Source organism: Oryctolagus cuniculus, chromosome 1 (genome assembly GCF_964237555.1).
Source record: "Oryctolagus cuniculus chromosome 1, mOryCun1.1, whole genome shotgun sequence".
In the NCBI taxonomy this organism is placed as follows: domain Eukaryota; kingdom Metazoa; phylum Chordata; class Mammalia; order Lagomorpha; family Leporidae; genus Oryctolagus; species Oryctolagus cuniculus.
In genome coordinates this window covers 11,425,256-11,565,997 of record NC_091432.1, presented here as the reverse complement: position 1 = coordinate 11,565,997, position 140,742 = coordinate 11,425,256, and the positions used below count along the sequence as shown (strand labels likewise).

Genomic DNA, 140,742 nt, shown 5'->3' with positions numbered 1-140,742 from the left:
AATTTAGAGGCCAGCATTGTGGCAAAGTGGGTTATGCCGCCACCTGCAGTGCTGGCATCCCATACTGGAGTGCTGGCTCAAGTCCCCGTTACATCCCATGTGGGAAACCCAGATGGAGTTCCTGGCTCCAGGCTTTAGCCTGGCCCAGCCCTGGCCATTGAGGCCATTTAGAGAGTGAATCAGCAGATGGAAGCTCTCTTTCTTTCTCTCTGTCATTTTGCCTTTCGAATAAATAAATCTCCAAAATAATTTTATTTTGGTGCAAAATGTGTTTGAAATCCATACAAAGTTTTTTTCATAATACACACTTTCTGTGAACTTGAAGATGTGTGTGTGTGTGTGTGTGACCTTGTCCTTTTCCCATTACTGAACATTTGGGTGGTTTCCAATTTGAGGCTGTTTTGAAAAATGCTGTCAGGATCATCCAGGTTCAAGCCACGTAGGGACTTGCTTTCATTTCTCTGAGGCAAAAATCCAGGAGTGGATTGATAGCGGTGTGGGTAGGTGTAGGTTTAATTACATAAGAAAACTGTCAAACCAGTTTCCAACGTGGTTGGACCACATTTACACAAATGGGACATTGCATTTTCAAAGATTCTGCCTAATGTTTGTCTTTGACTTCCAGTGCAATTACGGAGTATCCAGAAGGCCTGGAAACAAAAATTAAATCGTGATTGTTAACAACTGGGCCACTTGCTTGGTATTTAAAGGCAATTCACGTGAAACAGGTTGAAGAAAATATATTGAGCCTAGTATTTAGAAGCATAACCAATAAAATGTTTTCAAATAAATGCAACCCCTGTTTAGTGGGTTTGGGGCTACCCTCAGCATGGGAAGAGCAGGGTCACCTCAATATTTTAGGCATTTATAATAATAGGGGTGCTTTGCTTTCCAGCTATAACAGCTGCATTGTTTGCAGAAGAGAGCTTAGACCAAGCAAAGGAGGAAGATACCGTTTAAAGTCCTAATCACCACAATGCTACTTTCCCCCGTGTGTGCTCATTGGTATTAACTGTACTTTTTTTTAATCTTATGTTGACTTCCTACAGTATCACCTAATAAGGGAACTTCACAAAAGTGTGTGGCAATGGAATTAAATGATAGATTTATTTTAATGCAAGAAATTTTAAATCCATGCATGTTTTTATCATAACATGTGTTCTCCACGAACTTTTTGAAGTAGCCTGCATTTGTAAAAGCAGTATTTCCTCAGAGCAAATCGTTTTTGAGTCACATGTAATAATCGTACATATTTGTGGGGTACTGGGTGATTTTTTAAGGATTTACTTATTTATTTGAAAGGCAGAATTACAGAGAGGCAAAGGCAGAGAGAGAGAGAGAGGTCTTCCATCCACTGGTTCACTCCCCAAATGGCTGCAAAGACCGAAGCTAGGCTGATCTGAAACTAGGAACAAGGAGCTTCTTCCGGGTCTCCTACGCGGGTGCAGGGCCCAAGCACTTGGGCCATCTTCCACTGCTTTCCCAGGCCACAGCAGAGAGCTGGATCAGAAGTGGAGCAGCCGGGACATGAACTGGTGCCCATATGGGATGCCGGCACTGCAGGTGGCGGCTTTACCATCTACACCACAGCACCATCCCCCCCCACCCCGTGATATTTTAACACAGGTACACAGCACGTGCTGATCCAGTCAGGGTGAGTAACGTGTCTGTCTTCTAATTTCATTGTTTGGAAGCTTCAAGCGCTTCCGTTATTCATAAGCTGTAGATTGGTTATGGTGGACTGCAGCCTCCCACGGAGTTGGCCGGCTGGAACTGACCCTTCTGCCTGTGTTTTGGTGCTATTGTCCAACTCAGGCCCCCACGGCAAACATTTAAAAACCAAATGTTAATCATTACAAATCGAAAACAGGAATAGGAAGCCCCTCCCCCAAGTGAGCATCCTTCCAGACAAGTTCACGTCTGTCCAGGCCTCTCTGCACATGCGCAGGGTGGACGCTGGGGGCTTAGGAGCACATTTCCTTCTTTCACCTGGTAATACGGCGTTTCACATTCTTGAAAGAACAAGGCTTCTCACGTCCACCTAATAGTCTGTTGCACAAGCGGACCTTAGTTCATTTAACTATCATCCGAGAGTAGGTGTTGAGCCTCGTGGATAAGACACCCATTTCCCACGTCGGAGTCCCTGAGTTTGATTCCGGGCTCCAGTTCCTGATCCTGGAGTCCTGCCAACGTGCACTATGGGAGTAATAGCTCAAGTGATTGGGTTCCTGCCCCCCGGGAGAGAGACTTGCCTTGCACTCCTGGCTCCAGGCGTTTGCGGAATGAACAATGCATGGACGTGAGCCCTCCTTTTCCCTTGTTTGTGTCTCAAAGAAACAAAATTAAAAAAAATTTTTTTTCAAACTGTTACTTGAATGTTGAACACTTCACCTGAGTCTCTGTGTGTGTGTGTGTGTGTGTGAATGAGAGAGGAGAGAGAGAGAGAGAGAGAGAGAGAGAATATACCATGAAAGATATCCTTGCTGATAAAGCTTACCTGCATCTCTGACCCCATGTTTAGGATAAAGTCTTAGAGCTAATAATTATTTAAAATCATTACACATCGTCTCTAAAATGTTTTAATTCATTTACCATTCAATGGGTCAAAATTCAGTTGAACTTCTCTCAATTTTTAAAGCCATTTTAGAATGACAGAATACTTCTCATGGAAGCATCAATTTGTATGGCCACGATTGTAAGAGAGTTTTTTTTTTTTAATATGCTTGTTGACCATTTCTATCTTTTCTTTTGGAAACTGCTTCTATCTTCACCTATTTTTCTTTCGGGTTCTATAATTTTCCTATGAAAGTGTAAACATATTTGGTTTCGCTTTAAACATGTTTAATTTAGTTTTGAATCCCTGGCACTTATTACAGTGCCTCAACCTTTGTAAACACTCAATAAATAGTCACTGAATGGAGAAATGCCAGTGGTGTTAATGTGTTTTCCTGAATGTTGCTAATACGTGTCCCTGGTTCTCAAGTGGCTTAAACTTTTGCTTATGGTGCTTTGTGATCTACGGAACTTAAAAATCTGTTTGTGTTTTCCTTCTTTCTGGGATTTCTTCATTATTTAGTAAATCTTTGCTTCATTTTTTTTAAAGATTTATTTATTTATTTGAAAGGCAGAGTGACAGAGAGGCAAAGAGAGAGAGAGAGGTCTTCCATCCACTGGTTCACTCCCCAAATGGCTGCAATGGTCAGAGCAGGGCCAATCCGAAGCCAGGAGCCAGGAGGTTCTTTCTGGGTCTCCCACGTGGGTGCAGGGGCCCAAGGACTTGGGCCAACTTCTACTGTTTTCCTAGGCCATAGCAGAGAGCTGGATCAGAAGAGGAACAGCCAGGACTTGAACCAGCACCCATATGGGATGCCAGCACTGCAGGAAGTGGCTTTACCAGCTATGCCACAGTGCCAGCCCCTTTCTTTCATTAAATCAGATCAACACTGGCCTGCAAGTTTATCTTCTGACTCTATCGTTATAAAGCACTTAATATCTGGAAGGGAAAATGCCATTGTTGTACCTGAGCAAGTGTGAACAAAGGAGCACCACACGTTGATAAAATCTGATGGTCCTTTATTGCCGGCGGTGGAGAGTGGGCTCATGCCCTAAAGAACTGCCAACCCTGAAGCCCAAAGCAACAGGGTTTATAAAGGCAAAAACCACAAAATCAGGAGGGGAATACATGGTTGCTAGGATCGGGGGAATACATGGTTACTGGGGTCAAGCTGACCTAAAACCTATGCAAAACTAGTATCAATTATAATCTTGACAATACCAGTTACAGTCTTAAAAATCTTAATTATAATCCTGACATTAATCCAGGTATTTTTTTTTTTTTTTTTTTGACAGGCAGAGTGGACAGTGAGAGAGAGAGAGAGAAAGAGAGAAAGGTCTTCCTCCAATGGCTGCCGCGGCTGGCTTGCTGTGGCCGGCGCACTGCGCTGATCCGAAGGCAGGAGCCAGGTGCTTCTCCTGGTCTCCCATGGGGTGCAGGGCCCAAGCACTTCGGCCATCCTCCACTGCACTCCCTGGCCACAGCAGAGAGCTGGCCTGGAAGAGGGGCAACCGGGACAGAATCCGGTGCCCCGACCGGGACTAGAACCCGGTGTGCTGGCGCTGCAAGGCAGAGGATAGCCTGTTGAGCCGCGGCGCCGGCCAGGTATTGGTTTTAATCATATGTAGGACATAGACAAATTACATTTTTATCATTAACCCAGGTGCAGCCTATCCACTTCCAAACTTGAGCGATCATGCTAGGGGGTTTCTATGCTCTGCCAAGTGTGGTGTAGTGGACTGCTATTGCCCGACTGTTTTAGATCATAGTTTCAGACCAGAGTCTCACAGTGTAGGGGGGCACCTTCCCAGAATGGAGTCTTAGGTTCTCCAAAATGGAGTCCCTACTGTCAAGGTGTTACTTCACCATTTCACCACTCCTATTGTTCAAGACTTCTTGCTGCTTTCTCCAGTAGTTGAACTTTAAAATGACTTAAACACATCATCATCACAACCCTTCCCACAACACACACACACACACACACACACACACTCACCCACGCATGGTCTGGGTTCAGGAGGAGCTGCCTCTAACCTGTACGTGTTACCATCCTTACTCTTTCCATCAAGGCGGTCAGGTGCCCTCGCTCCAAACCTCTGCTCACAGCCCCGGTTTCTCTGTTGGAGGGAGGTGGAGGGGACTTGAGAGAATGTGAAGCCAGCGCTGATGCCACCCACAGCCCCCCCCAGAGCTCTGTGCCAGCCTCCCGGTTTTCAGCCAGATGTGCTCAAAGATGCTTAATTGGAAATATTTGTGAAAGGCAGGCACCAAGCGGATGAGATGGGGGTCAGAAAGGCTGGAAGGCAAACTGCCCATCTTTCACGGCTACTGGGAACTGTGTGCCGAGGGCTGCAGCACGGCCTGACTCAGGAGTCCCACACTTCAGATCCGCGAAGGAAACAGTATGGACCCACAGATGCGTCATAAGGAAAAACTAGAACTCGATGTCTAACATCTAGAAACCCATTTAGTAAATTCTGGTGTGCACTGCAGAGAAATTTACCCCGTGTTCAGAAGGGCTGCTTTTCTGTAAATCCCGGTGAGACGTACAGCAAACAAAACTCAACGGTTGCTTGCGCGGGTGGAAGTTGGTTGGGACTTTTTGGTTTCTTTCTAGTTTTTAAAAATCGTTTTCCAAGGTCTGCATCACGAGTATACACTTCCTTGATAACTGTTTGAAGCCTGTTTTTAAGTGGACAATTAACATTGTTTTCAAACTAATTAATCAATGTGTTATTTTTTTTTTTAAGATTTTATTTTATTTGAGAGGTAGAGTCACAGAAAGTGAGAGGGAAAGACAGAGAGAAAGGTCTTCTGTTAGTTCACGCCCCAAATGGCCACAATGGCCAGAGCTGCGCCGATCAGAAGCCAGGAGCCCGGAGCTTCTTCCCAGTCTCCCACGCAGGTGCAGGACTTGGGCCATCTTCTACTGCTTTTCCAAGCCATAGCAGAGAGCTGGATTGGAAGACAAGCAGCTGGGACTAGAACCGGTGCCCAAATGGGATGGTGGCACCGCAGGTGGAAGATTAACCTACTGCGCCACCGTGCTGGCCCCAATGTGTTATATTATTTATTTATTAATTATGACAAACCCACTTTCACTGAGAGGAAAAAGGAAAAAGACTAAACACTAAACACAGCACAATACCTAAAGGAGAAAGTAAACATAATCTAAAACCCTGCCACTTCTAACATTTTGCTTTGCAACAAATAATAAGGAACTTCAAAAAGTTTATAGAAAAATTGAATTAAGGGGCCACCGCTGTGGCACAGCAGGTTAAAGACCCAGCCTGCAACCCCAGTATTTCATATGGGCACAAGTTTAAGTCCCGGCTGCTCCACTTCTGATCCAGCTCCCTGATAATGAGCCTGGGGAAGCAGTGGAAGATGCCCAAGGACTTGCACCCACGTGGGAGACCCAGAAGAAGCTCCTGGCTCCTGGCTTCGATCATTCCAGCTCCAGCCGTTGAGGCCATTTGGAGAGTGAACCAGCGATTGGAAGACCTTTCTCTCTGCCTGTAACTCTACCTCTCAAATAAATAAAAAATGTTTTAAAAAATGGAATTAAAAGATAACTTTATTGTGGTGCAAAAATCTTTGAAATCTATGAATAGCTTTTTCGTAATAGGCATTTTCCAAGAACTTTTTCACACCCCCTCACGTGCATGGATTTCAAAACGTTTTGTGCCAAAAGAATCTTTGGTTTTAATTTCGTGTTTTTCTGCAAACCTTTTGAGGTGCCTTTGTGTATACCCGTGTGCGGAGACACAGGCACACTGTTCTGCAAAGTGCCTCTTCCACTCATCATTGTCAGTTTCCTTTCACATCAGTACAAGGCCATCCACCCCACTCTTTTTAATGGTCTGCATTAAAATATCTCCACCCATACATCTTGTTGTATGATGTACTGCTGCTTACTGTGCTGATGTCTCGCTGATGCACACGGAGGGAATGTGTAGGATTCCACTTAGTCGTTAATGTGACAGCAAGTGAGCTAGACCAGGAGCCCCCCTCTATGGTAATGTCCTATCTCCTGTTAATTCACCCGCCTGGTTGGAGCCTCAGTTTCCCTCTTTGTAAGGTGAGGACCTGGGGAACATCGGGTGGTTCCTGAGATGCCTCTGGCTGTAGCATTCTCTGATTTCTTTTCTTTTCTTTTCTTTTTCTTTCTTTCTTTTTTTTTTTTTTTGGTTGCTTTTATTTACTTGAAAAGAAAAGGTGAGAGAGAGAGAGAGGGAGAGACCTTCCTCTGTTTCACTCCCCAAATGCTGGCAACAGCCAGGGCTGGAACTCCACGTAGGTTGGCAGATTCCCAAGTGCGTGGGCCATCCCCTGCTGCCTCCCAGGGTGCACATTAGCAGGAAGCTGGAATCGGGACCAGAGCCAGGGCGCAAACCCAGGTGCTCCCGTATGGATATCTTAACTGCTGCACCAAACACTCGCCCCTCTGATTCCGACGTGGCAGCCGAGTTCTCAAGACTATAAAGTGCACAGTGTAATTTTAACAGCACAGCCCTGACTAGGGCTCCCTGTGAATGACACTGTGGAAGCCCTCAGATACCTGTGTTTATTTTCCAGTTAGGAAATACACAGGTGGCCAGAGGGTGACTTCCAACGCTGTGATCACACCAGGGTACAGATCTGTCCTCCGCCAGGCCAGCATCGTGCACAGGCTGAGCCGCCTGCCTGTCTCCCAGGCACCGACTTCTCTTCTGGAGCTGCTCTGAGTGCCGCCTGTTGTCTTGACGGGCATTGCTTTGAATCCCCCCCACCCCCGACACACACACACACACACACACACACACAGATGCCTTGAGCTCTGTGTGTAACTGGAATGAATCTGTCTTCCTTCCCTTCCACACTCTGATTGACAGCAGCTAGCTGCTGATTTTGTGACTGCCTGGAGTGTCTGTTCAGCCCAACAGGCACCTAGTGCTTGCTTGAGAATTACAAAAGTGGCCTTGAGCCAGCCAGCTGAGGCTGCGCAGTGATCAGACCCAGGACCAGAGGACTGGATTTGTCCCTGCAGGGTGACAGTAGCCACTGTGACCCGGACGAGCCCCCTACCGCCTGGCCAGAGGCCAGTGTGCCGCTGGCCCTGTCCTTTGTTCCCCTTGTTCCTGACGGCCCCCCTCCTTTCTGCTCCCTTCAACAGCACACATATGCTAACTGGAGAGCTGGGGAAAGCAGTTTTAAGCCTGGGAAGAGCTGTCTTGTCCTCAAGATTGCACACCCGTGTTTTCTTGCATCAGCTCTCATCGCAGGTGAATTAGGCATCCAGCCTCCAGCAAGCCCAGCCCACTTCTAACATCTTTAACATCGCGGTTTGTTCTGAAGCAAATATCTCAGTGATCTGCCTGCCTCCGACACTCCCACCCCCGCAAATGCTTCTGGAGGGGGGCCTCTGCTCAGCCCAGTGCTTTCGATACTGTGTAGCAAGCCCAGGGGTGGGGAGCAGGTCCTAAGCTGGTCCTAATTCGACATCAAGGGAGCACCTGCTGTGTGCCCCTGACACTGAGCCAAGTGCACTTCATGCATCACTGCACCTGTGAGGGCTGGGCAGTAGCTGACAGCAGCCATGGAACACTCGTCAAGAACCTCAGCTTTAACCAGCGTCTGGTTCCAGAAGCCTGGCTTAGGAAGACCCAGTCCTCTGATGCTCACATAGCTCCCTGCTTCGACAGGAGTCATGTTTACCAGTTTCTAGATCTCTCTCACAAGCATTAACCTGCTTTAGTCCCTGAAGAACTCTTGTCTTTGAACTGTGCTTTTGGACAGACCTGGCAGTGAGAGGTTTTATAAGAAAAAGCCCCCATAAGACTTGCTACTTATTGCTTACAAAGATGCACACTGTCTTTTGAGACGGTGGAGAGTGCTCCGGTTTCTGAGTTTGCCTCTTTGCTTTGGCCACATGGAAGCCCAGAAGCAAACCAGCGTCCCACCACCTGTGAGATGGACAGATGCTTTGGTGGGATGAAGCATGCAGGTTCTCTTCAGACCAAATTCAACTATGAGTTTTTCCCATCACCCAGATTTTTCTTTTTCTTTTTTAAAATCCTGTTCCATTTGATGCACTGTTGCCTCATATCCATGGAGGAATCAGAGGGGAGTAGATAAATGTTAGAAGTCAGAGACAGGGGCCGGCACTGTGGCACAGCAGGTAAAGCCACCACCTGCAGTGCCGGCATCCCTTATGGGTACCGGTTCAAGATCCGGCTGCTCCACTTACAATCCAGCTCTCTGCTATGGCCTGGGAAAGCAGTAGAAGATGGCCCAGGTCCTTGGGCCCTTGTACCCATGTGGGAGACTGGAAGAAGCTCCTGGCTCCTGGCTTCGGATCGGCGCAGTTCTGGCCGTTGCGGCCAACTGGGGAGTGAACCAACGGATGGAAGATCTCTCTCTCTCTCTCTCTCTCTCTCTCTCTCTGCCTCTCTAACTCTACCCTTCAAATAAAATAAAATAAAATAAAATATTTTTTTAAAAAAAGCCAGAAGACAGGACAGAGAGCTGCCTCGGGGGCCCCATCCCCTCCCTCAGCTTTGATGGCTGGGTCCCTCGGGTGGGCTGATACCAGCGACTCCTGCCAGGGGCTGCCACTTCAGAACAATCTGCACTGTGGTCCCTCCCCGCGTCCTCTCTAGCCTCGCCAGCGAAACCGACCTATTCTCCTGCTGGCCCACCAGGTGATGGTAGCAAAGTCAACTAAAGTTACCCTTGAAAGGTGTCTGTCCCGTGGAGCTAGAACTCCAGGAAGCAGCGGCCTGCCAGGTTCTAAGGTGACCGAGAAGAAGTTTGAAGTTTTTGAAAAACAAAACAGAAACCCAAGAAGCCCTCACCGTTAAAAGTCCTACAACGTGGCACAGGCACTAGGAAGACGCCTGCATCAGGTGCCCCTGCACACCAGACTGCAGCGACAGCACCCTCCTCCCAGCAGCCCACCAAGCCTGCGTGCTCGTCCTCTCCCACTGCCTGGCCTCCTTCCCTCCTCCGGTCCATCTCCCAAGTGCCACAGAGTGGTCCCCCCCCGCCCCCAGGCCCCGGAGGGATCCACTCGAAACACTGAAACACGGGCCTGCTTTCAAGTGGGAGCACAGAAAGTTGCCTGCTTGGTCACTGTCCTTGTTAACGAAGTCAGCCAAAGCTGCATTTAAGACCCAGTCTCAGTTAGAGAGTGATGGGATGGGCCGGCGCCGTGGCTCACTTGGTTAATCCTCTGCCTGCGGCACCAGCATCCCATGTGGGCACCGGGTTCTAGTCCCGGTTGCTCCTCTTCTGGTCCGGCTCTCTGCTGTGGCCCAGGAAGGCAGTGGAGGATGGTCCAAGTGCTTGGGCCCCTGCACCGGCATGGGAGACCAGGAGGAGGCACCTGGCTCCTGGCTTCGGATCAGTGTAGCTCCAGCCGTAGCGGCCATCTGAGGGGGTGAACCAATGGAAGGAAGACCTCTTTCTCACTGTCTAACTCTGTCAAATAAATAAATAAAAGAGTGATGGGAAATCTCCATGTTACGAGGCTCAAATTAAGTCCCAGTACTCGGCCAGCGCGTGAGACAAAGGTTCTAAAGGCACATTCACTGCATCGGCATTAGTGTGTGTGAGTTAGTGGCTTTGTCGCCCTTTAATGTCTTTGGGGCAGTCTGCAGAACGGTGCTGTCCACCCCACAGGTGTAGGGACTCCAGTTCTTTACTTCCCTTTTCTGTGTCTCAGCTCCCTCCTCTGTGGGCTGTTGTGAGGGTAAGTGAGCTAAGACAAGAAAGGCGCTTAGCAGCTGAGCACACGCGTGCCAGGCACTCATGGGGATGCTGCCATCACATCGCTGTGACACCGTGACACTGCCAGCACGTTGCCTGGCACACGGCAGGTGCTCAGCAAAGCCTAGCTGACAACGCTGTGTGGTTATTCTTACTTCTCGGTTTTCAGAGCCCTTCGCACCCGTTTCGCACACACTGTCACAGCACATTCTGCCAAAGTCTGTTCTCTTCGTAGGCCACCAAAGTTTCACTACTGTGGGAAGAGATTGCTTTTTCTTTTCCTTTCTGTTCTGTTTTGCAACGAAACAATGCTTTGTGATGGCAAATCATTCATGCAGCTTGGTTTTCTGTTCTTAAAATGAATTGCCCTTTTTTTCCCTCTTTGACTGCTCCAAGTTTTTTTTTTTTTTTTTTTTTTTTTTTAGATTTAGTTTTATTTATTTGAAAGACAGAGTTACACAGAGAGAGCAAGCCTCCATCAGCTGGTTCACTCCCCAAATGGCTGCAACGGCCGGAGCTGAGCTGATACAAAACCAGGAGCCAGGAACTTACTCCATATCTCCCACTTGGGTGGAGGGTCCCAAGGACTTGGGCCATCCTCTGCTGCTCTCCCAGGCCATAACAGAGAGCTGGATGTGAAGAGGAGCAGCTGGGACTCGAACTGGCGTACATATGGAAAGCCAGCGCTTTAACCCACTGTGCCACAGTGACGGCCCCATCCTCCAAGTTTTAAATTGGCACAAATGAGACATCCACCACCAGAGTCCAAAGCAGAGCAAAGCTACCCACACCCCCACACTGGCCCTCACCACCGTACCCCGACCTGGGCCCCTCTAGCCTACCCCATGTGACTCTGCGTACCCGTGACCTCACAGGTTCCGTCTCAGGACTTCCCAGGGCTGCTCTGTCAACTCCCAGCCTGCCATCTCTGTGGCTGTCTGATCAGAACGGCTTTCTAGTCCTTTCCTTAGTCACATCTTTAGCGGCACATTGGCTTGCTGCTCGAGAGAGAGAGAAGCCTGCAGAAGATATTTTAATCGCACAGATCTTTCTCCTGCAAACCGAATCCATAAAATTGGTACATTTAAAGCAAGAAATGTAATCACATTTTTCCTGATTTAAAAGTAGCGTACAGTTGAAGGGGATCAGAGCATGATACCTGCAGACAAGTCACTTTGGCGGGAGAATTGTTTGGAGCAGAAAGCAATAAGCTTCCTACCCCTTCCCTTCCTGTCGAGAACCAGGCCATTCAGTTCCCTTTGTGAAAGTTACATAAACTTCCATTTGTAAAGCATCTTCTCCTGGACTAGGACAACTCTTAATCCCTGGAGATGTGAATGACTCTTTTTAAAAAAAAGATTTATCAGCTGGCGCCGCGGCTCAATAGGCTAATCCTCCACCTGCGGTGCCGGCACACCGGGTTCTAGTCCCGGTCAGGGCACCGGATTCTGTCCCGGTTGCCCCTCTTCCAGGCCAGCTCTCTGCTGTGGCCTGGGAGTGCAGTGGAGGATGGCCCAAGTGCTTGGGCCCTGCACCCCATGGGAGACCAGGAGAAGCACCTGGCTCCTGCCTTCGGACCAGCGCGGTGTGCCGGCCGCGGCGGCCATTGGAGGGTGAACCAACAGCAAAAGGAAGACCTTTCTCTCTGTCTCTCTCTCTCACTGTCCACTCTGCCTGTCAAAAAATAAAATAAAATAAATGTATCTATTTATTTGAAAGACAGAGGTATGGTGAGAGAGCTACACACACACAGAGGTCTTCCATCTGCTGGTTCCCTCTCCAAATGGCCACAGTGTGCAGGCCTGGGGCCAGGCTGAAGCCAGGAGCCAGGAGCTTCATCCACATGGGTCCGGGGGCCCAAGCACTTGGGCCATCCTCCCCTGTTTCCCAGGCACACTAGCAGGGAGCTGGATTGGAAGTAGAGTAGCCAGGACTTGAACCGGCACACACAGGCAGCAGCTTAACCCCACCATTCCAAACGCCGTCCCGGTGAGTGAGTCTTAGCAACAGAGAAGGCACCACCTGAGTCTGCATAACCAAGCTTACCTCAAGATCCTGTCTCCCACTAGTTTCTGCCACATATTTGCCTTCTCACACAATCTGCTGTTTGTAGAAGCCCTAACTGCCTCCTCTTTCTTTGTCTAGTTACTTCTCCACAATTGATCACCCCTTGTTTGGATGGTATATAAGCCCTCGGTTCTGACCCACTTCTTGCTTGTGAAGCTCCCATTTGCATGTAAAATAAGCCTTTCCTCCTGTGACTTCTGTCGGTTTGATTCATGGGCCACAGCCACTGAGCCAAAAGGGTAAAAGGAAAGTCTTGCTACCTCCCCTATGCAGCATAAACAGCTGAAGAAAGCATTTAAATTGCCATGAACAACTTCTCCATGCCTGTGACATGAATACCTTCATTCAGGCATCAGTTTTCGGGGCTCCCACCACCTTTCTGCAAAGACAGGTGTGAAGTGTGTGTCTGCACTCAGCCTGAAGAGCAGGACTCACAGAGACGTGGGCGGAGCTGCAGCTGCTTCACCTCCCAGTCCTGTGACCTTGGGCATATCCTTTGACCTTCCTCAGCCTTGCTTCTTCACCTGTGAAATGGGGAGAAGACGGTGATCTGTGTCACAAGGTTGTTGTGAGGATTCTATAAGACACACAAAGGCTGTCTGCAGCACCTAGCGTGGTCAGTGCTTGCAAGGTGGTAACTATTGAAGTTGAAGCTTTGGGGCAGGCATTTAGCCTAGCAGTTAAGGTGCCAGCTGGGGGCCGGCGCTGTGGCATAGTGGGTAAAGCCACCGTCTGCAATGCTGGCATCCCATATGGGCACCAGTTTGAATCCTGGCTGCTCCACTTCTGATTCAACTCTCTGCTTTGGCTTGGAAAAGCAATGGAAGATGGCCCAAGTCCTTAGGTCCCTGCACTCCCGTGGGAGACCTGGAAGAAGCTCCTAGCTCCTGGCTTCAGATCGGCACAGCTCTGGCCATTGCAGCATTTGGGGAGTGACCCAGTGCATGGAAGACTTCCCTTTCTCTCCCTCTCTCCCTCTGCCTTTCAAATACATACATACATAAATGCCAGCTGGGACAGCATGTCCTATATCGGAACACCTGAGTTTGATGCTTGGCTCCGGCCCCCGCCTGCAGCTTCCTGCTATTGCACACTTAGGAGGCAGCAGTGATGGCTCAAGTTGGTTGGGTTCCTGCCACCCAGATGGGAGATGCTGACTGAATTCCTGACTCCCAGCTTCAGCCCAGCCCAGTCCTGGCCTTCACAGGCAGTTAGGGATTAAACCAGTGGATGGGATGGGAACACACACATACACACACACACACACACACTCTCTCTCTATCTCTCTCTTTCTAAAGATAAAAAGAAAATACATAAACTTACATCAAATATTAGTAATCAATATTTTATACATTAAATTATATTTATGCATGACATATTCACTGCTTTACAAATTCAGAACTACAAAGCTACACATCACAAGCTAAAATAAATATAAATAAAAAATACTCTGCTGTAAATCGCAGAGTACGCTGATGGCTATACTTCACACCCTATTAGCAGCATTTCCTGTCATTACAAGCCGTGCTATCATCTTCAATGGCTGCACAATACTCACTCTGCTCTCTCTTTTACTTTTAACAAAACCAGCTACTCATCTCCGTGCTGTAAGGCACAGCCGGAGTAGGAGCATCAAGAAGATTCCCTATTCCAGGCCTCCCTTGGGCATCATTACCAACCCTGTAAAAGCGTCTTCCTGTGCTTTCGGCTTTTGATTTACAACTAATACGAGCACGTCCGCTCTGGAGAAAAGAAACGGCCAACGATTCAAGTCCTCGTGCTCCAACAAAGCTCTTCTCTCGCTTGTGTGCAGGAGCCAGCAGTTCCTGCTGCCTGGGGGCTGGGACAGAAGCCAGACACACCAGGGACCTTTGCACCCAGAGCAGGTCACGCTGAGACCACGGGACCGCTAAAGCCTGGGCTCAGGTCACAGAGCATTTTCCTCTGGCTTTCGAATTCTTGAAACACACCCGGTAGAAGGAGGGCAGGACTCAGGGCCTCCCTGCTGCAGGTGCGCACACTGGGGTTCGGAAAGGTTGTTGGGGTCCCCACTGCCCCCACCCCCAGCCTTCCTCTCTGAGTTCTGACTGAAAATCACAGCACCTCCAGCACTTGCAGACTCGAGCCCATGGCAGGGCGCCGATGAAGGTGTTTAGGTTGTGGCCCAAAGCACCGGGAGAAACTGGCCCTGGTCTTGAACCACATCGCGTACAGCCTCAGGAAGCCCCCACGCCGACCTCCTCGCTGTGACAACCCCAGCTGGCAGAGCATCCCTGCCCACGGCAAGGATGTGCTCCCTCTGTGAGTCCCCCCAGGAAACCCACCGGGCTCCTGGGATCTGTGCTGGAATCCCAGCCTCCCATCTCGGGCAGTTTGGGGCGCTCCCTTGCGGAAACCCCCCTGCCACTACTTCAGGGTGACTGCAGCAGGAGGCCTGAACACGCTGTCTGTGTGCCCGCAGCGGCTCATTTCTGGGTCCAGATGCTCAGCACCCAGGAGCCCCGTTAATTAACAGCAAAGGGGCCCGGTGTTCTGTGCGCTCCCAGCTCCCCTACCCGAGGGAGCCGGGCCAAATCACTCATCGCTGTCTTCCCTCCTGCGGCAGGAAATCAGCCGTGTCCCTCGGCACGGAGGGAGCTGCCATTCCATTTAAATTGATTTCCAGGCCTCTGCAGCCTCAGGAAGTTCTTCCTGGCTGGCTGGCGGCTGCATCTCTCCAGGGAAGTGGCCTGGTCTGCGTTCTGGGCTCCAGGCTTCATTCTGGCCCAGCCCCGGGGCCGATGCAGACCTTTGGGGAACGAACAGTGGATGGAAGACCTCTCTTTGTCTCTTGTCTCTCTGTCTTTCAAATAAATTTAAAAAAAATTTTTTTTAGGTAGCTGGGAAGATAGCTGCTGAGGTCTGCTGCTAAAGCCTGCAGGGGGTCGTGGGAGGGGCCCGAGGGAGGGGCTCGAGGGAGGGGCTCGAGGGGCTCGGGTCTGGCTCTGGTGCTTCATGACAGGGAAACCAGCAAGGGATATCAGCAATAAAATGGGAGCAGTAGTCATTTTCAGGCCTCAATTTCTTCAGCTGTAAAATGGAGAGAATCTGGTAGGGAAAAACTAGAAATGACTAAAATGTCCATCAACAGGTGAGCTGAAGACCCAAAAGCGGTATATCCACAAGATGAGATACTATCCAGCAATGTTTGAAAATTTGCTGCAGGGGCCAGTGTGGTGGCGCAGTGGGTTAACTGCCACCGGCAACACTGACATTCAACATGAGCACCAGTTCATGTTCTGGCTGCTCCACTTCTGATCCAGCTCCCTGCTAATGCACCTTGGGAAGCAGAGGAAGATGGATGGGTTCCTGGCTCCTGGCTTCTGTCTGGCCCAGTTCTGGCCATTGCAACCATTTGGGGGAGTAAACCAGCAGATGGATGTGTCTCCCTTGCTTTCTGTCACTCTGCTTTCCAAATAAATACAAAAATTAATTGGGGCTGGCACTGTGGCATAGTAGGTTAAGCATCCGTCTGCAGTGCCAGCATCCCATAAGGGCACAGGTTCAAGTCCTGGCTGCTCCACTTCCAATCCAGCTCTCTGCTGTGCCTGGGAAAGCAGTAGAAGATGGTCCAGGTCCTTGGGCCTCTGAACCCGAGTGTGAGAACCGGAAGAAGCTCCTGCCTCCTGGCTTCATATTGGCACAGCTTTGACCATTGTGGCTACTTGGGGAGTGAAACAGTGGTTAGAAGACCTCTTTTTCTCTTTCTAACTCTGCCTCTCTGTCACTCTGCCCTTCAAATAAATAATTATTTTAAAAAAAGATGTTCACCAGCGTTGTGGTATAGTGGGTAAAAGCACTGCCTGTGATGCCAGCATCCCATATGGGCACCAGTTGGAGTCCTGGCTGCATCCAGCTCCCTGCTAATGCTCTTGGGAAACCAACAAGAGATGGCCGAGGTGCTTGGGCCCCTGCACCCACATGGGGGACCCAGAGGAAGTTCTTGGCTCCTAGCTTTAGATCGTCCCACCTCTGGCCGCTGCAGCCATTTGGGGAGTGAACCCAGGGATGGAAATCTCTCTCTGCCTCCTTCTCTCTCTGTAACTCTGCCTTAAAAAAAAAAAAAAAAAAAAAAAAAAAAAAGATCTGGGGCCTTGGGACTGTACAACATCTGGAACATACATTTGGGGCGAGTTTCAGATTCACCCCATCCTCATCCCACCTGCCTCCCACCAGAGCTCCTGGATATTACAAACACTCTGCCAGGACCCCACACAGAGAAAGTCCCAGGTCATAGCTGTGTTAGAGTAATGGAAAGTGAAAGATGGAAACGCCTCCATCGCTCCAGCCAGGCCTCGCCAGGACTTCACTGTGCTCCCACGGAGGGAGGCAGCTTCCGGCAAGCGCCTGCCGGTACACCCAGCGAGAAACAGCACTGGTGCGGATCTCAATGTCCTAACCACACTCGATCAGTTCTCTTATGACGCTGGGCAGCTCAGCTGAGTTTCACAGCATCCCCAAAACGTGCCGGAGTGGGCTGGGTGCGACTCTCGGGGCACAGAGTCTGTCATCACATCTTTTGTCGCAACCACACAGGGTTTTTTTTTTTTTTTCTTCAGGGCAGATGAATCAGCCGGGGCTCAGAGGTTCCAGGTCGATACTGTACGGGACCATAACATCACTGTACGGCCCCCACAGCCCAGCCACCAACCTCACTCGGATCAGAGAAAACTCCCAGGTACTTTACCAGACACAGACAGCGCCGTCTGGCTCGGGACACAGTCATTCTACGCTCCACGTCCTCAACCCATAGCAACAGTGCTTCATGCTTTTGAAAGTGAGAAACGCATCCAAAACATCTCGATGACACATAGTGACTCACATCCCTGCCAAACCCCCGGGACCGTGCAGGGGAACTCATCCCCTCTCACACACCTGACCTGAAACCAGCTCACTTCCTGTCCCTGCTTGCAGCAGAGAGGGGAGCGGTGGGAGAAGGCATGTCGGATTCCCATGGGAACAGCCCAGCTCACTCTGCTGTGCCTTCAGGACAAGCACACCCTCAGCCTTCCTGGTAAAAGTAAAAATCGCATTGAGATAACCAGTGGTGAGGCCAACGCTGTGGCGTGGTGGGCTAAGCCTCCACCTGCAGCGCTGGCATCCTATATGGGAGCCGGTTCATGTCCCAGCTGCTCCTCTTCCAATCCAGCTCCCTGCTATAGCCTGGGAAAGCAGTAGAAGATGGCCCAAGTGTTTTGGCTTCTGCACCTGCATGGGAGACCTGGAAGAAGCTCCTGGCTCCTGACTTCAGATTGGCTCATCTCCAGCCATTGAGGCCATCTGGAGAGTGAACCAGCGGAGAGAAGAACTCTCTCTCTCTGCCTCTGCCTCTCTCTGTAACTCTACCTCTCAAATAAATAAATAAAAATCTTTAAAAAAATCCATCCAGTGGTCCCAGGCTCACAGGCCAGCATCCATTCAAAACCCATTTGCTCCGTTAGCCCCTACAGAGGCTGAGTGCCTGCGGGGAGTTGGGCATCAGAAGAAAGACACGGGTGCTTCACCCAGGGCACCCACAGTCAACACAATCCACATAGTGAGGAGGGCACTGGGGATCAGGGTCCTCAAGGGGTCTAGGCAGGCTTCTCAGAGGAGGTGACAGCCAAGCCCAGAAGGATGACAACGATGATGGTGACGATGAGGACGGCAATGATGTCAGCACACTGGCTTGGCACCTGCGACATTTCCCCTATAAGTTCCTAGACACACTTGGAAGTGGGCACCGTTGTCATTCCCACTGGACAGGGGAGGGAGAAGAGGGAAGAGATGGCCAGTATCTGGCCCCAAGTCCCCCAGCAGGCGTGAGCAGCACTGAGGCTGAGCTGAGCTGCCCAGTACAGTGAAGGGGCCAGGAAGGAGGGGAGCATCATGGCTGCGGAGGAGGCTGGCGGTTGCAGAGCCAGTGTCTCCGAGCACACAGCGTAGGGCTGGGGTGGTCACATGTGTGGGTGTGGGGCCCAAGAAAGGCTATGTGGGTGGTTTAAGTGGTGTTTTGTAAAAAATATACACCAGCATTGGGAAATTGAATGATTCCATATAAAATCCAATTTCTAGGAGAGTGTGGAACACTCAAGTTCTGAAAACATGGAGCCCACGTTATTCCATTGCAACCAGGCGAATCTGGATGGTTCTTGTCTGATTGGCACAGCTCTCGCCTGGCTCATTGTAGCTCCCCACACTCCCTGCTGCCCCCTCTGCCCTGTCCAGCAGGGTCTCTGCCTGGCGTGTGTGATGGGGACGGCACAGAGCGGGAGATGTGGACCCACAGCAATGGAGGACAGTGGGAACAGGAGCAGATTTCTGTCTGACTTGGAAAGCTCCCAAGCTGCGGTATAGAGGGATGGGGGCGGGGTCAGGGCATAAGATTGGCAGTGGGAAAATGATGGACACACAGTCCTGTCCACTGCGGGAAACAGAGACCTCCTCCGTGGGTGCTGGTTTTATGGGAAACATTTTCTGTATTCCATTGCTGGGGTGCAGAACATAAAAGGACACGTAGCAAGCAGTATGTGTCTCCTGGAAGTTCAAGGCCGTGGAACCTCTGTTAAGATAATTTACCAAGAGCAACACAGAAAATAAGGAAGCTGCTCTCAGGGGGTTAACTTGGCACCGCAGCATTTCCTACACTGATTCCGCTTCACTGTTGAACCAAACCAGCCTCAGGGTTGTAAAAACCTGGGGCCAGTTGCGGCGCCGGCACCCCGGGTTCTAGTCCCGGTCGGGGCACCGGTTTCTGTCCCGGTTGCCCCTCTTCCAGGCCAGCTCTCTGCTGTGGCCAGGGAGTGCAGTGGAGGATGGCCCAAGTACTTGGGCCCTGCACCCCATGGGAGACCAGGATAAGTACCTGGCTCCTGCCATCGGATCAGCGTGGTGTGCCGGCCGCAGCGCGCCGGCCGCGGCAGCCATTGGAGAGTGAACCAACGGCAAAAGGAAGACCTTTCTCTCTGTCTCTCTCTCTCACTGTCCACTCTGCCTGTCAAAAAAAAAAAAAAAATGTGGATAACAATACGTACGTCCAAGGGCAGGAGGGTGAAAGGCGTGAATGTTTGTGGGGAAAGGTGGGACATGGCCTGCAGCTGTGAGATGCCTTGCTGCTGTTCTGCTATTGACATCGTTTTTGAACCTAGGGCCACTTCCGACCCAAAAGAAAATAAGCCAAAGAGCCAGGTCCCCTATCTCTCTCTTTCTCCTGCCCAAAGCTCCCAGCTCTCATGCTCTCCCCAGACCCTGCCCAGCTATGAAGCCCACGCAGAGGCGCTCTGCGGAGCCCCGCCCACTCCCTCCCTCCCGGGGGTGCTGCTCGGAAGGACCCAGCAGTGCTATTTTGGGCCACGTTTGGTGGCCCTTTCTCGAGCTCTCAGAATCCACCATGTGAGCCTCTGGGTTAAGGGGAGCCAAAGACCTGGATAAAAGCCAAAGAACCCAGGCCCCACACAAACATCCGCAGCTTTTCATACTGCTCTGCTCTGGGTGGACCAGAGTTAACATCCAGGTTTCAATCCACATACCAGATCCGGAGGTATTAAAACACCAACTGCATTGAGAATGACTCTGAGCTGTGTCTGAACTCAGCAGAAAAGACTGCTGGTATTGATTAGTGATGTCTGTCGAGAGCACAGGCGTGCAGTGGTCATCTGCGTGCTATTCATTTGTTACTAAACATGCAGACCCTCTGCCTCATTTCATTGGTTTCACTCAGATGTTTAGTCAGGTGCATGAAGGCAGAAGAGCCAGGTTTTCACATTCCCATCACCCATCTCTCACTGTTTTCTATTGAAAGCACCTGGTCACATGCACTCAGGAAACACCAACCATGGTCAGAAGAAAGATCAAGATCTCCTTTGCCTTGATGGACTCATTTTGATACAACTTCACTCAACAGCCAGCCGCTTCCTGATTTCACACTTTACCATCAAAGACCAGGCCTAGGCGGAGCTGGGGGCGGGGCCTTAGCAGCAGCACATGGAGCTGAGCCACTGCTTTGTGCCTGGAGCAGCAGCAGTTCTAGGGTGGCAGCTCGGGGGCCCCCGGAGCCCAGCCCAGCGGCCAACAGAGGAGAGACATCCTGAATCCTGGCACGCCTGCTCCAGCCCACAGGCTCCCACGGTTTACCAAAGCCCCGAGAGAGCCTGAAAGGAGCCAGAGCCAAACGCTGTGGACAGATGAGGGGAGCAAGGGCCAGAGAGGGCCGTGGCGTGGCCGCTGTCACGCAGCAAGGCTCCGGGTCCTGGCTCCCCACCCTGGCTGGAGCTCTTCAGCTCTGCAGTTTGCACTGCCTAGGGTGTGTCCCCACCTCTTTCACCAGCAGGGGTCGGGGCAGGGGGTGGGCAATGAGGGGATCACATCGGGGCTCAGGCAACCCTGGAACCAGCACTGGAGCCAGTTGCTGGTCTGGGGGCTGGTGCTGTGATGCAGCAGGTTAAACCACACCCTGCAATGCCAGCATCCTACATGGGCGCTGGCTCAAATCCTAGCTGCTCCACTTCCAATCCAGCTCCCTGCTAATGCACCTGGGAAAGCAGCAGAGGGTAGCCCAACGCCCTGAATCCCTGCACCCACGTGGGAGACCTGGATGGAGTTCCAGGCTCCTGGCTTTGGCCTGGCCCAGCGCCAGCTATTGTGGCCATTTGGGCATGACTTAGAGGGTAGAAGATCTTGCTATCTCTCCCTCTCTGTGCAACTCTGTCTTTCACATAAATAAATCTTTTAAAAAATAAAAAACATGCTGGTCTGCTCTGAACCTGTGGACTCTGGGTCTTTGCTGGAAAACCCCAGAACTTGATGTGGTGACCACTGTGTGAACAGAATCCAGCCCCGACTGCAGGCCACTGAAGGTCAGAACAACGATCACTCATTCATTCAACAAACTGTGCCGGCTCCAGGCCCGGCTCTGGGGTGCCACCCTGAAGGATGTGCGGCCCCTCTGGTGCCATGTTGCTTTGAGACAGCATGAGACACAACGCAATAGTCACGCAACAGATCTGGGTCAGCAATCCAAAAGTGCAAACCGCGGCTACCGTGCAACCTGCAGGTGGATGCCGTGGCCTGATGATGACCCAAGAGGCAGGCGCAGAAGAGGGCACACCTATAGGTGCTCTTGATCTGAGCCAGGTGTCAGTTATATGGGTGCGCATATGCACGGGCGTGTGTGTGTGTGTGTGTGTGTGTGTGTGAGACCCGAAAAAATGTTTGCTTTTTGAAATCATTGGCAGTGTCTGTCAACACATCTGTTTTCAGAGCTAACTTTGTATTCACTGGAGGAAAGGAAGCAGTCTCAGCCAGAGAGTTCTGCTTGGGTTGTGAGTCCTTCCTGTGAAACACGTGGTCGGGGACCCTACAAAACCATGCGTAGATCCGTGATCCTGGTGGACAGGCTGGTAACGGGAGTGCAGGAGCAAGCAAGGCCCCTTTCTGTGGTCATGCTTGGAACCAGCACAGGAGACGGCTCAGAGGGGCCTTGGGGGGGCATAGCCGTGTGCTGCCCAGACGGTGCCCCCCGCCCCGAGGTGCAGGGACACATGAGTCACAGATCCATGCAAGACCTGGCCGGAGCTGGGGCCTGGAAGACCTGGGCTCCAGGGTGACCTGTTTTTCGAGCCAGTTAGGGCTGGCGTCGATGGCCTCTGGGCTCTTTCTCTGTCACGGCATGATTATCGAGTTGTGTCTCAGTGGGGTGGGGGCGGGGGCCCAGAATAGCAGCCCCTCTTCCAACAGGCACATGGACCACAGCAAAGACTGGAGGGGAGGACAGTGGCTGGGCTGCAGGAGATAGCATGCAAAGTCTTTAAAAAAAAAACTCCTACAAAATATGCTTTATGAAAAAACTACACATGCATTTCAAACTTTTTTTTAAAAATACCAAAAATAGACTTCTCATTCCATTTTCCACGGCCTTTTCACCTGGGGCAGGGACCTCTCATACTCCCTCCCCCGCTCCCACTTCCACCCCCATCTCAGATCCTGTCTGTGTGTGCTGCCCCCTGACATGCAGCAGACATCTTTACTTGTTTATTTTATCGACCGCAAGAAACAGGAGAGCAGGGATGTGTTGGTCCTGCTTTATTGATGGCATTAAGTCCTCCACGCCTAGAACAGTGCCTGCCATGAGTTAGTAACTCAGTAAGTGCCAGAACACAGCAGATGGGTTCACGATGAGCTGCCCCACCCCCACTCTGGCCCACACCTCAGCAAGGCTCGGCCCCTTCCTCCCGGCCCCCCCGGGACAAGGGACTATGCTGTGCCGATGCCTCAGGATGCCTTCGTCTCTTTGGTGGCTCCTGTGCTGTCTGTGGCAATGTACAAGGAGCTTTGTCATCACGGCCTCAGCTGGACCCTCCCTCAGCCCTGCTGGAGGCCTCAGCACCCTTGCTGCACAGACCGGAGACCCAGGCAAAGGCTCCAAGTCACAAAGCCCAGACAGAAAGACAGCAAACCTGGGACTCCCTGACCCTGCTTCCTCCAGACCAGCACTGGAGGCGCAGTGATGGTAACGATGAGCCGCCCACAGACACGGGCAGAATCTAAGAGGCTCGCATCACAGGGGAGTGCGAATCAGGTGGAAACTGGGACACTGGGACTGGGGAGGGCCTGCCCGAAGGATGGAGGGAGACCCCCAAGGAAGGGCGTTGGGCATTCCCCCCCCCCCCCCCCCAGCTAAAGCAGATCCTGCTCAAAACCCAGGAGGCAACTTTGCCCACAGCCCTACACCTGGTGATCTGCTGTGGAGCCACGTGGAGGCTGTGCTTGTGGGAACTCCACAGAGGCACCCATCAGAGCTGCAGTGTGCAGAGAACAGTGGGAACAATCTGAGCGTTCACAGACAAGGAGCGGGACTTCCTCGCGACAGTGAACGTGCGTCAGCATCTCCTCACATAAAGTCAGCTTCGCCTTCAAGCAGAAAACGGTGCACTGCTCTAACCCATTGTTTTAAAATAACATTGATTTATTTATTTGAAAGTCATTGTGACAGCAAGCAGGAGAGAGAGAGCTTCCATCTGCTGGTTCACTCCCCAAATGGCCATAACGGCCAAGGCTGAGCCAGGCAGGAGCCAGGAGCCTGGAACTCGGTGCAGTTCCCACACACGGGTGCAAGACTCAAACACTTGGGCCACCTTCTGCTGCTTTCCCAGGCACGGTAGCCGGGAGCTGGATGGGAAGAGGAGCAGCTGGGACTTGAACTGCTGTCCATAAGGGATGCTGGCATTAACCCACTTGACCCACTGGCATTAGCCCGGCTAAACCCACTGTGCCACAGCACCAGCTCCTCAACACCATTCTTGTGGCTTCACAGAAGTCTATGAGCTGGCACTGAGAAGTGCATACGCAGGTTCCCATTGGCAGCACTCACAGGGGTTGTCTGTGGCCACAGCACCTAGAAGCAACTCTGCTTTCTTCCTTTCCCCAGCCTACAAGCAAATTCCCAGCCACCGATCGATGCACTTAGTAAATGAGACCGCAGAGGTGCCGCCCCAGGGCAGCCTCCTGGGATCCCGCAGCCAGACCTCTGCCCTGCCCGTTGAGAACATTGTCGGCCTCCGAAGCTGACAGCCTGGCACCTCCGGCCAAGCTCCCATGCACGCGTGTGACTGAGGGGGAGAGACAGAGAGAACAGAACCACTTCCTGCGGAGCTGGTGGGGTGGCAGCTCTGGAGGAGAGACGCCCACCTGAGCAAACACCCAGGGGCTCCCGGGCAGAATGCGACCTCCACAGTACACAGGGCTTGGCAGCACTGTCCCTGCCACTGACCGAGGGCCAGGGACCGCAGGCCGACCAGGCCTGCAGGTGAGTTATGCCAGCCACATGCTGGGCCCGTGGGAATGTGGTTTGCCACATTGCAGATGCTGGCACAAGAGTGAGCCCAAGGCCTCAGGCCGTGGACCCCGGGTGGCCTCCAGAGCCACCTCCATGCCAGGGCCTTGGGGTCAGGATCTGGTCCCTTGTGTCCCTGGGATGTTAGCCAAGCAGTCCCCAGGGGAAAGCTGTACAGCCAGGCAGACTCAGAATCCCTAAATTAGACTGGGTCCCCTTTGTACGCGGGCTACTGAGCCAGGCCAAGCACTCACAAGATGAAGGGATGAATGAGTGAATGAGCCATCTACAGGGCAGCCACCTCACTGCTCTGAAAAGATACATCCCAGGGCCTGCGCGTGGTGCAGACAGCTCAGAAGTCACTTGCGGGGCCCGCGCTTGTGGTGTGGGAGACCCGGAAGAAGCTCCTGGCTCCTGGCTTCGGACTGGCCCAGTTCCAGCCATTTTGGCCATTTGGAGAGTGAACCAGCCATGGAAGACCTTTCTGTCTCTCCCTCTCTCTGTCTGCAACTCCAACTCTCAAATAAATAAAATCTTAAAAGAAAAAAAAAAGTCACTTGCAATGCCATGTCCAAGCTGCTCTACTTCCGATCCAGCTCCCTGCTAATGCCCCTGGGAAAGCAGCAGATGGTGGCCTGACAGCTTGGGCCCCTGCACCCGTGTGGGAGACCCAGAAGAAGCTGCTGGCTCCTGGCTTCAGCCTGGCCCAGCCCTGGCTGTTGGGGCCATTTGGGGAATGAACCAGCAGTGGAAGATCTCTCTCCCCCTCTCTCTCTAACTCTGCCTTTCAAATAAATAAATAAATCTTTTTTAAAATAGAAAAGAGACCTCTGGGTGAGCAGCTTCACCCTGAAGAAAGATGCTGTTTGTAAAGAGAGCGAAGGGAAGCCCAGGGCAGGAGGGCAGGGGGCCTGGTTACGGGAATGGGGCGGAGGACCCCACCCTGTTGCACAGAGGAGGGGGGGTCGGCTTCTGGGAAGAAGCGAGGCCTCGCCGGGGGGGCAGCCCCACGGGACGGAGGTGACGGTGACACTGCAGGGCCTCAGTTTCCTGCCTTTAGCTGGGTGGGGAGCCTTTTTTCTGCCAAGGGCCATTTGGAAGTTTGTATCATCATTCACAGGCCATACAAAATTGTCAGTTTAAACACTAAGCTGCTACAGGTTTATTGGATTTCAAAGCCTGCCTGTGGTTGCCCCAGCAGGCCCAGAACACAATGGCTTTGTGGAGCACATATGGCCCGCGGGCCAGACATTCCCCACCCCTGCTTTGGAGGGTGGGGACCAGTCCAAGCAGGGTTGGGGGTCCTGAGACCCCCATCCCTCTGTCAGCTTCCTGCTGACCTGATGAGGATGCCAGCCAGGTGACGTGGGGGGGGGGGGTTTCAGGCTTTCAGTGGGGCTGTGTCCAGGGTCATGGGCATGGGCACAGACAGACGCCTGGTGCTGGGGCACAGGCTGACCCTAGGGGCCTTGTGCTGGCAGAGAGGTGGGCCATGCTGTGAGTCAAGACGGCCTCGCAGTGAGCGGGTGTGAGCGTGACACCGTTGCACCCCTCCACCGGCTCTCCCACCGCCTTGGGGACCCACGTCGGCCACTGCCGCCCACCATCACCCCAACCTGCTCTGCACATCTAGCTGCACGGGTGCACAGGCCCACAGACCCAACCTACAGATCACACGCTATGAAGCACACACGAGCCAGCTGTGGCTGGTGGGGGGTCCCCAGAGGGACTTGGAAACCACCAGCTCTGCTCTACTCCCTCTTTGGGCCCCAAAGCCCCTTGCCATGCACCGCAGGCAGTTCTCCAGATGGAAGCCGGGCCTTCCCAAGGGGCCTGAATCAAGGATGTGATACCCACCTACCCCCCGGAGGGCAGTCCCCAGACTCCACCCGCAGTGGTGGTAGGGGTCGGGTCTCATAGGGTGGGCGGGGTTGCGATGGCCCCCACTGAGGAGAGTTGAGTTCCCAATCCCCAGAAGGCCAGAGGGAAGCAGGACGAACCCCGAGGCACCCACAGAGCCTGCTGGAATTCTCGGGGGCTCTAATCCGCGGTGTGACTTCGGGCAAGTGCCCGCCCCCTCCCGTCCTGCACAATCATTTGGTGTGAGAGTCCAGCGCTGTAGTGGTCCCACCCGGGCCGCGTTCTAACCGTGTTGGAGACGAGCCGTCACAGCCGGCTGGTTACTAAAAGGGCTTGTCTGGGAATTTAGATATGGGCACCATTGTTATTTTTACATTTGCTAAATTTATTTTCCTTCTTAAAACTATTTTTGGTCCTCTAAAGTGAGTGAAAAATTGTGCCATCAGCCAAGCGTTCCTGCTGATGCTGGCTAGGCTGACGGCTGCCGCTCCATTTATTTGTGTATTTATTTATTTTTCTCACCCAGGAATCTGGGATGCATCAAGCAGACATTTTGGCCATAAATTCTTGTATGTGTTCCGTCCCCTCTTCGATGGGAAGTCCCTGGAGGATGGGGATGGTGTCCTCTGCGTCATTGTCCCCTGTGCCCAGCTTACTGCATTAGGCCCCGGCACAGTGAAGACGGTTTCTGGGAACGGTGGTGTTTTCAATTACAGAGCTTCGACCCGAATCTCCTACACACACACACACACACACACACACACACACACACAGAGGGTACCTGTGGTATAATACACACATTAATCTGCTTCACTGTAGGAACCATTTTACTATCTACAGCAATCCTATGACATTGTATTGTATACCTTAGACATAATAGTAAAATATTATTTGAAAGATTTATTTATTTATTAAAGAGGAGAGTGACAAAGAGAGAGGGAGAGGGAGGGAGATAATCTTTCATCCATTGGCTCAACGGCCAGGGCTGGTCCAGACCAAAGCCAGGAGCCAGGATCTGCATTTGGGTCTCCTGTGTGGGTGGCAGAGTGAGAATAACTAAGGAATGTTTTTAGAAAGGGAACAATGTCTTTCCACATATTGAGAGTATAAATAAATCTAAATACTTTTGGAAATTAAAACTAGGTGGACCATTTTAATAATAGATGAGTTAATGGAAATTAAGGTAGGATCTGAAGAAAGGAAATTTATATAATTGATAAGGAAATTCAATAATGCCAGTAATGAGATATTCCTAATCAGAGACAAAAACACTGAATTTTCAAAAGGTAGTAGTTTTTCTCAAAGAGTTTTTTTCCTTTCTTTTTGGAGAAAAATAATTGAAAAGTAGACATTTTAAAGAAGACTCTTAAATAATTAAAAGAAAAAGTCACATTTCAAAAAAAGTCACATTAAAAGTCACATTTCATATCATCCTCAAAATAAAATCAGCCGGATGGAAGATTTCTGTACAATAAAAAAATAACAAATGTACTATAAAAAAGGTAGGGAAAGCAAAATTTACAACCTCAGTGTGGCAAAGGTTTTCCTAAGCACAATACAAAATTGAGAGCCCACAAACAGAAAGAGAATTTTAACCACATAAAAATCTAAAACTTATGAACAGTGAAAGACATCATAAAATAAATAGTAACAAACAAATGACAGGCTGAGAAAAATATTTGTCACATGGGACAAGGAATTACTCTCCCTCACATAGGGGCCCCGATGTGACACGGCAGGTGCAGTTGCTTCACGCGACACTTGCGTCCCATGGAACAGCACGGATTCGAGGCCCGGCTGCTCCTCTCCCCACCCAGCTCCCCACTACTGTGCCTAGGGAAGCAGCAGACGATGGCTCAAGTACTCGGAGGACCTCTGCCACCCACGGGGGAGACCTGGATGGACTTCTAAGCTCCTGGCTTCGGCCTGGCCCAACCCAAGCCATTCTGGCTATTTAGGGAGTGAACCAACAGATGGAAGATCTCTTTTTCTCTCTGCCTCTCCCTCTCTCTGTCACTCTGCCTTCCAAACAAATAAATAAACTTTTTTTTTTTTTGAATCTGGTATACATGAAGAGTTTCTATAAATCAACCAGGAAGGAACAGACAACCCAAAAGAAAAACACACAAACAATGCGAGTAGATAATTAACCAATAAAGAAATACATAAATGTCCACAAAAGATATAAAAAGTGTTCAATCGCCTTGAAACACGATTAGATATCTGATACCTCTTATGTCGGAAAATGTTAGAGATGCTGGGGACATCCGGATTTGAGAAGATGGCGGTAACCAGAGACTTCCTACCCTGACAGCAGGAATGACAGCTGGCTCTACTGTCTTCAGAGAACCCCTTACAAATCCTCTCTCAAATTTTGTAAAGCTCAAATGCACACAGCCACTCACATCAGGATGGTCATTCCAGGAGACACTGAACACAGGAGCCCAAAGAGACGGCCCCGAGCCGAGCCGTTCTCGCAACGAGGGGAGCAGCCCCGTCCCTGCCAGGCCGATGGATAAAATCAGCCACGGCACAGTCCTAGGATGCCCGACTGTGCAGGCTGAAGAAGGAGAAATGGCACGAATCCCCGGGGACTACCACCGACAGACGCGCAGCGATTTATGGAAGGTGGCGGTGAGGGGAGGGAGGCCACGGTAAAACACTAAGCATAGCAGGGTTCCGTTTTGTAAAATAAACAAGTAGTAAATAAAGGTTCAGACCGACTGTTTATGGAGGTGACATCTGAGGAGTGGGGTTGGCGGGGAGTGGTCGGGACAAGGGAACGCTACTTTTTAAAACTGTCAGGCCGGTGCTCCCTGAATGCATTTTGTTGATCCATCAATTCTGCACATCAAACAGTTCATGGGAAATCCGATTAAACATAAGTTCATTTGATCTGATAAATGTGGAAACCCAAGTGTGTTTTTTTAATAATATGAATTTCCCCTGAACTGTCTGAATGCCGCTTGTACACATGAGTTTCAACTTGTTTTTTTTTGCACAAAAATCAATTTATCTTTCCTTCAATTTTTCCATGACCAATGCCCCCTCCTATATTCTGTGTGTGTGTGTGTGTACTTGTGTTATAAACACCAAAGTAATATATCCTCACTGGCCCTATGCAAAGTCTTTTTATTTTTTGTTTTAGAGATGAAAACACCGTTCCGGTTAACTTGCTTGCTGGAGAGACTCACGCTGTGCGTGACTAAGAAGGAACTCCAGGCCCAGCCCCAACCTAAAGGCAGGGAGGACCCTCCCCCACAGCCCGCTGGTCTGGGGCGCTGAGCACAGAGCCTGCAGGCCCAGTGCATGAAAGCGGTGGGCAGACAGCAGTTGGAACCAGTGACGAGTTGTGTCCCCCAGTTCTGCAATATGGCTGAGCATGAAAGGACTGTGTAGTCGGCCGGGGAAGTGTAGGAGAAAAATCCCAGCCACCTGCAGAAATTGCTACAGATATTTTAGAAAATTCCTCCCAATGCTTTCGTTGTATTTTAAACCTGGTGGCTACTACATTGTAGGTATGATTTTGTGTCTTCCTTTGGAAGCATTATCTGGGTGTCATGTTCTTTTGTCATTAAAATCTCCATAAACATAAAAACGTTCAAACCTCTGTTTCTTAGAAGAAGTATATTTTACCTACTATGTAATCCCATGCCGCGTACCCACCGCCCGACTCAGGCTAACGGGCAGGGCCTGAGACACAAGGCATTGAGTCGGACGCCAGCACAGCGATGACTAAGAAATGTCACACTTCACACCACACAGCAAAATTAATTCTGGGTGGATTAAAGGGTTAAAGGAGAAAAAAAAATCACAGAGAGATTCAAATAAAGTTGATGAGAGAATTTATCAGACCTCAGTGTGGGGGAGGACCTTGTAACCCTAAAACTATGGGAGAAACCACAAAAAAAAAAAAAAGAAAGAAAAGAAAAAAGAAGAGAGATCACTAGACGTGGCTCCCTAACATTTTGATGCTCTGTAAACAACATGAAAGAAGAAGTAAAGGTCAAATGGCAGGCTGGAGAACATATCAGCACCGAGTATGACAAAGAGGTTGAGAGCCTTCATAAATAAAGAGCTTGTACAAATCAATTCAAATTAACCACTGAGATTCCAGGTAGAAAGTCTTAGGAATACACTATCTGATATAGTAGCTGCTAGTGACTCATTGCACATGTGTACTTAAGTTAATTTAGATCTAAATGAAAACTTTAATGAAGTCAAATCCAAACGTAAATATGATTAAATTACCGGTTGAGTTACTCAGTGCTCAGTAGCAACATGTGGTGGGTGTGCAGATGGAGGGTACTTCTATCATGGAAGAAGGTTTGATGGCAAAGCAGTTTATACACAAAAAGGTCACACAGGTGCCTGATAAAAATTTAACTTCAATAGAAATAAAAGGAATGCAAATCAAAACAAGGTAATAGTTCATAGCCCTCTAATCAGCCATAAACAGGATGCTGCTTATTGAAGAATGGAGTCATTGACCACCTGGAAAATCTTCTGGCAATATAAATTAAAAGCTACAAAAACCCTAGGCCCAGGAGTTCAGTCTCTGGGACAATATCCTACTCAGAAATCAGAAGCAGCTGGGTGTGGAAACGTATTTGTCCCGGAATCATTTTCAGACTCAGAAAGAGAGCCCTGCTGGAGCAGTCCAGCCTCGGGACCTTGACATCGCCCACTGCATGCACAGCTAAACCATCAATAAAGACTGTGTTTCCCCAAGGGGGTCTAATGATGTGGATGACGACCTCCGAGTATGAGATCAGCCATAAAACACCACGAGCTCATTCAAAACCGAACAGGACAACGTGAACAAAAAATACCTGTGCTCTCTGCAGGGGCTTCAGATGGAATTCAAAGATGGGCTTGTTTCGGTGCAAAAGGAATTTGAAATGCAAGCATCTTCCCCATAGCATGTATTTTCCACGAATGTTTTGAACACCCTGTATAGGAGTGGATTTTTTCTTTTTTCTTTTTTTTTTTTTTTTTTTGCACCAAAATAAACTCACCTTTTAACCCCATTTTCCACTAAAGTTTTGAAGTCCCCCAGCATACGCACAAAATGCTGTCGGGCATCAGGATAAACACCATTGGCGAATAGGATCCAACGGTCATTTGCTGTTGTTACATAAAACCAGGAGATCATTAAGCACACGGAAGAGACGTAAGGTGAGGAGGAGGAGCAGGGACCTTGGAGGCCGGCGGGCTGAGGCCACCGCACCGCTAGTCTGTTGCTGCTCTGGGGCTCGTGGCTCTCAGACCTCGGCCAAGCTCAGGCCACTTCCTCTGTGTGCAAAATTAATAACAGCACCTGTCCCATACGGTTGCAAGAAAATAAATGCACAGCTCAGTGTGCACAGAACAGACCACACGGTGGGCTGGGGGCTTTTATTAACGTGGGGAATGCCTACGCTGCACCGCTGCATAGCAAACCACAGCCCAGGGTCCCCTAAATAGCAGGCTCTCAGCCGCCGAAAGACAGCTTTTGCAAAAGCTCACAAAGGAGCCGAAGCCGGCGACCACGGTGACAGCACGGTGACAGCACGGGGGTCGCCTGGAGGAGGTGGGGGCATGGGGCCTGTCTTGGCTTGAAGAAGCAAGAAAATGTCTTCCTGTGCTTCCCAGATGTTCTGCACTGAGCCTGCTACTTTTGCAAAGAGCAAATACAATGTTTTCAAAAGAAAGAGCAAAACTGAAATAAATAAACATTGAACTGTGGGGCTAAAGAGGTGAGGAATAAGACCAGGAAGTAGTCAGCACACAGAGTGGCCACTGCCAGAGGCTGGCTGTGGGGGCCTCCAGGTGGGGATTTCTGGGAGTGATTTATGTTTTCCCATAAACAAGGGCATGCCAACAAATTTACAACAATGGCGTTAAAAGATAGGATTGGGAGCACACATCTGGCTTAGTGGTTAGGACACCCTGCATCTCAGAGAGCCTGGGTTTGGTGCCCACGCCTGCTGCTACCTCCAGCTTCCTGCTAACACAGACCCTGGCAGGTGGCAGACAACGGCTCAGGTATCTGGGGTCCTGCCACCCACGCGGGAGACCTGGGTTGGGTTCCCAGCCCGGCCCTGCCCACTGTCATCTGAACGAGTAGGAGAGGAACTGGCATGGGTGACAACAGGTCTCTCACGCCTCTGCTACTTAGGGAGTCTATTTTTCTTCCAAGAACCTGGGGTGGTCATTTCCCATCCTGGCCCGATGGAGCTCCCAGGCCGGTCCTGGTCAGAACAAACATCCCCAAACTCACAGCTGGAGGCCAGGGCTTCATCCAGCCTTGGGATAGAAGGGCAGGGCCCAACATCCACGAGGCCACCACCTCCTGGGGTGCGGCTGGGCAGGCCAGGCCTCCTTGTGTGCATTTCTGCGCCTGACCTCCGAGCTCCTCGAGCTCCCCAGGACCTACAGCAGAACGGACGGCATGACACCTCCTTGTCAACCACAAGCCAGGACCACCGGGGTCAGCATCAGCCCGGCAGACCCACTGCTGCCAAGCTGCTGGGTTGGCGATTTTCTGCAGGAAACGCAGGGGCTGTGCCTAGACTGTGAGAGGCCCAGAGCCATGCAGAAAGAAACCATGAAAAATCGAGAAAACGGGACAATGTGGTGGGACATAAAGGGACTTTGGGGTCAGCCAACAGAACCACGGCCCAGTGACTCATCCCCTCGGGGCTGCAGCCAGAGAGAGATTGGGCAAGGCTCCTGCAATCGCACCGTGGCTGTGAACAGTGGACTAAACGCCAGGGAACCTGCTGGCGCAGGTGAACTCCTCGGGCTCCTACGGCAGGGAGGGTCCTGAGGTTGGGGACTCATGGGATGAAAGGGCCCAGGATTGGGACTGGAAGTCACAGATACCACTCTGGACAGCCATGGGGACCTGCTCTGGTCCCTTGAGTTTCAGGGGCCTCCGTTTGCTTCTCTGTACCATCTATGAATGGGACAGACCCCAGCAGCCAGAGCAGGGGCCTCCTTATCACAGAACGTGGGGAGACCATGGACACACAAATGAGCCTGAAGCTATGGCAGGTCACATGGAGCTGGCTGTACAAAGATCAAAAGCCCAGGTCCGGCCAGCCCAATAGGCTAAGCGCTGGCACACCGGGTTCTAGTCCCGGTCAGGGTGCCGGATTCTATCCCGGTTGCCCCTCTTCCAGGCCAGCTCTCTGCTATGGCCCGGGAGTGCAGTGGAGGATGGCCCAAGTGCTTGGGCCCTGCACCCCATGGGAGACCAGGAGAAGCACCTGGCTCCTGCCTTCGGATCAGCACAGTGCGCCAGCCGCAGCCATTGGAGAGTGAACCAACAGCAAAAGGAAGACCTTTCTCTCTGTCTCTCTCTCTCACTGTCCACTCTGCCTGTCAAAAAAAAAAAAAAAAAAAAAAAAAAAAAAAAAAAAAAAAAAAACAAAGAAAGCAAGCAAGCAAGCCCAGGTCGCCCACAGTGGTTTTCTAGGTGGTGAGAAGTTGCATTCTCCGCAGTAAGACCCAGCAAGCCAACAGTGCACAAAGCCATGCTTCCAGCTTGTTCGGCCTCGTCCTGCGGGGGCCGGGAGGGAACGGCTGGCTAGAACCCTCTGCAGGTGCCAAGGAGACCTTGAGACCCGGACTCAAAGGCTGGGCACAAAGGCACAGCCCTGGCCCCCGGGGTCAGCATGCTTGTTCCACCCTGGGCTCAGGCTGCCTGCAGACGTTTTCGTGGGCCAAGAGCAGCCCTGGGAAGGAGCAGCAGCTGCCCGGGAGACCTGGCAGCTCCACGGCCAGCTCTGGGGCCCCACTGCCCGTCCTGGGTGCTGTCATTCTGGCTGGGGCTGGGATGCCTCATCCCTACCCCTGGGGGGTCCCCAAACCCTGATCAGATCAAGGAAGAGCCTTAGCTGGGCCCCAAAGGCCACCCAGTGGATAACAAGAAGTGAGAAAAAAGTAGCCATACCCAAGACCTTTGCACGTCCCTTGGCTGGAAGATAATCAGGCAGAGTTAGACAGTGAGAGAGAGAGAGAGAGAGAGAGAGAGAGAGAGAGAGAGAAAGGTCTTCCTTCCGTAGGTTCACCTCCCACAAATGGCCACTACAGCCAGCACGCTGCTGCTCCTGGTCGCCCATGGGGTGCAGGGCCAAGCACTTGGGCCATCCTCCACTGCACTCCTGGGCCACAGCAGAGAGCTGGACTGGAAGAGGGGCAACCAGGACAGAATCCGGCGCCCCGACTGGGACTAGAACCCGAGGTGCCGGCACCGCAGGCGGAGGATTAGCCTAGTGAGCTGTGGTGCCAGCCTGATGCTGGCCTGGAAGATTCTGCCCTGCACCATTCTGGGCCTCACCCAGGTGGGGGCACCCTCTGACCCCTGACATCAGCCCTCTCTCTTTAGGCATCCAGGCCCTGGAAAGGCTTCTAGCAAAGCGGCAGGCCCTGCATGAGAAACCCTCCCTCAGGTGATAAACACCCTGTCCTCCCCAGAGATCTGAACTCAGAATTTGCTCCAGAACCTCTTTGTACAACCTATGGCCACACTGGCTTTTAGCAGAGGAATGAGCACCCAGGAGCACAGAATTCTAGACTTTTTGCTTTTCTGTCCAGCTCCTTTGTCAGAGATGGGGTGCCAGAAGGGAGCAGAGAGGAGAGAGAAGATGGGGGAAAAACTGATGCAGAGTGGAACCCAGGAGAGCTACCTGGGGGAGGAAGTCTCCTTGCTGAGGGTGACAGTGAAGGCAGGGCCAGCTCCAGCTTCCTTCCAGTCCACACTCTCCTTCCCATGCCCCACCCAGACCTCACCACTGAGTGCACTGCCCTAGCATCAAGCCCAGGACTTCCTGCCATGCCCATCTCATCAAGGGACCTGTGGTTGGACCACACTCCAAGGAGCATGGGGCGGGAGCAGTCCCCCTGGACACCAGAGCCCACAGAGGGGCTTCCCTGCCTCCCCTGCCCCCAGCAGTGTGGAGATGAATGCCCTGGGGGGCAGGGTTTGCTGCCCAGCTGTGAACACCTGGCAGGGTGGTCTTGCTACAGAATCAAGGGAACAGCAAAGCTTCCATGGTTGCCACGTTGCATGCTCTGGCTCCCTCTGCTCTGACAGCTGGCTTGTGTTTCTCTGTTACAAACACCTTTCTCTCCGGAATCACATGTGCATGTGCGTGTGTGTGTGTGCGCGTGTGTGTTCAGTTCCCTGCCCTAACACAAGGCAGTGCCATTCCTAAGCTGTCCTCATTAGCAGGGCTTGTGGGGTGGCAGGTGGTGGGCACCAGGCACTGGGGTCATGTCGACCTGCCTCATCCCAGTTACTGCTCCTGACCAGAGAGAGAGCAGGTGCTGGGATCACTCCCACAGCACCAGGGAAGTGAGTGCTGGAGTTCTGGGGATAAAGGGGTCTCCCTGTCCCCGGGGAGAAAGCCCCCTTGGGACCAGTCTGTTGGGGGGGTCCTCTGCAGACCCCCACATCCAGCCCCGACTGTGGAAGGTGGGACGTGGGAGTCGTGGGCTTCTGACCCTTCTTGCTCTGTCCTGGGTAAGCCCCCAACCGTGCTGGGCCTCCGTGTCCCTGCCTTGTAGTTCCCAAGCCCTCGGAGTGGGGTGTGTCCTGGCCTTAGGCCTCCCCTAGTGGACACCATGCAGTGGAGCCTGGGGTGCCTGGGGTGCCTTCACCTGCAGCGTGGCCACGGGCGGTCACTCCGCCTCTCTGGGGCACTCGCTACCGGCACCGTCTGCCTCCAGCTGCTGCGGGAAGATGACCACGCTGCCACACAGTTGGGGTGGTTCACGATAACCAGACCACGCCCCCATTTTGCAAATAAACACAGTGCAGCTCAAGGGAAGGTAGGTTTTCACTTCCCCAAACCCAGAGACATGTGTTGCTTAAAATCCTGCTCGGAAGGGGGCTCAGAATCCCAGCCCACAGCGTCCTCACAGGGACAGCAAGGGTCGCCTAGGCCCTGCAGCCCCAGCCCCTGGATTTTACCAAGCAGCTGGAACAAAATACAAACAGCCCAGAACGTGGTATCAGGAGACGTGATTCAGATCCTGTTTCTGTTTCTGTTTCATTTCACCATGGGGGACTGGAGTGACGTCCCCTATCCCCAGTTTCCTCCTGATGGTACGGGGAAGGCACCCGCTCCCTGATGGAGCCGTCAGGGATATGAGCTGCAGTGCTTCTGGGTGGGGGGCACTCTATAAAGTGTCAGCCCCCAGGGGAGCATCCAGTCGGCCCCGCCTCCCCCCACCTCGAGGCCACTCTGCAGCTAGGAAAGCACCTGTCTCTGAAGTTGTGGCTTTGAGTGTTTCACACCCTCCCTGGCCTCCGGCTCTTTGAAAGCCCTGTTCACCCTGTGACGTGCAGATATCTGTGGGTGGCAGTAGAGCTTCAAGGTTAAAAAACATAGGCTCTGTACAACCAAATCAATCGCAGCACAGTTGTACGACGGAATACTATGCAGCAAGGAAAAAGAGCGGACCCCTGCTGGGCACAATGGCATGGATGAATCTCCCAAGCACAATGGAGAGAGAGAGAGAGAGAGAGAGAGAGAGAGAGAGAAGCATGAACTGTATGATATCACATCCATACAATTCAAGAATAGGCAAAAGCAAGCTACACCCATAAACGTCAGAAGGGTAGGCAGTTGGGTTGGGAGCAGCAAGAGAAAAGAGGAACAAGAAGGGATTTATGGGTTCTGTTTATGAAAAGTGTGCTCAGTTTGGGAAAGCACTGAGGCTATGAATGTATATACGTTTTGGTGTGTGTCCTATACTTAACTGAAATGGTTTCTTTAGAATTACATTTAATGGGGCCAGTACTGGGGACTAAGCCTCCGCCTGCAGTGCCAGCATCCCTCATGGGTGCCAGTTCAAGTCCCGGCTGCTCCACTTTTGATCCAGCTCTCTGCTGTAGCCCGGGAGGGCAGTGGAGGATGGCCCTTGCACCCAGCATGGGAGATCCAGAGGAGGCTCCTGGCTCCTGGCTTTGGATCGGCCTGGCTCCAGCTGTTGTGGCCATTTGGGAAGTGAACCAATGAATAGAAGACCACCTCCCCCATGACTCTGCCTCTTGCTGTGACTCTGCCTCTCAAATAAATAATAAATAAATAAATATAAAATTAAATTTGTGAGTTCAAGTCCCAGTTCTGCCACTTGCACATTGTGTAATCACAGCCATTAAATTCTCTGAGCTTCTGTTCTGTCTTTTGCAAAGTAGGGATAATAACGGAATCTGCCTCAAACGGCCCTGAAAGTCAGCTGCTTAGAGTTCCCCTCCTGATGTCTCTCTGGTCCAAGTATCAGATTGTTGTTCACCTCACGTCTTCCCTTCAAGCCAGCTCAGTGGTTTTCCTTAAACAATCTAAAAGTGACACATTATATCATTCTCATATATCACGGGTTTGGTTTGCTAATTATGTATGTCTTAGTACAAAGATTAATATAAATGAAAGCAAACATGTAATTATTAAGAAAAATGTTCATCTGTGAATCACCTCATGTCATCATCCATATCTGTGAAGGCAGCATGCTAACTGGAGCAATAGAGTCATGCCGTTACCTAGAGCCCCTCACACTGTGTGTTAGCAAGGGGAAACCACTGTCATCAACACCACCACCATCATCACTGCTGTCATCCTCATCATCGTTACTGACATCACCGCCAACATCACCACCATCATCATCACTGTTGTCGCCACCATCATCATTACTGACATCATCATCACCATCACTGCTGTCATCACCACCGTCATTATTGATGTCATCACTGTCATCGTCACCACTGTTGTCATCACCACCATCATTATTGATGTCATCACCATCATCGTCATCATTAGTGACATCATCATCACCATCACTGTTGTCATCCCCACCATCGTCATCACTGTTGTCATCACCACCATCATTATTGATCACCACCATCATCATCATTACTGACATCATCATCATCATCATGATTGTCATCAACATTGTTACTGCTGTCATCACCATCAGCATCATTACTGACATCATCATCACCATCATCATCATCACTGTTGTCATCACCATTATCATTATTGATGTCATCACCATCATCATCGTTGTCATCACCATCATCATCGCTGTTGTCATCACCATCGTCATTACTGACATCATCATCACCATCATCATCATCACTGTTGTCATCACCATCATTACTGTTGTCATCACCATCATCGTCATTACTGACATCATCATCACCATCATCATCATCACTGTTGTCATCATCATCATTTCTGACATCATCATCATCACCGCCATCACTGTTATCACCACACACAAAGCCAATACTTGCTTCCAGACCATCCCATGGGGTCAACTCCACATGGCCCTGCCCTCAGCAGAAATTAAAGGATTAAGAGCATGGGACCCATTCCTGGACGTTTCAAGGTTGCCCCTCCCCTTCTCCACCTCAGACAGAGAGAGACCCGTCTCCAGACTGTCTGTGTGGACCTGCCCTTCCCCTAGACCATGCTGACTGTACCAGGGCCTGTCCCCTGGAACCTCAGCCTGATCTCTAATACAGCCTTGAACTTGAACTTCAACCTGATCTCTAACAGCGCTGGTGGCCTTGGTTTCTCAGAACCTCCACCAGGGGCCCAGCATACACAAATTAAAGACAGACACAAGTCAGAAGGAGAGCCCTAGATACTCAGTAAATCATTAAGTATGTGTCCTATCTCAGATCTCCCCCTTGGGGTGGCGTGGGACCCTCCCTCCCCGACTGCCCCAGGTACCTGGAATGCCTGTCACAAGAAAGGAAAAGCCGGTCCCTAAGGTGGTCATACATCTCTTCAGGGGCACCTCTCTAAGCAACCTCAGTGTCTCAGCATTTACATCTGCACAGCTGAACGGGGTGAGAATTACTCATTCAGTGTTTATAAAGGACTTCGGCGTCAGGCAGACATTTGGCCTTGTGGTTAAGATGCTGGTGCGGCTCCCTTGTCCCCTCTCAGAGTGCGTGGGTTCAATGCCCAGCCCTGCTCTTGACTCCGGCTTCCTGCCAGTGCAGACCCTGGGAGGCAGCAGTGGCCATGACTTGAGTGAGTGAGCTCCTGCCTCCCACAAAGGAGATCTGCACTGGGTTCTGGCTCTGGCCTCGGCCTCAGTCAGGGCTGCGCTATGGAGGGCGCTTGGAGAGTGAATCAGCAGGTGACAGCTTTTTCTCTCTCTGCCTTCTGCCTCTCAAATAAAAAAATAAGGAGAAGAAAAGAAAATGATTTATTAAAAACGAAAACAAAAATTCTACTTAAAGGAAATAAGGTAATAGAGAAAAGACTATATAAAAATATTCATCACCCATCTTTTTAACTAGCAAAAAAAGTAAATAACAACAATGTTCAATACTGGGGATTAAAGAAATATCCAGATGTTTATGTATTAGTTATTATGGAGTCACTTTTTTTAAAGATTTATTTTATTTATTTGAAATACCGAGTTACAGAGAGAGGTAGAGACAGAGAGAGAGGTCTTCCATCCTCTGGTTCACTCCCACAATGGCCAGAGCTGTGCTGATCCAAAGCCAGGAGCCAGGAACTTCCTCCTGGTCTCCCACGTGGGTGCAGGGGCCAAAGCACTTGGGCCATCTTTTACTGCTTTCCCAGGCCATAGCAGAGAGCTGGATCGGAGGAGGAACAGCCAGGACTTAAACCAGCGCCCTTATGGGATGGTGGCACTGCAGGCCAGGGCTCTAACCCACTGCGCCACAGCGCCGGCCCCATGGAGTCAATTTTTAAGCAATGTCATATAAGCCTGTGACACGAGAAGATTCTCAAGATATGTTTTAAGAGAGAAAAAGGCAGTTTTCAAAGATTATACATACACATATATTTGTGTATATTTATATCTTTATCATTTATAGGTATACACAGACATAGATAAATGTTAGATCTCATATAAATATACATCTTAAATATATACTAATTTTGAAACAGTATAATTAGTGTGATTATAAACAGAAAAAAAATAAAAGAACACCTGCTAATATGTCAACAGTAGCCATGTTGGAAGGGAGGAGTGAAGGTGGCAGAACTTTTCTCATTACTCTGCTGTACGCATGGATTTTTCTCAATAAATATGTATTATTTTTATTCTTAAGAAAAATCGTACTATAAAAATGTTCTATGTTACACATAACAACACAAATACATAGGACATTTTTCCTAAAAAGATTTTCTGCACACCTTTTCCATGTTATTTTAAACTTAGTCGTAAGATCATAATACACACTTTGTGAAAACAATTAATGCAATAGAGCATAAATAAAAAGCAAAGCCCAGGCAACCTCACTCTGCATCCCTGCCGAATGCCACCCCCATTATCACTCGGGTGAACATTCTGAAAAATCGCCTCTGGAAGTGTAGAAACATCTTACCCACCTATTCAAGTCACCCATTTTTATTTTAGAAAAATAAAGTTGCAATATATAAATGTTCTGAAATTCAGTTTTTTTCATTGAGCAGGCTGCCATGAGCACTGGGACCTAGCTCCTCCTCCTCCTCCTTGACTGCATAGTGTTCTACCGTGCAGCTGGCTTGGAACTCACCTGCCCTTAGCCCTGTCCATTTTCTCTACCCTCCCCAGGTGAATGCCCTCTGTGTATACCACCTCTCAGCCTGGTGAGCATCGGACAGCTCTCAAAACGTGATTTTGTGTGTGAGCATTAAAAAAAGAAGCTATAGTTTTTGCCATCTCATTCTTTAAAAAACGCTGCATGTTGTGGCCAGTGCTGTAACATAGCAGCCTCTGCGTGTGGCACTGGCATCCCATAGGAACGCTGATTCGAATCCCGGCTGCTCCACTTCCAATCCAGCTCTCTGCTGTGGCCTGGGAAAGCAGTGGGAGATGGCCCGAGTGCTTGGGCCCCTGCACCCACGTGGGAGACCTGGAGGAAGCTTCTGGCTCCTGGATTCGGACTGGTTCAGCCCAGGCTGTTGCGGCCATTTGGGAGTGAACCAGTGGATGGAAGACATCTATCTCTCTCTCTCTCTCTCTCTCTCTGCTTTGTTTCTTTGTAGCTCTGCCTTTCAAATAAATAAAATAACATTTTTAAAAAAAGACTGTGTCAAGTGTTCGGGCTCTGGTCAATAGTATTCTTTTTAAAAGACCCCAAGCCTCACATTAGCGATTGAGGACTGCCAGATAAACCAAGTCCTTGGGGGAGACCCAGGATGGCCGTGCCAGGACTCACGCCAGGTCCCCCAACTTCTAGACCCTCTCACGGTAGCAGCACAGCTTCGGCCTTCACAGGACCCGGGAGCCTGGGCCCTGCCTCTTCCCTCAGCCTGGAAACCCATCCCACCACCCAGCTGGCACACTCCCATCCATGCTTCAGGCCTCTGCCTGGCTGTCACCCCCGCCAGGACGCCTTCCCAGATTGTCTCAGAGGTGGGAACGGGCACACTTCCTCCCCCCGGCTCCCTCAGGCCTAACTATAGACGGGAAGCTCAGGGCAGGGGTGAGGGTGCCAGCCTGTTTCCTGTGCCCACGCTGAAAGTTTCTCTGTCATTTATGCATTCGTTTGTTCATGAGATGGCTTTGTGCTGGGTGCTGAGTGCTGGGAGAAGGCTTGGGTGGCATAATAAAAGAAAAGGGGAGGGGGTGATTTCTGACTAGCGTTGTGGGTCTCAGAAACACGGCCCCTGCTCTGACGGGCTGGGGGGCAGCCGCTGGTCTCCCCACCCTGCTGACGCCCACTGTGTATGCTCAGGACACCCTGCAAAACAGGCTCTGCTCCCCTCCCCTTCCAGAGAGAGCTGGGGCTCCGGAGCCGAGGCAACCCGACTGGGAACAGAGCTGGGTCTGCTGTCCCCCGCGGCTGACCCGGTACAACCCCGTCAAGGCCAGAGGGGCCTCTGCCTGAGACGAGAGGGGGCTGCGCCTTGGGAATTCACCTACTCTCTCTGTTCCTCACGTGCTACCTTGGAAACAGGGGCTTGGCTACCACCCGTCTATACTACTAGGTGGCCTCACTTTCTCAGCCAAAACCTATGCCCTGTGGCTGACCAAGTCCAATCTCACTTACAGGAACAACAGTGGGGAGACCCCCGAGGCTGAGGCCTCAGGGCCGTGGGCTATGGGACATGTGATTGGCATACACTGGCTGGGGAGCCGGCTGGGGCCTGGTGGGCGTGGGAGTGGAGAGGGTCTCAAGGCACAAGGCACCTGCTAGGGAAAGGTGAGTAGGGCCGACGAGGCCGGGGGGAGCGGGGGGGGGGGCAGGCCTTCACACTCAGGTGTGCTAGGGTTTACCAGCCCGTCACATTGTCATAGAACCTTCCAGAAGCCCTGAAGTACAGGAAGATGATGACTGTCAGCACAAGGAAGTGACTTGCTCACGGTCACCCAGCTAGTCGGGATGTAAAGCCAGCTTCTGGACCCCCAAATCCTACACTCCTCCTTCCCCCACCCTGAAAACCATCGTCACACGCCGAGAGCCACGGCTCCCCAAGGCAGGGCCGGGCCTCACGCTGCCCACGGCTCGCTCTGCTTCAGTGTCAACAACCAGCTCACCGGCGAGCGACTGAGCAGATCCGCAGAGGAACTTACTCACGGCTTCACCCCCCGGACCTGAAACCAGGCTTGTTAGGGACGGCTTGGTCCCTGACCTGTCCCTGTGGCTGGGACGGCCGCCCTGAGCCGCCGCCTGAGCCAGCTCATGCCCTCGGCCCTTCCCGCAGAACCCCGCCCCTTGACACCTTCTCCAGACCAGCCAGGTCCCAGGAATCCCCCACCCCCGGCCGACTTGTCCTGCACCCCACCCCCCACAGCCACCGGCTGGTTCCTAAGATGACAGAATTGGCCCCAGATTGCCCGACTGCCCCATCATATAGATGGACCAACTGAGGCCCAGGGCCTCTGTCGACAATGCTGGACAGAGGTGGGACTCGCCTACAGGTACCTGTGGCTACTATCAGCACCCCCGTCAGCTGCCAATCCAGAACCAGAACCTCCTACCCCTGCTAATGACCCGGCTCCTACCACTTCCTGAGCCAGGGTGGTTGTGCGCCCCCAATGGGGCTGCGATGTAGAAGCTTTCAAGGGCTCAGGTCACCGAGTCATTCAACAAACAACCACTTGGAGGGCTCTCCAAGCCCTCCTTCTCTGGCTGCCAGGCCATCCCCCTGTCTTTGGGAATTGTCCCAAAGACTCCCTCGCTCATCCACTCAGCAAGCATTGAGGTCCTACTACGCACCAGCCCCGTTTCTCAGCCTCCTTCCTCCCCTCCCACCGCCCCTCCCTCTCACTCTCAGTTCCCCCTCTTCCCCACATCCCCTGTGGCCCTCTCATCCCTGCGTGGAGGGCAAACTCCCGGGGGTGCTGGGAGTGACCGAGTCCCGAGGGTCTGACAGACACACACGCACACCAAACCCGTTACCTGCTGTGGCCAGGCAGCACCGGCAGGTATCTCTCCAGCACAGAGACCAACGAGCTTCTGACAGCCAGCCCTGGGGGCGCGCCATGCCCTCCCCCCCACCTCGGCCTCCACCCTGCCCGGCTGCATGGAAAACCCAGCCCCGCACTCAGCTGACTTCCTCTTGTGTCATGGAAAGTGCAGCCGCGAGGACAGGAAACTTCGCCAGGGGTCTGAGCGGGCACAGGACCTGGGCCCCCAGGTGGGGGTGACAGGGAAGGGGACCACAGGGGTAACAATGAGAGTGGGCGGCAGGGAGGGAGCGGCGAGGGCAGGCAGAGTGGGGAGGAGGCTCCCGGAGCCCAGGGTCCCCTCCGTGGGGATCTGGGAGGCACCAAGCCCCGGGCACAGGGACGGGAAGGCAGCAACCTCCGGCACTGGGCTACTTTCAGTTTCCCAAAAACCAAGCCACCAAAGAAGAGGAGCAACCATCCCTCGCCCACCCTCACGCCAACATGCTTGGTCTGCTTGCTTTGTGTTGAATAAGAAGGTGGGTGGAGAGCCGTGGAAAGGCTTTGTGGAGTGAAAAACGTGGGTTCCAATCTCACTTGTGATCTCCAGGGGCCAAATAGGCTACTTTCAGAGCCTCAGTTTTCTTATCTGTGAAATGGGAAGTTAAGGAGGTCACGCCTCTGGCTGCAGGGGGCACCCTCAACGTACACCCCTCTCCCCTTTGGGCTGCGGTTACGTAAACTGTCGGGGACAGGGGCCTGGAGGACCACTGACCACACGCAGCTGGTGTGACCCCCTGCAGCTTCTGAAACCCCGTGGCTCCAGAGCAAGAACCCTCCGGAGGGGTCCTTGGATTGCCTGCTTCACCTCTGCAACCCTGGTGCTCAGCACGGAGCAAATGTTGGCTCCATCAATAGGTGGACGAATGAATGAAGAGGCGGGGGAGGCTGCACAGCCCAGAGCTGAGGCAGGGCCCACTCCAGGCGGGGAGGAGGGAGCTCCAGGGGCCGGGTGAGGGCTGGGGGCAGCTCCCGGCACAGCTCCCCTAGGAGTCGTCATTCTGTATGTTCTCTCTGCTAAGTGAGCAGACGTGGGGAAGCTGAGGGGCTGCAGCCCCAGAGCCGACCCCAGCCCTGGAGGACCTGGAGCTGTGGGGAGGGCAAGCCGGGGGGACGCCTGGGAGGGCTGATGAGCCAGGCTCAGACCCTTCCGTCCCACACCTCACAGGCAGCCAGCCCAGCCTACACCTGCTCCCACCTCCCTGGCTCAGAGGACCCAGGTCTCCTGGTGCTGGAGCAGAAGAGGAGTGGGGCTGGGGGCTAGAGCCTCCTCCTGCCCCAGGCCTCCCTGGGCTACTCCATAGAACCCCAGAGACCCCGCCTCTTCTTCAACAGCCCCCAGGTTGACTAAGAGCGTCAGTGTGGGACCCCCTCAACATGGAGACCTCACACACATGCACACACTGGGGTGAGCCCAGCATTCTTGGGGGCCCAACAGCTGTGCCTGCTGATGAATGACACTTGTAGGGTCACCTCACATCCAGCCTCACCCCTCCTAAAGAAGTGGAGGCGTTCACCTCAGTTCTTCCCCAGAGTCCTTGGCGAGAGCCGGGGTCAGGTCCTCCTTCCCACCTCCCACCCTCCCCCCACCTCCCCGTCACAGCTCAAAGCCCACTGGGTGGGATTCCTGCCTCAGGGACCTCCCCCCTGTCAACCCTGCACGCTTCGGGCCTGCCGTCAGCTAGAGCCAGGCTACTTCTTCCGTGTGCTCAGCCTGGTTACCAGGCTACCTGGCCCGGTCCTGGTGTGCGGGTGGCCATGGGGCACCACGCTGGCCCTGGGCTCCTCGGGCAGGATGCTAGCAGAGGCCGGGGCCACCATATGAACTGGGGCAGGCGGTTTTGCCAGGAGGAAGTTGACAGTTCAACTTCAAACGTGGGTGACGCAGGCCCCCGCTGCCTGCTCCCCCGTCCCACCCCTACCCGCGCCTGCCTGCCCCACCCCCTCCTCCCTGAGAGCGAGACGCAGGGCCGCGGGTGCCGAGCTTGCCAGGCCTGAGGCAGGAGGAGGCCGCGCCCATGGGCTCTCAGCCACCGCCGCTGGCCGCCGTGTCCTTGCTGGGGATGCTGGGTGAGTTCTTGCCCTGGCTTTGCCAGGGCACCCGGGCTCCAGGGTATGTGACCCCGATTCTCCCCACGCCTGACTTTGGGCCCCCTGCGTCGTTTATCTGGAGTGCTGTGCAGATTTGGGGGCACCCAGTCTGCTTCCCCAAGCTTGTGTCTCTGTGCTGTTGGGAGCTTCCTGGGACCCTTCCAGGCAGCACCTGTGCCAAAATCAGACTCACCCAGCCATCCTCCAGGCTCCCCGCGGCACTCATGCGTGGTTGTCCCCGGGCATAGTGAGCGAGCTCCTCCTGAGGCAGCGCTAATGGTGTCGGGGCAGAGACTGGGTCGCAGCAGGTGGGGAGGCTGCCCCTGAGAACTCAGCTGAGCAGATCCGGGTCCTTGGTCCTCTCCAGAGGGACCCCATCCAGACTGGCCAGGGCGTGCACATCCTGGGTCTGCCCGCACTCTGGGCCCAGAGCCCTGCTGTTGGGGAGCCAGCGACACAAGCTAGTGGGCGGTCCTGGGCACGCTGAGGGGCAGTGGGCACTATGGACTGGGAGGCCCCCGCACCGGCTTCTCAGCTGGGCCATGTGTGACCTCGGGGAGGCCCCCGAGCCTCTCCAGGCCTCGGCTCCCCAGTTATGAACTGCAGGGCCGGTGGAGCAGCAGGTGTGACCTGGAGATCTGAGTGCTTCCCTGGGATTGGAAAGAGCAGGGGGAGAGGTGCTGGACTCCTGGGTGGGAGCCCGGGAAGAAGCAAGCGGCTTCCCAGTTGGAAGGGAGGAGATCCGGGAGCTTTGCTGGGAGAAGCCGGGGGTCAGGGGTGAGCGCATGTGGGAACGGGGAGTCTGTGTGCACACCTGGGGGAGAACTCCGTGTGTGCTTTTGGGGGCATGGCTCGGTCCCCCAGTGTAGGCGTCCCTGCCCTCTGCATGGACAAAGGCTCAGTAACACACATGTTCACATGGCCGCTGGCACAGGGAACAGTGAGAACTACCCAGGGCCTCTGTCCTCAGGCCCAAGGACTGGAGATGGGTCCCTGGTAGGCTTCAGCGATCTTGCCTGGGAGTGTCGGTGGCCTCCTGGCCCTGGGGATCCCTGGGGTCAGGCCCTTAAACTGCCCACCCACCCCACTGCGAAAGGGAAGCTGGGCCCAGCCAAGCTCCCAGCTCAGGATGGGAGTGAGGGTCCTGCTCTGCGGGTCCTCCGTCCTGGATCCCCAGGACTCCACACAAGCCAGAGTCAGGAAGACTGGCAGGCAGGGAGACCATGGGCAGCCCCCGAGCACGTGGGTCCCGGCGTGCATGCCCCGTGAGCTGCGGGCCACGACTTACAACGTGCTTTGGGAGGCATTTTCTTCCGTGAGCTTCACCGCAAGCCCATGAAGTAGGCAGGCGCTGCCCCCGCTGTGCAGTGGGGAGATGGAGGCCAGGGCGGGGCAGCAGAGCTGACCTCTGAGCCCACTCTGCACCCTCAGCTAAGAGCAAAGACCCACCAGTGCCTCTCCCGTGAGTCGGAAAATGGCCACGGGACGGAGCTTCGGCCCGAGCACAGCATGTGGCCACCAAGGGCCGGCAAACAGCACAGGCACCCCTGGAGCCAGTCCACAGAAGATGTGTCCCTGCCAGGGCCCTCCCGGCTGGCACCGAACCTTGGGGACTGATGTTCCCTGAGGCCACAGTGTGCCTGGATTGAGAGCCACAGGCCAGGGCTTCCCACAGCTGCTCCCCTCTCGGTCCCAACCCACCTGAGGCTCGCTCGTGTGCCAGGGTGGGACGTGGAAGGGTCCCTGCCCAGTGCACAGCCCCACCCAGCCCGACCAGGCCCAGCCCCGGGACTCTGAAGCCAGCCATGGGATGTGGGAGAGTCACGGGTTCCGCAGCTTGAATCCTGCCGCTGGCTGGCTGGGTGACGTTGGACTGGTTCTGTACTGCCTCGGTTTTCTCACCTGTGAATTGGGAATAACTATGATAGCTCACAGGATCAAACGGATCCATGCAAAGAGGGCTTTAGCGCAAAGCCTGGTGTGTACATTACCACAGCCGCTGCTCTCATTAGGATCACTGCCAGGCTTAGGGCCGCACGGGGGCGTCTCGCTGGACGCTGCCCTCGCTGCGGCTCTCTCTCTGCCATCTCACACAGGCCATTCGTTCATTCACGTACTCATTCACTCCAACTGCAAATATTCGCTGGTGTCCGGCTCTGCACAAAGCACTGCGGGCGCAGTGGCAGCCGAGAGATGAGCCCCTGCCCCCATGGCCCCAGGGCGGCTCCCCGAGGAGACTCCCACCGAGCACACGTAAAAGTGCACGCCAGTATTTAGGAATTGTGGGCCCTGAGGAGTGCGGGGGAGGCAAGAACGCTATGCAGCACCCCGGCTGCATGCTCTTGGGACCACCCTGTGGCTGGGCAGCCAGGGGGCCTCCCAGGAGGTCAGGTCTCATCTGAGACCTGAGACCCAAAGGATGGGAGAGATCAGCCAGGCAGGGCAAAGCAGGGAAGATGGTGGCAGCAGTGGGGGTGGCAGTGGGGGAGGAAGGCCCTGAGAAGGGTAGGGCATCCATAGCAGAGAGAGCGATGCAGCCCTGGCTGGGAGAAGGCTGTGGCCTCTGTCCCAGGCTGCAGAGCTGAGGCCCTCATGGCTCTGGGTACAAAGGGCCAGGTCCCTAGCAGGTGCAGAGTTCCCCAACCAGACAGAATTGCCTGGACATCTACTACACATTGTGCATATATGTGCCTGCGTGCCTCTGGGCCTGTGTGTGCAGCCCTGTGCAGGGGGCTTTGGTGCAATGTAGAGTGGCCACCTGCAAGTGATAAGAACACCTCTCAGAGTCTCTCTCTTCTCTCTAGAAAAACGGGCGCTAATGGCTGCACCCACCTGAAGGGCAATTGCATCAGTTAAGCTGGATTCATTCAGACAGCAAGCGTGGACTGAGCGCCAGCTTTGTGCCCGGCGCTGCTCTCGGCGCTGGGGACGCAGCCATGAACAGAGCCGTCTGGATCCCTGCCTGGGTGGGCCCCACACAGCAGTCATGGTGCCATGGGGAGGCGGTGGGGGGCAAGGCTCGTGAGTGCTGGAGGTCATGCGTGGACATGGGGGACAGACAAGCAGAGGAAGGCCAGGGGATTGGGAGTGCTGGGGAGGCCACTGTCCTGTGGAGGGCTCAGTGGGTCTCACCGAGAGATTGTGTTCGGGTAAAAACCTGGAGGAGGTGAGTGAGCCCCCCTGGCACACAGGCCGGTGGGAGGGAGCTGGGGGCCAACATCTGGACTTGAGCTCCACCCACCCACCCCTATTTTTAAGATTTATTTATTTAGTTGAGAGGAAGAGTTACAGAGAGAGGGAGAGACAGAGAAGAAGGCTTTCTTTCTTTCTTTCTTTCTTTTTTAAAGATTTTATTTATTTGAGAGGTAGAATTTCGGACAGTGAGAGAGGTCTTCCTTCCATTGGTTCACCCCCTAAATGGCCACAATGGCCGGAGCTGCACTGATCTGAAGCCAGGAGCCAGGAGCTTCTTTCTGGTCTCCCACTTGAGTGCAGGGGCCCAAGCACTTGGGCCATCTTCTACTGCTTTCCCAGGCCATAGCAGAGAGCAGGATTGGAAGAGGAGCAGTCGGGACTAGAACCGGCGCCCATATGGGATGGTGGCGCTGCAGGCTGAGGATTAACCTGCTGCGCCATGGCCCCGGCCCCAAGAGAAAGGTTTTCTATTAGCTGGTTTGCTCCCCAAATGGCTACAATGACTGGAGCTGGGCCAATCTGAAGCCAGGAGCCAGGAGCTTCTTCCAGGTCTCCCATGCAGGTGCAGGGGCTCAAACACTTAGGCCATCTTCTACCGCTTTCCCAGGCCATAGCAGAAAGCTGGATCGGAAGTAGAGCAGACAGGACTCGAACCCGTGCCCATATGGGATGCTAGCACTGCAGATGCTACAGCACCGGCTCCACCCCCTGCCCTCTCCCCTTTTTTAAGATTTTTTTAAAAAGATTCTATTTATTTATTTGAGAGGTAGAGTTACAGACAGTGAGAAGAGAGACAGAGAGAAAGGTCTTCCACCCACTGGGTCACTCCCCAAATGGCCACAACGGCCAGAGCTGAGCCGATCTAAAGCCAGGAGCCAGGAGCTTCCTCCAGGTCTCCCACGTGGGTGCAGGGGCCCAAGCACTTGGACCAACTTCTACTGCTTTCTCAGGCCACAGCAAAAAGCTGGATGGGAAGAGGAGCAGCCGGGACTCAAACCAGCGCCCATATGGGATGCCGGTGCCAGAGGCTGGGGCTTTAACCCACTGCACCACAGCGCCAGCCTCTTTGTAAAAATGTTTAATTAATTTCTTTATTTGAAAGGCAGAGTGACAGGGAGAGAGGGAAGGGCAGAGAGAGAGAATCTGTCATCCACTGGTTCACTCCCCATACGGTCACAACAGCCAGGGCTGGGCCAAGCCAGGAGCCAAGAGCTCCTTCCTGTGTTCCCCACGGCCCTGGATTGGAAGAGGAACAGCTGGGACTCTGACCGGCACCCAAAGGGATGCTGGCCCTGCAGACCATAGCTTAACCTGCTGTGCTACAGCACCGCACCCTGCTTTCTAAAACAATAGTTTATTTATTTAAAAAGCAGAGGGACAGGGAAGGGCAGAGAGAAGCAGAAGCTCCAGCCCGTGTCCCATGTGATGCTGGATTAGAACAGCAGCTGGGACTCAACCCGTGCCCCCACGCAGGCCGTCAGCAAGGCAAGTGGCGGCTTAATGCCTCTCGGCCACAGCACCCACCCTTGAGCTTCCTTTCCTGGGAGCTGGAAAAGCCGCCGAAGCAGAGGAAAACCCACGCCCTCATCCCTCCGGGTCCTCAGGGCCTGCCTTGTGCTCTGGAGCAGAGGCACGTGGGCATGACGGCTTCAGATTATAGAAGATGATTCTGTGTACCTGCCGTGTGCTCACAGCAACGCAGCTGAGGCCTGGGGCAATGGCCCAAGATGGAACACCATTTCTGTGAGAGTGAGAATTTGGGCTGTTAACATTCCAAACAGCCTGCTGCTTTTGGATTTGGAATTGCAATAAGGGAGGATAGCCCTGGGTCCCTTCCTCTGGAGCTACCACTGTCACTACTGTCATCTCCTCCTCCTCCTCCACACTTGGAGACTGGAGTCATGGTTCCCACGGGAACCTCAAGTCTCCCCTCTCCCTGGGGGCACAGCTGGGACAAGTGTGGTAGGAACAGCATAGGAAATGGAAGGTGGCCATCGGCAGAGCGGGCCAGAGTCCCATGTACCACCAGAGACCCCCCTCCCCGGTGCCCTCTCTTTGGCCTCAGTTTCCCCCACCAGTGCCATGGGGCAAGAAGGCTGTGGGTGTCTCCGTGGTGGATTCCCACAGGGGACTGTCACGCCATGGAGATGGAGTTTCTATCCTGGTTCTGCCACCTGCTCACTGTGTGGCCTTGGGCAAGTCACTCAACCTCTCTGAGCCTATCTCACCATTGGAGAATGAAGGTGTGCACAGTGTCTGCTTCACAGGGCTGTGAGTGAAAGGTGGAACCCCAGATTTGAATGAGATTCGGGATATGTGAAACTGAGCAAGGGGAGTTCACGTCACCATCACAGTGGAGCCAGGATACAGTGTGGAACCCATGCAGATTGGTGAGGTCACTGGGAAAGGAGAGAAGTAGCAACTGGAAGGCCAAGGCCGAGCGCGGGATCCACCTGCAGGCCAAGGCTGAGCACGGGATCCACCCGCAGGCCAAAGCCAAGCACGGGATCCACCCGCAGGCCAAGGCTGAGCACGGGACCCACCCACAGGCCAAGGCTGAGCACGGGATCCACCCGCAGGTCCCAGCTGAGCGTGGGATCCACCCGAGGCCAAGGCCGAGCACAGGATCCACCCGCAGGCCAAGGCTGAGCGCGGATCCACCCGAGGCCAAGGCCGAGCACAGGATCCACCCGCAGGCCAAGGCTGAGCGCGGGATCCACCCGCAGGTCCCAGCTGAGCATGGGATCCACCCGCAGGCCCCAGCTGAGCGCGGGATCCACCGGAGGCCAAGGCCGAGCACAGGATCCACCCGCAGGCCAAGGCTGAGCGCGGGATCCACCCGCAGGTCCCAGCTGAGCATGGGATCCACCCGCAGGCCCCAGCTGAGCGCGGGATCCACCGGAGGCCAAGGCCGAGCACAGGATCCACCCGCAGGCCAAGGCTGAGCAGGGATCCACCCAAGGCTGAGCACGGGATCCGCCCTTAGGCCCCTCGGGGCGCGAGCCCAGGCAGCGCTCCACGTTTCACAGAGAGCCCGACCTGAGACACAGGATCTCGGCCCTTTGCTTCCTGAAGCCCCAGGGCAGCCTCAAGGCAGACCCCTCCACCAGTGACAGGGTGTTTGGCTCTCCAGGTCAGCAACACGGGGGAGTTCCGGACCCTCCCGCAAAGCAGGGCAGGTGCCATGCTGGCTGCCGATGGCGGCGGCAGTCAGCGAGAAGTTTCTGGCCTGTCGGAGGGCACCGTGCTTTGGGAAGACAGGGCCACGTCTGGCGTCCACCCCACACCTCATCAGCCTGCAGTGGTGCCAGCCCCCTCCCACGAGGCTTCTGGGAGAAACAGGGTCTGCCGTGCAAAACCTTCCCCTGGGCTCTGCACCCGGTGGGAGTACTGCTGCTGTCATGATCACCCACCACGTCCCGGGCCCTCCCTGGGGTCCTGGGTGCTCACTGGCCCCTGAGTCAGCCACCTGCTCATCCCCATCTCCTGCACTGCACAGGGGCTCCAAGTGCCGAGGGAGGGTCCAGGCAGGAGCCCAGCTCTGCCGCCAGCTGGCCTGGGTACATAGGGCTGTGCTCTGTTCTCATCCCCATGTACCGTAGCAGCCTCATCGCCTGTAAGGTGGAGTCAGCCCCGCAGGTCCACGAATGTTCACCTGTGAGTCCCAAGTCCAAAACACACCTGTGCGTTTCCAGATGCTGCACTGGGCACAAATCCTGACCTGAACAAACGGGAGGCTGCTTACAGTACCGGTGGGAACACAGGTTCCATTGCAGACACAGATACGTGTTCAACACCAGGGCTTAAGGTGCGAGTGACAGTGTGGGGCCACCAGGGTACAGCCCATTGCCTGGGGCTCCGAGCGACGCTCCCCGGTGTGGCAGGGCGTCCTATTTTCCTGGACATTAGAATCCATTTGAAAAGTAGAACCACGGTAAGAAGAAACCTCTTTAAACATTGGCTCTAAGAAAATGTAAAACGCAGTACAGAGCAAATAAAACTCATTGGCAGCCGGATACAGCCCTGGGGCTGCCGTGGAGGGAGCCCAAGCCAGGCCCGTCCTAGTGTTGCGGGCCAGGTTGTGGGGAGGGTACCTGTCAGCGGCTGGCAGGAATTCGTCTAATCCTCACTAAGAGCTCCTCAGAGCAGGCAGGGTCAAAATGAGTCCATCTCCGCCAGTGCAGGGACAAGGTACAGGGGGCTTGGGGACAGGGACGAAGCCACCTGATATTGTCCTGCTTTTTGTGCCCTGAGTCTTGCGAGGTCTGGCCCAGTCCAAGCCTCATTTTAGACAGAGGAGGGTGTGGGGGCTCAAAAGGGAGGGAGCCTCCTCTCCTGCCCCAGCTGCCCGGGACTTGGTTTTGGATGGTGGATAATCAGAGGTGGTGGCAGCAGAACCTAGGGCCTCAGGCTACAGGATTCCAGAAAGATCAGGGAGTCCGCCTGCAGCCCCAGAGCAGGCCGAGGGGCCGCAGGGTGTTGGTCCTAGCCCCGTGAGAAGCAGATAAGAATGGAAAGGGGTTGTGGATGACCCAAAGCTGAATGTACGCTTGGACAGGCAGGAAGAAGAAGTACCAGGAGACTCCAAGCCCACGGCAGATCCCCCCACCCACCTCCTCCGTACCCCTAGCCCGTTGGGTCACAGAACCCCAGCGCCGGGGAGGGATCCGGAGTTTCACTTCCCAGAGGGGTGACTTCCCATGGTCCCACAGCTGGCTGGTGGCTATGACTCCCCTCGGCACTGACGCAACAGGATCACGGTGCCTTTGCTTCCAGGGAAATCCATGAGACCCCGGGCAGAGCCTCACCCATTTCCTGCTAATGGTCAGGGCGGCAGCAGGGCAGGGAGAGAGTCCCGGCTCCAGCCCTCACCAGCTGCTTGGGTGAGTGACTGAATCTCTGTTTCCTCATCTACGGCGTGGGGACCAAATACAAACAAACAAGACAGCAGTTCCTTTTCATCTGTGGTTTTGCTTTCCAAGGTTGGCTACCTGAGGTCAACCACCCCAGGTAGTTGAAAGTAGGAGATGGAAAATTCCAGAAGTAAGCAGGTTGTCTGTTTCAAACTGCACGCCCTTCTGAGTAGAGTGATGGTATCTGTGCCATGGTGCTTGGTGAGTCATCTTCTGTCTGGCCAGCACCCACCCAGGCTTGCGCCCTCCCCACCGCGAGTCCCTCAGTAGCCAAGCAGGTCATCAGGTCAGCTACGTTGCAGCTTCGCACAGCTTGTGTCCAAGTCACCCTTATTTTACATTAACGATGGCTCCAGAATGCAAACGAGTGGCGCAGTAGAGACCTCAGGGCATAAAAGCCGGGAGGAAGTTGAACTCCGGCACCGTGTGGCAATGCCGCAGCGTGCGCGGGAAACAGAGTCTGCGTAGGGCCCGGGGCTGTCCACGGCTTCAGGTATCACCAGGGGGGTCTGGGATGGGGGACACTGCTGAACCCACTTCATCGCGTGCTGCCGAGGGCTGACAAAACTCACGTGGGGTGTGGCCTGGGAGAGGGAAAACTTCCAAAGTGCTAGTGGCGCGTTTTCTTCCTGGAAGGTCACTTGGTTCTCCAGCTTGTTCCTGGCTGGGAACGTTCTCCAAGCACAGCAAGGCCGTGCGGTGCTCCATGGGGAGCTTGGTCGCTGCTCTTAGGGCTGTCAAGGTCAGGATTTAGGTTGTGGTCCTCTCTGCATCTCCAAACTTGACCCTCTGAGTGCATCGGGTGGGGGGAGCAGAGGGAATCTAGGTCCGTCCCTTGCCAGCTGGGCCACCTTGGTCGGGTTGCTGGCCGTCTGCCGACACGTGCACCCTGGGCTTGCTGTGGGGGCTGTGGAAGATGAGCAGGGACGTGTGTGAGGGACCACCCGAGCGCGGAGGGGCAGCAGGTGCTCCCCCAGCGCTAGCTGAGGTTCCTGAGGAATGTTGACTCTGCTGGTTAGTTTCCACATCTGGGCCTCTGTGCTTCCCGGACCAGGGAGCCCTCCCACCTGGAAGGCTCCCCAGGGACCTGGAGTCCCGGCCACACTCGCCCCAGCTCTGAGTATTGAGTGTGGGCCAGGAGGGTGCTGGGCTAAGTCCTGTACGCAGATTGCCTCACGTCATCCTCATAACAGCCAGGAAGCTGCTCTTGCACTCATCCCCACGCCGCGAATGAGGAAAACGAGGTTCACAGGGGCTCAGACTTGCTCCCTGGGCCCCACCGGCAGGAAGTGGGAGAGCCGGTGCTCAGACCCAGAGCGGCAGAAAGGTGTCAGCGCCTCCAACCACCTTGTGTCGCACAGCAGCAAAGGGCGGATCGCGGCCCCCAAGCTGCCTCAGCCCTTCCGACTCAGCCAAAGGAGTGAATCTCTAAAGGTGGATTGCCCGGGGCCTGGGGCCAGAAAGAGGTGGGAGTGAGAGGTCAGGGGTGAGAGGTGAACATCTCGTCCACGTTCTCTGGGGCTGCCCCGCCCTCTGCCCTGGGCCAGACGATTGGACGATCCCTCTCTACCGGGCCAGAGCCCCCAGGGCTGACGCTCCCTGTTTGTATCACTTTCCTTTCTTTCTTTTTCTTTTCTTTTCTTTTTTTTTTTTTTTTTGACAGGCAGAGTGGACAGTGAGAGAGAGAGACAGAGAGAAAGGTCTTCCTTTGCCATTGGTTCACCCTCCAATGGCCACCGCGCACCGCGCTGATCCGATGGCAGGAGCCAGGTGTTTCTCCTGGTCTCCCATGCGGGTGCAGGGCCCAAGCACTTGGGCCATCCTCCACTGCACTCCCGGGCCACAGCAGAGAGCTGGCCTGGAAGAGGGGCAACCAGGACAGAATCCGGCACCCCGACCGGGACTAGAACCCAGTGTGCTGGCGCCGCAAGGCAGAGGATTAGCCTAGTGAGCCACAGCACCGGCCAACTTTCCCTTCCAAGGTCAAAGACTCCCAGGGCAGCCAAGTTGGGATCTCAGGAAGACGGCAGTGCTGGTCACAGGGCCGTGATGACGTCATCACGCTGTCTCCGCTGGCGGGGGCTCACATCAGACCAGCTTGAGAACTCTGTGGCAGGAACGGGCTTTTTAAGACACATCTGCTTTTCTACACGCAGTAACAATTTCCCCAGGCAATTCTCACTGCTTCTGATTTAAGCATTCTCCCTGGCCCAGTGCTGGCCCCAGCCGCCAAACCACGAGTCAGACAGATGGAAATCTAAAAGGCTGCTCTTTAAGTGATAAAGCTCACCCAGCACACACACGGGAGCCCCGAGGCCCCCACACCCCATCCCCACCCAGACAGGGCAGCAGCTGGGAGTCCCGCACCATGGGCCACTCTGGCCCCACTCCATGTCCCAAAGGGCCCACACTGGGCTAAACTGAGTCCCTATGAATCCACAACCACTGGGCCTGAGTCCTTCTGTCGCCTGGAGCTTGGGCCTCCACCTCCAGACCTGTGAGCGGCTAACTGCCTTGGGAATCCTAGAAAGCAGCTGACAAGTCAAAAAGCGATGCCTGTTCTGAGTCTTCCTTCCATTCCATTTCTTAAGAAAAAAAAATGATGGTTGCATTGCTACCAAGGGGTGGCACATGGAACTGTGTGCACTCTGAGGGTGATGCGTTTGCACACATCGTGTATGTGTAACACTCCTAGAATCGTGCCCTGAAGAAAAATCCATTTCACTGCCTGCTCACTTTAAAAGGAAAGTTTTTTTTTAAGATTTTTAATTTATTTTTTTATTTGAGAAGTAGAATTATAGACAGTGAGAGGGAGAGACAGAGAGAAAGGTCTTCCTTCCGTTGGTTCACTCCCCAGATGGCCGCAACGGCTGGAACTGTGCTGATCCGAAGCCAGGAGCCAGGGGCTTCTTCCGAGTCTCCCACGCAGGTGCAGGGGCCCAAGGACTTGGGCCATCTTCTACCACTTTCCCAGGCCACAGCAGAGAGCTGGATTGGAAGAGGGGCAGCTGGGACTCGAGCCGGTGCCCCTACGGGATGCCGGTGCCGCAGGTGGAGGATTAACCTGCCACACCACAGCGCCGGCCCCTAAAATGAAAGTTTTTAAGATGGAGGAAAGCTCAATAGCTGCAGCCACTCATTTAATCCCATGATCACTTAGGGGTGCCAACCTGACCACTAAAAGAAACTCCCTGTCCCTGTGATCTTGGGGTGGGTAGGCAGAAGGGGCCCTCCCTCAAGCTGTGGGTGGGTGTGAGCTGGGCACAGGGCTGAGGGTGGCAGCCTCCACTTCCTGACCCTTGCTCTCTCCTCTCTGCAGTCACTTCCTGCCTCGGATGGTCCAGCTGGGATGAGCCAGGTAAGGAAGAACCTGTGGAGAGAGACCGGGAGCAGGGGACAGTCAGGCCAAAGTTCCATCAGACTGCAAAGCCATCGTCTCCGCCAGGGTGAGCCCCACCCTGCCCAGAGAGGGCGAACCCCACCACTTACACACACACACACGCCCACATTTAAGATGCCCCGGGGAGGGGGCAGGTGGATGCCAGTGACGGCCACGGCGCACCCCACGTGTGCTGGTTGTCATGGTCTTTATGAGCCACTCACCAGGCACAGAAAACGGACTGGCTCCCAGGTGCAGCTTGCAGAGTTGCGCGTCCTCTCAGTCCGGCTCCGCAATCCAGAGTCGAGGCCACTTGCAGCTGAGGCTTGTGCACGGGTACACTTTATTGAGTACCTTGCTTTTGATGCTAGACTGTCCTCCTAGGCCAGCGTTTCCCAAACAGGGTTCCGTGGCACACGTGGGACCCTCACTGGAGATCGACAGTATACACTGGCCTAGCTAAGGCTCTGAGAAGTCCTGCAACAAAGAAATCCATTAAACCTCTTTATTCATTTTTTTAAGGTTTATTTATTTATTTGAAAGAGTTACAGAGAGGCAGAGTCAGAGAGAGAGAGATGTCTTCCATCTGCTGGTTCACTCCCCAGATGGCTGCAATGGCTGGAGCTGGGCCGATCCGAAGCCAGGAGCCAGGGGCTTCTTCCAGGTCTCCCACATGGGTGCAGGGGCCCAAGGACTTGGGCCATCTTCCACTGCTTTCCCAGGCCATAGCAGAGAGCTGGATCGGAAGTAGAGCAGCCGGGACTTGAACCAGTGCCCACATGGGATGCCGGCACTGCAGGCAGCGGTTTTACTCGCTACACCACAGTGCAGGCCCCTGCACCTCTTTAAAAGCAGCAACACCACACACATTATGCCCCAGCCTCTTTCCTGCACGTTAACTGGGATAAGACCACGCTGAATGTGTTTGGGAGAAATGATCATGGCTGGAGGCTTTCATGAAGTCACCATGGGGCCTCAGAGGCACAAGGCAGGGGCCCGGATCCCGCATCCATGTCCTGGTTCTGTGCTGTGACAATGCAGACCCCTCAGAGCCCCAGACTCCCCACCTGAGAAATGGGGACCAAGTCTCCCGGTGAGGAGTCAGTGAGTCTGTTGTGAGTCTGTTCTGGGGGCAGAAAGCCTGCAACAGGTGACCAGCCAGTGACCTTGGCAGATCCTGCCCCACACTCAGGGGCCCAAGTGCCCTCATCTGCATGAGGGAAAAGGCAGCCTGACCCGCAGTTCCCAGCCAGGAGAAACCCACACCTGGAGATCACCAGGAACCACCTGGCTCAGCAGTTTAGAAAGTCTCACTCCCTGTGCCCTAACTGTGCAGCCCCGTGTCCTCCCGACACCACCAGGTAATGGCCATGTTTATTCCTCTCCTGCACATATGCCTAGAAGCTCTGTGCAAATACGCATGCATACACACACACATATATACACACACAGTCGGCCATTCACACCCAGGGAGCCACCATCTGTGGATCAAATGTAGTTAGGGCCTGGGCGTTTAGCCTAGAAGGTACGCTGCTGGTTCATTCACCCACTTTCCATATCAGAATGCCTGGGTTCAAGTCCTGGCTCTGCCTGATTCTAGCTTCCTGCTGGTGCACACCCTGGGAGACACCAGGCGGGCAGTCCTGCCACCCACATGGGAGGCCTGGATTGGGTTTCCAGCTTGCAGCTTTGGCCTGGCCCAGTCTTGGCCATTGCCTGCATCTGGGGAGTGAATCAGTGAATGAATGAATCTCTCTCTGTTGGTCTCTCTGTGTCTATCTCTCTCCCCAGGAAAAAAAAGTTAGACCTATGATGTCCATGTCTGTATTGAACTTTGAACATGTTCAGGTTCTTTTTTTTTAAAGATTTATTTATTTGAATGGCAGTTATAGGATGGGGGTGGGGGAGAGAGAGAACCATCTGCTAACTAACTCCCCAAATGGCCAGGCTGAAACCAAGAGCCAGAACCTCCATCTGGGTCTCCCATGTAGGTGGCACAGGCCCAAGCACTTGGACCATCTTCCTCTGCCTTCCCAGGCACATTATCACGGAGCTGGATCGGAAGAGGAACAGCCAAGACTGATCACATGCACACATATACACTCATACATCGGATGCTGGCACTGCAGGTGGCAGCTTAACCTGCTGTGCCACAATGTCAGCCCCATGAACAGACTTTTTTCTTGAATGCTAAAACAGCTATTTACATACATTTACATTGTGCTAGGTATTACAAGTAATCTGGAGATGGTCTAGTATATGGGAGCATCGTGCGGGTTATGCGCAAATACTGTACTATTTTATGTGAGGAATTGGAGCATCTCTAGATTTTAGAATCTTTGTAGAGGTCCTGGAACCAATCCCCCATGCACAACAAGGGACAATGGCATATGTGTATGTGTGTGCAAACATATATGTGTGTGCACACATGCATGTATGTGTACACATGCATGTGTCTCTGTGTATGCATGTGTTTATGCGTTGTGTGCATGTTTACATGTGTGAGTGTACGTGTGCACGCATGTGTGTATGTGTACACACGAGCATCTATGTGTATATGCATTCATGCATGTCTATGCATGCACATGGGCATGTGTTTATGTGTGTGCGTGTGTACATATGTTGCCTATGTGTATGCATGTGTATACATGTATGTCTAATGCATGCATGCACGTGTATACAAGGGAATGCATCTGTATGCATGCACGTGCACATGTGTACATCATGTATTGTGCATGCATGTGTATATGTGTCTATGTGTGTGCATGTATGGTTTATTGTACGTGTGTGTGCATGTGTCTTCTTGTGAGTGTATGTGTGTACACATGTGCACACGTTTATGTGTGTTTTCTCTCCCCTTGTGGAGCTTTACAAAATTCTATGACCCACATTCCTACCTATGACCCAGCAATTTCACTCTTAGTTTATTCCCAAGAAAGCAGGAAATATGTTCACACAAAGACCCGTACGAAGGGACTTCAATGAGTTCATAGAAAATGCATGTTGTCTTTTATTCAATTTTTTCATTATCTTTAAAGAAATTTACTTACTTATTTGAAAGTCAGAGTGACAGAGAGAGCAGGAGAGACAGAGAGCTTCCATCCTCTGGTTCACGCCTCAGATGGCAGCAACGGCTGGGGCTGGGCCAGGCTGAAACCAGGAGACAAGAGCTTCATCCGGGTCACTCATGTGGATGGCAGTGGCCCAAGCACTTGGGTCATCTTCCACCACTTTCCCAGAAGAATTATCCGGGAGTTGTATTCTAAATGGAGCAGCTCGATCTCCAATTGGTGCCCCCACCCCCCGTAGTGCTGCGGCTTAACCCTCTCCGCCACAACACTGTCCCCTAAACGTTGTGTGTGTTTTTTTTTAAATAATAGGCCTCAGCCCACCCCCCACCCCCCCCCCCAGACCTCTGATATATCCAGGAATGGAGATTCTGATGGTGGTGTGACATGAGCACATCTTGTCCCCTGCTCAAAATGCCCTCCCTTGTGACTCTGAACTCAAGGCCCTATTCAGGTCGCCTGGGTCGGGCGGCCAAGCCTGCAGGGCCCCAGGAAGTTCAAGGCTCACAGAGAGCCCAGGAAAGCATCTGGGGGGGGGGGCAGGGATGGGATCTTCCCAGTCTGACTGCCCCCACCTCTTTGACCCCTAGGTTTCCTGGCCAATCTCACCAACTCCCACTCACCGTGCCAGGGCCAGCTGGAGGTCTACACCACGGGCTCATGGCACACCGTGTGCAGCCGCAGCTGGGGCATGAACTCAGAGGGCTGGAAGGACCCCTGGAAGGCCTCAAAGCTCTGTCAGCAGCTGCACTGTGGGGAGGCCCTGGCGGTCGGCCCCTTCCCTCACTTCAACAAACCCCGCAACCAGCTGTTCTGCATGGGACTCCCAGGGTCCTTTGCCAACTGCAGCAGGATCAGCCAGTGCCACTCGCTGGGCCTGGTCTGCTTAGGTGGGTAAGCCGCCAGCCCCACGGGCACCCTTGGCTCGGGCATTGGCCCAGAGGAGGCCACCCAGGGCTTGGGATCTGGGGCCTGAGCAGCAGGTGGAGGGGGGAGGCACTCCTAATTTATGATCACCCCTCCCGACCAGGTACACACACTGGTGGGAGAGCAGGAGGGGGAGGTCACAGGGGAACTGACACCTGTCTAGCAAGGTGAAAAAGCAGGACCTGATTCTGTCGACTGCTAACGTGAAAGTCTCCTCCAAGCCTCTATTTTCCCATCTGTAAAGTGGGGTAGTGCTACCCGCCTCACAGGAGGATGAGAAACAGCATGCGAGTCAAGTGGGCTTACCTAGCTGGCAGCATCCACGCCACGAGCTCCTAGTTGTTCTCGACACTCCAGGCTGCCCCCAGCCCTCTCCCCCCACCCCAAATCCTTCCCTTCTCCTCCTCATTCCCCACTGCACTCTCACTGCAGAGCCCAGGAAAACAACACCTCCGCCCACAAGTCCCCCGCCGGAAACCACTCCGCAGCCCACGGGTAAGAGTGTGCTGAGACCCTGGGGGCTCCCCAGGTTGGGGGGAGCAGACCCAGATGTCCAGGGGGCTCTGAGCTCAGATAAACATGCGCATTTCAGTAGAAGCTTGCCTGGTGCCGTACCAGGGACTGCGCCCCTTCCCAGAGCCGACTGTTGGTCAGCTTTTGCCCACCTGTTGGGGCCCAATAGCTCTCTCCTCTTCCAGCTCCTCCCAGGCTGCAGCTGGTGCCAGGGCCCCGGGGCCTGCACTGCGCCGGCGTGGTGGAATTCTACAGGGGCAGCCTGGGGGGCACCATCTGCGCTGAGGCTCAGGACAAGAACGAGGACTTGGGGAAGTTCGTCTGTGCCACCCTCCAGTGCGGTTCCTTGAAGGAAGTGACAGCGGTCGAGGCTGCGGGGGAGCTGGGGGGACGCAGGCCTCTGCCAATCCGATGGGGCATCCAGAACGCGAGCTGCACCTCCCTGGAGCAGTGCTTCAGGAGAATCCAACCTCAGGACGGCCGCCGGGCTCTGGCCCTCGTCTGCTCGGGTAAGTGGGCGCGGGTTCGAGGAGGGGAGACCCTGGGCTGACGGAACCGCTGGCTCAGTGGTGGCTGCCTGGGGAAGTGGAAGCAGCAGACTCCTGGAGGGTTTGGTGGCACAAGGAGGGAAGAGGGTTTTATAGATGGCTGGGTGGGGCGGGGCTTGCAGGAGGGGTGTTTGTAAATCCAGGGGGAGGGGTGGCCAGAGCGCAGAAGGCAAAGAGGGAAATGGGGTGGGGGGTGGAGCAGAGGGGTCCTGAGCCACAGAGCCAGGAGGTGATGTGGTTGAGGGGAGGCGACAGAGGGATGAAACTGCAGGACAGGCCCCCAGGTGCAAAAGAGGAAGGTAAACAGCAGTAGGCCCCGCCGGGTGAGAAGTGGGGCGGGGGTCTCCATCCCTAGATGAGAGCCTCAGAGAGCTTACATGTCCTGCCCAGGCTCACAGAGCACGGCTTGAGGATTGCCACTCTGGTATCTGAGCCTTGGCTGCTTAACGTGCTGCCCCACCCTGCAGGTTCAGCACCGCCTGGGAGCTGGTGACGAACACAGGCTCTGCCCCCCACCCCAGACCCACACAATCAGAATCAGGAGTCCTGTGAGGGCCCAGGGCGCCCTCTGCACAGCCTAGAAACCACGACTCCCAGTCCCCTGGCTTCTTACAAGCAGGGCCACCCCCACCCAAGCTGCTGGGCAGTAAAACACAGCATCCCCCCACCCCCAGCCCAGACAGAAGCAGCCCCCCAGGCCCTTGTCCCCACTTGCCTGGCAGGTGACTTGCAAAACCATGCCCAGGGGTCTTGCCTCTGAAGTTTCTTCTAAAGAAGATTTACTAAGGCTTTGAAGGTCGACGTTGCTATGGAAACCAGCCAAAGCTCGTGAGATCACAGCTCAATGGGCACTGAGCCGAGCGGGCCTCAGCCGGGGACTCCCGGGCCCCACCCTGACAAGTACAAGTGAACCTGAGTCTCTGCTGGACCAGGCTCCAGCAGCTGAAGGCATGGCCCTCGGGGCCCAGGGCCCGGGCAGCAGGATTCCTGGGTTCTGTTCCACCTGTGAGTTCTCCAGGACTTGGAACAAGTCTTCCCCCACCCTAGGCCTCAGTTTCCCCCTTTCCAAGCAGCAGCAAGAGAAGGAGAGGGCATTTCTACCAGGCCGGGTTGGTTTCCCATGCTCTTCTCTTCCCACCACCTGGCATAAGAGCCAGCTCTGTGCTGGCGGCTGCCCATGGGCACTGCCACCTCGCCAACTTCTCTACAGGAAGTGCAACTCAGAATAGCTGCTGGCAGGTGCCCAGAGGCACAGGGACAGAGTTTGGTCAGGAGAAGTGAGAGAGAGGATGCGCAGGAGGCAGGAAGGCAGCCTGCCTGGCTCCTGCTCACTGCCAGCCCCGGCTTTGCCAGTGGCATGGGCACCGGGGGTCAGCCTGCGGGCTGGGACCCAGGCTTCACCTCCTCTCCCATTGTGTCTTCCTCAGATTTCCAGCCCAAGGTGCAGAGCCGCCTTGTGGGGGGCAGCAGCATATGCGAGGGCACCGCGGAGGTGCGCCAGGGCCCGCGGTGGGCAGCTCTGTGCCACAACTCTTCAGCCAAGGGCACGGCGCGGTGGGAGGAGCTGTGCCAGGAACAGCAATGCGGCATCGTCAACTCCTACTACGTGCTGGATACTGGCAAGAAGGCTGCCTGGGGGTTCTCATGTCCCCAGGAGAAGCTGTCCCAGTGCCACGAGCTTCGGGAGAAAAAAGCCAACTGCAAGAGGGTGTTTGTCACATGTAAGTTGGTCACAGCGAGGGAGGGTGGAGCTGTTTGACTCTCCTTCTGGGACCTGGTCAGTGAGCAAGTCTCTGCAGGACAGGCCCTAGGAGCCAGACAGAGCCCCAGCGCCCACAGAAGCATGGAGAGAGGGCGCTGGGGCACGGGGAGCAACCATGCTTAGCCAGGTGTGTGACGGATACAGAGGAGCCAGCAAGGCACTGTTAGGCAGCTGGTGAATGGTAGCACCCTTCATTCTGTCCTCCACTTTCCCAGGCTGGGAGCTAGGAGGTCAAGGGGTAGAGGGTACATATTTGTTACATGATTGGCAGATAAAGGGAGGGGGGAGTGGCTGGCTGGATGGCTACTGATAGACAATCACACCAGAGTCCTTCAAAAAGTTTGTGGACACTGGAATTAAGAGAAGAAATCTATGCACATTTCCATGAATTCCCTTATTTGAGAGACATAGAGAGGCACACAGAGGCACACAGAGAGGAGTCGGGGGAGAGCGAGAACGCTCCCATCTGCTGGTTTCCTCCCCAGATGCCTGCAGCGGCCGTGGCTGGGCCGGAGCTGGGGATTGAACACTCAATCCAGATCTTCCACGGCGGGGGTGGGGGTGGGGGTGGCGCTGTGTGGCAGGGACCCAGCTACGAGCGCCGTCATGGCCACCCCCCAGGGTCTGCACTAGCAGGAAGCTGAAGTCAGGAGCCAGAGCTGGGAATTGAACTCAGTGACTCTGATATGGGATACGGGCGTCTTAACCAGCATCCTATCTGGGCGGCTGAGCCCCCGCCCACCCTGGGAACTTCCTGGAGGCTCCAGGGATACTGGTCTAAGATGGGAAGGTGAGCAGTTGAAACTAGGCAATGGAAGAAAGCTAAATGGTGGATAAGGTAGTGGCCAGTGGCAGCTGGGGGATGGACTATGGACTGGGTGGGGGCGAGGACAAGTGGCAGAGCCTTCCAGAGATGGATGTGGGTGGGGCCAGCCTTCCAAACAAGCTGGTGATTTGTGGAAGGAGCAGAAGTGACCTCGGGGAAGCTGGGGCGGCAGCAGCAAGCAGCACTTACCCCCCAGGGCTGTGACTGACCTAAGCCCTACCCCTTCTCCAGGCCAGGACCCAAACCCTGCAGGCCCAGCCGCAGGCACCGTGGCGAGCATCATCCTGGCCCTGGTGCTCCTGGCAGTGCTGCTGGTGGTGTGCGGCCCTCTCGCCTACAGGAAGCTGGTGAAGAAATGTAGGTGCCGGTGCCTGGGGCCCCCTCCCCACCACCCCCCAACCCGCACCCTCAGCACTAGCCTTCTCCTGCCCCGAGTAACAGAAACAGAAAGCAGGAAAACCATCGCCTCCGATTGGCCCCCATCAGCCAGAGAGAGGCTGTGGCCATTCTTTCAGGTTGTGGCGGGCTCGCAGGGTCATTAGCAGGGATTATATGACACAGACACACAACGCAGGCCTGGCTCCACCGCTCACCTGCTGCCAGCCACGCCAACAGAGCCGCTTCCTGTCTCTGAGCCTCAGTTTCCTTCTTGGCCACATGGGCACTCTGAGCCCTTGTGAACACAGAGGGTCAGTGTCCTTGCCTTAGGGAACTCCTGGGAGGCCAGAAGTGACACTCAGGAGGCTGGAAGCCGAGAGTCCAGAGCGGGGACAGTGTTGGGTCCCTAGTGCCTGCCCGGTTCGAAATGCCTGTGGTGCTTCCTCTGGGAAGCCGGGCAGCCTGGCACACTCCTTTGGCACTAGATGGCTCTGGTTTCCCTGGAGGCCCGGAGAGACTTCAGGGAGCCAGACCCTAGCTGTCCGTCCTGCCTTCAGCGACACCTGCCAGCTCTCCCTCCTAACCCCTCCCCGCGTTGCTCTCCCCTGCCCGGCCCCCACCCTGACGTGCTTTCCTACTTGTCGCCCAGTCCGACAGAAGAAGCAGCGCCAGTGGATCGGCCCCACGGAAATGAGCCAGAACAGTAAGTGTCCCGGAGGTGGGCCGCAGAGGTAGGGCAAGGTTCTGCCCCATCACAGAGCCAGCGGCTGCCTCTGGTCCCCGCCAGGCTCCTGTAGGGGCTGACTGTCGCCAGCGGATGTCTCCGCACCGGCAGGGCCATGGCTTCTTGTCGGGACAGAGGGCTGAGTGGGTTTTACCTTGAAGCCTCAGCAACCGTGGCCTCCCCTCTGTCATGAGGTCCCAGTGGCAGCCACCTCCTTGGGCAGCATCCCCAACACAGTGGCCAATGGTTGCTCCCAAAAGGGGACCCTGCGATCGAGTCTGGAGAACCATGAATTGAGCAAAGCTAAACATGGTTCTGTATTTCAGGCCTTACTGGACCCTTCGTGGGCATCTCTGAAGCACCAAGCTGCTTCTATCACCAGCTAGCCCATCCCCCACCCCGTCTCCATCCCCTCTCTTCCAGCCGGGACTAGGGACTAGCGTCAGCCCAGCAGATGGAAGCAAAAACGCCCCCTGCACTCTTCTTCCCAAGTCCAGGGCCAAAGCGTTCAGGAAGTCCTTTAGACAATCCAAAGGCCTTCAGCTCCTGGAGGGCGGGGTGTCTATCTGTCCGATCAGTGTAGGCAAATGTGTGACTGACTGACTGACTGCAGGCCCCCAACCCCCCAATCAGATTGCTGGCCGAGCCCAACCTGCTCTTAAAGTCTGCCTCTGACCTTGGTAGCATGACTTCTCCAGGAAGAGAGGAAAGTGGGGGTGCACGGAAGAGACTGTGGGTGGCTGGCCTTTTCCCTATGACATCCTCAACAGCGCATTAGGGCCCCAGGGGACCCCTGGGAAGGCGTGGGAGGACAGAGCACCCCGACTAACACCGTCTCCCACACCTGCTCAGTGTCCTTCCACCGCAACCACACGGCCACCACCGTGCGCTCCCAGGCGGGGAACCCCACAGCCTCCTCCCACGTGGATAACGAGTACAGCCAGCCTCCCAGGAACTCCCGCCTGTCCGCTTATCCGGGTAAGTAGCAGGGGTGCTCCCAGGCGGGCAGGGCCCAGCCTGGTCACGTGATGTCCTTGAAGCTCACATGACTGCCCAAAGAGAGCAGGGAGGCTCCAGGGGACCAGGGCTCAAGCTGTGTACTTGACAGCAGGCAGAGGCCGAGCGTGGAAGGGGTGGAGCCCTCCCAGGCCTCAGCGGGCCCTGTGGGGCTGTGAGCCACTCATCTACAGAGCAGAATGCACTTATTCGGGCAGGTGGGCGCTGTTAACCCCGGCCTCGCTGTGACCTAATGCGCCTGTTTCCTGCAGGGCCTTTAAGGGGTCGATGGTAAATGAGGCCCCTTGGATTCCTGGGAGGCCAAAGACAGCCATTAAGTGGCCTGCAGGAGCCCTGTGCCCCCTTGCTAGTGTGAACAAGCATGCCCCAGGGGCCCGGAGTTCAGCATCATTAGTGAGCACTTGGCTGATCTGATCAAAACAGACACAGGGGCTGTCATCAGCTCAGAAAGTCCCTGTGATCTCTCCGCCCATGTGGGCAGCAGCCCTTGGCTCTGAGGTAGCCCCTGAGCCCTCTGCAAATGACCTCCTTTCTTTCCCCAGCCCTGGAAGGGGCCCTGCATCGCTCCTCCACGCAGCCCGACAATTCCTCCGACAGCGACTACGACCTGCACGCAGCGCAGAGGCTGTGAAAGGTGCATGTGACCCCGGCCAGAGGCCCAGCACCCCAGTGTCCCCACAGCCCTAGGGACCAGCGCCAGCCACCCTACTCCTCTCCTCGTCCCCTCCTGCCCGCACCTGAGTGCCTGGGTTCTTGCAAAGGCAAACAGCAAGTGCCAGCAATGTAGGTGTTGGCGCTGACTCGAAGCAGAGGAATCCTCCACCTGAGCCCACCTGGAAGCCCTCCCACAAGGCCCTGGGGCACCAGCAGCGGGACAAGCAGCTGTGCCGTCGGAGCCCAGGGCTGGGCCTGTCCCGCACCTCCCCAAGTCACCTGCGGGGACTGGGGTTTCCCCCTCCAACAGGTTTCCGTCTCACCCCACAGAACTGGCAACCCAGAGCTGGACTCATCTGTCCGGAGAAAGCACGCAACCTCTTTTCCCTAGTTCAGCAACAGCGGATTTCTACCCCAGCCAGAGCTGGACAGAGACCAGGGTGCCTTCGCACACATCCTGCTACCCACAGGGGCAGGCCAGCTCTTACCTTCCCCGCCCAGACAGACCCTGACCCAGGCGAGGACCATCACAGTGGCAGGCCCAGCCCCTCCAGGTGTGGCGCCTCTCAGTAGAGACTTGGGGGTGTCCAGAAGCTGGCCCCCTTTCCTAACAGGGGCAGAATTGGCCTTTCTCCTTGGACCGTGACCCCGGTGAGGAATGACAAGGAAGCTCAGAGCTGTTGGGGGTGATTCCCTGGTGTATGGTTGGTGTGTTCTTTGTAAACCATGCTTCTCCTACTACCCAAGGACGGGAGTGCTCGAGCCTCTTCTAAGGATACCTGCAAGGAGGGAAACTGTAGCCGTCACACTCAGAGGGCTGCACACCTGAACACAGACAGCTGCACCTGCCCACAAGGGAGGCAGTGGGTACCTGGGCTCAAACAGCCACCTGACCCAACGCCTCATCCCAATGCAGTATACCCTCAGGGGCCACTGGCAGGCAAGGGCACAGGTGCTACCCCAGGGCCTGGCAGGGGGCACACCTGGTAAATCCATCCCAAGCCAATCAGTTAACTTTCTAACTGGAGAGTCAGAGAATGGGGCTGGTATGCGCCTTGGGTTGGAATAATTCCTTTAACCAGTCTGCACACTAAGATCCCAGCCACACAGGCAGTCCTGCGATGCCAATGTCCTCAACTGCAGGCGAGGAGTGGGAACCTAACTCGGAACCTGGGATCTAATGAAGGGAGAGGCTGTGCCCGGATCCCCAAGCCCTCGGGCATCAGGAGGCTCTGTCAGGTGATGAAGTAGCACGATGGATAGCACGTTTTGGGTTTGGGGGTCTTTCTCCACTCGATTTGGCTTTCTAGCTACTGGGAGCACTGATATCAACAGTCAGAGCCAGTCACAGAGTCGTGGGTGGGGAGCGGTGCTAGCACGCCAGGAGTCTGGTCAGCACCCTGGACCCCAGCCAACAGCCTCCCATCAGGCCTCCCTCTGAGCCCAGGGGGCCAGGCCTGGGTCATACACTTGCCCCAGACATGCTGGATATCCATCCTTAGGGTCACCCATTTACCTGCCCATACCTGGGGTGGGGGTAGGTGAGAGGCTACTCTTAGAGGAAGTGAGACCCCAAACATTTCCTATATAGGTCTTTCTTGATAAAGGCTCTTTGATGTATTTGACCACCATATGGTGACCTCAAAGCAACTATGGTCTATTTAAAAAAAAAAAAAAAAAAAAACCACCCCACCAAAACCCAATTTAGTAGAGGAGAAAAATGTCTTTAGAAGACTGTTTTTCGGGCTGTGGTAGGCTTGGGTGATATACTCCAAAGGCATCGGTCTGGTCATGCAGCTGAATGGGAACCATTTGAGTCTTCAAGTCTTTGACAAGTTCCGGCCTTGGCTGGACTGAGCCTGAGGGCCATCAGGTAGGCAGTGACCCACACAGCCAGTCTTCCGCAGCTGCTGGACCCCCTGCTGTGTGACCTGGGCAACCTCAGAGTCCCCATTGCTGCTTCACAGCCACCTACTACAGAACAGGGGCTGCTCCTCCCACTCACCTGTGTTCCCAGCACCCCAAGCCTCTCCCCTACATGTTACCTGGATGGCCTGTGGAAGGCTTTGGGCATGCAACCCGATTCTAGCACATTCTCTTTATCTCTAGGAAACTGAGGATCCCAAGGGAAGCTCCCCTAGACTGGAGAGCCGTTAAGTTTAAAGTTGAGGTGTGGTTTGAGTGTTGTAACACTCCCAAGCCGATGCTTGGGACACCTGCATCCCAGATCAGGGTGCCAGTTTGAGTCCTGGCTACGCCGCCACCTCCGTCCTGCTCCCTAACATGCCTGGGAAGCAGCAGGTGGCAGCTCAAGCTTGAGTTCCTGTCACCCACGTGTCACCCAGAGTCCTGGGCTCCTGGCTGCAGCCAGGCTGTGGTGGTCATTTGGGGAGTAAACCAGAGGATGGACGTGCTCTCTCTCTACCTTTCAAGTAAATAAATACTTTTTTTAAAGTTATTATGCATCCGGGGATGTGGGAGTATGGAATGAACTAACATTCCATACTGTACATACATTTGGCCTTGCCCCAGGCAGCAGTGCCAGGTCTGCCCTGAGCCTGGAACCTAGTAGAGGCTCTAAACTGGACAAGGAGGGCCCGTCCCAAGTAGCAGGCTCTGCAGGAAGGGGTCCGCCATGGCCTGGCCAAGTGTACCCAGTGATTTCATAGGAGGCAGGCCTGGGGAGCACCCGTGCCCCAGTGGGGCTGCCACCCTCACGTGACCAGCCAGCACCGCTCATGACATCATCCTGTCCTGGGAAGCCTGTCCCTCCACTGTCGCTCCCCCTCTTCGTGGAGGAACGACACAGGACCCTGCACTGTTCTTTTGTCTGCTCGGCCCTCCCCGGGTTTGCTGCTGGTTCTTCCCGGGTTGGCTACCGACCCTTCCACCTCCGTGGAAGGGCGGTTCCCCCTGCCACTTTCCCCACTTCCGCGGGGGAGCGGCACACCGCCGGCCGGCTCTCTCGGGGGCTGCTCAGATGTTATTCGGATGTTCCCGGTGCATGTTGTCTCTCTCCTCCTTTATAGTCCTCTTCCACCAATCCCAACTCTGCTACCCACACGCCGAGTATGCTGCTCTCCTCCAATCAGGAGCAGGTCCTGCTGTTTATTGGTTGAACTGGAGGCAGCTGTGTAGAAGCTGTTTCCTCCTCTCCCAGCGCCATATTGTGGGAGAGCAGATGCATAGAATAAGTCTTAATTCCAGTAACAGTCTAGTCTGAGTTGCTCCCCAGACTCCACCTCCTGCTGCCACTCGGAACAACCTGTGGCAAGAGATTTCACTGTGCTCCCGGAGACACCTGAAGCTTCTTCCTACAAAGCCAAGAGAGCAAGGCAAGGCCAGGGTTTGGTCAGGGGCGGAGGGCAGTAGATGCTGGAGCCCTGTGACCCAGCTGGGTCCTGGGGACAGCGTTCTGGTGCCAGACTGGCCTCCTGCCTGCAGGAGATCTGGTCCCGCCTCCACCCCACCCCACCCCACCCCCCAGGCTGTGCCACCTGGTCTCTGAGCCGGCCACCCTGTGTCTTCTCCCCATTTGAAATTGGGGCCCAAAGGGCAACTGAGAGGACACAAGGAGATGACGCACATGACATGGAGGCACGGCCCGGCGTGTTGATCTGGCAATTCTCCACGTCTCTGAGCAGTCTGCAGGGAAGCAACAGTAGGGCTGACTTGCCAGACCAGGAGAAACCAGGTCTTGCCATCCCTGGAAGCTGCCGGTACTGCTGAAAGCAGAGGACGGCCGCCCAGGCCGCCTGACAACCGGTGCAGCAGCAGAGCTCCGGGACGCTGGACGGGGGCAGGCTGCTGGCTGCACAGCCTGTTCGGCTGCCCCTGCCCCTCTGAACACTCCCCGCAGTCCCGCTCAGAAGCTGGGTAGGTCAGGGAACACACTGGCAGGCCGCATTCTGGCCAGCTCAGCAGGTGCCAGGAAAAAAAAAAAAAAAAAAAAAAGGGCATTCCTGGCACAGCTGAGGCTTGGGTGCCACCTAGTGGGATCCTGAGGCCTCGCAGGCCACAACTCTCCAAGGCAAAAAGGCAGACTCTGAGCAGAAAAAGGCTGAGAAGCAAAATCAAAGTGCAAGAGAGGAAAGGAAACTGCTAGAAGGGCCAGGCCCTGCACCCCAGAGGAAACCAAGGCCCCCACCCACGGCCACGTCGTCGTCTTGCAAACCCACCCCGAGCCACGACACTACATGTGACTCTTCAAAGTTTATTACGGAAATTAATTATACAAACATCCCGGCGATCGTTCCTCCAGTTCAGAAACACTCAAACAAATAGAGTCCATTAGTGATTTCTCTTTATAAATAACTTATGAGAAGCAAGCACAAGTGGTGAGGAACCAGCAGGCTAACCCAGCATCACGCACACCCACCGACGGCACGCAGGCCGGGGAGGGGGCAGGCACCAGAAGGCGGGGTTTCCTCCTCGGCCCCCAGCACCCCCAGGCCCGGCAGAGGTGGACAATTCAAGGCACATACGACTTCCCGACCGATAGCAGCTCCAGGGTCTGCCCTGAGACCTGGTTCACATCTGAAATAAGCGAGTTAATGCTTCACTCTCACACCCCCTTTGGTCTAGTGTAGTCTCCGTGGTTACTGAGCACGCCGGAAGCCCCGTGTGTAGGGGCTGCCTGTGGCGCAGGGTCACCATCCCTGCCCTGGACATCCTCACGAGAGAGGTGCAGAGACCGACCCCACGGTAGTGGCGGTGTTTCCAGAAGCACCGTTTGGGAGGTTACTGTTAGGGCGTCTTTTGATGTCTGTCTTGGGAGGGGTCTGGGGCGGGGAGAATTACACGGAGCGAGCCAGAGGGAGGACGGAGGGACTGAAGGGGGCTGCTTCTGAGTGAGAGTCAAGGCACTAAAGGAGAGGATGGATGGGTGGACCGCAGAAAAAGTCAGCCTCAGAGAACAGAGGGCAGCTGGGAGGGGACCTGGCCCTGCAGGCAGAGATGAGCCCTGCACAACCACAACCTCCGGCCTCCAGCTGCTCTCTTTCTCCCCAGCCAGGGGACCACCTTGGACTCTGGAACCAGCGCAAGCAGGGGTGGGGTCCGCTTTCACAGCCTCCAGCCCCTCCCTGCAGTTCTGCCGTGCAAAGTAGCACACAGGACCAGCTGATCAGTCCACCGGGGTTACATTATGGCTTCATAGGATTTAAGAAGTGCTGTTTCTCCCGTCTTCTGGCTCCAACCTCACCCTGGCCAAGGAGTAGGAGTTGGGGCCATCCTAGAGCAGACTAGACAGACATCAAGAGCGGCATCCCTGGGCAGGGGGCTCCATGTCGAATACCCCAGGGTGGGGAGGGGGCAGGGGCCAGAGACGGGAGGCCACCCCATCACTGAGATAACCCTGTGCTGGGTTCAAGGTCCACGATGCATGCATATGCCCAGCCACATGGACACCCACAGGGGTCCCGGGTCTGCAGCCTGGCCAGCACCAGAAAAGCTGAAGCCAGTCACCGAGACAACAGGGCCCCAGGAGGACCCACAGCCAGAGGGCCAGCAGGTGCCGTTACTGCTGCCACTGCCAACCTGGTCACGTTGCCCACACTGCCTTCTAAGGGCCTGCACACTCCCAGCCAGGCCCCTCCAAGGCCCGCATGTGTCCACTCAAGTCCACAGGGAGCACGGACTCCACTTCCAATTTAACCTGGAATCTCAGTGATGGCTGGGCCAGAGGTTGTGGCACTGGTGGAAGTAGGGACGGGCAAGGGCCAGGGCTGCAATCAATAGCCAGGCCAGGCGGGCCCCGGGGGAGGTGGAAACCCATAGGGAGGGGCAGGCCCTGGGGGATATGGGGGCTGAGGGGGCACTGATGGCTGGGGTTGTCCTGGGAAGCCCGGAAGCTGGGGCTGTGTTGGGTAGGGGGGTTTTCCTGCTGTTGGGAGGTAGGGGGACTGTTGAGGATAACCAGGACTGGGGGTCCGGCCCCCCACCGCGGGGTAGCCAGGGCCAGAGGCACCAGCTGGGGCCATGGGATAGCCTGGCCGGGGCGGTATACTCCTCTGTGGGGACCAAGAGTAGCCAGCTGCAGCCCTGGGTCCCGGCTGGGCTGATGGGTAAGTGGGGCCCAGAGGCCCCCCGTAGGAGAAGGAGGGCTGGGATACCACTGGGAATGGGGCTGGCTGCAGGGCTCCTTGGGCAGTGGGGCCCACAGGCAGGCCAGGCGATGGGCTGTAGGGCAGAGGGTAGGGAGGCACGGCTGAAGCGACTGACAGCGGTGGCGGCTGCTCTTCGGCCGCAGGGGGCGTCGCCGGGGGGGCCGGGCGAGGTGGGGGTGGTGGTCGGGGTGGAGGGGCATCACCGCCGGGCTCCTGGGAAGCTCTGGGCTTCCTCACCACATCCTGCAGCTTCTCCACGCGTACCCGGCGCAGGTGGGACAGCGTCCTCATGGAGGAAAAGTTCTCCAGGAAGGTCTCCAAGGGCACCTCGCCCTCCAGGAACTTCTCAGCCATGGCCTGGAAGACATAGGGTCTGCTGACACCGGGGCCTGCTGGGAGGCTGGCCGCCTGCTTTCCCCAGGTAGGAGTCCTGCTGAGGCTTCCTGCCTCGGGCCCGCCCCAGCCACCCCCTACTCCTTCGTGGCCTCTCCCTACTGACACACGTACATGTGTTTACCTGCCCTGTCTCCCCCACTACACTGCCAGCGCCTCGAGGTCATGGTCACCACTGTCCCCCGCCCCTTGGCATCGTGCCAGGCCCAGGTGGCCGTTACATGGATGTGAGACCAGCTGAATGGGTGCACGCTAGGCCATGCACTCAGCGTATGGAGCAGGGAGAGTGAAGCGATGCCCAGAGGGAAGCAGAAAGCGGAGGGAGGGGGCGAGGAGTGGGGCAGGGGTCCTGGCCTCAGTCCAGAGAGGACTCCCTGCGCTGCCCACTGTCACCCATTTCTGCTTCACCCAGGGAGATGGGGTTCCTCTTAGAGCAGACCCCTGAGGCTCTGCAGTTTCAGTCACCCACAGTCAATCACATTCTGAAAACACTGGAAAATTCTAGAAATAAGCAGTTCATAAGTTTTCGGTTACCTTCACTACAATATCTTTTTGTGGAATGCTATAAATTGGTCGGTTTTGTTATTAGGTATCACTGTTCATCTCTTCCTGTGCCTAATTTATGAATTCATCTTTATCACTGTGTGTATGGATGGGGGAAATAGCCCAAGTAGGGTTCGATACATCTGCAGTTGTGGGCACCCAGTGGGGGTCTTGGTAGGCCTCCCCGTGGATAAGGAGGTTACTCTATCTGTATCCACTGGGCCCCGCCAAGGCCCTTGCCAGCTCAGCGCTCCGTGCCCCACGCTTTGCGGACACCGGGTGCTCATGACACGGCCCCTGCTCCGGCCGGTGCAGCGCTGTGTCTCACCTCGGACTCCTCCTCTATCTTCATGCCCTCGATCTGCAGGAGGTCTAACAGGGCGCCCGGCTGCAGCGCTGAAGCAAATGTCTCTGGAAAGAAAGGCCGAGATCAGTATTTCAAAATGTTGCCTTTCGGGAAAGGCAACACCCTGGGGTCTCCTGCAGAGCCCCACTGGGTGGGTCTGGAGGACCCTTTCGGTCCAGTTCCCTTACAGCACCGTCCTCTCCTTCCTGAGCAGAGAGGAGCCCGACCGAGCCCAGGCCAGACCTCCCCAGCCTGGGAAGGGGAAGGGCGCAGGCTTCGCAGCCCAGCAGGCTGATGCGGCCCGGTGCCACCTCTGAGGGAGAGCCACCCACCCTGCCTGAGAGCCGAGGCCAAGGTGGGCCCTGCCACCCTCACAGCCCACAGGCCCTGGGGCACGGAGAGCCCCGCTCAGCTCTGGAAAGCGCAGAATCGGCACCAACTGAGTGACAGCAAGGATACAGGCGCTCTGGCTCAAATCCCAGCCCCGCCCACTGCCGGCTGTGTAACCTGAGCAAGTTGCCGGCTCTCTGAGCCTTGGTTTCCTCATCTGCAAGCTGAGAGCAGCAGTGCCTGCCCCGTGTGGCTGCTGTGCAAAAACGTGCATAAGCCACCCGCCCACCCGGAAGGCCGCAAGCCTCGCCCGCCTCCGTCCTGGGAGATGGCAGCAATCCGCTGCTGCGCCCCTCGGGGCAGCCTTGACCGGGGACACTGGGGAGCAGAGCAGCCGGCCAGGGCCCCTACCCAGCTTCGCCTTCTGCTCCTGGCACCGCTCCACGAGCTTCCGCAGCTCCTGGTATTTGTCCGAGAGGTTGGAACGGCTGATCTCCAGGGGGCCCTGGAACTCCAGGTTCCGCTCGGCCAGGCTCCGGTTGGTGGCCAGTGCCATCTCCCGCTCCAGCTGCAGGTCCTGGACCTGAAAGAGCAGGACAGGCGAGCATGAGCACCACCGTCACCCTCCCTCACATCCACGGACTGCGCCCCTCGCTCACCTTGGGGAACCCGCGACGAGGCCAGCCCAGGAGCACAGATGGACCAAGGCTCAAACCCCAAGTGGGGCACCTTGTCCCAAGTGTCTCTCTGGACCCCGAACCCAGGGGGAGACCCAGGTCAGGTAACAGCCTGCCCAAGGCCACGTGATGGACAAGTACCAGGTCCACAATGAGGTGTACAGAGCTGGGGAAGGAGAAGGGAGGGGACAGGACCAATGTCCATGAGGAAGTCACGGCCTCCTAAGAGGGAAGGCACCAAAAGTCCCATCCACTTGTCCTAACTCAGAGGTCCAGAGATGCTAAGGTGGACTGAGGTGACCCAGGCCAGACCATGGGCTGGACACGCCACGAGTCCTCCTAACAAACGATCCTGAGGGGACCAGAACACGGAACACGGGGTCAGGAGTGACTTCTTCCCACCTCTAGGCCACACGTGTGTTTGCAGAGAGGCTGCCCAAGAACTGGCAAGAGGCCACTTCCTCCAGCCAAGCAGCATGCTGCCCCTCAGCCAGGCCCTCGTGGCTGCCAGCCCAAGGTGCCCATGACCTGAAGCCCTGCCCATCTGCCAAGCAGTGTCCTTTACCGTGAGGAGGGCTGGAGGCCAGACCCACCAGCCTGAGAGAGCAGGCCACGGACAGCACCACTGGCACCAGGGGAGAGGACCCCGTACCTGCCACAGGGTTCAGGGCCTGGCTCGGGGTGACCAGCCTCCACACAGGAGCCAGGGCACTTGCACGGTATACCATGATTGGTCAGCACGAGATGACTAGGCAGATGGACTCACTCCCCTCACCCTGAAGAGGGGGTTTCTGGGAGGTCTGCCCTCCTGCTGATCCCCAGCCATGGGGCTGGAGAGAGGGAGGGCACAGCTACCCTCCCCCCCCAACACACGCACACGTGGCTGCACAGCTCTGGGGCTGCAGGGCCCATCATGGCAAGCTGCCCCTACAACTGGGCTATCTGGTCTGCTGCCCCAAACATCCTCTTCAGCCACTGGACAAGCACATGACTTAGGGACGCAGCCACTAGCCCTGTTCCACCTGTGTGGCTGACACAAGAAGTGACACAGAGCAGGAAGCCTGAAGCCCCCCACTCAGCCGCCTCTTGCAGGGTCCTGCAGATTCTCTGGTCCTCACAGACCAGCCTCGGCCTTCTCCCTAGGTCTTAGCCAGCCAAGTCTGCACAATGGCACCTTGCTCTATGCATTTCTGCCCCCCTCTGCAGGGGCCTCAGCTCGTCCTCCCTCTGGGGTTTACCATGAAGCCCTCCACCGCTCGTACATAAGAGGACAGGAAGAAAGCTCTGGAGTCTGCTCCCCACCCCTGTCCCTGGCAGAGGTGCTCCCCACGGCCCCCGCCCCACCCGAAGGCTCACACCCTTGTACACCCAGCAAATCCCTACCACTCTGTGCTCCAAGCATGTCTACAGCCCAGCTCCAGTTTCCTCCCACAAGCCCACGCTTCTGAGTCAGAGGTCTTCTGAACGCTAAGCAGCTGCCCCGCTTCATCGCCACGAGATCCACAGGAGCAGTTCTTCCCTGGGAGATTTCAGACCGACTGGCCAGGCACAACCGCTGTCCACCACGAAGTGCAGGTGCCTTTGCCCAAGAGGCTGCTTCTGCTTACATCTGTGCTTCACCACGGATCCTATCAGCTTGTTCAACTTGGAAGTCAACTACTGATAACCACAGAAGGTTTGCTTCTGCCAAGCTCAGCACTTCAACAGCAGAACACTGCTCAGGCGGACTCAACGAACGCTGTGTAATACAGATGGAGCCCCCGACCTGCAAGTCCCAACCCCAAATGCTCTGAAAGCTCAAAGCTTAAAAGTTTCGGATTTGGGGAGCGGGCATCTGGTGCAGCAGTAAGGTGTGCCTGGGACACCTGCACCCCTTGCTGGAGTACCCAGTTTGAGTCCCAGCTACTCCACTTCTGTTCCAGCTCCCCTCACCTGGGGAGGCTCAAGTATTGGGTCTCTGCTACCTGCGTGGGCAATCTGAATGTTCCAGGCCCTTGCCTTCAGCCTGGCTCAGCCCCGCTGGTGTGGATATTTGGGGAGTGAACCAGCAGAAGGAAGATCTCCCACAGTGCATCTCTCTGTGTCTCGGCCTTTCAAATACAATGAAAATAAATTTTTAAAAAATTGGATTGGGGTTGTTTCACTGGGAAAATCTAGGCAAAACTCAACACCTCTGAAATACTTCTGGTCTCAAGTATTTCAGATCCGGGAGAGTCAAGGTTGTCTGTGACAAATGTATAGACGAGGAAGGAATGAGGCCCTGCACTGTGTCCGGCACCTGTGCCAGGGAAGGCAAGGCCCCGGCGTGGCTCACAGACTAATTATCCCCAGCTGGCCCTGGAGCGTAACCAAAACAAGCGTGGCTTCCCGTCCTGGCTGAACAAGCTCAGCTGAGGACAGACACAGCCTCAGGGTGGCAGGAGGTGCTGCACGGAGTCCCCAGACCTCTCCTCACACTCTGCCCACCGAGAGACCTTTACAGCCCAGCACTCAGCCCCTCCAACCCCAGCGAAGCTTCCTCTCTCGGGTGGAGGGCAGGTGGTGGGCAGACAGCGCAGTGAGGACAGGAGCAGGGGGCACAGCGCACGGGGCATCCTCTACAGCAAGGGATGTTCTGGGGAGGGGAAGCAGGAGAAGCTGGACGGAGTGGCTTCATTTTTATTTATTCATTTTTTTTAAAAAAAAGATTTATTTATTTATTTGAAAGGCAGAGTTACAGAGAGGCAGAGAGAGAGAGAGAGAGAAAGTTCTTCCATCCGCTGGTTCACTCTCCAGATGGTTGCAATGGACGGAGCTGTGCCGATCCAAAGCCAGGAGCCAAGAACTTCTTCCAGGTCTCTCATGCGGATGCAGGGGCCCAAGGACTTGGGCCGTCTTCCACTGCATTCCCTGGCCACAGCAGAGAGCTGGATCGGAAGTGGAGCAGCTGGGACTCGAATCGGCGCCCACATGGGATTCCAGCACTGCACTCCACGGCACCAGTCCCCTGTTTATTCATTCTTAAGACAGTGAATCCAGACAAGACAAGCCATGCCTGTTCATCAGTGAAGATGAAGCCATGTTTATGCTGATCAACCGAGGCTGGCGGTACCTGTGCCGTCATCTCTCCCCAGGGGCAGGAGGCAGCCGTTTCCAGGGCAGGCGCTCATGGGTGACTGTGGATATCCCCAGCTGTGGGGCCACAGGCGGTGTGGACAGGGAGGGCAGGGAAAGCCCCCCTTTACGGAGTGAAGCTCTGTACAGGCAGAGGAGATGGGATGATTCCAACGAGGACTCTGTGATAAGCGGCTGAGTGGACTGGGTGCCACTTTGACAGGAAGCAGGATCAGGAGGAGACGAGCAGCCCAAGAATGGCTACTGGGACCCTTAGACTCACAGAGGAGCTGCTCTCGGATCCAGGAGACCCAGGGACTGGGCTGACGCCTCAGGGCTCCTCTGGCTGGGCACAAACCAAAGCGAAGTCCACAGAAAAAAGAGATGAGTTTGTCTAGAAAGCCCAATACCTCAGTATCCTTAAAAAGAGCCCTTCAGGCGTCCTACGTGGAGGCTGGCGTTCTGGCACAGTGGATGAGGCCCCCACCTGTGACGCCGCCATCCCTCGTGAGTGCTGGAGTCCCAGCTGCTCCTCTTTCCATCCATCTCCCTGTTCATACTTCCGGGAAGGCAGCAGAAGAAGCCCACGTCCCTGGGCCCCTGCCACCCACAGGGGAGACCCAGATGGAGTTCCAGGTGCCTGGCCTCTGTCTGGCTCAGTCCCGGACAACAGAACCATTTGAGGAGTGAATCAGCAGACAGAAGATCTCTCTCTTTCTTTGTAACTCTGCCTTTCAAATAAATAAATAAACCTAAAAACAAACAAACACCAACCAACCCAGAGCCCCGTGTGCTGGCCTTCTGTGACATCCCCTCCGTACCTCAGGGGACTCCAGGGCCAGCCGGGCGATCACCTCTGGGTCATTCTGCATCTCCTCCAGCTCCTGCAGGGTCTTGTCTTTCAGGGTCTCCATCGTTCCCTGTAAACACGACACCAAAGTGAGTTAGCGGCAGTCAGGGAGCAGGCCCCAAGCCTGCACATACCATCAGTGGAAAAGCAATGGGGAGTTCTGCCTCCATGATACCACTCTACAGGGAGGCCGAGGGGTGCAAAGGCCCCAGTAAGTGCATCCCCGGGGACTAGGGAGCTGGGATGTGACAGCACTTGGCAGCTGGAAGGTGGAACCATGACTCCCCCGAGTGCTAGATGGAGCTCCCCGAGGAATGGACAGGAAGAGGCAGTAGGAGGCAGCCAGGCAGCAGGGACGATGCGGTCCTGACGTCATCATGCCCTCTGGTGCGTGTCTATTTCTGTCTGAACCAGAAATACACAGGCCCCACGCACAGGGCTCTGCTGGCTCCAACATCACAGGCTCAACTGTCACTGTTATATTTAGTGCATCAACAACCTCAGGGTTCCCTCAAGTATCCCCAGCAAGGTAGCCCTCTGTGTGGCACTAAAGTGAACGGTCTGCTCTCATCGAAGCAGAAAACCGAAATCACCTCGTTGGCCTCTTGGGCAATCGGGAAGAAAATCGACTGACCCAGACAGGACGTCTGCTCTGACAGGGAGCTGGTGGCAGCGGTGCGCCCCCTGTCCCCCGCCGGGGGCCGCTGAGTACATATGTGACGGATGGGTCACTGCACGCCCTGGGGGAGCTCAGGGATGGAAGGGAGGAAGCACAAAGCAACTGGCACGCCCTCCTCTTCTGCCGACAGATCACCCATCCGTATCCAGTTTTCACCTTTTCCACAAAGATGTGCATTTCATCACTTTCATGTTGGGGTTTCTCATTATAAGGGCCATATTTGTTTTCTCAACATCCCAGCACTGCAGAGGTCATGGGTCCTCCACAGGCCTCCAGTACTGGCTGCCAGCCCGGGGGAGCCATGCTGCTGACACAGCTGAGGCGGCGGCTGGGAATCAGGACCGGAGTGAGTGTCGTGTGGACAGAAGCAACCTAGTTTCTATTTGCATAATACGAAGGGAAAACCTCAAAGCTTGTCAGAGTGACCATGCATCCCCACCTGCCAGGAAAGTCCCAGTTCACTCCCCGCAGCTATGAATGCTCCAAGTGTGCTGGCTTAGACGACAAACTATGAGGACTCCCTACAGACGGACAGGGGTCCCACCAGGGGCATCGCCACTGCCTGATATCTACTGAGGCTGAGCACAACAGGGATGGCCAAACTCCCGTGTGCACCTGAGTCCCGGGAGACGCTCAGCGCCAATGAGCGTGGCCCATCCCACCTGTGGCACCCTGCTGGAGGGAGCTGCTCCCAGGGACACCCATGCAGCTGCACCATGGTTAGATTTAAGGCAGAGGACAGCTCCGTGACAGACACATCACAATGGAGGCCACCGGTTTCTGAGCGAGCACCTGCCACGTGAGTTTCACCTGCACAGTCTCCCCAAGTAATGCCCGGTAGCAGCAACTGTCGCATGTGCAGTCAGAGGATGGATCAGAAAGATCAGGGAGGCTACAGCGAGCGAATGGCAGAGTCCAGACTGAAACCTGCACTCTGCGCACACCTCGCCCCGCTGCTCTCCAAACCCTGGTCAAAGACTGCAGCAGCGACAGCAGAGCAGAGACCGGTGACGGAGCAGAACCCGGGGAGGCACACTGCTATCCTGCACCAGGCCAAGGGCCTGCCACGAACAGGAGTGACAGATGGAAGACATGAAACTCACGGGGACCCAGGCTCCAGGGAGAGCCACTCGCCAGCGGTAAGGCCTCGCACCCGTGGGAGCGCCCAAGCCTCAAGTTCTTCACCTGCAGAATGAGCCGAACAATGACCCCTCTGTCCCAGGACAGGAAGCAAGGGTCACTGAGGTAACTCAGGCCAAGTGGCCTGGTGCAGGACCAAGAGCAAATGCTGGCAGAAGAGTCCCATGCCACTGAACTGTGCGGTGTGACAAGACAGGTATCTAACACTAGAAACCAGAAGGGAGAGATTTTAAACTCAAGAATGCGCACACACACGTTCTCATCAGCTGTCAGAAGGACGACACGATCTTGGGTTGTGTAGGCTCCAAAATACCACTGTCTAGTCAAGTGAGAAAGGAAATCGCATTTAGACTCATGACGAGAACTGCTCTGACCTGAAACGGCCTTGCAGACATCCGTGGGTTCCTGGAACGCCTTCTGAGAACCGCCGGCCTAGGGCTTCCAGGTCAGACTCGGCAAGCCGACCGCCAGGGTTCTGAGTCTCAGCTCTGTTACCTCTTTAGGCCTCAGTTTTCCCCAGCGGGAGGACAGAGGATCTGGACCACAGTAAGCACTGAGGAAGGATCTGGGGACCACACAACCATCTCGCACAGTAGGCATAGTTATAACCCCAAGGCGGGGCAGGCATCGTGGGGATGGGGAAGCCTTCCACGGGACTCTCCTATCCCCTGTCAGGGCACCAGTTCGAGTCCTGGCTACTCTGCTAATACAGTTTCCAGTTACTGCGCCTGGGAAGGCAGCACACAACGGTCCAAGTGCCTGGGCCCCTGCCTCCCATGTGGGAAACCTGGATGGAGGTCCTGGCTCCTGGCTTCAGTCTGGCCCAGTCCCGGCTGTTGCAGGCATTTGGAGGTGAAACAGTGGATGGAAGATCTTTGTTTCCCGTCTCTCTCTGTCACTCTGCCTCTCAAATAAACCAATCTTTTTAAAAAAGAAGACAAAAAGTATCGCCCCATAGAGGCATAGAGAGGTGAGGTCACTTGTCCAGGGTCAAAGAGCGTGGACGTGGCAGTGCCTTCCAGGTCGTCCAGGTCTCTCCACACCTGCATCAGAGTCCCGGGAGCTCCCGTTAAAGCCAAGTCCTAAATCCTCCTCCAGACTTGAAAGTTCAACTTTGAACGTCTTCCTTGTAATAGAGCCAGCCGGGTCCTCCTGGTTGGGCATAGATTGTCTTCCTTTTCCCTTCCTCCAACCCTCTGAGGGAACAGGGAGGACAAGCAAGACCCCCAGGAGAAGCGGTCTGTCCCCCAGGACACAGCACAGGTGGGGGAGCACACAGGCTGGGCTCTGCTGCTTCCACTCGGCAGGGCGATGGGCGACATCCACAGGGAGGGGGGCTCGCACATCAGGGTGCCGGCTCTAGTCGGGAAGTCCCAGGACAAGGAGCGTCAGCACGCGAGGCAGCGTCAGCGTGGCCACCACACTCTCAGAACCAACAGGCAGAACGTCGTGGATACAGCTCGCAGGAAAAGAGCAGAACTCTAGCCAGCTCTGCAGGGAGATTCAAACGAAGACCAGGGCTGCCACAAGATGGGCTTCCAAGAGGCCAGGAGACGCCACACTGCGTGAGAGCCAGTGCAGGGAAGGCAAGGTGGCTCCTCCAGCCAACACTGCCCACCCTGCTCTCTGGCCTCTCTGCTTCTGCAGGTATCCCAGGCCTGTGTATGAGGCACCTGTCCCCACTGCTTCCGGAATGGAGTGTGCCTAGGACTCTATTTCCCAAGCTGCCAAATGGCTGCAGGTCGAACATTCTCTTTTTAGGGATCTAATTTTCCTCGCCTGTAACATGGGTAAGTAAATCCTCACACTGCTTCTTTCTCCCGGGATCAAAGCCTCTGCAAACTCTCCCATTAGTTTATAACCACACTAGTGAGTAAGCAGAGGGTGTGCCTGCCCTTAATCCAAGGATGAAATGAAGCCCAGACAGAAACAGGAAGGGTATTACCCCAAGGCCTTATGGGAACCTGGGGGCCACCTCACAGAGGCCCAGTCCTGTCCCTGCTCTGTGCTTCCACTTCTCCACCACCTCTGCCTCCTCTGTGCCCAGCAATGGGTGTGAGGAGGATAGTGCGGTTCCTTAGAAGGCCCAGGGATCACAAGCCCCACCCCAAGCCACGCCCTCACACAGCAGGTCAGGCAGGGCAGAGAGGGCCATCCTGTGCATTTATCACAGCACCACCCGCCCCTGGAAGTTACTGGGGCCTTTCCTGCACAAGTCACTTGCCTGCTCCCCAGAGCCAACAAGGACAGCCAAAAGCAGCAAGCTCTTGTCTTTTCCATCAACTGGAAAAGACAAGAGCAGGAAAATCTTCCATCCAAGGCTCCCAAGCAGCTAAGAGGTGGCCCTGAAGCCCAGGCATCCAGGATGGCAGCATCCTGACTCCCAGTTGCCCGTGCGGCAGAAAAGGCCCAACCAGCACTTCTTGGAGTGGCACAAGTAGCAGGGGTCACCGGAGAGAACTGGGGTGTTGCTGAGCTGTTACTTGGGAATCCATGGGCTCACCTGTGATACCCAATTTCCTCACACCAGGGTTCTGACCCAGCCCCTTCCCCCACCTCCACCAGAGGTCACACCCCAGCCACCTGCAAGGGCCAGGCTGTCCCCAGGAGGGAGTGTGGCCCTCTGCAAAGCAGCACAAGTCCTGTCCAGGCTCCAGACACTTCCTGTGGGGAGGAGGGCAGGCCCAACTTGCCAGACCCGCCAGTTCTCCAGTGAGGCTGGGAACCCAGATCCAGCTGCACTTCCCCATGTATAAATTTCAGTAGCCAACTCAAGGCTGTAAAAAACTGGCTGCAGTTTGTAATTGGACCGTCTGTGGGCAGCATGTGCAGGGTACAGGAAGGACAAGGCAGTGGGCAGAGAAGAGAGGTGGCAGACACACTCCATATCTACCTCTTGCCAGAGTGGGGCAGAGGCCTGGCCCTTGCAGTCCACCCCACGTGGAGGGGATCGGGGATCTCTGGCCACTGGCCCCTGCTGCTCGGATCTCTGGTCTCAACTTCGTTTCATGCCTTCCTGCCTTGACTCAATGATCCCACAAGCCTTGATCAGGGGAACAAGATCTAGTGGGAGACAGCAGGCTCCAAGGCAGATTACGGGCCACCTGTAGCTCTGTTTCCGGCTACTCAGCAGTGGTTATGGCACAACCTTGGGGCAGAGAGGTGCGGGGGCACTCAGGGCAGCCTTCCAGATCTTAGGGACACATGAAGTGAACATATTGGTAGTTCTTGCTCAGCGAGGACCTTTGCCATAACTTTTTACCTCAAAGATAAAAATATGAGGAGACTTCCAGAAGTGCATGGAAAAATGGAATTAAAAGCCTGAGTTTATTTGGGGGCAAAAAAAAATGTCTTAGACTGCATGGAACAGAATATGTGTTTCAGAAAAAAAATCATGGGTTTCATTTTTTTTTTTTTTTTGCACCCAAATCAACCCGTACTATTAGTTTTATTGTCCAGACTTTGGGAAGAAGCTTTCTAGCCTCAACTGACCAGAGATCGTTTGCAGGAAAAAGCTGGGGATAAAAGTAAAGCAGGAAGCACAATGCAGCATTTTCTAGACAGCAAGCTACCAGTGTGGGGACTGGTTCAGAGATGGCTTGTGGGACCCCTACCTCGCTCTGCCAACATGGCTAAAGCCAGCTCTCCCTCCACAGGATGGGGGGAAGAACAGCACAGAATGTGGGTCTCAGCTCTTTAACTACGTGACCTTGAGTGAGTCCTTCCGCCTCAGGTTCCTTAGCTGGAAAATGGGGCGCCATGGCAACTGCACCCCGAGAGTGCTGCTTGCTGAGTTAATCGTTTGAGCAAACACCCCTGAGGGGGCTTAGCCGACTGCTGTGTGCTGAACGAACACTAGGGAGCCTGCCTCTTGGGAGTAACCTGAGGATTAAGGGTGGCTCCTGAAATCCTGGGTGTGACACTGAGTCAAATGGAGTGATATCACTGAATCGTTAGGCCTGGAGCGGGCAGGGCAGGCTCCAGCCTCTGCCAGCTCTAGCCCTGTTACCAGCCAATGCCTACTTGCCAGCAACTTCCAAGTCTGAAATCCCACTGCATGGAGTATTATAAAGTCCCTCAGTTATTTGCAAATTTCCCACATCTAACTATGGTATTGGAAGAAGCCGTAGCCATGGCAACCTGCAAAGTTCAATCTGCACGTGTTACACAGGGAAGTGGCCCCATTCCACCCCTCACCCTGCTGTTGTCTCAGAAACACTGCTCAGAACCCTGCTGCTTCCTGAGGGAGCACTGGCCGACTTCATCTAGCTGTCCTTCTCCAAAATGCTTTAAGTCTCCTGACTTCCCGTGAGAGGTTAAACAAACAAGTAAAATCCCCCTGCTGCTCTCCCTGAGCCAAAGCTCCTCCAGTGTGCTGAGCCGGAGGGCAGGAGACAGAAGGGGACTCTGTGCTTCCCAGTCTTCCCAAGGAATTGCTAGGGCCGGGGCTGCAGATCCTTCCCCGCCGTCCAGCGCGCTAAATAGCAAAGCCAGCGGGAAGGGCAAGCGTCCACGGCTTTAGAGCCAAATGCTCTTAGATTGAAATCCCGGCTTGACCTTTTACCAGCTATGGAATCCAGAGCAAAATACTCAGCTCCTTTTTTTTTCTTTTCTTTTTTTTTTTCTTTTTTTTTTTTTTGACAGGCAGAGTGGACAGTGAGAGAAAGAGACAGAGAGAAAGGTCTTCCTTTTGCCGTTGGTTCACCCTCCAATGGCCGCCGCAGCCGGCGCACCACGCTGATCCGAAGGCAGGAGCCAGGTGCTTCTCCTGGTCTCCCATGCGGGTGCAGGGCCCAAGCACTTGGGCCATCCTCCACTGCACTCCTGGGCCACAGCAGAGAGCTGGCCTGGAAGAGGGGCAACCGGGACAGAATCCGGTGCCCTGACCGGCACTAGAACCCGGTGTGCCGGCGCCACTAGGTGGAGGATTAGCCTATTGAGCCACGGCACCGGCCAATACTCAGCTCTTTTCATTCTGTTTCTCACCTGTAAAACGGGGCTACTACTACCATGGTTGTAAAGATTCATTAAGAAAGAAAAGACAGTCTCTATGAGTCCAGAGAGCCCATCAAGCCACAGGTCTGCCAGTGCAGGCTCCAGGCAGTATTAACTCCCACCCCCTCACCCTCCTGGTCATAAAACGCCACCTGGCAGCCTTGCCAGGCAGTCCACGAGGCACGCCTCAGAGGACTAAGAGAGAGCTGGTCCCAGACAGAAGGAAAGTGAGCAGTTTTCTGAAGCAGACTCCAAACCAATGAGAATAAAGGTCTGCAAACAAGAGCGGACGCACAGCTACGGGGCGCCCGGCCTCTTACCAGACGGCCGCAGGAAGGCCCGTGCCAGCACATCCCCGAGCTCCTCGGGTCCCCTGGGACCCTCCCTCTGGCCCCAGTGCCCCCAAGTGAGAAGACCCAGCAGCAACGCCCATTCACTGTGCCAGACGCAGGCGCTCTCGGGAGTGGCAGACTTGGCTTCTCAGCGGCATGGCCGCCCTTCTGGCTGCTGGGTGCTCCGGCAGCAGAGGGCAGGCCTGAGCCCCTGGCAGCCCCTGGAGCCTCACTTCCTCTGACCACCCAGTCCGTTCGCTCAAGGGTCCCTTCCCAAACCTGAGGAGCCCCTCACCTGCACTCCAAATGCCTGCATTCCCACTCTTCCTCACTCGTTGTTTTCAAAGCCCATAGCCAGACGCCCCTCCCAGCCTCAATGGCCTCAGCTTCCCACTTTCACTTCCAGTCCTCCAGGCCAGCTCAGGTCCCCTCGCTCTGACATCAAATCTAGGCCGCGTCTCATCAGCACCCTGAGTCTCTTAAGCACGTCTCCTTGCCCTTCTGCAAGCTCCAAAGTGGCATGCCCACAGCTGTCCTGTGGCACTTGGGCATGAGGATTTCCTTTATATATTTTTTAAAGATTTATTTATTTATGGGGCCATGGCCGTGGCTCACTTGGTTAATCCTCCGCCTGCAATGCCGGCATCCGATATGGGTGCCGGGTTCTAGTCCTGGTTGCCCCTCTTCCAGTCCAGCTCTCTGCTGTGGCCCAGGAGGGCAGTGGGGGATGGCCCAAGTGCTTGGGCCCTGAACCCGCATGTGAGACCAGGAGAAGCACCTGGCTCCTGGCTTTGCATCAACGTAGCTCTGGCCGTGGCAGCCATTTGAGGGGTGAACCAACAGAAGGAAGACCTTTCTCTCTCTCTCTCTCACTATCTGTCAAATAAATAAATTTTTAAAAAGATTTATTTATTTATATAAGGGGTGGAGTCAAAGAGAGAGAGACAGAGACACAGAGAGAATCTTCCACCTGTAGATTCATTCCTCAATTGGCCACAACAGCCAGGCCTGGGCCAGCCCAAAGCCAAGAGCCTGGAACTCCACATAGGTGGAGGCGCCCAAGCACTTGGGCCATCTTCTGCTGCTTTCCCAGGTGCATTAGCAGGGAGCTGGATTGGAGGCGGAGCAGCTGGGACTCCAACTGGCACTCCTACAAGATGCCAGCATTGTAGGCAGTGGCTGAACCTGCGGCAACACACCACCAGCTCCAGGGTGAGTATTTCTTAAAGAGGCCTCCAGCCTCTTCTGCCTCCCCTGAGGCTTGCCAATCCCCTCCCGCCCCACCTCCTAACCGTCAGGATGGGATACCCCTGTCCCTTCATGCCTGCTGTGCCCTGCCCTGCCTGCTCCTGTCATTTTTCAAATCTGTCTTGGAAAAGAGGTTTCCTTCCTCCCCACCCAGACATATTATCCCATCCCCCACTGCACAGAACAGAACACAGAAGATGCTCTGGCGAAGGGGTCAGTGGGAGGAGCAGGGGACAGGGACCGTACTCTCCCAGCTCAGTTTCCCCTCCACCTCAAGAGGGAACCTGAGACCCGCTCCCAGAACATCTGAAAACCCCTGTCCTAACCCGTCACCTCCGGCGACCCAACCCTTGCCATCCACATGCCACCATTCCTGCTCCTCGTCAGCTGTGACCGCTCAGCAGAGGAAGCTGGGGAGGGGTTCTGCAGCAGCGAAGAGGGGTCAAACCAGGCTTTCCCACCTCCTGCTGGGATCGGCTCCGGGGCCTCCCCATCCCATCAGCAAACAGAAGCAAGCACAGCGCTCGCAGCCGATGGGCAGAGTGCTCTCCAGGCACAGGGCACTGTTCCAGGCACTTCGTATGCAGAAATTCACGCAGTCCTCACTGCAAGCCCAGACCACTGTTTGCCCCTGGCTTTCTCCATTAGCGGAGCAGAAAACCGGGCTTAAGAGAAGTTTCCTGCACACCCAGTCTCACGAGGAGGACACACCAGAGCCTAAGTTTCAACCAAGGTGGCCCAGCCTGGGGCCCACGCTCTCCACCACTAGACAAGGCCACCTCTCGATCAAGGCCACGTCCACAAAACGCAGTGCCCAGCTCTGGGGACAAACTTAACAGACGGTTGTCACTACTGAGCTGTCAGCTGCTTCCTAAAGAGTAGTTCTGTCAGATTAAGTATACGCCGCCCAGCAAACACCGGCATGGTGGTTGGTCTCCTTCACCAGGCCTCAGCCAGGCACACAGGGGCCCCGACTACCCAGGGGCACCAGGAGCCGCTGTGCCTCCCTGGAGCTCAGCTCGGCTGGGAGACCAACAACGAGAGGCCTGGCGTCTGTCAGGCAGCTGGCCCTGCACGCTCAGTCACTTCCTGGGTAACCTAACCTCTCCAGGCCTCAGTTTCTCCTCTGAGACGAGCCTCTGGTGAACAGGAACTGAGTTGGTGCCCAAGGGGGGGGGGGGTGATCTTTGTGACTGTGGCCGGGCTCATGCACCCAGCCCCTTCTTACCTCCTGCCTTGCAAGCACTTCCTATGTGGACTCTGAGGACAGAAAATGCAAGGTCGCTCCGGAGAAGGCATCCACAACCGAGCGACCTAGCAGCCGGATACACTTTGATCAGTGAGAGGGCCAAGAACTAGGGACTGAACAAGCAGGCCTCCTGCCAGTACAACCCAGCCACCCGGTGAGGCCTCTTCCTTCTCCAGCGAGCAGCTCTGACTTGAAAAGACAAACAGCCTCCAGGACTTCACACCAGGCTTCCAAGCGTTCCTTGGTTCTCCCCACCGTTCAGATGGCTCGGAGAGGGTTTCGGTCTGTAGCTGGCAGCCTCCCGTCCTCACACGTCTAATCTGCACTGCGCAAGCTGAGCAGATTCCCTCATCCCTTAGGAAGGATCAAGACGAAGGGCAAGGCAAAGACACACGGGACAAACACCTCACAGGTGCGTCTGTCCAAAGTCCCAGAAGGCGAGACACTGTTCTCACTGACTTCTGGCCAGCCTTGGTGGGTGTAAGGTGGGTGGCTGCCTGTGATAGGCCTGACCTTAGGAACCTCTAGGTCCATGTGCTTTATGACTCCATGGGATCATAAACAAGCAGACAGCTTGAAGCACCCCGAGAAACCGAGCCAGAAGCTCCTCATATCTACCCCTGACTCACACGGGAGTCCACCAAGGCCATAAGCACACAGGCCAAAGGTGGCAATGCTGCAGCAGCAGCTGACTGAGTGCCAGGCTCACTGCGGTCCTTGTGCCGAGGTCGACCCTGAGCCTCTGTGGCAGCTGCCTGCTGGCTCTCACACCCTCTTCCACAGGAGCCCCTGGAAAACAGTCAGAGCTCCCTCAGCCCTGCTGCACACCGCCTGTGGCTCCCCGGGGCTCTGGCATGAAGTCCAAAATCCAGTGCTGCTTGGCTTGGCAAACAAGGCCCTGTTTCAGCTGACCCCAACCTTCCTCACTGGCAAGCTCTCCCTCCACACCCCGGGCTGCTCGGCTCTCCCAGCTCTTTCTGCTCTACTGAGCTCAGAACACGAATTGTACTTCCAGTCACGACACAGACCCGCAGGACCGGGGTCCCTGCGCCAAGGATCCCTGTGCACAGCGCCCTACCTTTGTTCCCACCCTTCCCGCTGCCTGGGGGACTGTCCTACATCTACAAAGCACCCGCCCATCCCTCAACTGCCAGCGCCTCCCACAGAGCTCAGGCCGCCTTCCAGCAGTACGCTGGAGGCACCATATGCAGGAACCAGCAGGTGCCCTCAGCAGGAATGGGAGTGCTCCAGGCACAGCCCCTGTCTGGTTCATCTCTGCCCCCCAGCACCCAGGTCAATGCTGAGCACACACCAGGCACCCAGTGAGAGCTTACTTTCAGCCAATATCAAAGAACTTGAAAGAGTTATTCTCCCACCTCAAGTAACTAAAAAGCCAGACGAAAGAAATAAAACAACAGTTTTCAAACACTGGGCATCAGGCAGCCCAGAAGAGTGACCTTGAGTGGGAACAAGGTGAGCACTAACGCTGCCCCAGCTTGCTGACCAGAGAGGCCCCGGCCACCCCGGGAGCTGGGGAGAGGGACGACGCAGGCCAGGGAGGCCAAAGCAGCCAGAGCTCGCTGGGCAGAATATGGGGAGGAGTTACACAGAGTGAGAACCCCAGCGGGGAGTTAAGCTGCTGCTTGGGATACTCACAGTCTGTCTCACAGTGCACGGGTTCGAGTCCTGCTAATGCACTCCCTGGGAAGCAGCAGTGACAGCTCAAGTACGTGGGTCCCCGCCACCCTCAAACCTGACCAGACGGAGTCATGGCATCTGGGGACTGAACCAGTGGATGAAAGATCTCTCTCTCTCACCTCAACTAAATAAATAAATTTAGTAAATATTATTTTCTAATAAAGAAAGAGAACCCTAAAAACCCACCCAGGGTCCCCTCCAGTTTTCAGGGACCAGCAGCAGAGGGAACAACCCTTGATCTCCAGCTGAGCCGGGAACAGCTGGGGTCCCCACCAGCCACAGAGGGAAAACCTCAGGACGCTCAGGACATGGATACACTGGAGGACCCTGCCTCTGGAGAGGGGAAGAACTAGCCCTGGTCTAACGGCTATTCTGACCCCAGCAAACAGTTGAAGAGCAGCCTTTACAAGATCAAACTATTTCCAAGTAACTTAACTGTCCAAAAGCAGAGCTAAGAATATTTACAGAAATACAAAAATATCCAGTGCCCAACAAGGTGAAAATAACAACTGAAATCCAATAAAAAATTAATGGAAATACAAAGAAGCAAGACAACATGCAGCACAGTGAGGAAAACAATGAACAGAAACAATGCCAGAAATTACACAGATAATAGGTCATGAGGGCAGTTACTACAACCACGTATGTTCAAGAAGCCTAAAGAAAGACAGGACACGGTAAACAAAGACATGGATATAGAGACATAAAAAAGACCCAAGTCAAACCTCCTAGAGGTGACGGGGCCAGCACCGTGGTAAAGCGAGTTAAATCACTGCTTGCCACACCAGCATCAACACCCCACACTGCGGTGCCAGCTACTCTGCTTCCAATCCTTTCCTGTTACTGAACCTGAAAAGATGACAGACGACGGCCCCTGTCACCCACAGGAAGAGCAGGCTGGAGGTCCTGGCTCCTGGTTGGCTTGGCCCAGTCCTGGCTGCTGTGGTCATCTGGGAAGTGAACCAACAGATGGAATATTTCTCTGTCTCTCCCTCTCTCCCTGTCACTTTGCCTTTCAAATAAATAAAATCTTAAACAAACAAAACAAACAAACAAAAAAACTCCCAGAGGTAAAAACTACAATATAGTATAGTGGGTGAGAATACTAGCAGATTAGACACTGCAGAAGAAAAGATCAGTGAATGTAAAGACAGCAGTAGAATAAACTAAAAGAAACCATTAAAAGGAAAAACGACGAGGGAAAATTCATCAGAGAACTGTGGAACATCTTCAAGCATCCTTATACACATGAAACTCGAGTCTCTGAGGGAGAGGAGACAGACCAGGAAATGTAAAAACAGATGAAGGATTCCTGGCTGAAAATTTCCCAAATCTGATAAAAGCTATAAACCCACAGGTCTGAAAACACTCAATTAACTCCAACCTAAGAAACATGAAGAAAACGACACTAAAAGACATCATAATTAAGTTAAACCCAGTGATAAACAGAATAAATGAACAAAAACAGAATAACAGCAGGTTATGCACCTGAAACAACACAGGTAGAATACATTGGACAACATTTATGAACCAGTGAAAGAACAGTCAACTTAAAATTCCATACACAGGAAAAATATCTTTCAAACACAAAGCCAAAATCAAGTACCTTCTCATACGTCCAAAAGCTGGAAGGACTCCCCACCAGACCAACACTGCAAAAAGTGTTCAAAGGAAGTCCTCAAGACAGAGGACCAGGAAGGAGGGGAAATCTCAACTGGAGCAATGAATGGAGAGCACCAGAAATGACAGACAAGTGAGCAAATACAAAAGACCTTCCTTTTCTCTTTGGTCTCCTTGAAAGTAACTACTTAAAGCAAACACATAGTAACAATCCATTGTGGAACACTCAACATCGGTAGAACTGAAACATGTGACTACAGTACATACAACAGGCCAGAGGGAGGAAATCAGCCGACTATCACCAGAGTCTCACTCACACACTCTATAGTGATGGAGTATCTGAGGATAGACTGTGATGAACTAGAGGTCCATATGATCTACCTTAAAGCAACCACCGAAAGAGGGGCTGCCGGGGGTGGGGTGGGGGGTAACAAACCAACAAAGGAAACAGAAGGGAATCACAGAAATTACTCAATCCCAAAGAAATTAGGAAAAAGAAAAGACAAAGGAGAATAAACAACACAGGACAGACTGAAGCTAAATAACAAGATGGTAGATATAAACCCAACCATATCAATAATCACATTAAAAGAGCTTTTTTTTTTTAAGAAGAATCACATAATATTTTTATTTTGTGACTGGCTTATTTCACTTAACATAATTCCTTTAAGGTTCACTCATGTGGCTCGTGTCAAATTTTCCTTCCTTTTTAAAGACTGAATAATATTTTATTAATGGATATACTATACATTGTATATTTATCTGTTAGATAATGCACAGTTATTGGCTATGGTAAATAATGCTGCAATTAAAACAGGTATGCAAATATCTGTTTAAGTTCTTATTTTTTTTAAGATTATTTATTTATTTAAAAGGCAGAGTGAGAGAGAGAGAGAGAGAGAGAGAGAGAGAGAGAGAGAGAGAAAGACACAGAGAGGGGGGAATCTTCCATCTGCAGGTTCACTTTCCAAATGGTCACAACAGCCAAGGCTGGGCCAGGCTGAAGTCAGAAGCCAGGAACTGCATCCTAGTCTCCCACGTGGGTGGCAAGTGTCCAGGGAGTTGGGCGGTCCTCTGCTGCCTTCCCAGGAGCAGTAGCAGGAAGTCAGATCAGAAGTAGAGCAGCTGGGACCTGAACTGGCGCTCTGCTGTGGGAGATGTGGCTGAACTCGCCAAGCCACAATGTCAGACCCTGCTTTCACTTCTATTAAGTATATACCCGGAACTGGAACTGCTGGATCATGTGGTAGGCTACGTCTAATTTTCGTTTTAAGATTTATTTATTTATTTGAAAGTCAGAGTTACAGAGAGAGAGGGAGACACAGAAAGAGATTCTCCATCTACTGATTCACTCCCTGGATGGTCACAATGGCCAGCGCTGGGCCAGGCTGAAGCCAGGAGCTTCTCCCAGGTCTTCCACAAGGGTTAAAGGGGCCCCAGCACTTCGGCCATCTTCCAGTGCTCTTCTCAGTCCACTAGCAGGGAGCTGGATCAGAACTGGAGCAGCTAGGACAGGAACTGGCGCCCACAGGGGATGCTGGCATTGCAAGTGGTGGCTTTATCAGCTACACCACAACGCCAGCCCCAGTGTTTGATTTTTTGAGGAGCTACCATATTGTTTTCCACAGTGGTTGCATTTTATGTTCCCAGAAAAAAAAATGCAGAAGGGTTTCAATTTCTCCACACTCTCACTAATACTTAATACTTCCTGAGATTTAAAAACAAACAAAAACCAACAACAGCAACAATAAAATCAGCCATCCTGGGGCCAGCACTGTAGTGTGGTGACCGCCTGCAGTGCTGGCATCCCATATGGGTGCTGGTTCGAGTCCCGGCTGCTCCACTTGCGATCCGTGTCTCTGCTATGGCCTGGGAAGGCAGTGGAAGATGGCCCAAATCCTTGGGCCTCTGTACCCATGTGGGAGACCCGGAAGAAGCTCCTGGCTCCAGACTGGCACAGCTCCAGCTGTTGCGGCCATTTGGGGAGTGAATCAGCGGATGGAGGACCTCTCTCCCTCTCTCCCACTCTGGCTCTGCTTCTCTGTAACTGGCTAGCATATTATGGCTTTGATTTGTTTTTCGCTGATAATTAGTAATGGTGAGCATCTTCTCATTGGCTTTTTGCCCATCTGCCATCTTCTCTGGATCAACATTTGCTCAAGTCTTTTGCTCAGTTTTGAACTGAGTTATCTGCTTCCTTGTTGCTGAGTTATAGGAGTTCTTTATACATTCTCTGTATCAATCCACTAACACTGATTTTTAGAACTAGATTCCTATATTAGTATCAGGCAAAGTGGATTTCAGGGCAAAAGAACATTTACAGGGATCAAAAGGGGCATTTCATTATAAGAGGTAAATGCATCCAGGGAAATGTTTACCCACTTAACAACAGCGCTTCAAGACACATGAATAACAACTGATAAAACTACCAGGCGAGGGTGGGCATCTGGCTCAGCAGTTACGTCACCACTTAAGACGTCACATTCCACATTGAACTGCCTGGTTCCTGCTAATGCACACCCTGGGTCCCTGCATACCAGATGGAGAGACCCAGATTGAATTCCAGGCCCCTGGCCTTGACCTGGCCCAGCCTTCGCTGCTGTGGGCATTTGGTGGTGAACCACTGGATGGAAGAGCTCTCTCCATCTGCTTCTTTGTCTCTGTCCTTCTGCCCTTCAAATAAAATGAAAATAAAGAACTAAATTCTTAAATAAATATACAAAACTACCAGGGGAAATGGTCAAACCCACAATTACAGTCAAAAGTTTCAATGCCGCTCTCTCAATAACTGATGGAACAGTACACAGAAAATCAGACAGGACACAAGGCTTGGACAACACTACCCACTGAATTAGTCAGCTTCTAGTTCTCATAATGAAATACCTAACATGGGTGACTTAGAAAGAAAAGATGTTCATTTACCTCACAGTTTTGGAAGTCAAGGGCGTGGTACCTGTAACCACTCGGTTCTGGTGAGGGCCTTATGGCGGATGGGAGACAGCGGATGGCCTATGGCAACAGCAGCAGTGCACACTGGAACAAGTGGTCACATCTCAAACCGGAAGAGCAGAGAGGGAGGGAAGGGCCAGGCTCGCTTCCACTGTAACCACCGTCTCACAAGACTACCAAGGGGGCTGAACGGGAACTATCTGATACCCCAGTGACCCAAGGACCTCACCGTAGGCCCCACCTCCTAAAGGTACCATCACCTTCCAGCAGCACCGCCTGCGGACCAAGGCTTTAAACACGGTCCCTGGGCTCACCCGAACCATACCGAATCCATAGCCCCGACCAGCTGGCTCTACAGAAATGCACAGAGGATGCCACCCAACAGCAGGACACACATTCTTCCCACAACCTCACAGCACATTAACCAACACAGACACACCCTGGGCCAGAAAACAAGTCTCAGTAGATCTGAAACAATTCCAGTCACACCAAGTATGAGGTCAAGGTTTCTTGGACCAGGGAATAAAAGGGTACTGTGGATTTCCCCCTTTAGCTCATGTAATCCTGCTGAGGAAGGACCAGGTAAGTCCGCAGTGAGACTCAGTATCTTCCAGTCTGCAGCGCTAGGCCTACCCGACCTGAGTTATCTGAAGCGCATGGTTCCTCACCGGCCCAGCCTAAACCCTGAGGGCCCCACTTGTCAGACTCAACTCAAGCAAGACAAACCTGTTTGGAATTTGCTCAGTCTCTCACATAAACCAATGAAAGCAAACAAAGAAGTGAAGCTGAGGGGGTACCTGCTAAGTAAACAGGACTTTAAAGTCAGCACAACCCAAGAGACTGTTGCCACTACAGAGACTCCTTTGTCATGGGGCAATCATCCAGGAACACACCAGAACCTTCTGAAAACCACAGATCCTGCGAGGAAACCTGCCACAGAATTTCCACAGGACACACTGAAACAAGGTCTCCAATGACCGGATTAGGTCAGCCTGGAAAAACCCTACTACTGCTGGCCAACGGCGTCCAGAAATGATGACAAGGCTACTTATCCCCACGTCCCTTCATTACCACACTGCAAAGCAAGAAGCAAACAGGAATCCTTAGTAACCACCTCTCTCCCAGGCTCCCAGAGCCCAGCAAATCAACAGAGTTCCTGGGGCAGGGCTTCCCACACCTCCTTACAGCAAGGATCGCCCACAGCACTTGCCAAAGGCGATACCTGGGGTCCCCTCCAGACACAATCTCCAGGGGCAGGGCTCTGTACCCTGAGCAGGCATCACAGAGTCGTCCCCAGGCCCAGCAAATTTAGGAAACTGAGGACTTTGAGAGGCAAAATCAGCAAGTCAGCAGCACACTCCGGGCAGGCACTGTGGACCTGGGGTTTAAGCCACTGCTTGGGATGCCTGCATCCCATACCGGAGTGCCGGGTTCAAGTCCCACCTCTGCTTCCAATCCAGCTTCCTTTTTAGGTGAAGGCAGCAGATGATGGCCCAAGTCCTTGAGCCCCTGCTACCCACACAGGAGACCCTGATGGAATTCCTGGCTCCTGGCTTTGGCCTGGCCCAGCACCAGCTGTTGTGAGTATCTGGGAATAAACAGATGGGAAGGTCTCTCTCTCTCTCTTCCTCTCTGTAGATCTGTCTCTCAAATAAAAATAAATTAATAGACTTTTTTTTTTAAACAATCACATTTATGGGGCCAGTGTTGTGGTGCAGCAGCTTAAGCCGCAGCCTGTAACCCTGCATCCTGTATGCACGCCAGTTCAACTTTTGGCTGCTCCACTTCTGATCCAGCTCCCTTTAATGTCCCTGGGAAAGCAGCTGAAGATGGCCCAAATGCTTGGAACCCCTGCCACCCACCTGGAAGACCCAGACGAAGCCCCTGTACTCCTGGCTTTGGCCTGGCCCAGCCCTGGCTGTTGTGGCCATCTGAGAAGAGAATCAGTGGACGGAAAATCTTTCCCTCCCTGTAACTCTGACTTTCAAAGCAAATAAATCTTGCTGTAAAAATCACATTTACCGTGGAGGTGAGACTGATGGGTTAGAAACTGCAACGCAGGCGCTCATAGGCTGTGTGACACTGGCCAGGTTCCCTAACATCTCGGGGCTCACCGCACCTGTAAAAGGGGCTCACCACCCACCTGGAAGTGTTGCAGAATCCAGTGTGGCCCCCACCCAGCAACACATCAGAGTTATCGCGACTGCACCTGCCAAGCAGCCACCAGAGGCTGCCAGGAGGAAGGAGTCAGCAAGGAGCATTTTCTGACTAATGGATCACACAGGCACAGGGCCAGAGTTCCAGGATAATCTAGGAAAAATCCTGGGCGCTGCGGCCACCAAGAGCAAACACTCCCTCAGCATCCAGTCCTGCACCCCAACAACAGGCGGTCCTCAGACCCACCCACCAGCCAGAGCCCCAGCTTGGAACCAGCCAAAGTCTTTCCTCCCCAAGTCCGGGGTCACCTCCACTTCCAGCTCTGGGCCCGAGTCGCAGACCCGGTGCCCCCGTAGGAAAACAGCACTCCTGGGCAAGAGGCACGGAACCAGGGAAGGCAGTGGCCAGGGTCTGAGGCAGACAGAACTGGGACAGTGCAGAGGAGGAGGGGCCGGGTCCCTGAAGTGTGCTGGGACGAAGACGGGCATTCCCAGGAGGGTGACAGGTGTCGCTGAGAAGGCGAGCCCGCAGTGCGGGGCGTGGAGGCCAGCTGGGCGGGCCCTGACACCCGGCCCCCGCCCCCTTCTCCCCAGCCACAGTGGGAAAGCACCTGGCCAGATGTGAGGAGGAAACGGAACGAAGACAGGCAGACACCACTTCCCCTTGAACCCTGAAGGCCCAGGCGTAAGGGCTGACCCGGTCTGGCTCCAGAACAAAGGACAAGGGCAGAGTCAAGGCTGGAAGCTCCATCCTCTCCTGGCCTGAGAAAAACACACAGGCCGGGAAATCAAACATGAGTGCCCTCCACCCCACTCTGCCACCGGCCTGTGGCGAGTCGGACCCCGCCGGCCTCAGTCTCTCCATCTGTACAATGGGCAGACTGGCTCTAAGGTCACCAGCACCGTAACTGCAAGATGCTCACTTCCAGGAACCAGGGGCTGCAGAGAAGCAGGGGCCGGAGAGGGGTGGGGCGCGACCCGCGGGAGGGGCCGGGGCGGCCCCTCGAGCTCTCCCCTCCCTCCCATCGCCAAGGGTAGGGGTGCCAGCCCCGGCGCGAGTCACGCGGCCCTCGCGCCCAATCACCGGCCTCTGCCAGGACGAGGCGGGCGAGCGGGGGCGAGCCGGGAGCCGGCGCCGGCGCCGGCGCCACCCCCGCCCCCCGCCCTCGGCCCCGCCCGCGTGGCCGGGAAGGGACCCTCCCCAGGCCCCGCTCACCTGCCGGGGCCGCCGCCGCCACCGCGGGTTAAGCCACAGCCGCGCCCACACTTCCGGAATCCACGAGGCCCGCCCCCCCCGCCGGATGTGACCCCCCCGCCAACGTCCGGGCGCCGCTGCCGGCCCCCGTCGCTATCCCGCGGCCGCGCAGGGCGGCCTCCTCGCGGGCCTCTGGGTTACCCCGAGACACCGTCCCCGTCCCACACGAGCCACACCCACGGGACGGCCCACGAGACCCTGGCCCCGCGCGCGCTGGGCGCCCGGCCCCGCCCCCGCAGCCCTCTGGCCACGCCCCTCCGCCTCTGGGCACGCCCACTGGGCCGGCCTGCGCCGCGCGTCCCGGGGCGAGTGCGCCTGCGCAGACGCCTCGCGGCGGCTCCGGCGGGCGAGCGGGCGTGGGTGTGCTGGGTGACCTGGCTGGACGTGCACGAGGCTTCTCAGGGCGCCCCGAGCGCGGACTCCCAGGACTGGGGCCGAGCTGGTAGGGCCGAGCTCGGGCTGCGGCCTCGCCCAAGGCCGGGCACGCGTTTCCATGGCACGGGTTAGCGCCGGGACTGCAGCGCCCGTGGACCGAGTCCCTGGGCGGACAGCAGCGCCTTTGGGGCCGGGGGCGCCGGGGGCGCTGCCCCAAGGGCTCTGTGTAGTTTCCCCAAAAGCGCCCCGTGCTCCGAGGCGCAGGCCACCCCGGGTCCGTCCCGTGCGGGCGCGCAGCGCTGTCTAAACCACAGACATCCTCGCGTGCCCGGGGTTTGCACGCTGCCCAGCGGAGAGGCCGGGCCCTGGTGCCGGCCCTGCGGGACAGCCGGGCCCGGGGGAGAGCCCTTCGCTGTGAGCCACGTTTGGTGGAAACGGGGTCGCAGGAGGCGAACCCCCGAGACCCAGCGAGCCGTGCCGCCCCGGGCTCAGCGCCTCGTTAGCTGTTCAGCGGTCATCGCTGGTGACGGCCACCGGCTGGGACGGAATGGGAAGGACGGGGTCACAGGACCAGAGGCCTGGGCACGCGGCGGGGCTCTGTGTGTGTGTGTGTGTGTGCCGGCGCTCTGCCACTCCGCGGACTCGGGTTTCTGTGGAAGATTCTGGGGGTCGTGGGGGTGAATCCCGCTGGCCAAGACCTCACTGCCCCTGCGGGACGCAGGTTCCTCCTCCTACGGGCGCCCCATGGATGACCGAGCCTCGTCAGGGATTGCCCTTGTCCGTCCCTCCGACCCCAGCCCCGGCGGCAGGGGTCTGGGAGGGAGGCGGCCTCAGCCACCCGCCCCCAGGCAGCACCTGGCGACCCCCGTCGGAGGCCACACGGTTGGTTCGGCAGGCATCTCTCACGTTGGACGAAGTCAGCCGACTGAGTGACCGCAGCTGCCAGGAAGCCAGGCCGAAACTGTCTGAAGGCTTGGCAGGGCCAGCGCAGCTGCCTTAGCTCTTTGTCCTGTGGTTTTTTAACTCTGCACATGGATGAATATTGCTTTCGAGGGGAGGCTATAGAACACTACTTACGGCTTAATTTGAGTCTAATCCCTTCGTTCACTAGTACCGGCTTGGAGTTGGAATGTGGATGTAATGGCTGGAGCTACAGTAGTCATCTTGAACCATGAGGCAACCAAAGGGGCCACACTTGGCAGCTGTAATGGGGAGATAAGCCACTTTGTGTAAGCTGCTGTTGTTACAGGGTGTTTTGTCTCTCATCTCTCCTAGAAAACCCCTGGTGTACCCCCCAAGTGGGGTAAATATGTTACTGAAGCATTCCATACTGCTCCCTTTCTTAGCACTTACTCCACTTTTTTGTGTGTTCTGTAAGGCACAGAGATATGATATGTTTTACATATCATTTTATGCAGATGCTAGAAACTGCTTCAGCTGGAACAATCAGAACCTGAGAACGTGACAGACACGAGATGATTCCACCCAGGGTGCTGGGGACGGGATGATGACAAACTCCTGATACTCTCTGCAGGTCCTGGGTCTATGCCAAGTCTCCTTAAGGGGGCTGGGGGAGGGTGAGCAACCTGAGACAGAGAAGGAGGGCAGAGGAGGGAGGTGGGGACAGTTGCAGGAAATTCAGGTCGTGGAGAGCGCGGGCAGTGGGAAGCGCTGCTCTTGCTGCCTCGTGTCCTGCTGCTGTCCTCCGGCTCCCCCCAGGGTCCCCGGGCTCCAGCCTCATCCCCTCTGGTCCTGGAGTCTCAGTGCGGGCTCCTGTATCTCCACATCTCATGCCCCAGTTACACCCAATGTTATTCATGCGCAGAGTGCCCTTCAGACATACAAAAACCAGAAGGGTATAGGCAGGGCCACCACTGTGGTGCGGCGGGTTCAGCAGCGGCCAAAGTTCCGAGCTGTTCCACTTCCAGTCCAGCTGCCTGCTAATGCCCCCGGGAAAGCAGCCGATGATGAGCCAAGTCTTTGGGCTCCTGCCACCCACGTGGGAGACCTGGTTGGAGTTTCTGGCTCCTGACTTTGACCTGGCCCAGCCCCAGACGTTGCAGCCATCTGGGGAGTAAGCTAGCAGACAGGAAATCTCCCTCCATCTCTTCCTGTGTAACTCTGCCTTTCAAATAAATAAACATTTTGTGAAGAGAAAACCAGTTCTAGGCACAAGCAGCCCCCTCAGAGAAGCGGTGCCTGGTTCTCCTCTCATTCCTTCGTTTGCTCATTCGTTCCACGTGCTGTCACCGGACACCCAACCGCGAAGGCCTGAAGACACGCAGCTGACCAGGCGTCACCTCCAGCCTCCAGAAAGACACATTCTTGATTGGATTTGAGAGGAAACAAGGAGAGCTCCCTGCCCCAAGACATGAGCTATCCACCTCCAGATTTGTTTAAATCAGAGGGAGTTAAAGAAAAAATCAAGCTTTATCTGGATTACGTTATAGTTATTTCAGGTTTTCTATAATGTAAACCTAAACTCAAACCTGATATACTACCCTAATATGTATCTTAGCAGACTCAGGCTGCCATTACAAAACATGGGTGGGGCCAGCACTGTGGCGCAGCAGGTTAAAGCCCTGGCCTGAAGCGCTGGCATCCCATATGGGCGCCGGTTCTAGTCCTGGCTGTTCCACTTCTGATCCAGCTCTCTGCTGTGGCCTGGGAAGGCAGTGGAGGATGGCCCAAGTCCTTGGGCCCCTGCACCCGCATGGGAGACCCAGAGGAAGCTCCTGGCCCCTGGCTTCAGATTGGCACAGCTCTGGCTGTTGCGGCCATCTGAGGAGTGAACCAGTGGATGGAAGACCTCTCTTTCTGCCTCTACCTCTCTCTGTAACTCTGTCTTTCAAATAAATAAAATAAATATTAAAAAAAAAGCAACAACAACAAAAACACCACCTGTGGCACCAGTGTCTGTACTGGAGTGCTGGTTTGTGTTCCCCCTGCAATTCCGGTTCCCGCTAATGCTCCTGGGAAGGCAGTGGAAGATGACCCGAGTACTTGGGCTCCTGCCACTCACGTGGGAGACCTGGATGGAGTTCCTGGCTGCTGGTGTCGGTCTGGCCCAGACCTGGCTATTGTGACCATTTGAGAAGTGAGTCAATGGGTGGACAGTCTCTTTGCCTCTGTCTCTCTGTCTCTCTCTGATTTTCTGCCCTTCTCATAAATACATTTTTTACAAAGTGCCGTAGACTGGGTGACTGAAACAACAAAAACGCATTTTCTCACAGTTTTGCAGGTGAGGAGTCCAGCATGAGGTAGCGGCATGGCCAGGCTCCGGTGAGAGCTTTCTTCCTGGCTTGCACAGGCCACCTTCTCACCGAGTACTCGGCAAACAAGCACTCTCTCTGGCATCTCTTCCCACAAGAGCCCCACCCTGTGACCTCATCAGTGTGCGTGTGTGTGTGTGGGGGGTTACTCTGTCCATAACAATGTGGCGCAGCTTTACTATAATTATTTTGTTTGGCAAGTGAATTTAGGTTTTATACCTCTCTTTTATGAGTTTATTAAATTTATGCATGAAACACACAGACCCGTAATCTTGCCTAAAGGCAAATTGTGGTTAAAGTAAAGGTTTTTTTCTTTTTTTTTCCTTTCATTCGATTTGCTTGGTTCTCCTGTTTGCTAACAGGCCAGTGTAGGTCTTACCCATGTCCTCTTACCCAAATCTGCAGGTACTGACCAAAGAGGCTGAGGAGCAGGCGAGAAGAACCAAAGAGCAGAGGACCAGCGCCTCCATGGTGCGGGGGCCATCGTTGCTGTTCCTAACTATTCTGAGCAGGACCTCGCTGCCCCCCCCCCCGTCTACCCTGCAGCCCAGGGCTGCCATGACCTTGGAGTTCACTTTGACCAGGGGCAAGCGACAGGAGGTGTCCTGTGGCACTCGCACCAGAGTCCAGTCTGCTGCGTGTCCCCTTCCCCTGCGTCGAGACGGGGCGTCCAGTGGCCGTGATGGGGGCTCCTGCCAGTCATGCTGGCTGTGAGTGAGAAACCAGCCTTGGCTGCACTGAGACTCTGAGATTTGGGTGCTGGGCGTCTTGACGGTGAAACCCAGCTCATCCTCACTGTAGCAGGAGGGTGGAGCAGGGGCTTCTCACCACCCCCTGCCTCCTTTAGCAATCAGACACCAACTTTTAGCCGCCCAGCTAAAGACTACATTTCCCAGCTTCCCTTTCACCTAGACATGCTGCCTGTAACTTCACTGTGGTCCAGGAGAAGTGAGAAGTGACATGTGCAACTTCTGGGTTGTGCCCTTTAAGGAAAGGGGTGTATCCTGCTCCCCCTTCTCTATTTGCTGCTAGCTGGAATTCAGATGTGATGTCAGGAGCTGGAGAAGCCATAATGGACCAAGAGACAGACACCAGATGTTGAGGATGGCAAAGCAACGAGAAAGAATTTGGGTCTCCACTACTGTGGAGCTGTCGGGACTGTTTGGGATTGGACTTTATTGAAGCCTCTTGCTAGCTGGGCTTTGGTTACATCCTAATACAGAGGGGTTTCCTGGGTGTTCACGCTGTCTGCACAGAGTCTGGTACCCAGAGTCCACATCTGCTCACGCTCCTTGCTTGCTGAAACTGAACCCTCTGCAGGGCTTCTCATGCAGGTGCCAGACACCTCCAGGGCCCAGCCTCCCACGGCCTCCTCCCTCCCTCCCTTAGCTCCGAGTCTCCTTGTCCTGCTTTTCCGATTGCCAATCAACCTCTTCCTAAAATTAACTCTCTAATTGAGGGAGCACTGCAGCTGGCCCTGCAGGGACCCTGACCACCAGACTCCTGAGGCCACGTAGCTCCTCTATAAATAACAGCTTGAGGTTCAGTCTTGTTTCAAGAGGTTTCTTTTCCAGGAAGCCCAGGCCCTGGGCAAACAGTAACCACCACCTGCACGCAGCCCCAGACTGACTGCAGCCCATTTTGCCATCATCACACTTCCCAAGAGGACTCCGTATCACCAACCCATCAAAGGAGAGCCACGGGCACACCACAGGCCAAACGGGGACCTGGACCCGAGCTGGACAAGCCCATGCAACCCCAACTTCAGTCCTGAAGGAAGTTCACCCCAACACCCTGGAGAGCCTGGGGGCTGGGTGACAGCTGCCTGGCTCCCTGCACCATGTCACTCACTGACTTGCTATACATCTGAGTGAAACCAGTTTGGGGGGAGGTGTGGGGAGCAACTCGGACTAGACTAAGTTACTGGAATTAAGACTTATTCTATGCATCTGCTCTCCCACAATATGGCGCTGGGAGAGGAGTAAACAGCTTCTACGCAGCTGCCTCTCGCCAACTTGAATGAGCTGCAGGAACTGATCCTGCTCCTGATTGGAGGAGAGCAGCGTACTCGGCGTGTGGGTAGCAGAGTTGGGATTGGTGGAAGAGGACTATAAAGGAGGAGAGAGACAACATGCACCGGGAACATTCGAATAACATCTGAGCAGCCCCCGAGAGAGCCGGCCGGCGGTGTGCCGCTCCCCCGCGGAAGTGGGGAAAGTGGCAGGGGGAACCGCCCTTCCACGGAGGTGGAAGGACGGCAGCCAACCCGGGAAGGACCAGCAGCAAACCTGGGAAGGACAGAGCAAACAAAAGAACAGCTAGGGTCCAGTGTCGTTCCTCCGTGAAGAGGGGGAGCGACAGGGAGGGTTCTAGAGCAATCCCTCCTGCCATTTCTGGGGGGTCCTATAACATTGTGGCCGACTCAGGAGAGGTCCCTCTTTCCCAGGAACATGATGGTTCGCAGGGACATCAGAACATCTGTCCAGGATAAAACCCCATGGCTGGGAAAGTCCCCAGGAACACCCAGAAGCGAAGGGGCCCTAACCGGGTTGGGGTCTCAGTGGACTGCATGAAGAAGGGGGTCTTAGGTCGGATTCCCTAGAAGCGCTCCGTGAGATGAGGTTTCGGGGCAGTGGTTCGTTTCAAAGGTGCTCCCAGGAGAAGCCCATGAGGGAGGGGAAGAGGATGTAATGGGATGTGGGTGGCTCAGGGCACAGTAAACCTTGCTGGTCCTGGGCTTTAGGGGGATGCACCCTGTTGTAGTTAAGGAAACACCAGACTCTCCTAACACAGCGCTGTGCGTCTTTCGGACCAGCCTAGTGTTTTGCAGCTGCTTGCCAGGCAAAGCGTTCTATTGTGGCCCCTCCGTGTTGAGATGAAGCCATCAAGTCTCCTTCGGTGCTTTTCTCAAGAAACTGCACTGATGTTTAAGATTTATGTATTTAAAAAATCCTCTTAACCGGACCCGCACGCTTTGGCGGTCAGCTCCTGACTCCTGAGCCCGTCTCTAGGCCTGCTGTGTTATCAGCCACATCCCCCCAGGCACAGCTTTCCCTGCAACTCCTTGAAACTCCAGAACCGCCCTCGCTGGAGGATGGAGGACGGCAGATCCCTGGGACATCGCTGACTACCTCTTCACTCCTCACTTTAGCAACAGAATGAACGTCCTCTTTCCTTGATGCTCAGACCTTGTCCTCCTTCTGATCCAGCACCATCGATAAGGCCTGGACTTTCTGTAGCAGGATCAGGGCAGGGGGCAGAGCCACAGCACAGTGAGGTTTCACGCCCGTGCTGGGCAAGGAAGCTTAAGCTCCGGAATATTCCAGGGGACTCTGCTTTCTATAAAGGCTTAAAACTGCCCCGAGCTAAGGCAAGGGAGCCGGGCTTCCGTACCTCCGCAGGCATCTCTCAGCCACCGGCTGCGGGCAAAGGTGCAACCTCGGGTGATGTTTGGGTGATGTTTGGGTATACCACATCGCCTCTGCTGACTCCAGCATCATCTCAGGAATCCTGCCAAGACCTCAGGGCAGAGCTCTTCTGGTCCCCAGAGGCCAAAACGCCCTCAATGGAGGGTGTAAGGCATTTCCGATAGACACATCCATACGTGGTAGAGAAGCCACCCGCTGCAGCAAGTGTGCACTGACCCTGGCGGGGCGGGCAGGGGAGGGGGGAGAGGCATGCGTTTACGGCCCCACTTGTCCAACACACAAAGGTTGTTAAGAGAAAGAGGGGTGTGATTGTTGGCATGTACTCAAGCCAAGACTGGCCAGGCCCTGCCTCTCTAACTTGGGCCTCCAGGAATGGTGTGAAAGTTTGCCAGTCTCTGCATCAGTCTCTGTATCAGTCTCTTGTATCAGCTGTGATAAGGCCACAGGAAGTCAAACAGAGCTCCCCGACCCCCAGGGCCTGCTGGATATCAGAATGGAAGGTCTGCCTCTTTTCTGGCTGGGCGGCAGCCCCAAGCAGCTGGAGGCCAGACAGCCTGCACTTGACCCTGCCGCCCTGGAGGTTCACAAAACAGTCCTTTCTTTCCGAAGTTGAAAAGCCCAGTTCCTGGCTATCACATAGCCTGGGAAGAGCCTGATTCAGCACTCAACCTTGGAGCTCCTGAATTCCAGTCCCTGTTTTGTCACTAAATCACCTTGGTCCAGGAGGACCTCATCCAAGTCCCTTCTGTTCTCTGGGCCTCAGTTCCTCCTTTGTGAAGCTAGGAGCTGAACCAGTGGGACCCAAAGCATCCCCTCACACAAAGAGGCAGCTCCCTCTTCACCCCTGAAAGTGTAGAATAGCCCCAGACTGGTGGAGGACTCGCTGTAGAATCCCTGCCGCTGGGTCTGCTCGCCCAGTGGGCAGTGAGCCAATCCTGGACACCTGCCAGGTGGGAGAAAGCGGGAGATTCATTACAATGCACAGAGCAAGGCGCCAGGCAGCTCCCGAGGGATGAAACACAGTGACTCTTACAGCTCAAAGCTGCTGCGTATGAGCAGCGGGTGCTCCGCTCACGGGTGAGCTCCCTGCAGTGGACAGCGCTTGTGGCCTTCCTTTGATTGACCAGTGGTGGGGGCCGCTGTGTTTCTCCTGACATGGCCAGGCGGGGCTGTGGTCTGTCTGGGTGTAAGGGCAGACCGGGTGTTACTTTGACCAGGGCCTGGGAGTTCCTGTGGAGCTCCCGGAACAGACGCCAGCCCTGAGATGCCCACCGTGCTAAGTCCAGGGGCAGCGTAAGCCTTTGTGATTTCAGGGTCTCGGCTCTGCCTGTACCTTTGTGTCTCTCCTGAATTTCTTTTCTTTTCTTTTTTTTATAAGATTTTATTTATTTGAGAGGTAGAGTTAGAGATAGAGAGGGAGAGAGAGGTCTTTCATCCATTGGTTCATTCCCCAAATGGCCACAATGTCCAGAGCTGGGCCAATCTGAAGCCAGAAGCCAGGAGCCAGGAGCTTCTTCCAGGTCTCTCAAGTGGGTGCAGGGGCCCAAGCACCTGGACCATCCTCCACTGCCTTCCCAGGCCATAGCAGAGAGCTGGATCGGAAGTGGAGCAGCCAGGATTCGAACCAGTGTCCATAAGGGTTGCTGGCGCCACAGGTGGAGGTTTAACCTACTATGCTATAGCGCCAGCCCCCACTCTTGAATTTCATACGGGACTCTGTTCAGAGGTGCTGCAAGCCAAGGAGGAGCCACCAGGGCCTGGTCTAGTTTACAGCAAAGGCACTGGGGTAGGGGCTCAGCTTCACTAAGTCCCAGACAAGCCCCCTACATACAGGAGGTGTACACAGCAGGCAGGAATGTGAATCCAAAATGCATAATTAATTTTCTGTAATGCTTATGGAGAACTTGCAGTGACTCAAAGCTCTACACTTGGGGCTGGCACTGTGGTATAGCAGGTAAAGCCGCCTCTTATGCCAGCATTCCATACAGGCACTGGTTCAAGTCCCAGCTGCTCTGCTTCTGACCCAGCTCCCTGCTAATGCACCTGGGAAAGCAGTGGAGAATGGCCCAAGTGCTCGGGCCCCTGCATGCACGTGGGAGACCCGGATGAAGCTCCTGGCTCCTGGCTTTGGCCTGGCCCAGTGCTGCCCAGTGTGGCCACCTGGGGAGTGAACTTGTGGATGGAAGACCTCTCTCTCTCTCTGGCCCTCCTTCTCTCTCTGGAACTCTGCCTTTCAAAATAAATAAATAACCTTTAAAAAAATATGCACTATACACATAGTAGGTCCTTAGGTTCTGTTACTAGTCTCTGCTTAAAGAGGGGGAAAGTGAGGCTCACGGCAAGAGTGGGAGCCCAGCCCAGGGACCCAGCCAGCTCCTCCAGGCAGAGCCCAGCCCCCAGCCCCCCCGACCAGAGGCTCAGCTCCTTCCTGCTCTGGCACCAGAGAGGACCTGCCTCAGCCGTGTGTGGAAGCCGTCAGCACCCTTTCCCCTGGAAGGGGCACCCTCCTCCCTGCGTCCTGGCCTTGACCTCTCTCTCACCTCCCCCACCCCCTCACTTTACTTTCTCGACACCGGGTTGGGGGGCAGTTTTGTTCAACGCGGTCCTAGATCGCATCAGCACCACTCACCACTGCCCCCCCCCCCGCCCCCCGAGAGCAGCCGCAGCCCGCAGGGTGAAGCTCTCGCTCTCTGTCTCCTACCTCGTGAGAACAGGAAGGAAGCGAGCCTTTCCACACATTGCGCACAGCCCCCATCCCGGCGAGGGGCTTGGCAAACAGTTGCGGTGACAACGCCAGGTTGGTGACAGACGTTGCTGTCACAGTTACAGCTGCCTCCTGCAAGTCCCAGCCTTTGTCCTTGCTTCACTCTGAAACTTCCCCATGGAACAAGTCTAGTCCCTTATTTATGTGAAAACACGTCTAGATATTCGAGCTCCTGCAGTCTCATTTTCCAGTCAACACAGCACCCCAGAATGTCTGGGGGGCCCCTGTCACCCCCACTATGCTCTCTCCACACTCGCTCCCCTTCCTGTGAAGGGGAGGCGGGAAGCAGAAGACCCCGGCTTTCACCCAGGGCCCAGCGTTCCCCACCTGCTTCTGCTCCTGGCTCTCTCTGGTTTATGCACCTGCTTCCTCTCCACTCCCCTTGGCTCGTGCACCTGTTGGCGGGGGTGGCCGGCATAGAGGCCCTTGTCTTCCCCTAAGAAAAGAATTTCACCGTGAGACTGTGAGTAGTGAGTAGTGGTAAGAAGGCAGCAAGGTTTAATGGCGTAGGACATCCATTGGAAGGGGTGGATGCTGCGACCAGTCAGATCTGAGACAGGGCCCCGCGTTCAGACTGACGGAAGCAGGGTTACGTAGCTGTGTGGAGAGAACACACCTGCCAGGCCGGGCGGGCGGCTCAGCAAAGGGCTGAGAGCCGACAGCACAGTCTGCATTCAGACTGGGGTTCACAAGGGTAAGGGCTCCAGGTCGTCGGCCTCCCCTTCTTCCTCCCACCCTCTTCTCTTGGACAAAGGGTTTGCCGGGTGTGAAACGGGTGGAATTCCTCGCAGGGTTTCATTACGCAGTGCTATCAGGCTGGCTGGGCAGAGAGGATTCTCCGGGGGGCTGTGCTTCGGGGGGAAGCCGGGACGACCTCTCAGGTTCCTGGGGTGTGGGCAGGACTCTAGTGGGAGAGCAGGCCTGCTTCCAGGCTGCTTTGTTCCTTTCACTCATCTTGGGGCTGGTTTCTTTCTTTCTTTCTTTTTTATTTGACAGTGAGAGAGAGAGAGAGAGAGAGAGAAAGGTCTTCCTTCCATTGGTTCACCCCCAAAATGGCCGCTACAGCCGGTGCTGTGCCGATCCAAAGCCAGGAGCCAGGTGCTTCTCCTGGTCTCCCATGCAGGTGCAGTGGCCCAAGCACTTGGGTATCCTCCACTGCCTTCCCGGGCCACAGCAGAGAGCTGGCCTGGAAGAGGAGCAGCCAGGACTAGAACCTGGCGCCCATATGGGATGCTGGCGCCACAGGCGGAGGATTAACCAAGTGAGCCACGGCATTGATCCCTGGGCCTGGTTTCTACCTTCCTACCTCACATCACTGCCTCACATTTTGACTCACTTTCTTCTTTCCTCCTCCGTTTTCTGCAGTCCAGCATCTCACTCCCCTGCTCCAAGGTGCCCACAGGGTGGACTCCAAGCTCCTGGCCATGACCTTCAAGGCCCAGTGTGATCTAGGCCTGGTTCTCCCTTTCCACACCATCCCAGACATCAGGTGCTGTCCTGAGCTCACATTGGATCATGCTTCCGTAGTCACTTGGGATGCACGTGATTTGCTCGGTCCCTTGAGATGCGAGTAGGGACGGTACATGTCACTCCCGGCAGACACTGCTGGCATGGTGAGCCAAATAATGCTTTCCGGCTACTGGCTCACGCAGAACGAGCTGTTAGGTTCCAGCCAAGTCAAAATCAAGCCGTGCATTCTCCGTCAGCGCGTTTCTCAAGAAGCTGGCCTGCCTCCTAAGCGCAGCGTCCCCTTCTGAATCCCTTAAAGACTCCGGACGCCTTATTCAGCCTGGTGGTTCCCCAGATGTCCATCGCTACCTCCTCATCTATTGAACGATGAGACTTTCTCTTTCCCTTGTCCTCAAACCTTGTCCCCTTGTTCTGTTGACAGGCTGGACTTCAGTAACAAGCAGGTGGGAGTCCTCTGTGTCTCTCTGTCTCTGTCTCTCTTGCTTGCTTTCTACCTCTCAAATACATAAAATAAACAGCGAGCAGCAGAGTGATCAAGGGCATGGAATTCTTAGGAAGACCTGGGTTCAAGTCTTGACTACCAATTATTTGCCATAAATCCTGGGGGAGGGGGGCTCCTTATTTCTTCTAAGCCTCGGTTTCCTCATCTGTAAACTGGGGACACTGTCAGCCTCACAGGGTGTCCATAAAGAGCGCATGGGAAAATGCATTCAGCAAGTGCGGAGCTCCCCCAACGAGTCAGGCCCTGTGTGGCCAGGGAAAGCTTCCTGGAGGAAGAGGCAGCTGAGATGCCACTGAAGGCTGAGAAGGAGACAGAGCCACAGAGAGAGCTGGGAGAACTTTCCAGGTAGGGGGCCGCTGCACTGGCCCAAGGCGACGTGTCCATCTCTAACCATGCCGCTGTCAACCAGGAACACCAAGACCACAGGTTACCCCCCGCCAAGACCCCCTTTTCTCACTTATACTTAGTTCACCAGAGTGAGCTGTCTGGGATGAGCCATTAACCCTCTCTCCAGACGGTAAGCACTGGGCTGCGTGCAACCAGAGACGGGAAAATCAGAGATGTCAACAGAGCCAAGTTTACTCTGGGCTCGGGGCCACCTGGGTAAGCTGATTAAAGACACCGCTTATTGCTGCCACCAGGGACTGCAGCCCTCTGGGTTTGCTTGTCCTCCTGGGCGGAACCTGGGCAGCAGATAGCGCCAGGAGGAAAGTAAACGGGCGGGTCTAATCTTCCCCAGGGTGACTGTGGGGCCCCAGCGGTGGCCGCTCCCTTGGCAGAGTCAGGTCCCTCCATTCCTGGAAAGCACCTGTGGAACAGCAGTGTCAACACTGACCCCGAGGCCTGGTGGCTGGAACTCAACTCACCATTAGCTGGGACCCAGGGCATGCTCAGTCTTTCCTGCCAGGTCTGTCTTGGTCTGTCCTTGCCTCCCTTGAGATCCGCAGAGCCATGTCCTGCAAATTTCAGCCCCCAGCAGGGCCTCCAGAGGGCTTCCTTGAGCAGCAGAGAAGCAACACACCCCAGAATCCAGCCTCGTCAGAGCCTCCCCACTCGGTCAGGTGTCCCCTAATGAAGGAATGAGAAGCGAGTTTCGGTCGGAGAACCCACAGGCTTCCCCGCTGTGCCTTAGAGCCATGGGCTTTCAGCCCACAGAGCCCAAGTGCTGGAATGTTCCACAGGGGCACGGAAGCTCTCTGTGATGGCAGTTAACACAGCACCTGGTCTGCCTGCCTCCATTCTGAGTCCAAGGCAGACGTCACCCCTGACCACTGGCTGTGTTTCAGTGCCAAAGTCTGACCGGGAAATGACAGATATTCTAAATACAAGAGTATTTCCAAAAGGTTTTGTAAAAATGGAATAAAAAGATAAGCCTTTAGAGAAAAAAAATCATAATAATTAAAATGCATGCACCGTTTTTCAGGATATGCATTTTTCCCTGAACTCTGTGAAGATCCTTTGGACAAGTTCATGCTGTGCTTACAAGGAAGGGTCAGTGTGGTCTGAAAGAACAAGGGAACCTGTGGGGCTGCCCGGCTGGGCACCCTGCTTCCTGGTGCCATCCTGGCTGGCACTGCGCCTGTGCCCAACATGCTGGAGAGCCGGCTCCCAGTATGGCCTCCCTGCCACTACAAGACAACGGGAAAAGGGGGACACCTGAGCTTCTGGCACTTGTAGACTTCTGAGAGTCACCAGGGGTGGCCCCCAGCCGTGGATGCCACTGAACATTCTCTGATCTTTCCCTCCTCAGATCTCATGCCCCAGGGGGACGAGGATTCCCTGGGAACCAGAAGCCCCAGGCCAGGTCCCTCCACTCATTTACCTCGTAACCTTTTGGTAAGTCACCCCCTATCCCAGCTCTCAGTTTCCCCATCTGCAGAGTGGGGAGATTGGACTTGCTCAAGGACAGCTGTCATCTGGGACTGAGTGCTGAATAGAGGAACATGTGGCTAGGGGTATGCGTGTTGCTCAGGATTCTGGGGCCACAGCCAGTGGTCAGGGGCGACGTCTGCCTTGGACTCAGAATGGAGGCAGGCAGACCAGGTGCTGTGTTAACTGCCATCACAGAGAGCTTCCGTGCCCCTGTGGAACATTCCAGCACTCGGGTTCTGTGGGCTGAAAGCCCATGGCTCTAAGGCACAGCGGGGAAGCCTGTGGGTTCTCCGACCGAGACTCAGTTCTGCGGGTCACCTTTCCTAAAGGAATGAGTGACAGGAACAGGACCCCGGGTCCAAGAAGTGCCAAGAAGGATGAGCTAAGTGGGGTGATGTTTCTAACCTGGAGGTGTTCGGCAGACCTGCTCCTTTTCTGCCCAGCCTGAGATACTGCCGACAGCCAGACAAACCGGAGGGTGTGGGTGAGGCTGGTCCTCTTTCCCCAGCAGTGGGCTCAGCAGCAGCGAGTGCTGTCCAGGGCAGGAAGGACGCCGCCTCCAACCTCAGTTCACCAGAAGAGCCAAGTGGGCCTGGGCAGTGGAGGGGGGGGGTGTCCCTCTGAAGCCCTGCACTCTGCCCCCACAGCCAGCTGTTCTCGGCTTTAGTCCTTGCTCACCCACCCCTGCGGCCAAGGAGTCCCTTCTCTGATCTCTTCCCTTCTGCAGCCCCTGCAGGGCTTCTTCTCCATCCCAGTCCTTCTTGGGTCCAGCACAAGCTGCCCTCCCCAGTTACTGAGCTAAGAATCCCTCCCTCCTTCCCTTCCAAATAGCCCCACTGCTTCAGCCCTCGGCTCCTCCCCTACCCAGGTTCCAGTCCCTGAGCCTGCAGATGTCATGCGAGAAGAGGAAGCCGGGGAGGGAAGTTCCCGACTTGGTCACGGATACTTCCTCATCCCTTCTGCTTCCAGGCCCTGACATGGCTCTTGGTATCAACAACAACAGCATAGCATAAATCTTTATCTTAGCTACAAGTAACACCTTGACAGTAGGGACTCCATTTTAGAGCGCTGAGACTCCATCTTGAGAGAGCACCCCCCAACACACACACACACCATGAGACTCTGGTCTGAAACTATGATCTGAAAAATCCCAGTCAAGGCTGGCGCCGCGGCTCACTAGGCTAATCCTCCACCTTGCAGCGCCGGCACACCGGGTTCTAGTCCTGGTTGGGGCGCCGGATTCTGTCCCGGTTGCCCCTCTTCCAGGCCAGCTCTCTGCTGTGGCCAGGGAGTGCAGTGGAGGATGGCCCAAATGCTTGGGCCCTGCACCCCATGGGAGACCAGGAGAAGCACCTGGCTCCTTGCATCGGATCAGCGCGGTGCGCCGGCCGCATGGGCCGCGGCGGCCATTGAGGGGTGAACCAACGGCAAAGGAAGACCTTTCTCTCTGTCTCTCTCTCCCTCACTGTCCACTCTGCCTGTCAAAAAATAAAAAAATAAAAAAAAAATCCCAGTCAATAGCAGTCCCCTACATCACACTTGGCAGAGCATAGAAACCTCCTAGCATGATTGCTCAAGCTTAAAAGCAGATAGGCTGCACCTGGGTTAATGATAAGATTGTAATTTGTCTATGTCCCACATATGATTTAGGCCAATACCTGGATTCATGTCAAAATTAGAATTGGAATTGTTAAGATTGTAATTGTAATTGTAATTGGTATTGCCAAGATTATAATTGATATTAGTTTTGCATAGGCCTTAGGTCAGCTTGACCCCAGTAACCATGTACTCCTACCTGATCCTAGCAACCATGTATTCCCTCCTCCTGTTTATGTGGTTTTTGCTTTTTATAAACCCTGTTGCTTTCGGCTTTGGGGTCAAGAATTCTTGGGGGCCTGAGCCTGCTCTTGGCCGCTGGCAATAAAGGTCTCCAAAATTTATCAGTGTGTGGCGGTCCTCTGTCAGTACTCACTAAGGCACAACAATACCCGTACTTTAATTTTTTAAAGATTTTATTTATTTTATTTGAGAGGTATGGTTACAGATATTGAGAGGGACAGACAGAGATAAAGGTCTTCTTCCGTTGGTTCACTCCCCAAATGGCTGCAACAGCTGGAGCTGCACCAATCTGAAGCCAGGAGCCAGGCACTTCTTCCCAGTCTCCTACACGGGTGCAGGGGACCAAGCACTTGGGCCATCTTCTACTGTATTTCCAGGCCACAGCAGAGAGCTGGATGGAAAGAGGAGTAGCCGGGACTAGAATTGGTGCCCATATGGGATGCCGGCACCGCAGGAAGAGGATTAACCTACTGCACCATGGTGCCGGCCCCTACCCATGCTTTTAAAATCTGTAGTATGTATGGATTATTATGTAATGTGCTTGTTTTTGCTGGAGTATTTTGAGGGAAACATCTTACCACTTCACTATCAATACTTCATGTGTATCTTTGGGAGATAGGAGATAAGGATTGTTCCTGACAAAGTGCAGCCACAATGCTCTTTTATGCCAAACAAAATTGTTAGCTTCAATATTGCCTAATATGTATTTCATGATCAGAGTTCCTTGACTCTCTTGACAATGCCTGTAACAGTGTATATGTTCAGGGACCAGGGTCTAGAGAACACTCACTTATGTTGTATTTGGTTGCGGTCTCTTGAGACTTTTGGTAGAAATAATCCTCGTTTTATGCCGTTTCTTTGTTTAACAAGTGCATGATGCTTGGGACGGGCATTTGTGATGACATCATGGTTACGACGCCACATCCCATATGTGAGTGCTTGGCTCAAGTCCCAGTTCTTCTGCTTCCAGACCAGCTTCCTGCTAATATGCATTCTGGAAGGCGGCAGGTACTTGGGTCCTTGCCACCCACGTGGGAGACCCGGATGGAGTTCTAGGCTCTTTGGCTTGGCTGGATCCTGGCCTCGCTGCTGTAGACATCTGGGGAGGAAACCATTAGATTAAAGATCTGTCTTCCTCTCTCTGTCTCTCTGCCTTTGAGATAAAGTAAAAATAAATAATTTTTTTGTTAAAAAATTCAATATATGAGGCTTGTTAGAATGGCCCAAACCCAGCACATGGACAGCAGTGAACCATGACAAGGCTGTAGAGCAACAGGAGCTCCCATTCATTGCTGACTGGAATGCAGAGTGGACACTTTGGAGTGGAGTTTGGCCGTTTCTTAGCAAGCTAAACATACCCGTACTGTGTGATCCAGCAATCGCACTTCTTGCATTTGCCCCAAGGAGTTGGCACTTACGCCCACGTGACAGCAACGTTCTTCATAATTGTCGGACATGGAAGCAGCTGGGCAGGCTGTCTTTTGGTAGGTGGCTGGATAAATCAACATAGGCACAATGGAATATGTATTTGTCACAAATAAATTAAGAAATTTATCACAAAGAAATTAAGCTATCCAGCCAGAAAAAGATGTGGAGGAAGCTTAAATGGATATAACTAAGGGAAAGCAGCCAATCTGAAAAGGCTACAGCTCTCAGACAGGCTGGGAAAGGCAAAACCGGGAAGGCCGTGAGAAGATGAGGGGTTGCCAGGGGTTGGAGGAGGGAGGGATGGATGAGTGGGCAGAGACAGAGGACTGTCAGGCACTGAAACTACCCCGTATGTTGCTGTAATGGCAGGTGCATGGCATTGTGCTTGTCTACACCCACAGCATGTTCAGCACCAAGAGAGAAGCCGAATGGGAACTCTGTGCAGGGCACTGATTGGTGGGGGAGGGATGCGCACGTCGGGGCAGGAGCCACGTGGGGAATCTGGTACCTTCTACTCAATCTTGCTGGGACTCTAAAGCTGCTCTGCAAAATGAAGTCAGTTTTTAAGGGGCTGGGACTTGGAGGAAGTCATTCGCCCTGTAGAGTGTTCCACATACCAGATTCGGATGACTGTTGCCTCGCTGCTTTATTTCCTGAAAACTGGTAGGCAGCGCCAGACTCGCTTTCAAGCTGTTTTATTGGAATAGTTCCTGGAAAGCTCCATTTGTTGCTTACTGCATCACATCAAGAGGCGCGTCATTTCCGGGTGTCCCACAATTAATCGACTCATGCTCAGGTTAACCAGTGTGTGCCAACGCTGTCAGCCGAATCCATCCATGATGAACTTCCCCGCTGACCTTGCATCCTAGTGATTTCAGCTCTGTCCTGATCTATCGTTTTAAAGACAAACTTCATAGGAGTTGCAAAACAGTGAGTTCTCAATTCTACCACTCCTTCTGTATTTAATCACTGGATTTTTTTTTTTAATCAAAGAGAATTTTTCATCAACAATCTGTGGTTACCTGAAAGACAAGGACCTTTCAACAAGGTCGTGGAGAATGTGTGTTGTGAAAAATCATGTATGGGGTTTCAAGAGTTTTTGCACCCAAACAAATGCCTTTTAATTCCATTTTCCATGGGCCTCTTAAAATATTCCCATATACTTCATACAGAAAAGTAAACAGCATAGATACTCATCATTATTTCCCTTTGCCTGCCAGTGACCTCCCATGGCTATGGGTCAGATCTTCTTTTTAAAGATTTGTGTATTTGACAGGTAGGGTTACAGGGCGGGGGGAGAAAGGTCTTCTGTCTGCTGGTTCACTCCCCAAATGGCCGCAATGGCCAGAGCTGGGCCAATCCAAAGCCAGGAGCCAGGAGCTTCTTCCAGGTCTCCCATGTGGGTGCAGGGGCCAAAGCACTTGGGCCATCTTCCACTGCTATTCCAGGCCAAAGCAGAGAGCTGGATTGGAAGAGGAGCAGCCAGGACTTGAATTGGTGCACATACAAGATGCTGGGGCCACAGACGGAGGCTTAGCCCACTACGCCACAGATGTTTTATAATATATTAAATGGATCTTGATAGGTTTGACTTGCTTCCATCACTGTGAGGCGCTGGTTAAATTGTCCATATGTAGATGGACATGGATGCCTGAGCCTTTCACAGCCCCCAGTGGTGTTTCAAGTTATCAACTTTCTAGGCCTTCAACAGGTCCTGGGCTCTCGTCTTGTGCATTTCTTGGCTTAGTCTTGGAATCAGCACTTCTCCAAGGATCCTTGGATCCTCTTAGAGGAAAACAGCACATAAAGGCCAGAGGTGGGGCCAGCATAGTGGCATGGCAAGTTAAACCACTGCCCACAATGCCTGTATCAGAGTGTCAGTTCCAGTCTCAGCTGCTCTGCTCCTGATCCAGCTCCCTACTAATGCACCTGGGAAAGCAGCAGATGGTGGTCCAAGTGCTTGGGCCCCTGCCACCCACATGGGAGACCTGGATGGCGTTCCAGGCTCCCGGCTTCAGCTTGGCCCAGTGAGCCAGCAGATGGAAGATCTCTGTCTGTCTCTCCCTCTCTTGTCACTCTGCCTTTCAAATAAACAAAATAGATCCTTACAAAACAAACAGAAAATGGCCACTTGCTAGGCTTGGAGTTCTGTTATTAGCTCATCAGTGCTTCTAGGCTTTCCAATGGAAAAAAACAGTAATTAGCACAAACATATACTTTCAAGTTGTAAGATTAATCTTTTCTGTTTTATACTTATATCTTGTATCTCTTCCACTGAAAATCCTGCTTCATGCCAGTATTATGATTTATTTACTTTAACGAGTAACACTTATGTCATAGTTTCAAAATCACAGTGGCAGTGCTACCCACAGGAGGCTATGGAATGTGGTTTCGGATTCCTTTGGGCTGTTTTTTGTTGTTTTGTCCTTCCTTTTCCATTTTGCCCTTAGGAAACGGCTCACTGCGGAATGTGGATTTAAACATCACTTAACAGGATATTTCTACTCTGTGTTGCTGTCGCCGAATTAACAATTAGTCTTATTTGTTTCCATTCCTTTTCAATTTTGAGGATTTTTTTTAAAAAAATTCTGTAAAATCTGTACATAGTTGCAAAGTCAAACTGTAAAACAAGAAAAACCTCAGTCTATCCCTACCTTCTTAGCAAGTAGCAATCTTTATCAGTTTTTGCTTTATCCTTTCACTGTTGTTGGGAATGTAAACAAGGACATGCCAATATGTGTATATAAAAACAGCAAACTATAAACACGGCTCTCCATGCCTCCTCTTAAGTAAATATTTCCTTTTCACTTACTTGAAAGGCAGAGTGACAGAGACAGACCATCATCCAGCCACTGGTTCACTCCCCAAATGACCACAACAGAAGCCAAGAGCCCAAAACTCCATCCAAGTCTACCATGTGGGTGGCAGGGACCCAAGTACTAAGTCATCACCCACTGACTCCCAGGGGCAATAGCTGGAAGCCCTAAAGGAACTGGAGGAGCCCCGAGCTGACATCTAAGATGGGATGCAGGGTCTCGAGCAGAGGCTTAACCTGCTGCACAAAACCTATCACCCCCCCGCTCCCGCCTTTTATACAAAAAAAAAGTTTTATTTATTTGAAAGTCAGAGTTGCAGAGAAGGAGGAAGAGAGAGATAGAAAGATACAGAAATATCGATCTTTCATCTGTTGGTTCACTCCCCAAATGGCCTCAATGGAGCCAGGAACTTCTTCCAGGTCTCCCATGTGGGTAGTAGGGGCCCAAGCACTTGGGCCATCTTCTACTGCCTTCCCAGGCCTTTCGCAGGGAGTTGGATTGGAAATAGAGCAGCTGGGACATGAACCGGTGCCCATACGGGAGACCAGCATCGCAGGTGGAAACTAACCTGCTATGCCACAGCATTGGCCCCACCACTCCTCCTTTTTAACTACACAATATACCCTGGAGATCTCACCCATCCCACTCCATTTTCCACCTGTATTACACTCCCTTGTGTATCCACCATCTGCTCTAATATTATTTATTTATTTATTTGACAGGTAGAGTTATAGATAGTGAGAGAGAGAGAGACAGAGAGAAAGGTCTTCCTTCCGTTGGTTCACTCCCAAATGGCTGCCATGGTCGGTGCTGCGCTGTCTGAAGCCAGGAGCCAGGTGCCTCCTCCTGGTCTCCCATGCAGGTACAGGGGCCAACCACTTGGGCCATCCTCCACTGCCCTCCTGGGCCACAGCAGAGAGCTGGACTGGAAGAGGAGCAACCGGGACTAGAACCCGGCGCCCATATGGGATGCCGAAGTCACAGGCAGAGAATTAACCAAGTGAGCCACGGCACTGGCCCTCTACTCTTTATTTGAAAGTCACTGTTGAGGGGGTATTGCTGGTACATTTTCTAATCTTTGGCCACCCAAACAATGTTGTAACGAGTTGCTTGTGCACACATCTTTTTGGTACTTTGCCAGTGTACCTTTGGTCTAGATTCCTAGAAATAGAATTATCAAGTTAAAAGGCGAATGCATGTGTGATTTGCTAGGTGTTGTCAAATCCCCCCCCACAGCGGCAAAAATGAATTGTATCATCTTGCAAAAGTGAAGACTGAAACACAGAGCCCCCTACTCCTTCCACCACCCACGTCTGGGGATTGGATCAGCCTCCCAGGTGCTCTGCCCAGCACAGGCCTGGACTGGATCCCACCCATGAATAGTGGGCCCCAGCAGTCCTAGAAGGAGTGCGGAATGCCACGTTCTTGCCTTGGGAGGTTGCCTTGCTCACACCAGGCTGAGCCAAAGTTGTGGGTGGCCCTTCTGTGTCGCCTTTGATCGATAAGGCACTTAATAAATAATCACTCCTTTACATGTCTGCTTCGGCAGACAAACATTTCAAGGCCTGGATCCTGACGGGAGTTATAGCAGGTGCTCAGCCCATGGGAGCTGTGTTGAAGTTCATTGGTTTATCTGATCCTGATGGGCTTTCCGTGAAAATGGAAGGAAAGGGGTCACCGAGCAGCCCGAGGATGAAGTCGGCAGTGGTTGTGGCTACTGGGCAGGACCTGGTGACGGGGATTTGCTGTTGGTGTTAGGATTCCGCACATCCTACACGGGTGCGAAAACTCCTGGTAGTGGGACAGATTCAGCACATTCATTGTCTCCAGACTCTGGGAGGTGCTACCCACATGCCGAGAGGAGACATCCAGGAGAAACATTAATCCTTCCTCTGTGTTGCGTCTCCAGGGGCCCCCTTATGTGGATCAGCTAAGTAGAGATGATGCAAAAGCAGAACTCATCAAATCCAAAAAAACCTTAAAGTCACGCCTGCCTGCCTTGGTGATTTTTCTGTTTTTTTTTTTTTTTTTTTTTTTTTTTTTTGTTGTTGTTGTTGTTGTTGTTTTAAGATTTTATTTATTTATTACAGACAGAGGGAGAGACAGAGGTCTTCCATCCTCTGGTTCATTCCCCAAATGGCTGCAATGGCTGGAACTGGGTGGATCTGAAGCCAGGAGCCAGGAGCTTCTTCTGGGTCTCCCACACAGGTGCAGGGGCCCAAGCAAGCACTTGGGCCATCTTCTGCTGCTTTTCCAGGCCCATTAGCAGGGAGCTGGATAGGAAGTGGAGCAGTCGGGACTCGAACAGGTGCCCATATGAGATGCTGGCGCTGCAGGCAGAAGCTTAGCTTACTATGCTACAGTGCTGGCCCTCTGTTTTTTGTTTTTGTTTTTTTTTTCTTCTTTTTATCACCTTGTTCAACTCAAAGGAACACTTAGAAGTCATACAATTGTATAATTTTATAATGTTTTGCAGTAAAATATAATATTATCTTCTCTGCTAACACACAATTTCTTTAAGTTTCTTGTAAACTATAATAATATATTTACAGTATATGGTTTCTATGGAAATAACATTCACCACACAGTATATGGTCCCACGTAAAGGAAAATTTACCCTTGTAAAACCTTAAAAGTTGATACTTGGAAGCTTATGACAAAAGTACTTGTACATGAAGAGAAGGAATCTAGACTTTCTTGTATACATTTTTCTTTTCTCCAGTAATGAATGTTTACCTTTCACTTAAAAAAAAAAAGGAGAAAAGTGGTGATGATGCATTTGGTATCTCATTCACACCACTGGGCCGGAATTAAAGAACTTGCACAGCCCAAGGCCGAATGCAACTCACAGTGACAGACGGGTTGGCCAACACCACAGTTCTTTAAAAACTGAGTAATTCATTACTCTGAAAATATAGAAGGAAAATCCAGCCCGAACTCAGTTTCTCTTACAGGCCTCTCACCTCACGGATCTCAGAAAAGGTGTGGGAAGGCCACATGTAGTGTGGTCTAGGCGTCTTCAAGGTTCACAAGGTACAGGTGCCAACTAGATGTTGGTGATTCTCTGTGCCAGGAAGCAAATGCACCCATCCTGTGCTCCTCCAGCTCCCGCATCTGTCACTGGGTGCCCCAGGATGTCTGTTGGAGATGAGGGCCCGAGGGCTGGTACCAGCCTCCAGGGATAGTTAGGTTTAGCTCTACCACGCAGCAAAACCCACGTCTCCCAGTGGCAGTCTCATCCTCGCCACCCATTTAGCACAGCTGCACAATCTTTTTTTTTTTTTTTTTTTTTTTTTGACAGGCAGAGTGGACAGTATGAGAGAAAGAGAGACAGAAAGAAAGGTCTTCCTTTTTTCCGTTGGTTCACCCCCCAATGGCCGCTGCAGCCGGCGCACCTCACTGATCCGAAGCCAGGAGCCAGGTGCTTCTCCTGGTCTCCCATGCAGGTGCAGGGCCCAAGGACTTGGGCCATCTTCCACTGCACTCCCGGGCCACAGCAGAGAGCTGGCCTGGAAGGGGGGCAACCAGGACAGAATCTGGCATCCTGACCAGGACTAGAACCTGGGGTGCCGGCACCACAGGTGGAGGATTAGCCTACTGAGCCGTGGCGCCGGCCTGCACAATCTTTTGAAACATAAATTTGATCCTCTCCTTCCCTTCCTTAAAACTCCAATGAGGGGGCTGGCACTATGGCATAGTGGGTAAAGCCACCGCCTGCAGTACCAGCATCCCACATGGGCGCCGGTTCGAATCCTGGCTGCCCCATTTCTGTTCAAGCTCCCTGCTGATGTGCCTGGGAAAGCAGTGGAAGATGACTCAAGTGCTTGGGCTCCTGCACCCATGTGGGAACTCCTGAAGAACCTCCAGGCTTCAGTCTGGCCCAGTCCTGACCGTTGCAGCCATTTAGGGAGAGAACCAGCAGATGGAATCTCCCTCTCTCTCTCTCTCTCTCTCTCTCTGGAATCTCTCGCCGCCAGCAATGGATTCTACAGTAGGGTGCTCTCTGATTCAAGGTGGTTCGGACACTACCTACCCAGCAGTAATGCCAGATCCCACAGACCGAGGGCTCAGCTCCCAAGCCGGCCTTCTTCCTCTGCTTCAGATACCTTGGGCGTCCCCTGGGCTTCCACCCCACCTGCTGTAAACTGGCAGCCCCCTTCTCTGGTTGGATGAAGAACCTCACAGAACTCGGGAAAACACTCAAGTTTACTGATTTCCTACGAAGGATCATACTAAGGAGCCAGCTAACGAGGTGCCCAGGGCAGGTAGGGGAGAAGGGCACCGGCCCCACCCTCTAGGAAGCCCTGCACGCTCTCAGCTGTCAGGAAGCTCTGGGAATCCCGTCCTGGGATTTAGTAGAGACGGCAGTGCCAGGCACGACTGAAGCAAGGACAGCCGCGTAGAAGCAGCCCTGAAGGGTCTGAGCCAATGCGAAAGGGCTGGGTTGGAGAAGCCAGGAGGCCTGTCTGCCTGGACTCTCCTTGGCCTCCCTGTGCACCTTCCTTCCTCCCAGGCATGGGTCAGGAACCTTCTAGAACAGGAGAGGTTTAGAGCTCACAGGCAGACAACAGTAGTCGGAAGATTTCTTCATGGCCAGCCCCAGGACAGAAAGTCAGGGGAGAACCAGAGCTTTGGTGACCTGCCTTGGAGAGAGAGATTCTGGCAAACAATTATGTACATAATGTCACAGCTGCTAGCACTCAAAGATCAGGAATTTCACAGAAATATCCAGACTTCTGATTTTTCTTTTTTTTTTCTTTTTTTTTGACAGGCAGAGTGGACAGTGAGAGAGAGAGACAGAGAGAAAGGTCTTCCTTTTGCCGTTGGTTCATCCTCCAATGGCTGCCGTGGCCGGCGTACAGCGCTGATCCGAAGGCAGGAGCCAGGTGCTTCTCCTGGTCTCCCATGGGGTGCAGGGCCCAAGCACTTGGGCCATCCTCCACTGCACTCCCTGGCCACAGCAGAGAGCTGGCCTGGAAGAGGGGCAACCGGGACAGAATCTGGCGCCCCGACCAGGACTAGAACCCGGTGTGCTGGCGCTGCAAGGCAGAGGATTAGCCTAGTGAGCCGCGGCACCAGCTCTGATTTTTCTTAGCAACTTGGCCAACCTGGCATCATGGCTGCCTTCCAACGTGGCAACGGCCGTGGAGTCGAGTACAGGCTGCCCCCTGGTGGTGGGACTGTGCTGCCCCATGTCCACAACGCCAACTCAGGCCTTTGTTCATCCCTTTGCCTTCCAGGTCCTGAGCGTGTGAGCTCCCCGCCCTAGGCTAGAAGCTCCCGGAAGGCAAGGACTGCCTGTCGCACTGCACTTAGATTTCCTAGCATCTTGCCTAGTGCTAGGCTCACAGTGGGTCCTCAAGAACATTTGTTGGGGGGTGGACACTTGGCCTGGCATTTAAGCCACCATGTGAGATGCCCACATCCCATATTGGAGGGTCTGGTTCAATTTCTGGCTCTGTTCCTGATTCCAGCTTCCTGCCAATGTGCACCCTAGAAAGCAGGTGATGGCGTGAGTACTTGGGTCCCTGCAACCCATATGGATTGAGTTCCCAGCTGCCAGTCTCAGCTGTCAGCTTCAACAGCTGCTGGCTGTTGCAGGCATTTGGAGGAGTGAACCAGCAGATGGGAGTCTCTCTTTCTTTCTCTCTCTCTCTCTCTCGCTGCCTCTCAAATAAATAATTATCTTTCAAAATGTTTATTGAGTACAGGCAGTCTCCTTGGGATGCACGCATCCCACTTCTTCCAGCATTTAAACGGTGCAAGTGTCACACTGCTTTAGTCTGGCTCTCCAAAGCCAATCAGCTCAGGTCATCTCGCCACATCAGCCCACTTCCATCCCCAGCATCTTCACTCTGCGATTTGACCTCTCCTCCTCCCAGCAGTCTCCTCTCAAGGGAGGCCGGCGAGGTACCACTCACAAGGCCACTGGGAAGACCACGGACCACCAGTGTCAGGCACTGAATGTGGCCCTTGTTTTTGTCACATAACCTGCAGTGCCCTTATCTCCAAGATAGCCGGTCTCCCCCTCTTTGCTGGATGTGTGACTGGGGTTGTTTTCTCAGCCAAGCCCCAGGAAAGAGATTACGCCGGAAATCTCTCTTTTCTGAGAATTTTCTGGGCCCCCTCCTCAGGAACACTGAGAGGGGTGAGCTCTTATCAGGAAGGTTTGCACTTCTTATCAAGCCCATTCGTGGCCCTCCAGGGGACGACTGTATTTAACAAGCCGCTCTGGATGGCCACTGCATGCTCCGCTCGCCTGAGTGCTCTGAACCCAGGAAGGAAGCATGAAGTGGCTTGGGCTCCTCCTCGGGCTGGTAGCCCTCTCGGAGTGCTTGGTCACGTGAGTAAGGGACAAGCAGCAGCAGCAGCAGCTCTTTCTGGCCCCTTTCTTGCTCTCTTATTCTTTAGCCCTTCCAAGGGTGGAGAAGCAAGTGTAATCTTCCTTACCTCCCATGTGGTTCAAGTCTCCACTTAGTGATGTGTAGCTTGCCGTGTGTGCCGGGGGAGCCGGGGACCCAGTCCTGCTGCAGGACTTCAGGGATGCACAACCCCAGGAGCCCCTGTCACATCATGGGCTATGCGAGTGGTGCTCCCCAGAATTGTTCAGTGGACAACCTGTGCAGCTGTAGCTGCGGTCCCACACACTTCCTCCTCATTGGCTTAGAGATCTCGCTGCTCTCCCTCAGTTGCCAGATGCATGTCTCTGGGTCTGTGTCTCTACCCTTCATCTCCCCATCTCTTCAGATCTCTCTCTGTCGCTTTTTGCTTCGACTCTTTCTTGCTTTTCTGTCCTCCTCATCCCCCACCTCTGCCTCCTTGAGTTTCCACATATCTGGCTTCCTCGCTCACCCGTCTCTTCTGGTTGAACCCTGGAGTGATCAGGAGGACAACTTGCAAGCCCAGCTTTGCCACCATCAACCACAGACTCCCTGCAGTTCAGATTTCCTGCCATAAACAGGGGATAATGACCCTCACGCTAACCTGCCCAGGGCTGCTTTGAGACGGCCACACGGGTAGGAATGGCTATCACCGTGGGCACCTACTAGGTGGCAGGTGTATTCACGCCCTCCCTTACTTAGTACCCCCAAACATCCTATGTGACGAGGCTGCTATCGTCCCACTTTTTTTTTTTATTAAAGAGAGGAAACGAAAGGTCACACAGCTTGCCCAAGGTGCCCTAACAGAAGCTGAATCCAAGCCTAGGTCCACAGCCACGGTCCTTCTGTGTTGGGTGCCGCTCCCGATCGCAAGCTCACGCTCAGAAACACGTTCGGGAAAGGCACTGCGCAACTGGGATGGAGGCATGGCAGCCCAGGGAAAGGCACTGTGCAACTGGGATGGAGGCATGGCAGCCCAGGGAAAGGCACTGCGCAACTGGGATGGAGGCATGGCAGCCCAGCGCAGCGCCGCGCCGTGCCTCGACCGCTTCCTGTCTGTTTTCCCTCCCACACTCGGTCACAGAATCCCTCTGATGAAGGTGAAGTCCATGCGAGAAAATCTCCGGGAAAACGACATTCTTCTAGACTACCTGGAGAAGCATCCCTACCGCCCGACCTACAAGTTGCTTAGCGGACAGCAGGACCCAGACGTCTCTTTCGAACCCCTGAGGAACTACCTGGATGTGAGTGTGGGGACCCTGCGGCTCCAGAGCGCCCCCTCGTGCCCATGCCAGGCACTGCTGCTCAGCTCGGGTGGGAGCCAGTCTGTTAGGTCTGGGGCTCCTGCAGGCAGACATGGTAGGCGATGGGGCTTCAGTTGTCGCTGGAGGGGGGATTGGGCCCATCAATGGCCAGGCGCCAGGCAGACATCCTTTTCTGTGCCCTTGACACGTGGCCACTTAGTTCAAGGGTCTTTGTTGTAACTAAATGAACCACTGAACCACATCGAAGGGTGAGCCCCGTCTGATGAAATGACAGCAAAGCCACCTGCAAACCGAGCGTGATCCCCTAGGTAGAGGAAGTTCAGCCACTCCCGCCCCAAGAACACCACCAGCAAAAACGACTGAGGGGCTGGGAGGTGGGGCGGTGACTGGTAACCAAAGGCCTCAGAGCTTCTTCCGGAACTTGGAGCATAGCCAGAGAAACAGGCAGAGTCAGTGTGAGCCCAAGCAGAGACCACCTGTGTGGTATTGACATCACATGCACTGAGTTGAGAGGAAAGAGAGGGAGAGCTCTGTGGCCTGGGATAACCCCCAAGGACTGCCTGGAGGAGGAGGCACTCAAGCTGCTCCTTGAAGGGTTGAAAGGACTTGGAAAGCTGCAGGAGAGACTGAGAGCTGCTCCAATGAAGGCCTGCCTGGAGCTGGGAGGTGGGGTGATAGGAGAGTGGTTTGGGGAAACCCCAATGAAGGCAAGTACCTGGGAGCCAGGGAGAGGCTGGGGCAGCCAGGCCCACCCTAACCACTGCCTTCCGGGCCTCGCAGCTGGCCTACATCGGCATCATCAGCATCGGAACGCCCCCCCAGGAGTTCAAGGTCGTCCTTGACACGGGCTCTGCTGACTTGTGGGTGCCCTCCATCTACTGCTCCAGCCCGGCCTGTGGTAGGTGCCTCCTGGCCTCCCCTGGCCCCCTCTCCGATCCCCAGTGGGCCTGAGCAACGCTCCCCTCTGCCTGTGCAGGTAAACACAACACCTTCAACCCTCTGCTGTCCTCCACCTTCCTGGTCTCGGGCCGGCCCATTAACATCGTCTATGGCTCCGGGAGGATGTCGGGATTTCTTGCCTACGACACCGTTCAGGTAACCCACAGGCTGAGGCGGGGCCGGCCCCTGGGGAGACCGCCACTTCTGGGATCAGATACAGGGTCAGCTACAAGTGCCTGTCTTCCCCCAGAGTCCCTCCGTGGCTGGCTGCGTGCCCTGTGGGGCTGTGTCCGCAGGCAAGGCTGCCCCAGAGAGTGGGGTCACCCAGGTGCAGGTGCTTGCAACGGGGTGGGGGCGGGGATTGGCAGCCGCTCTCCTCACCGTGAGCAGAGGCCGGCTGTGCGGGGAGCAGGGAGACAGGTGGGGGAAATCGTCCCACCGTGCCAGGCGATCTAATTGTAGTAACTGGTTCACTCCTCACAACAGCCCCACGCGGCAGGCACCGTTATGGTCTCCATTAGACAGAAGGGAGAAGAGAGAGAGTGAGTGCCTGGCCCCAGGTCGGGGGCAGCTGGTGTGCCGCAGAGCTGGGATGGGGACCAGGACTTGTTTGGAGTGGGTGCTTCCCGGGCCTCTCGGGCCAGCCAGCGTTCCTGGCACAAGGCAGGGAAACGGAGCCACATACGCAGGAAGCCTGACTCATAGCTGGAATCTTGCCCGGTGGGGAGGGGACTCGGGAGCCTTTGAGAATCCAATAAAAGCTACAGATGGCCTCCCCAGGGTGCCTGAGCACCCTCATCCCATATCAGAGTCCTTTGTTCAAGTCCCAGCTTCTCCGCCTCTGCTCTAGCTTCCTACTGCTGTGCGCCCTGGGCGGAGCACGTGCTGGCTCCAGTACTGGGCCCCTGCCACCCACGTGGGAGACCTGGATGGAGTTCCAGGCCCTTGGCTTCAGGGTCAACCCTGGCTGCTGCAGCTCTCTCCCTCTCTCCCTCTATCTCTATCCTCTATCTCTATCCTCTATTCTCTATCCTCCCTCTCCCTCTCTCTCCCTCTCTTTCTCTCTTTCCCTCTCTCTCTCTCTCTCTCTCTCTCTCTCTCTCTCTCTCCTCTTCCTTTCAAACAAAATGGGAAAGAAAATGTTTGCTTGGGGAGTGTCGTCCAAGCAGGTTTTCGCTAAGACTGGCAGCTGCGTGGAAGGATGGGCTCGTCTCTCGGGGGCACATGGGAACGAGCACCTCTGGAACTGGCAATGAGTTCCCTCCGTTTCTGTCACCACCCACAAGGCAGCCACCTTGCTCTCTGCCCACCTGCCCTCCAGTGGGCGCCCTCTGGTCCCCACTGGAGTCTCAGTTTCCCCTCCTGTGGAAAGAGGACGAGGCCTATTTGAGTTCAGAGGACGTGAGGGAGGTGCAGGCGCTGGTTCTGACCCACAGCACCGCCCTGCAGAGCCCGCACACCTGTCCTGGCCGGAGACGAGCACCTGGCGAGCAGCCCGCGCCCCAGCAGCCTCAGTTCTCCTTGGTGCTGGTGGTCCGCCGCCCTGCCCTGCCCTGCCCCGCCCCCACCTGCAGCCCGGACCCCACTTCCCAGGCTTCTGCTCAGAGACACCCTCCCTTCCCCATAGATTGCGGGCCTCGTGGACGTAGCCCAGGCCTTTGGCCTGAGCCTGCAGGAGCCTGGCAAGTTCATGGAGTATGCAGTCTTCGATGGCATCCTGGGCCTGAGCTACCCTAGCCTTAGCTTCGAGGGCATCACCCCTGTCTTCGACAACCTGTGGGCGCAGGGCCTCATTTCTCAGAACCTCTTTGCCTTCTACTTGAGCAGGTGAGTCTTGGCTGCCCCTCCCCCAGCTCCGCTGTAAGATGCTTCCAGTTGCATGAAAACCCACAGATTTCTACCCGACCTAGAAATTTCCCGAGAACTGGTCTAGTGTAGCCACCAGCCAGCTGTGGCCTGGAGGCCCAATCCAGCCCACTGCCTGCCAACACACTCTGATGGGAACTCAGCCCTGTCCATTACGTTCACAGTGCCTCTGGCAGTAACAGCAGCCCTGAGCAGTGTGCAACAGGGACTCTGTGCAGTGCACAGAGCCCAAGGTGTGGACAACCTGACTTTCCAGGGAGAGCGGCTGACCCTGCAGGGGAAGCTGAGGCTCAGAGACAGGCTTTGCACGGTTCCCCAGCTGAGGCACAGCCCTCAGGACAACCTCCACGGTGGTGGCCAGCCCCTCCACAAATCTCCAGTCCTCAGGCTTGGTCAAGAAAAGCTGAAGTCCCCTGATGGGTTAAGGGTCTGGCTAAGGTCCCAGGGGAGAAAGGAGAGGCAGAGACAAGGGAAGGACCCTGTTCACAGATGCGTCTTCCCCACTAAAGGCAGTGCTTGACTCCATAAGTCCACATAAGAGGTGGGAGAACTGGTGTTGAGACTGCGGGCTCTGGGGAGTCCTGAGCTCAAATCCTGGCTCAAGGCCATGAATTTAAGCTGGCTGTTTAATCTCTCCAAGCCTCATGAACATTTGGACCCAATCAAAGCAGATGATGGACTCAGCAACTACTGAGCACCTACTGTCTGCTGGGCACTGCTCTGTATACATAAACGAGACAGGAGGCAGGGGAAGACGGACAAGACAGTAACTGATTCAGTGAAAGCAATAAATCAGGACGAGGGTGTAGCTTCACGTGGGTGGCCGGGGCGGCATCTCTGAGCTGAGTGCTGCAGGATGAGGGGTGTGAGAGACAAAGTTGCAGGCAGAGCGGGGAGTGAGTGCAGAGACCACCAGTGAGGGGCCAGTGCGGCTGCAACAGGGAGGGGCTGGGGACTGGGCTCCCTGGGGTTGCTCTAAGCAGAACTGGAAGCACTGGATGAAGCGGGGGAGACACATGATCTAATTTATGTGTTTTAATTTTTTGTCTTTGATTGACATGCAAGAATTATAGACTTTTAGGGGGCACCACGATGCTTTGCTACGTGTGTATACTGTGTACCGAGCATCCCATTTACATTTCTGGATGCTCACCCTATGGCCGCTGGAGGATGGCTGAACTGAGTGGAGGCAGGGAGACCAGGGCCTGGGCTGTGGCAGCCTCTTTAGGGAACAGAAAGGGCAGCCACCTGGTCCAGGGAAGAGGAAGAAAGTGGAAGGAGTGGCTGTGTTTTGGAGAAGAGGCCCCAGGATTTGCTGATGGATTTGATGTGGAGGGAGAGGTGTCTGCAGGGGCACTTCCACCCTCACCAGGATGTCCCTGTGAGCCCAAGACCCAGTGTACAATCTGCAGGGTCCAGTGCACAGGAGAGTGTGGGGCCCCTTGTGCTAAAAGCACGCAGAGTTTCTAAGCATGGGCGCTGTGGATGCACGGGTCCACACCCTGAGCCTCCTTGGGCTTCAGCTTTCTGGAAATAACAGGTTAGGTAAGGCTGTGTCCCAGTGTCTGCTCGGATTGCTGGAGGGACCTTGGTCCCTGCAGAGGTGGGCGGTCAGAGCTCAGCCTGGAAGCCATGCTGTCCAGGTTCAAGCCCCGGCTTTGCCACTCATGAGCCATGGGACTGACCCTAGGCAGGGGCTCAAGCCTTCCTTGCCTCAACTTCTCCATCCATGAAAGGGCATGCACAGCAGTGCCTGCTCTGGGTGTGCTGTGTGAATGAATGTGTGTGTGGACTGAGGGAGCCACAACAAGCAAATCATAGATGGTGCTTGGTTCCCGGGCCCTGAGCTTGGACCCACGGTGTGCAGTTCACCTGCAACGAACCCTCACTCTTCCTCCCTTCGAACCCCCACCCAGCAAGGAAGAGAGAGGCAGCATGCTGATGCTCGGCGGTGTGGACCCCTCCTACTACAGCGGGGACCTTCACTGGGTGCCGGTGTCCAGACCTCTCTACTGGCAGCTGGCCGTGGACAGGTAAGCCCCCGCCTCCAGTTCCTTCCCTGAGGGAGGCATGCACGGACACATGCAGGCACACGCCATCACACAGGTGGACACATGGTCACACCAAGTCACAGACACACACAAACCCGTCACAGTCACATAAGCACACCCATGCACGCCCCAGCCACGGGTTCCTAATCCCTCCAGGCCTCCTGTGTGGGGTCTCGAGGTAGGAAGATGGATCCTGGGCAGGAAGAGAAGGGGAAGGGGAGCTTTGGGGCCTGGGGAACCTGGGCTGTCCTGGAAGAGGCCCCGGGCGCTGTAGGGAGACCTGCACCGTGCCGTGGGGTAGCAGGAAGTGTGGCCCAAGGAGACGAGGCTGCAATGAGAAGTCGATGGAGGAGAAGCCTCCTTGACTGGACACAGCCATGAAGATGCTGGCTGTCCTGTGTGTCTGGGACCAGGGTGGGGGTGGGGGGTGCCTGCATGGAGACTGCAGTGTGAGAATAGGGGAAGTCCTGGGCAAATGGGGCAAGCTCGGGCCCCCCAGGGAGAAGACAGCGTGCAGGGGAGGAGGCCTGCTCCATTCTGCAGTTCTGGAGGCAACTCAGGAAAAGGAGGCTGCCTCTGTGGTCCTTCCTGGCCACCTGGTGGGGCAGGGGCTGTGACAGAGAACCAGGAGCCCAAGAAGGTGGGGACCATCCCTGATGGGCTGCCACCATCCTGAAAAAGTGAGAGACTGTCTCTGGAGGCTTCAGTGGCCATGGACTTCCCCTCGGGCTGCTGCAGGCATGGCCTGGGCCATGGGCTCCACATCAGAGCTGGAGCTGCTGGGGAGTTGACCCCTGCTGCACTCTGTGCGCCCCAGGAACCGGTCAGACAACAGACACAGGTCTCCACCTCCCTCCCTCCCTCATCAGCAAAGATGCCCAGATCTGCGGAATGGCAGGGACACACCCACTCTTACATAACTCGCTGTCCAGCAGGGCAGATACACACACACCAACACAGCCCGCATGTAGTGAATGAACACCCGGGAACCTTCAGAGCAACCAGGCCAGGAGCCTTGGCTGGTCTGTGGGGAGGACTTCCCTGAAAAAGACAACTGAGCTGAAACCTGGAGGGCAGGGGGCATTAGCTGGTCCAAGGGGGTGGGGGTGATTCTAAGAAAGGAGATCAGCAGGTGCAAAGGTCCTGAGGCAAGAAAGAGCTTGGTGGCGTCAGGAACTCCAAGGACTTCACAGAGGGTCAGCATGGCCAGCGCAGAGGAAACAGAGAGAGGCAGCCTGAGCCGAAGGGCTGTCCTGGAGGCAGCCAGGGGCGGGTGGTGGGGCGGCTGTGGGTGATCCCGGTGTCTGCTCTGTTCCTGGCTTCCAGAATCTCCATGAATGGGGAGGCCATTGGTTGTGACAGTGGCTGCCAGGGCATCGTCGACACGGGGACCTCTTTGCTGATTGGCCCGCGGGACCCTGTCCTCAACATCCAGAAGATCATCAACGCCCAGCTCTCCCATGGCGGCGAGGTAAGAGTCACGCTGAGGGTCACCCCAGGGTGCTTGGCCTGGCCCACCTTCCACCTGGCTTTCTCTCCCAGTACATCATCGACTGTGACACCATCAGCTCCCTGCCTGACATCATCTTCACCATCGATGGCGTGGACTATCCCGTGCCAGCCAGTGCCTACATCCGCAAGGTGAGGGGCCTGACCTTGGGCGATGAGCCTGGGATATTGGCACCTGCAGGAATCACTGGGTTGCAGCTGGGAGGAAGAGGCCGCCTGGAGGCCAACCGGTGCCATTGTAGATGCTGCCAAGCCCATTGGGGCACCTCCCATAAAGCTGGTGTGTGCAGACTGTGGCATCCTTCACCCTCCGTAAATATTGAGTGACCTCTTGTGCTGGCGCAGTGCTAGGGATGAGGAGAGGGGGCGCAAAGGGGCCTGCCCCTGGAAGCTTCTGTTTAATCTGTTTAACATGTCTCAGTGACAGGTCAAAGGGAGAGTGACGGGTGGGCTTGGCTAGAACTGTCCCATCACAATTATTACTAGCGCTCCCTCAGAATTGACCTGGTGTGGATGATAAATTATACGGCCACCCAAGGCCGAGGCTACAACTGTGCTCCCTCCCCTGTGAGTTAGAGTTACAGCCCCTCCCTCTGCAGGGTGCTGGGGACATGGACATGAGCAGAGTGCCTGGGGACAACATGGGACCAGACACACGGATGAGGCTAAACATGTCAGGTCCCCATGAGAGTCCAGGGGAGGCTGAAGGGGTTAAAAGAGAGTGTGAGAATGAGATGTTATTCAGCCATTAAAAAGAGAGAAATCCTGTCATTTACAGCAACATGGATGGAACTGGAGGGTATTGCATTATGTGAAATAAGTCTGGCACAGAAAGACAAATTCTGCTTGTTCTCACTCATTTTAAGATTTGTTTATTTATTTATTTGAAAGGCAGATTACAGATAGAGGAGAGGAAGAGAGAGAGAGAGGAAGAGAGAGAAAGGAGGAGAGAAGGAGGGAGGGAGGGAGAGAGAGAGACAGACAGACAGACAGACAGACATATCTTCCATCTGCTGGTTCACTCCCCAAACAGCTGCAACAGCTGGGGCTGGGCCAGGCTGAAGCCAGGATCCAGGAGGTTCATCTGGGTCTCTCTTGTCTGTGAGGAGGCCCAAGCACTTGGACCACCTTCTGCTGATTTCTCAGGTACATTAGCAGGGAGCTGGATCAGAAGTAGACAGCTGGGACTTGAACCAGTGCTCATATGGGATGCTGGTGCCACAGGCAGCGTCTTAACCTGCTACGTCACAATACTGGCCCCACACGCATGTTCTCACTTCTATATGGAAGCTAAAGCAATGATCTCAAAGAAGTAGAGAACACGAGAATGCCTACCGGAGCCTGGGAAGAGCGTGTGCACAGGGGTGTGGGGAATGGGGGATGATGGTTAACGGGCGCAGGACGGAGGAATAACTTCTAATATGCTATGGCACAGTAGGGTGACTAGGGTTGACAGCAATGCATAGAAAATATCAAAATAGCTACTAGAGAGGATATTGAATGTTCTGAACACAAAGAAATGGGAAACATCTGAGATGATAGACATGCCCATCACCCTGACCTGATCCTGGCTCACTGTATATATGTATTGAAATATCACACCATACCCCATACATGTGAACAATTATTTGTATACAGTTTCAATTTTTTTTAAAAGAAGGCCGTGAGACAGGGAGAAATTGGACATTTCCTTTTTTTAAATTTTATTTATTTACTTATTTTAAAGGCAGACTGACAGAGAGACCCTTCATCTACTGGTCCACTCCCCAAATGGCCACAATGTCTGGGAGCATCCGGGTCTCCCAGGTGGCTGGCAAGGGCTTAGCCATGTGGGGCATCTTCTGCTGCTTTCTTAGATGCATTAGGAAGGAGCTGGGTGGGATGTGGGATGGCCCAAGGGGCAGCTGGGACTGGCCCTCCCGTATGGGATACTGGTGTCACGTCAGCAACACTCACAATACTGGCACCAAAGCTGAACTTATCTAAGGCCACAGACTCACAGAGGCAGGACTGGGGCTGTCTGTGTTGGGGGCGGGTCTACCCCAGGCTCCATGCAAACAGGGTCCCAGGGAGCTGGGAGGAAGAGGCCCCCTGGAGGCCACACCGTGGGAGAGGGCAGGCGTGTGAGCAGCCAGGGGATCTAGCCCCACCCAGCCCGATGAGACCATAGACCCAGGATGCACCGGTGACAGGGACCACCGAGGAACATCACCTGGCCCGGACTGCAGGGCTGAGGAGGTGGGGCACAGGACCAGGCAGGCTCCCCACGGGGATCCTTGCGGAAGCCCACCTTCAGGAGTGAGCAGGGGAGAGGGGGACAGGGAAGGGTGTTCTCTGCAGAGGGAACAGCCCCACATGGGTCAAAGGTGACAGCACAGGCGTGGGTGGCCGGCGAGGGTGAGAGCTGACCGCCACGTTTCCATGGTCTCCAGAGCTCAGTGCATGGCTGCTACAGCAACTTCGACGAGAGCGCTGCCCACGAGTCTGAGCCGTACGAGGTCTGGGTGCTGGGAGACGTCTTCCTGCGGCTCTACTTCACCGTGTTTGACCGGGCCAACAACAGGATCGGCCTGGCTCCTGCAGTGTGAATGCCGGGCTCCACCAGCCGGGCCCACCGCAAACCCAGATGCCAGCCCGTGGGCGGGGGCTCCTGCCCAGGGGGCTGCCCCCAGCTGTGTCTGGCGCCTCTGCCAAGCCCTGCTCCCCAGGCAAGAATAAAGGATGTCATTTTCAGTGGTGCTAATCCTCGTGGCTGCCTCTCTTGGGTCCCGGGACAGTGGAATGAAGCAGGACAGAGATCGCAGTGTAGACCGCACGTGAGCCAACTGGACGATGAGGCACACTCACAGGGCGACATGGGGGTGGCTGAAGAACCGGCACAGGTCCCCGACCTCATGATGGGACCCAAGCTCTCAGGAGCCCTCAGCTCACTCTTCCCTTCCCTAATCTCCGGTTCTCTTTGCTTGACAGCTTTTTTTTTTCTCTCAGACTTCTCTACCCACTGTGAGGACTTGGGCATGGCCCGCCCCAGGCTTTTATATCCTGAAAGCATTGGATTAGAGAGGAAAGCCACGCAGAAAATACCAGGGTCTCTGATTGGCCCACCTCAGGTCATGTGTCCAACCCTGGACCCATCATCATGGCTGGAGGCTCAGGTACTCTGATTGGCTCTATTTGGTCAGGTGGACACGCCCACTGTGAGAGAGAAGTCCCTAAAAGAAGTGGGACTTGGTGACAGATTGAGGAGTTTGTGATGTCTCCACCTACACGCACCACTGCCTTATTAGAGGCATGGCAGGGAAATGTCAAGTACATGCTAATCTTCCCATTTTCAAAGGACTTTGTACAGTGGCCTGCTCAAGGTGGACTCTGAGCAAGGCCCTTCAACCTGGGGTGGACCCTCAGTATCTCCCCACCACAAGGCAGGCCAAGGACCTGGCCACCGACTCTGTCGCCTGCACCTGCGATGTTCTGCTTCCCCTGTGCTGGGCCCTTAGGGATGCCTGAGTCATTCCCACCCACAGACACCCAGTGTGGCCCTTTCCTTAGCCTCAGGGACTGTCCTGGGGAGGGACCCTCATGTAAAGGAGGACCAGGTAAGACCAAGCCTCGACCTCCCCGAGTATGCTCCCTGGGCTTCCTCCTGGGGTCCAGCTGTGAAACCACTTGGTTTGAGCTGCCAACACTGAAGTCTGGCACTTCCTCCCAACTGCGGATCCCAGGCAGAGGACCAGGATGGGGCAGCAGGGGTCAGGGTACAGAAGGAAGGGGAGGAAGGGGGGGGGACAAGAACAGTGGAAACAACGCCATCTCGGCGTGTACTGCAGCTCTCTGCTCGGGTGTGACCTCAGCAAACGCTGTTCTCCTCCCGTCATAGTTCACATCTACTGCGTGTCTACTGACACCTACTATGTGCCAGGTGCTGTGGTGGAGCCCCGGGCAGAGCACTGTACAGAGAGCCAACTTGCCACACCCTACAAGGAGGGCCTATGGAGGAGCTGCAGGCTTAGTCCTCCGGGGGCAGGGTGGCACGGGGGTGGGGGAGTGTCAGGCATGGGTGTCCAGGAGGAGTGACGAGGAGTCTGATCTTGAATGACAGGCAGGAATTTTCCAACTCTAGAAAAGGAAGAGTGTATACAAAGGTGCTACATCTCAGGAGGACAACTTGTGTGTTTCGTGGGACGCTTGGGCTACACAGGACTCTGACCCTGGTCTGTGGCCACCCTCCAGCCTCCGACAGGGCGTCCTCTGGGTGGGAGGCTGTTCTCCTTGTGAGGGTTCCCATTCCTGTGTTCTGCGTCTCTCCACATTAGGACCTCATCTACATGGATTTTACCAGACTCCATGCCTAGACATGTCTGCCTAGACAATGTGCCTCCTGGGGCTCCCCCCGCCCTTGCCTGAAACACACCCACCACACGCACATGCCCTGCTTTCCCTGTCTGGGCACAGAGCCACTGTGGGTAGAGAGGTGTGTGTACTCCTTTGCAATGGAAGGGAATTGGGATGAGCATGCATAAGGGCAGGCAAAAGACAGCTGGGGACCAACCTCATACAAGACAGAAAAGGGTGGGCTAAGGCCTGGGATTGTTTCAAAGCAAACAGTAATTATAAACTGGGCTCAACAGAGACTCAACTCTGTGTGCAAAACTCATTTTCCAAATAGGCCTTCATGAAACCATGGTAATGTCCGTTCAGAAGCCACAGGAAGGGGTGGGCACTTGGCCTAGGGGCTCAGATGCGGTTAGGGTGCCCACATCCCACATCCGAGTGCCTGGGTTCAAGTCTTGACCCCTCTCCCTGTTCCAGCTTCCTGCTAATGTGCACCTTGGGAGGCAGCAGGTACTCAGCAAGTACCTGCCACCATGTGGGACGCCTGGATGGAGACCTTGTGGTCATTCGGGGAGTGACCCAGAAGATGTGAGCTCTCTCCATCTGTCTGCATTTTTCTGCCTCTCAAATAAAATTTTTTTTTAAAGGAAGAAACTACCAGTAAGAAAAGGAATAATCTGGGAACTGGTATTTAGCCTCGTGCCTGGTTTCAATTCCCAGTTCTGGCTCACGATTCCAGCTCTCTTTGTCAGTGCAGACCTCGGGAGAGGCAGTGTGATGGCTCACTTAATTGGGCTCCTGACACTCATAAGGAAGACACAGATTGTGTTCCTGGCTCCCAGCCCAACTGCAGCTGTTGCAGGCATTTGGGAAGTGGAATAGCAGTGGGAGCGTGTGCTCTCTCTCTCCTTCTCTCTCTCACACACACAAATAAATAAAAATAAAATGTTTAAAAACATTTTAATAAGGCTGGCGCCGCGGCTCACTAGGCTAATCCTCCACCTGCGGCGCCGCAACCCGGGTTCTAGTCCCGGTCGGGGCACCGGATTCTGTCCTGGTTGCGCCTCTTCCAGGCCAGCTCTCTGCTGTGGCCAGGGAGTGCAGTGGAGGATGGCCCAGGTCCTTGGGCCCTGCACCCCATGGGAGACCAGGAGGAGCACCTGGCTCCTGGCTTCAGATCAGCGCAGTGCGTGTACCAGCCGCAGCAGCCATTGGGGGGTGAACCAACTGCAAAGGAAGACCTTTCTGTTTCTCTCTCTCTCTCACTATCCACTCTGCCTGTCAAAAAAAAAAAAAAAAAAAAAAAAAAAAAAAAAAAAAAAAAAAAAAACAACTCCCACATTTTAGTAAAGTGTTATTTTTTGAAAGAGTAATTTGACTGATTCACTGAGAGTTTACATGTGTCATCTTATTGTTTCCCCTGATCAGGTCATGCATGCCCGTGGTGCAGACAAGGGAAGGTTCCTCGGCTCCATGTGGCTCCAGTACCTGGCATGGGCCAGACACGTAACAGCCCTCAAGAAACGCCAAGTCGGATAAATGAGCAGGTGACAAGCAACAATGCTCCCACGCACGCTGTCACCATGCTACTTCTATCAGATCAACCAGGTGAGGTCAAGGCTTGTGTACCTAAGACCTCAGCTGTCGCCAGTCTATTAATAAGAAGAACTGCTCTTGAGGGTCTATAAGGTAGCCTATGCCACCAACATGCAGCTCGGTTCTGATTTTCAAAGCAAAAACCTGCCGTCTCCAGGTTTATTTTATACCAATTGCAAGTCAATGACCTTTCTAGTCTTTGGTGAGAGAGAATGTGGAGCAAGACTGCTCTTGAACCCTCGTTGTAAGAGTGCAAATTGGCGTGATCTCTTAGGAGATGATTTGTCTTTAAAATATGTATAGCCTTGGTCCTAGCAATTTTGCTTCCAAGATTTATACTAGGGCAGTGGTTTGAAGTGCCCACAAACACGAGTGAGCAAGGCTGCAGTCTTTGGAGCCTCTTCTGAACGGAGAAATCCAGAACATCTCAACACCCATGACAGATCACGTGTCAACCATAAACCATCCTGCAGCCACATGCAGCCATATCTTAGGAGAATATTCTGCGCCAAGAAATGCTTCCAAGGTGATGTTCAGAGAGAAGGACAGGATACAAGACAAGCCGGCCTCAGGTTTGCTAAATGCACAGGAGACGGCACAGCACAGTGGCCAGGCAGGGGTCCCAGGGTCTGTCTGTCTGTCTGTCACGAAGCAGGCACGTGACCTTCAACAGGCTCATTTCCAGGCTTCAGATTCCTCACCTGCAGGTTTCAGGTGAGAGCAGTCTCTTCCAGGCAGTGGGGAGGGCAGAGCAGGAAGAGGGGCTTCTTTCTGGGGTCTGGAAAATGTTCAGAAGTCACATCACTGTGATGGCTGCGATACTCTGTAGCTACACAGACCTCTGGATTATAAATACGTAGACCATTGTGTGTCAATGAAAAGATGTTAATAAGTAATCTGTATCGTTTATATCCTTAAAAAAGACCACCGAGCTGCACACCTTAACTGTAAGGATTTAAGACACATGGAAAACATCCCAATAAAGCTGCAAAATTATATAAACTAAAACAAACAAAAATCACAGGAAAAACTAGTTTTTTTTTTTTTTTTGACAGGCAGAGTGGACAGTGAGAGAGAGAGACAGAGAGAAAGGTCTTCCTTTGCCGTTGGTTCACCCTCCAATGGCCGCCACGGCCGGTGCGCTGCGGCCGGCGCACCACGCTGATCCGATGGCAGGAACCAGGAGCCAGGTGCTTTTCCTGGTCTCCCATGGGGTGCAGGGCCCAAGTACTTGGGCCATCCTCCACTGCACTCCCTGGCCACAGCAGAGAGCTGGCCTGGAAGAGGGGCAACCGGGACAGAATCCGGCGCCCCGACCAGGACTAGAACCCGGTGTGCCGGCGCCGCTAGGTGGAGGATTAGCCTAGTGAGCCGCGGCGCCGGCTGAAAAGCTAGTTCTTACCTTCCAGGGCTATGATGAGGACTGAGTAAATTAATCACACAAAACCTTTGGAACACTGCCTGTCACGCAGTACTTCACTCTTTCAAATTTATACCAAATACCAAAACTTGAGTTAACCACGAAATTACATCCAAAAGCCAACTCCGAGGGCAATTTTCCTTCTTAAATTTTTCTAACTTTTTTCAGTGATTGCTTTTAATATGGGGGGGGGGGGGGAAGCTAAACACTATTTTATGAAACAGTAAGGAAATCTCCAACACCTAAGGTCTGAAGGGAGGCAGGCCCTCCCCCATAGAAAAAGCCATCATGCCCAGCACTGTTAATGAAGGACTGACACCTGGTGGTCATAGTGGATATTACACACACGAGCTGCTTAACAGTGTGAAGCCACTGTCATCTTATAACTGCTTACTTTTAGACCTGCTGATCCCGCTTGGACAAGTACAGCCCTCATAAATACATTTTTTAATAAATACATTCTTGTTAAC

General features: G+C 54.4%; 3 protein-coding genes and 1 long non-coding RNA gene across 8 annotated transcripts; 2 read left to right on the top strand and 2 right to left on the bottom strand.

The window, feature by feature from the left end:
* Window positions 1-45,471: 45,471 nt before the first annotated feature.
* On the top strand, window positions 45,472-68,210 carry CD5 (CD5 molecule). Its single transcript, NM_001082177.1, is given in 10 exon segments — window positions 45,472-45,563; window positions 57,012-57,050; window positions 60,730-61,029; window positions 61,499-61,561; window positions 61,765-62,088; window positions 63,555-63,848; window positions 64,947-65,072; window positions 65,743-65,796; window positions 66,670-66,795; window positions 67,377-68,210. Coding segments are annotated over 10 exon segments (1,467 nt in total). The 5' UTR covers window positions 45,472-45,511; the 3' UTR covers window positions 67,466-68,210.
* Window positions 56,442-61,864, bottom strand: LOC127487479 (uncharacterized). Its single transcript, XR_007914324.2, has 4 exons — window positions 61,732-61,864; window positions 60,122-60,221; window positions 57,296-57,548; window positions 56,442-57,062 (listed from the first exon to the last, which is right to left on the bottom strand). It is a non-coding gene; the product is annotated as an uncharacterized lncRNA (long non-coding RNA).
* Window positions 68,211-71,687: 3,477 nt separating the features above from the next.
* On the bottom strand, window positions 71,688-99,386 carry VPS37C (VPS37C subunit of ESCRT-I). Of its 4 annotated transcripts, none has more exons than XM_008274427.4 (5): window positions 99,110-99,386; window positions 79,799-79,897; window positions 75,619-75,790; window positions 74,860-74,942; window positions 71,688-73,952 (listed from the first exon to the last, which is right to left on the bottom strand). In XM_008274427.4, the coding sequence occupies exons 2-5, from the start codon at window positions 79,889-79,891 to the stop codon at window positions 73,221-73,223; spliced, it is 1,080 nt and encodes a 359-aa protein (XP_008272649.1). In that variant the 5' UTR covers window positions 79,892-79,897; window positions 99,110-99,386; the 3' UTR covers window positions 71,688-73,220. The 4 variants fall into 4 exon arrangements, with proteins under 4 accessions (XP_008272649.1, XP_008272650.1, XP_069920019.1 ...); XM_008274428.4 differs by lacking the exon at window positions 99,110-99,386 and adding an exon at window positions 98,505-98,760; XM_070063918.1 differs by lacking the exon at window positions 99,110-99,386 and adding an exon at window positions 98,203-98,457.
* An 11,861-nt stretch (window positions 99,387-111,247) lies between these two features.
* PGA5 (pepsinogen 5, group I (pepsinogen A)) lies at window positions 111,248-135,665 on the top strand. 2 transcript variants are annotated; one of them, XM_070071607.1, is made up of 10 exons: window positions 111,248-111,304; window positions 112,710-112,795; window positions 126,379-126,538; window positions 127,340-127,457; window positions 127,536-127,654; window positions 129,126-129,325; window positions 131,281-131,397; window positions 132,742-132,886; window positions 132,958-133,056; window positions 135,357-135,662. In XM_070071607.1, the coding sequence occupies exons 3-10, from the start codon at window positions 126,389-126,391 to the stop codon at window positions 135,510-135,512; spliced, it is 1,104 nt and encodes a 367-aa protein (XP_069927708.1). In that variant the 5' UTR covers window positions 111,248-111,304; window positions 112,710-112,795; window positions 126,379-126,388; the 3' UTR covers window positions 135,513-135,662.
* The last annotated feature ends 5,077 nt before the right edge of the window (window positions 135,666-140,742 follow it).

Bases quoted from the DNA above. Each gene is read 5' to 3' on its own strand.
- PGA5 (XM_070071607.1), top strand. From the start codon at position 126,389: ATGAAGGTGAAGTCCATGCGAGAAAATCTCCGGGAAAACGACATTCTT. The intron at 126,539-127,339 runs GTGAGTGTGGGG...CGGGCCTCGCAG, and splicing joins CCCTGAGGAACTACCTGGAT to CTGGCCTACATCGGCATCAT. The intron at 131,398-132,741 runs GTAAGCCCCCGC...CCTGGCTTCCAG, and splicing joins TGGCAGCTGGCCGTGGACAG to AATCTCCATGAATGGGGAGG.
- VPS37C (XM_070063918.1), bottom strand. From the start codon at position 98,382: ATGCCCGTCTTCGTCCCAGCACACTTCAGGGACCCGGCCCCTCCTCCT. The intron at 74,943-75,618 runs GTAGGGGCCCTG...CTTTCTTTCCAG, and splicing joins GGAGCAGAAGGCGAAGCTGG to AGACATTTGCTTCAGCGCTG. The intron at 73,953-74,859 runs GTGAGACACAGC...TATGTCTTCCAG, and splicing joins AGATAGAGGAGGAGTCCGAG to GCCATGGCTGAGAAGTTCCT.